The following is a 144179-nucleotide window of genomic DNA, read 5'->3' on the forward strand; positions in this document are numbered from 1 at the left end:
CCTAGCCACCCCTTCGATGTCTACGAGTGTGCTCGAGCAGTACACAGTCACCGTCCTGTGAAACAACGCCTGTTGTACGGGTCACGTCGGCCGCCAACGAGGCCTGCCGCCCGTCCGAAACCATGATTAGTGAGAAGTACGCTGCGGGGAGACGTCCTCCGGAGTTTTTTGAGACAGCCTCAGCACGTTCAGAGGCCGTGAGCTGCATTGCCGCTGGCTTGAGCGCCGACACGGAGAAGAATATACTACTGCGAACTTTAATGTAATAAATTCTTGTTCCGTTAATGTTGTACCATTAGCTCCCAACACGCCGACCGGCCTGCTCCACCGCACTCCACGCTCCGTCAACGCGACAACGGTAGTGGTCTCAGCCCAGACACATACACAGTATTACCTCAATTGTAGCTTTTGCTCCGTCTATAATGACTTCTCGTCAACAGGACGTTAAATCCTAATCTTCTTCCCTTCCGTAAAGGAATTCTATTTGTTGCAATGACTGGCTGCTTGCTTTAATTGTAACTAATTTTACACTATCTGATCCAAAGAACCCGGACATCTGTATGCAATATAGAATTGAGCACTAGACGTCACCAGAGTCAGAAACGTCAGTAAAAAAAGGAATGGGGAGCACTGTGCTGTCAGCAGAATGGTTCTGTCTGCAGAACTCAGTGACTTTATACGTGGACCAGACGTCGGATATCACTTGAGTAACAGATTCATGGGGATATTTCAACCCTTCTAAGACTGTCCAAGTTGACTAATAGTGATATGAATGGTAAGTGGAAATGCGAAGGCGCAACCACTGCTAAAGCAATATCAGGCTCAACTCATGGACTGATGGACAAGGGTCGTCGAGAATTGTGGAAGGTGGTTATGAATAATCGCGTAAAATGAGTGGAAGGAAGCACTACTGAGTTCCAAGGGCCTACCAGCAGTCCATCTAGCACAATGACCGTGCGTCAAGTTGAAAAGACTGGGGTACAGAGGTCGAACAGCTCTTCATAAACCACACATTTTTGTAGTCAGTGGTAAGCGAAACCAATGGACATTTGGTGAATGGCTGGTCAACGTTACCTGCCATCGTGTATAGTGCCAAAAGTGAAGTACTAACGTAGTGATATTATGATATTGGGGTATTTTTGGTAGTTATGGCGTGATCCCCTTACTGCGCTTAAGACAACGCGGATCGGTATGAACACATTTTACAGAATTCACTGCATACCGTAGAAGAACAGTTCGAAGACGATGACTTCATCAGCAGGACAATAGACCATATCATAAAGCAGATTCTTTGAGGCAACATTTTGCGGACGATAACATTCCTGAAACGACTGGCCTATCTAGAGTAGGCAATGGAATAATTTTGAGATGAGTTATAACATCGACATCGCTCCAGACCCCAGCGTCCAACATCTCTACTTTCTGTGGTTTCGACAACTGCGGAAGAATGTGCTGCCATTCCTCCACAGACATTCAGACACCTGATTGAAAGTGTCTCCAGCAGAATTCAAGCAGTCAAAGGCGGTGAAGGGACACACCCCGTATTAGTATCCTGTAGTAGTTGTGTGGATCTTTTTGTTGCACGTATGATTAGGAAAAACAATGCTGTAATTTTCGTATACAGCATTAATTACAAGCTGCTTGATTCAATCACGTCGATCAAATGTCAACGCGTAACGTTCCGAAACCATATGAAATGGAAAGAATAGATGAGGTCACCCATAGAGAAGGAACGGATGGATTTATTTTTAATGGGAGAACTCTAGGGAAGTACAGCGCACTTGTAAAGGAGACCGCGTGGATGACTCTTGCGGCCGAGTCTCGAGTACTGCTCGACTGGTGGGGATCCCGCCCAGGTTGTGCTGAAGGTGGGCACCGGAAAATTTCGGAGGCGTTCTGCCAGATTTGTTACCGGTATACTCGATCAGTGCGAGAGTGTTGCGGACATACTACGAGACGTTAAATAAGAATAGCTGGAGAAAAACAGGTGAGAGAAGCAACTTTTACAATAGACTGCAAAACTATTCTACTATCTCCAACTAACATCTCGTCTAAGGGCCGTCAGTACAAGACAACAGAGATTAGCACTGTTACAGATGGATACAATCATTTTTCCCTGGCTTCATTTGTGAGCGGAACAGAAAGAGGAATGAGCAGCAGCAGTACAAAATACCCTTTGCCATGCTCCACACAGTGGGTTGAAGGGTGCGTACGCGTATATGTAGACAAGTTCAAATGGTTGAAATGGCTCTGAGTACTATGCGACTTAACTTCTGAGGTCATCAGTCGCCTAGAACGTAGAATTAATTAAACCTAACTAACCTAAGGACATCACACACATCCATGCCCGAGGCAGGATTCGAACCTGCGACCGTAGCGGTCGCCCGGCTCCAGACTGTAGCGCCGAGAACCGCACGGCCACTCCGGCCGGCTGTAGACAAGTCTTCATACCTGAGCAGTGAGGGCTCTCGAATGGCCGTTGTAAGAGGATGTACTGAGCTTATAGTCGTTTCAAATCATAGTTAGGCGCAACATGAAAGATCAGTATCTTTAATATTATCGAAATACACTGGTGTCCAAAATTGAAGCAACAAATCGCTACTTCCCCATCCTGTGTCTAATTCACGATATAATCATACAAACTGTCAACAGATGTCCTACGATCGTGTTCTGCAAGGAAGATGGCATTCCGGTACACAGAAAATCACGCCAACGCTGATGTCAGAGCAGTAGTGTTTGCTGGATAGTGTCACACCTACAATCTCTGTGTACACAGTCACAGATGATGCAGTATGGCACAGAGAAGATGCCTACCAGACTCCCTGCAGTGGAGGACCATGTGAATAATGGAAGCAGGATGTGGCCCGATGGCTTAATATTCGGAAACTGATGTGGCCCGATGGCTTAATATGAATCGTTCTGTTATTTCTCAGATGCGGTGAGAGCTTATAGAGATCGAAATTGCATCCCGAAGATCAGAGTAGGGGCGGCCACGTGTGACATCAGAAAGAGAAGACCTGTAATTGGATGTAAGGGCCCGACGGTACCGCCATAGTACTGCACGGCAGCTGGCATCTGACCTGGCAGCATCCACTGGACTTGTGGTATCGAGGCGAAGGGTGTACATAAGGCTTCGGCAGAGTGGCCCTTATTGTCGAAGACCTGCTGTATGAGTATCTCTGGCACGTCTTCACAGAAGGGATCGTCTAGCGTGGAGTAGTCAATATGCCACATGAACGGTCGATCAGTGAGCCAATGTTCTTTTCACAGATGAGTCCTGATTTGGTCTGGGGAATGATTCTCGACGGATTCGAAAATACATGGAACATAGAACACGATTTCGGTACCCAAACATTGTATAAGGAAGCCAGTATCACGGAGGATCCTTAATGGTGTGAGCAGGGATTATGTTGACCACTCGTACACCTCTTCATGAAATTCTGTGGGTGAATCGGCAAGGCTTAGCTGCTATCACGTATCGTGACGAGATCTTGGGATGTCACGTGCGGTTGTTGCGCGGTGCTGTGGACCCAGACTTGGTATTGATGGACGATAATTCTCCACCTCATAGAGCACGGGTGGTCGACGTTTTCTTCGAAACGGAAGATACTGTACACATGGCGTAGCCTGCACGCTCTTCCAATTTGAATCGCATAGAGAATATCTTTGATGCGCTGAGGAGACAGGTTGCATCACGTCAGCATCCACCGTCCACTCTCCAAGACTTGCGAGCGGCTCTGCAGGAAGATGGGCATTAGTGCCTCAACAAGAGATTGATGACATCAGTCGCAACATGCCCCGTCGGTATCAGGCCTATGTTACCGCCAGAGGTGGTCACACCCCATACTGAGCACATAAACCAGTTGTCGTAATGTGTGTGCAAATCCGTTAAGTTGGAGAAAACGAGGAACGTTTTTGTCAATCGTTATGCATGTTGCAGTTGTTTATGTTTTGTATTCTTTACGTTGTTTCCACTTTACTATCACCTGTTTATACTGCCGTGTGGAAAAATAAACGAAACCTCGAAAAGCCGGCCGGTGTTGCCTTGCGGTTCTAGCGCTTCAGTTTGGAACCGCGTGACCGCTACGGTCGCAGGTTCGAATCCTGCCTCGGGCATGGATGTGTGTGATGTCCTTAGGTTAGTTAGGTTTAATTAGTTCTAACTTATAGGCGACTGATGACCTCAGCAGTTAAGTCGCATAGTGCTCAGAGCCATTTGAACCAATTTGAAACCTCGAAAAATTTACGTTTGTTCCTTTGATCTTGGACGCCAGCGTATAACGTTCACGTTAAAGTGCTGGTCAGTGGTATACATAGCAGACTCAGAAAATCGTTGGCGTTCTCTATAACTGGCGACAAAAGGATGTGATCCTCATTTTTAGAGCCGATGTGAATGTCACCTGGTTAATTAGGCGGACCTAATGTAGTTTACGCACCACTGATACTGATAAGGTAGCCTTTTCATTCTTATTTTAATACGGCGCAAGTTGTCTCGAACCTCAAAGAATTCTCAGACAGTATTTCACAAGGAAATTATGCGTGTACTTAAAATTACTCAACAATGGAGAGTTGAAGGTAGGTATGTAGGTGCTCTGCCGGCGCGTGGAACAGGTGGATCGTAGAATGTGAAATCCGTATTGTTATTAACTGCTTTTGCAGTAATAAACAGCGCTCTTCACGAATTCGGAGATACGCAAATTTGTGAACACTTCCTGCGCACTGCTAAATTTCAGATGGTGTACACTCTGCGATACAATATACCTGTGACTCTGCAACAAATAGTAAATCAAATCGCGTAGTTTTCATACTGCATATGTTTGTACATTGGTATTTTAACGCTGCAGATAATTTTGTTCGGAGCTGTATATTTATTGTGGCTCGTGCATAAAGGCCCTGTAAGGCAATGGAATGTCCATCTGCAGCACTCTGTATTACTGTAATAACTGCATTACGATGGAACATTTTTGCCAATGAAAATCACAGCTCGTTCATTATACGAATAATGTGTCTCTTATATTGCAGAGTACAAATTAATACCGGTGAGCATCGACCGATTGGACATGTTCTCGTGCATGAATGAAAAAAACGAGATGGATGGAATACACTGGTATGCAAAAATTAAGAACGAAATCAACATTCACACTGCCAGGTAACAAAAGTCGATAAAGCTTTGACCGCACGTAGAAGGTAACAGAATGAAATAAGCAATGAGACGAACAGAAATGACACTTTTATTCAATGATTCTAGGCGCTTCAGTCCGGAACGTCGCGGCTGCCACGGTCGCAAGTTCGAATCCTGCCTCGGGCATGGACGTGTGTGATGTCCTTAGATTAGTTAGGTTTAAGTAGTTCTAAGTTCTAGGGGACTGATGACCTCAGATGTTAAGTCCCATAGTGCTCAGGGCCATTTTTTATTCCTCCCCACACCTTGACGCCAGGACCACCGAAACCATAATTTTCGACAACGCTGTACATACCTCATGCGGTGACAGGTGGGAACACGTAACGCACCCAGGAAAATTGTTGAACGTGATCGCGTTGGTGGTTCTGGTGTGGTGAGTGTTCATCGAAGGTGAGGGTATCATCTGAAGTGCCCCAGGGAAGTGTGGGAGGTCCGCTGTTGTTTTGCAATGTGCGGCTGTTTGCTGATGATGCTGTGGTGTACGGGAAGGTGTCGTCGTTGAGTGACTGTAGGAGGATACAAGATGACTTGGACAGGATTTGTGATTGGTGTAAAGAATGGCAGCTAACTCTAAATATACACTCCTGGAAATTGAAATAAGAACACCGTGAATTCATTGTCCCAGGAAGGGGAAACTTTATTGACACATTCCTGGGGTCAGATACATCACATGATCACACTGACAGAACCACAGGCACATAGACACAGGCAACAGAGCATGCACAATGTCGGCACTAGTACAGTGTATATCCACCTTTCGCAGCAATGCAGGCTGCTATTCTCCCATGGAGACGATCGTAGAGATGCTGGATGTAGTCCTGTGGAACGGCTTGCCATGCCATTTCCACCTGGCGCCTCAGTTGGACCAGCGTTCGTGCTGGACGTGCAGACCGCGTGAGACGACGCTTCATCCAGTCCCAAACATGCTCAATGGGGGACAGATCCGGAGATCTTGCTGGCCAGGGTAGTTGACTTACACCTTCTAGAGCACGTTGGGTGGCACGGGATACATGCGGACGTGCATTGTCCTGTTGGAACAGCAAGTTCCCTTGCCGGTCTAGGAATGGTAGAACGATGGGTTCGATGACGGTTTGGATGTACCGTGCACTATTCAGTGTCCCCTCGACGATCACCAGTGGTGTACGGCCAGTGTAGGAGATCGCTCCCCACACCATGATGCCGGGTGTTGGCCCTGTGTGCCTCGGTCGTATGCAGTCCTGATTGTGGCGCTCACCTGCACGGCGCCAAACACGCATACGACCATCATTGGCACCAAGGCAGAAGCGACTCTCATCGCTGAAGACGACACGTCTCCATTCGTCCCTCCATTCACGCCTGTCGCGACACCACTGGAGGCGGGCTGCACGATGTTGGAGCGTGAGCGGAAGACGGCCTAACGGTGTGCGGGACCGTAGCCCAGCTTCATGGAGACGGTTGCGAATGGTCCTCGCTGATACCCCAGGAGCAACAGTGTCTCTAATTTGCTGGGAAGTGGCGGTGCGGTCCCCTACGGCACTGCGTAGGATCCTACGGTCTTGGCGTGCATCCGTGCGTCGCTGCGGTCCGGTCCCAGGTCGACGGGCACGTGCACCTTCCGCCGACCACTGGCGACAACATCGATGTACTGTGGAGACCTCACGCCCCACGTGTTGAGCAATTCGGCGGTACGTCCACCCGGCCTCCCGCATGCCCACTATACGCCCTCGCTCAAAGTCCGTCAACTGCACATACGGTTCACGTCCACGCTGTCGCGGCCTGCTACCAGTGTTAAAGACTGCGATGGAGCTCCGTATGCCACGGCAAACTGGCTGACACTGACGGCGGCGGTGCACAAATGCTGCGCAGCTAGCGCCATTCGACGGCCAACACCGCGGTTCCTGGTGTGTCCGCTGTGCCGTGCTTGTGATCATTGCTTGTACAGCCCTCTCGCAGTGTCCGGAGCAAGTATGGTGGGTCTGACACATCGGTGTCAATGTGTTCTTTTTCCCATTTCCAGGAGTGTAGATAAATGTAAATTAATACAGATGAATAAGAAAAAGAATCCCGTAATGTTTGAATACTCCATTAGTAGTGTAGCGCTTGACACAGTCACGCCGATTAAATATTTGAGCGTAACACTGCAGAGCGATATGAAGTGGGACAAGCATGTAATGGCAGTTGGGAAGAAGGCGGATAGTCGTCTTCCGTTCAGTGGTAGAATTTCGGGAAGATGTGGTTCATCTGTAAAGGAGACCGCTTATAAAACACTAATACGACCTATTCTTAAGTACTGCTCGACGTTTTGGATCCCTATCAGGTCGGATTGAGGGAGGACATAGAAGCAATTCAGAGTCGGGCTGCTAGATTTGTTACTGGTAGGTTTGATCATCACCCGAGTGTTACGGAAATGCTTCAGGAACTCGGGTGGGAGTCTCTAGAGGAAAGGAGGCGTTCTTTTCGTGAATCGCTACTGAGGAAATTTAGAGAACCAGCGTTTGAGGCTGACTGCAGTACAATTTTACTGCCGCCAACTTATATTTCGCGGAAAGACCACAAAAATAAGATAAGAGAGATTAGGGCTCGTACAGAGGCATATAGACAGTCATTTTCCCCTCGTTCTGTTTGGGAGTGGAACAGGGAGAGAAGATGCTAGTTGTGGTACGAGGTGGATTTCGGAGTATGAATGTAGATATGTAGATGGAAAAGCAAAAGGTTGCACAGGCATACTGACCTTCAAATCTCTGAACACGGTACATTCACAGTTCAACGTTATTGTGACCTTATGTGCGTAATGAAGGTTGCAGTCGGTCACGACTCTATTTTTATGGATAACAATGCACGATCGCACTGAACAGCGCAGGTGCAGGAGCTTTTCCGAACGAGAGGATTTTTGGCGAATGGACTGACCTGCCCGTTCCCCCAACTTAAAAGCATCGAGTAAGTGTGGGACGCGTTGAGGAAACGTGCTGCTACACGTCGGCATGCACCAACGACCATTCGGCAATTGCCAAGAGTGTTGGTAGCGGGATGGTATGTGCTGCCACAAGAACTCCTTACCGACTTTGTGTCCAGCATAGCGCCACGTTGCAGAACATCCACTGCCCTCCGTGGTGATCACACCTCCTATTAAGAACAATGTTCCTCCTTTAGAAAGAAGCCATAAAATAGTAGGGCTGATTTCTCCCAGACACAATGAGACTCTCACCACTTTCATCTTCGGGCTGAGTTTGCGTGGAGGTACGAGGGAGACACTGTACGGACACCGGTCCTGAGCAACCGAGGCTTTCCAATAAATCACAAACAAAATTGATAAAACGAAATTTAAGTTCCAGCTTGCTGAAATTCTATGTGAGTACACTATCCAGAGGACCATCATCATCGCATTCACTTCAGTGTAGTTACTGTATCTGAATAAAATTGTAATTTCTATTTGTCTCACTTCGTAGTTTTTACACTTAGTTTCTGTACTGTACTGTAGCAGTTCATTCAATGTCTGGTCCAAGTTTCGTCGACCTATGTTAGTTGGTAGTGACATGTGGAAAATTGGAAATTTGCAGTAAGTTCTATGGGACCAAATTGCTCATCGGTCCCTAGGCTTACGCACTACTTAATCTAACTTACGCTAAGGACAACATACACACACCCATGCCCGAGGGAGGACTCGAACTTCCGACGGGGGTGCCGCGCGAACCGTGGCAAGACGCCTTAGACCACGCGGGTACCCTGCGCGGCTAGTGACACATGACGAAAAAGTTACTTCCCTTTTTAAGTTCCGCACAGTAGTGCACTTACAAAGATAACACAACGAATTTTAGCAAGCTGGAACATTAATTTTATGTTGTCAACTACATTTGGGATGTACTGAAGAGTCTCGGCCGATCATGGACGATAACTGTGCAGTGATTGTGGCCGAACGATTCTAGGCGCTTCAGTCCGGGACCGCGCTGCTGCTACGGTCGTAAGTTCGAATCCTACCTCGGGCATGGATGTGTGCGATGTCCTTAGGTTAGTTAGGTTTAAGTAGTTCTAAGTCTAGGGGACTGATGACCTCAGATGTTAAGTCCCATAGTGCTTAGAGCCATTTGAACCATTTTGTGCAGTGTTTTCCTCGCAACTCCATGCAAGCTCTGTCCATAATTCAAAGTGGGATGTGTCTTGTTGCGTCCGTCACTTTATCTCTACAGGGTCTTGCACAATATACCGCAGTCGCGTTCGAAATTCCTTCTCTTCACTCTTTTAGTCACCTGTTTAACACGCTATTGAAACTGGTAGTGGGCAGAAGGTGCATATCAATGCCAGTAAGTCAGGGGACAAGCAATATTGAGCGGCAGTGTAAAAAACATGCTTGTGTTTTCCTTAGTGACTGTTTCATCATGATGAGTTGCTGGGTAAGATCGCCACTACACTCTTTAACGTGTAATGGCGCGGCGGATTCGCAGTTAGCACAGACACCTCTAACAGCAGGACAGCCACTCTGCTCCAGAGTGGTGTATGCAGGATCCGTGGGATGGGATCTTCCAGTACCGCGACGAATGCGGTGTCGGAAACGCTTACTCAGTAACAACATTATTTGTTAAAAGCTACTTACATAGGAGGTCGACGACCGCACGCGGAAGTCGGACGGCAGGTGTCGACACGGAGGCAGTGGCTTGCCGGCAGCACGAGTGAGCTCGGCAACCCGGTAGGACTCGTGTGCGTTGTACACGGCCGCAGGCGCGCCGTGTCGAAATCGGGATCTCCTGAGTCATCAGGAGAATCAGGAAACGGAAACCTGGGAGGGGTGTCCTCTCAGTGGTACCAATTGGAGACCCGGAACCGTCTTTTCTAGTCGACGGCTCCGCCTAGTCGACGACGACGCCGGATGAGGTCGTAGCTGCTCGGCCTCACGTGAGGTCGCCGACTGGCGTCTAGACTGCCGCGGCTTCAGTGGAAGTCGGAAGTCCGAGAACGAGTGCTGAGCAGGGAGCATTTGTACTCGCTCTGCCCGGATACGTCACAATAGGAGCCCGCTTTCCGTCACGTAGGCGACTGCAAAAGCGCAGCGTTGTACTGCTGCGTGTGGTAACCAGGCCCGCCACTGTGGTAGACTTCGTTGCAGAATGCTACACCATCTTTATTTCAGCATCGAGGTGCAGGATTCTGTACTGCATGCAGCTGATAGCAGTACATGTGCATTACGATTTTCAACTATACGTTTGGTGTACGTTTTTTGTCATACATCCGTCTTCCATTAGTTGTTTGTCTCAGTATTTTCTTATCTCTAGGAATCGAATGATGAAGTTTCTCATTATATCAACCATGCGTGTCCCGCCGAAATCAATTTCATTTTCGCTACAGCCATAGTTGCATCGTAGACTACAGTCCGTCTCCAGAATCATTTCTTTGTTTTCATGTATCACGTAGTATTTCTCAAGATGCACCTCTGTACTGTTCTGTGAAAAACTATTAGTTTCTGAACAGCTTTGGCATAAGTCACAATTGGTGATGCACTGTCACTGAAAACATCTCATTTCATAAATATTGAAACTTAGTTTTGAAGACCCTGCTTAATTTGTCAAAAGCACTTAAGGTCAGATTTAATCTCCTGTTTGTGAGCTGTTTGGGAATGAATTAATGTGATTTTGTGAAACTTGTTCCAACTTATGGAAAATTACAAGTTTTAGTAAATTTAGTAAAACCAACAAACGCAAGTTTAATAATGAAAACTACGTCTAAATGAGGCGGAAGGTAACGAAATAGTAGAACACTTTACACGGCATACTAAATTTTGAATAAACGTTTATGGTAGAATTTAGAATATGTGGTTTCTGATATAACACACTCATAACAAAAGACTGAATATAATAGGACAGAAGCGGAAAACGGAAAAAAAGAAGAGCAATCTCTAAATGACCATCAAAGTCACCTCAGAAAAAGGAATTCTTTCATCTACGTAGTGAAGCAGTAAACTTTGTCTTAGATAGCCGTACGAAGCAAGGATAATTAAAAGCTGAGCATTACAAGGATAATGTTTCAAGTACCTTTGCACTGCCATAGTAAGCGTAAGGTGATCTTTTGGCGACATTTGCGTTGTAGCCCCAAGTAACGTCATTCAGACCCTGTTTTTGAAGGTAGAGTGATCTGACGCCTTTACACGGATCTGATGTAGACGGCCGTCTCAGCCGCGTTGATCGTGCGTTAAATGTCATCCCAGGGCTTTGTAGGAATTTCTAAAACACAATGAACTTTGTATGTACTCCTCTACAAAGTCGTCCAATAATTACACTCCACAATAGGACCGATAAATGTCCTTAACCGCAGGCTCATATTAGCTGTTATGCATAGTAGGCGTCCGGAAGAGTGTCTTCGCCTCACGGCAGCGCGAGACAGGCCCGTTTACTGTTAAGGGGTGAAACCACATTATGAGGTTCAAAAAATCGGATTTTTTATTGCATAAATCGTTGGCTTAACTATCCACGAATACGCTGTCAAAATTTTAAAGCGAAATTCGCATAATTTTAGATTTTATTAGCATAGAACCGAGCGAATGTGTAGGTCATGTCCAGAAGAGAATGGGGACTCGGTTTAGAAACATTCGAAAAACTAAAAAGCTTGGTGGGACTAGCGATTCGAAGACATATAGATAGTGTGCAAGACATGAAAAAAGCAATTATGGCTACATACTATCGTATGATTTCCACGGATGAAAATCCTCGACTAGAGTATTGACCAGAGGGAAAAGAAAACTGATACGAGTTGCAGAAACGAACAGCCCTTGGAGTGGATCTTGAACCGCACCCTAGTCCATTGCACCCCGACGTACAGAAGGAAATTCTTCCAATGTATGGAGATTTGTCAAGGGATGAATTACTGGAGAGATGTTTACGTGATCACACACAAAATGCGAATGAAAGTTTCAGTTCCACTATTTGGCGATTAGCTGCTAAACACTTGCACTCCGGACTAAAAGTCGTTGATATGGCATCGTATTTAGCAGCAGGCTTATTGAGTGAAGGAAATTCATCCCTTCTGATGGTCATGAACGAGGCAGGAATTGCAGTAGGCACGCAAAGCTACAATTATGCCGAACAAATGTATAACCAGCGCGTGAGCCGGTAGAATCGACTTAGTTCATTGGAATCGAAGGAAGGTCGGAAAGCTCGGAAAGCACTGGTGCATGCGCAAAATGAAGCCTATGAAGAAGAAGCAGGATTGCTATATGGTGTTGGAATCGCAGATCAATCGGTAAGCATTTTATATTATGGTTTAACTTCCTTGAATTTCTAGTTTCCGAAAATTTGTTTTTCAAACGCGTTAATCTCGTAATGATTTTTTTCACATTTGCGTGCAGTCTAACTGAAAAATTATAGAACCGATCATTATGAAAATTAATAGTATGATTCTTTATAAAATTACGAATAATATGAATCAAATTGTGAGATGATATCATGATTTTAAGAGTATTTTTCTTTGCATAAGTAGAGAAAAAAATATAGTGAAAATAGAAGTAAATTTTTCCAGCGCCTGCAAAATCTTTAATTTTCATTATTTTCACCTGCATTGAGGTTCGTATTCGTAGAAACTGAGTTATTAATGTAAAATAAAAATCTTTTTGATTTCAGATAAAATCGGAATGACTACACTGCACGCAATTGGAGAACTATACTCAAAATCTTCAGCGGACATCACAGCGTAACGTCGTTATTTTTGGCTGAAATTATTCAAAAAAATTCACAAAAACTGTTCAAAATATGACTGAAATGATGTCAAAATTTATTAAATTCTAATTAATTCTTCCCACACAATCCCAAAAAAACAACCTCCTAATGTGGTTTCCTCCCTTAATTCGCCAACGCCGAGTGACTTCAGGGACGAATCCTGCTTCAATTTTCAGAATGTCTTCCGTCGAACTTTCATTTAGAGGGAAATTGGTAGCGGTGCAGTTAACAGCAACATTTTACCGGTGTGGTCTTTGTGCGGAGAAACATACTAATTCGGTGTACGGAGCTTCACATCAGTGCTAGTGATCGGAGAAATACTGTGAACTTCCAGAGGATGAGAGATGAGATATTGCAACGCTGCAATGCTGTAGTTTATATGAAAGAGGGCAACTAAGCCGCGTATACCTACTGTACAATTAGTCTTTTGTTAGTGGCTTACGAAATTTTTACCAAAATTCTGTTAATCGTTTACAAAAAAATTTGGATGCCAACCATAGAAAAAGCAACAAGCTGACTAGAAGTTGCATAGCACATTTTTAGCGTTTATAGATTTCCAAAGAAGTTCCATAAGAAAGCAACGAATATCAGATACCATTTTGCATGTGTTTTACAGACTACGAGAGCGCGTTTCACTATCTACATCTACATCTACATGATTACTCTGCAATTCACATTTAAGTGCTTGGCAGAGGGTTCATCGAACCACAATCATACTATCTCCCTACCATTCCACTCCAGAACAGCGCGCGGGAAAAACGAACACCTAAACCTTTCTGTTCGAGCTCTGATTTCTCTTATTTTATTTTGATCATCATTCCTACCTATGTAGTTTGGGCTCAACAAAATATTTTCGCATTCGGAAGAGAAAGTCGGTGACTGAAATTTCGTAAATAGATCTCGCCGCGACGAAAAACGTCTTTTCTTTAATGACTTCCATCCCAACTCGCGTGTCATATCTGCCACACTCTCTCCCCTATTACGTGATAATACAAAACGAGCTGCCCTTTTTTGCACCCTTTCGATGTCCTCCGTCAATCCCACCTGGTAAGGATCCCACACTGCGCAGCAATATTCTAACAGAGGACGAACAAGTGTAGTGTAAGCTGTCTCTTTAATGGACTTGTTGCATCTTCTAAGTGTCCTACCCATGAAAGGCAACCTTTGGATCGCCTTCCCCACAATATTATCTAAGTGGTCTTTCCAACTGAAGTTGTTCGTAATTTTTACACCCAGGTACTTAGTTGAATTGACAGCCTTGAGAATTGTAGTATTTATCGAGTAATCGAATTCCAACGGATTTCTTCTGGAACTCATGTGGATCACCTCACACTTTTCGTTATTTTGCGTCAACTGCCACCTGCCGCACCATACAGCAATCTTTTCTAACTCGCTTTGCAACTGATACTGGTCTTCGGATGACCTTACTAGACGGTAAATTACAGCATCTTCTGCGAACAACCTAAGAGGACTGCTCAGATTGTCACCCAGGTCATTTATATATATCAGGAACAGCAGAGGTCCCAGGACGCTTCCCTGGGGAACACCTGATATCACTTCAGTTTTACTCGATGATTTGCCGTCTATTACTACGAACTGCGACCTTCCTGACAGTAAATCACGAATCCAGTCGCACAACTGAGACGATACCCCATAGGCCCGCAGCTTGATTAGAAGTCGCTTGTGAGGAACGGTGTCAAAAGCCTTCCGGAAATCCAGAAATACGGAATCAACTTGAGATCCCCTGTCGATAGCGGCCATTACTTCGTGCGAATAAAGAGCTAGCTGCGTTGCACAAGAACGATGTTTTCTGAAACCATGCTGATTACGTAACAAAGATCGTTCCCTTCGAGGTGATTCTTAATGTCCTTCTTCCCTAGTAACTAAAATATCTCTCAAGAACGTCCTTATAGAACTGCCACTGTTATCGGCAACGTTGTTTACCGATCCCGTAACAATTCCATGCGTTATTCTCGCTTCTAGAATGCTATACTGAGATCAGCGTTGTTTGCAAACTTGAAATATTCCACGAACAGTTACTGTTAGCTATGTAAATTAAGTGTCAAAAATCCATCTATTCATGGCCTAGCTATTTGAGCGTAAAAAGTTATATTAATGTGATATTCAACTAACAATGAAGAAATATGAAATAAAAAATTTCGCAAAAAAACAGTCAAATGCTCTGTGAAATGACTTGCCGTAAAGTAAGAAATAAAATGGATTAGAGAGATTCCGTGCATACTTGTTTATAATGTACTGGTCTCTTCAATGAAGTCCTGTTTACCGGCATATTTCCACCATTGCTCGCCTTTAATATCACGTACACTACAGCTCATCTGGATGCCAGGTGTAGTGTTTATGCGAATGGAAACTTAAACGGGTTATAAGATTAATGAACTCATAAATAGGAGTTTGCTGTTGTAATATAATCATTTTGTATCTTGTTGAATTATCTGGTTTCTGTCGGTTATTCGCGTCTTTCCTGCTCGATATTTCAACTGCGTGACTTGCAGTCTTCTTCAGGCACTGTCTGACAGCACCTGAAGACGACTGCAAGTCACGCAGTTGAAATATCGAGCAGGAAAGACGCGAATAACCGGCAGAAAACTGATTATTCAATATGACAACGCCTCACCGGGAAATCCTAAAGAATTACATTTTATATCTATTTGCAGGACTCTGTCTCTTTCCGTAGGACTGAGTAGATACTGACACAATGGCTCATGCCGTCAGAATTACGTGTGGTCATCAGTTAAAGACAAAACGACGCATGCCTATGTAACTCCGATATACAGGGTGATCAAAAAGTCAGTATAAATTTGAAAACTTAATAAATCACGTAATAATGTAGATAGAGTGGTAAAAATTGACACACATGCTTGGAATGACATGGGGTTGTATTAGAGCAAAACAAAACTAAGTTCACAAAATGTCCGACAGATGGCGCTGGACAGCAAAAATGCTACCGTGACGGGCGAGAGGTACGCCGAAATGTTACAGAATCGCATCATCCCCAGCCTGGTTGATAAACACCTGCTGGAACGTACGATGTTTATGCAGTATGGCGCTCCACCCCATATTGCTAGACGCGTGAAAGATCTCTTGCGCGCGTCGTTTGGTGATGATCGTGTGCTCAGCCGCCACTTTCGTCATGCTCGGCCTCCCAGGTTCCCAGACCTCAGTCCGTGCGACTATTGGCTTTGGGGTTACCTGAAGTCGCAAGTGTATCGTGATCTACCGACATCTCTAGGGATGCTGAAAGACAACATCCGACGCTAATGACTCACCATAACTACGGACATGCTTTACAGTGCTGTTCACAACATTATTCCTCGACTACCGCTATTGTCCCCCCCATGAACCATGGACCTTGCCGTTGGTGGGGAGGCTTGCGTGCCTCAGCGATACAGATGGCCGTACCGTAGGTAAAACCACAACGGAGGGGTATCTGTTGAGAGGCCAGACAAACATGTGGTTCCTGAAGAGGGGCAGCAGCCTTTTCAGTAGTTGCAGGGGCAACAGTCTGGATGATTGACTGATCTGGCCTTGTAACATTAACCAAAACGGCCTTGCTGTGCTGGTACTGCGAAGGGCTGAAAGCAAGGGGAAACTACAGCCGTAATTTTTCCCGAGGACATGCAGCTCTACTGTATAATTAAATGATGAAGGCGTCCTCTTGGGTAAAATATTCCGGAGGTAAAATAGTCCCCCATTCGGATCTCCGGGCGGGGACTACTCAGGAGGACGTCGTTATCAGGAGAAAGAAAACTGGCGTTCTACGGATCGGAGCGTGGAATGTCAGATCCCTTAATCGGGCAGGTAGGTTAGAAAATTTAAAAAGGGAAATGGATAGGTTTAAGTCAGATATAGTGGGAATTAGTGAAGTTCGGTGGCAGGAGGAACAAGACTTTTGGTCAGGTGATTACAGGATTATAAATACAAAATCAGATAGGGGTAATGCAGGAGTAGGTTTAATAATGAATAAAAAAATAGGAGTGCCGGTTAGCTACTACAAACAGCATAGTGAACGCATTATTGTGGCCAAGATAGACACAAAGCCCATGCCTACTACAGTAGTACAAGTTTATATGCCAACTACCTCTGCAGATGATGAAGAAATAGATGAAATGTATGACGAGATAAAAGAAATTATTCAGGTAGTGAAGGGAGACGAAAATTTAATAGTCATGGGTGACTGGAATTCGTCAGTAGGAAAAGGGAGAGAAGGAAACATAGTAGGTGAATATGGATTGGGGGGAAGGAATGAAAGAGGAAGCCGCCTTGTAGAATTTTGCACAGAGCATAACTTAATCATAGCCAACACTTGGTTCAAGAATCATAAAAGAAGGTTGTATACCTGGAAGAATCCTGGAGATACTAAAAGGTATCAGATAGATTATATAATGGTAAGACAGAGATTTAGGAACCAGGTTTTAAATTGTAAGACATTTCCTGGGGCAGATGTGGATTCTGACCACAATCTATTGGTTATGAACTGCAGATTGAAACTGAAGAAACTGCAAAAAGGTGGGAATTTAAGGAGATGAGACCTGGATAAACTGAAAGAACCAGAGGTTGTAGAGAGTTTCAGGAAGAGCATAAGGGAACAATTGACAGGAATGGGGGAAAGAAATACAGTAGAAGAAGAATGGGTAGCTCTGAGGGATGAAGTAGTGAAGGCAGCAGAGGATCAAGTAGGTAAAAAGACGAGGGCTAATAGAAATCCTTGGGTAACAGAAGAAATATTGAATTTAATTGATGAAAGGAGAAAATATAAAAATGCAGTAAATGAAGCAGGCAAAAAGGGATACAAACGTCTCAAAAATGATATCGACAGGAAGTGCAAAATGGCTAAGCAGGGATGGCTAGAGGACAAATGTAAGGATGTAGAGGCTTGTCTCACTAGGGGTAAGATAGATACTGCCTACAGGAAAATTAAAGAGACCTTTGGAGAGAAGAGAACCACTTGTATGAATATCAAGAGCTCAGATGGCAACCCAGTTCTAAGCAAAGAAGGGAAGGCAGAAAGGTGGAAGGAGTATATAGAGGGTTTATACAAGGGCGGTGTACTTGAGGACAATATTATGGAAATGGAAGAGGATGTAGATGAAGACGAAATGGGAGATAAGATACTGCGTGAAGAGTTTGACAGAGCACTGAAAGACCTGAGTAGAAAGAAGGCCCCGGGAGTAGACAACATTCCATTAGAACTACTGATGGCCTCGGGAGAGCCAGTCATGACAAAACTCTACCATCTGGTGAGCACGATGTATGAGACAGGCGAAATACCCTCAGACTTCAAGAAGAATATAATAATTCCAATCCCAAAGAAAGCAGGTGTTGACAGATGTGAAAATTACCGAACTATCAGTTTAATAAGTCACAGCTGCAAAATACTAATGCGAATTCTTTACAGACGAATGGAAAAACTGGTAGAAGCCGACCTCGGGGAAGATCAGTTTGGATTCCGTAGAAATGTTGGAACACGTGAGGCAATACTGACCTTACGACTTATCTTAGAAGAAAGATTAAGAAAAGGCAAACCTACGTTTCTAGCATTTGTAGACTTAGAGAAAGCTTTTGACAATGTTAACTGTAATACTCTCTTTCAAATTCTGAAGGTGGCAGGGGTAAAATACAGGGAGCGAAAGGCTATTTACAGTTTGTACAGAAACCAGATGGCAGTTATAAGAGTCGAGGGGCATGAAAAGGAAGCAGTGGTTGGGAAAGGAGTAAGACAGGGTTGTAGCCTCTCCCCGATGTTATTCTATCTGTATATTGAGCAAGCAGTAAAGGAAACAAAAGAAAAATTTGGAGTAGGTATTAAAATTCATGGAGAAGAAGTAAAAACTTTGAGGTTTGCCGATGACATTGTAATTCTGTCAGAGAGAGCAAAGGACTTGGAAGAGCTGTTGAACGGAATGGACAGTGTCTTGAAAGGAGGATATAAGATGAACATCAACAAAAGCAAAACGAGGATAATGGAATGTAGTCAAATTAAGTCGGGTGATGCTGAGGGAATTAGATTAGGAAATGAGACACTTAAAGTAGTAAAGGAGTTTTGCTATTTAGGGAGCAAAATAACCGATGATGGTCGAAGTAGAGAGGATATAAAATGTAGACTGGCAATGGCAAGGAAAGCGTTTCTCAAGAAGAGAAATTTGTTAACATCGAGTATAGATTTAAGTGTCAGGAAGTCGTTTCTGAAAGTATTTGTATGGAGTGTAGCCATGTATGGAAGTGAAACATGGACGATAACTAGTTTGGACAAGAAGAGAATAAAAGCTTTCGAAATGTGGTGCTACAGAAGAATGCTGAAGATAAGGTGGGTAGAACACGTAACTAATGAGGAGGTATTGAATAGGATTGGGGAGAAGAGAAGTTTGTGGCACAACTTGACTAGAAGAAGAGATCGGTTGGTAGGACATGTTTTGAGGCATCAAGGGATCACAAATTTAGCATTGAAGGGCAGTGTGGAGGGTAAAAATCGTAGAGGGAGACCAAGAGATGAATACACTAAGCAGATTCAGAAGGATGTAGGTTGCAGTAGATACTGGGAGATGAAGAAGCTTGCACAGGATAGAGTAGCATGGAGAGCTGCATCAAACCAGTCTCAGGACTGAAGACCACAACAACAACAACACAGCTATTGTTGACGAATGATGGTGGACATATTGAGCATTTCCTGTAAAGAACATCATCTTTGCTTTGTCTTACTTTGTTATGCTAATTATTGCTATTCTGATCAGATGAAGCGTCATCTGTCGGACATTTTTCGAACCTATGTATTTTTTCGGTTCTAATAAAACCCAATGTCATTCCAAGCATGAGTGTCAATTTGTACCTCTCTATCTACATTATTCCATGATTTATTCAGTTTTCAAATTTATACTGACTTTTTGATCACCCGGTATATTCACGGTGTGCATGTCCTTCAAGTGTCAGCTGTCTTACTACATACAGCTTTCCATACCAATTTTCCATCTCTTTTACAACTGTAAAATCCTTTCACTATTTCTGTTACAGTCAAAGCTGCTACCGTTTCCTCAATAAAAGAGATTTTATTCTTTCAAAAAAATGGTTCAAATGGCTCTGAGCACTATGGGACTTAACATCTGTGGTCATGAGTCCCCTGGAACTTAGAACTACTTAAACCTAACTAAGCCAAGGACATCACACACATCCATGCCCGAGGCAGGATTCGAACCTGCGACCGTAGCGTTATTCTTTCACTTGGAGCAACATGTCACAACACTTTTAACTTTTTATTTATCATGGCATGTACAACCTACTGGCGTGACACTTGGTAGTGACTATGTGGTCGAAATTGAGTAATAGCAACGAATAAAGTATTGTAATATATTAAGACAGCCTCAGCAGGACCAAGACTTCCTTTAATAGATATGTAGATACTACAGAGTCAAGTATCAGGCAAGCAGTTCATGCACATTTTTGTAATAATTTCATTTATCTCCACAGCTTCTATAAATTGATAAATTTACAAGAGATGTTGCACGTCGTCGACCCAACATTTCCTGCCCCCACCCCACCCTAGCCCGCCTCCCCCAGAACCTGTTCAAAAGTGGTACAGTAATTGTTCTTATTCGGTACCACCGCCCATATAACTGGAAGGTGAGAAGCTATCCTATGTCATGCGGGTACAATCGTCCATGGTGAAGTGAGCTACAGTTCGATGAAAAATCTTTCACTCTTATGTGTGTCGGCGGGGTCAGGGATTTTCTCTGCCTCGTGATGACTGGGTGTTGTGTGATGTCCTTAGGTTAGTTAGGTTTAAGTAGTTCTAAGTTCTAGTGGACTGATGACCATAGATGTTAAGTCCCATAGTGCTCAGAGCCATTTGAACCTTATGTGTGTGTGTATGTGTGTGTGTGTGTGTGTGTGTGTGTGTGAATTGCTAGGGGACCAAAATGCGGAGGTCATCGGTCCCTAGACTTACACACTACTTAAAGTAACTTATGCTAAGAACAACACACACACACCCATGCCCGAGGGAGAACTCGGACCTCCAATCCGAGGTCCGCGCAATCCGTGACATGGCACCTCAAACCCCACGGCCATCCCGCGCGGCTTCGCTGTTATGGCATTACATTTAATTTTTATTTTCATTTTCTTTATGGCTTGACTGTTCAGTAATGTAATTATGCTGGCCTGAAGATAGAATATTAATTTTCTGGAACCTACAGTTACTCATAAAGAACATTCTGAATAGGCCGAACGTTATTTACTTAACTCTGATTATGACTGACTTTTAATTTCTTACTACCTTCTGTGGGCACCTAAGTAATTATGACTTTTCTTTGTTTCAGGTAAGTCACCATCCATCGTAAGCAGCTTCACATAGTTCGGTTCGCCAATATGGTGAGTGTTTCGCATAAATGTTTAGTCAGGTGGTAAATATCGACAGTATAGAAATTTGCTATCAAACTTCATTTCTTCTCATCGAATATCCCGTTCACGTCATACTCCTCTTTATATCTTAATAATAAATATAGGGAAATATTTCGAGCATCTAAGTGTGACAATCCGTCTTGCTGTGTTAAATATCTTGCCGTGTTAAATATCTTCATAGTTTCAACAACGTTACAGAATGCTGTTTGCATCTTATACATGTGACAAAACAAAGGTGAGCCATCGTTTGTGAAAATTGAGAACTTAGAAGGAATGGCACGAATGAATCCAAACCCAGAGGATGTGGTGAACAGTATTCCAGCAATAACTGATTGAGAGTGCAGAGAGATAGCATACACGCAGGCCCATCTCCGTCCTCCCTTGTTTGGTAGAGAACGTCAGTGTTATTTCAAGCTCAGTTAATGAAGATCCCTAAATAAAATGTATACGTGGAAGGAAGTGACATTACGCCTTCTTGACGTCATGGCGTACACTATCAGGATCGGAACGAGTTCGAAGGTGGAGTATCATAGATTTTAGGGAAGTTAGTTCGTCATATCATAATGTTTCAGTACGTACAGGAAATGGTGTTGCGAGATTTGTGCGTGTGTGTAAGCACTGAAGACAGGAAGATTGCACCATATGACCACAAAACTCGTAATGTTGCAGCATCTGTTGGAAGAATTAGTCAGCGATTCACTGTTGCCCAGGGGACGTCCGAATGTGAATATTATATTTTGCACAGTCTTCAGTGACGTTCCTTCTTTATCCCTTGTGACGACGGTTTTAATTAGATAAGGCCCCATGTTTCGGAGCAATTCTGAAGCGATGGAATTTAATTACTGCCCCACGTCGAACGCCGATTTACGTAGTGAGTGATTTAGTCGGCCCCATACATGGTAGATAATTAATGATAAGTACATTATAATAATACTTGAGCGCACCAGTTGCCATTTACCAAATAAAATTGTAATGTGATACAAACATTTTGATAAAAAACTCTAATGTTTTCGAAATGACTTATCTAAAAGTAAGAAATAAAATAGGTTAGAGAAACATCGGGCTCCCCTTGAATGATGCTTGAAATCATGTGCAGCAATAGACTCTCAACAGACAATTATCCTCTAGTATTCTTAAAAGTTCCAAGCTCAACGTTTAACTTTAAACTCTCAGTTGTCATCTCAACTGCTGTATGTGATGTCGATCATCATTCAAAGGCGCGTGGAATAGTTATTGAATCTATTTAATTTCTTACTTTTAGGTATATCAGTTGACAAAACATTCGACCGTTATTTTCTCTTCAATTCTTCTTCCATTAGACGTCAGTGTGGATCTCTTTCAAATTCCTTCCCAAAATCAAGAACACAGAGTCAACCTTGGTGCAGCTATATACTCATTTTAGGGTCTCGTGAACAAACAGATTGCTGCACGCCGTTTAACAATGATAATAGTCTGCACCTATTCGCGAAATCAAAATGCTTTCGTTTTCACTTTATAAGGTGAACCAGAACTTATTCGTGAAGATATCGGTCCTCCAGTTACCTGCTGTTCAGCTTACGATAGAACATGACGGCGTAAACATAGCGAACTTTCTTGGCAACTACTTCATGAAAATACAAAGAGAGAATTGGTATAGCTTCTTTGGAATAGACACGAAGAAGGAGAAAGAATGGTCATTATAGATTGAGCACCGTCTCCGAATACACAGAAATCAGTCAGGAATATAGCTGTCTCCGTTTCAGAAGAACCGTCCGGCATCTGACCTAAGCGGTTCTGGGCAATCACCGGAATGTAAATGTGGCTGATTGGACAGGTGTTGAACTCATCTCCTTCCAAGCGTGTGGCCGATGGTTTAATCACTGGACCACCTCGTCTGATTTCAAATTCGACAAGGTGGGAGTGTAGCTCCCTCACCATGCAACTTATCCAGCTCGGTTTTTTAAATTTTCTTTTATAAAAATATACAGGGTGTTCCTCCTAAGAGCTGTCAGGCGCATTTTCTCTGGTGTTTCAGCAGTTATTTCAAATTTGTTTTTGCGTTTTTTAGCTGGAGTCAACGCAAAAAAAATAGTGCTCATCACGTCTTTCATGCGACGCCCAGTTTCGACGGAAAGCGTCAGTTTCTTTCCCGTTACAAAACATAATGATTTTTAAAGCAACATGTTAATTGCCCTTTAGATAGAGCGGTCTTAGACTAGTCTAGTGCGATATCTGTTATAGCCGTATGTATTAACAAGGGTAGTATAACTCGAAGAATACCGGTACTGCAGGAGCGACAGCCGTGTCTTGGTCCGTGCTGACTGCAACCGCCAAGCATGCAGTGCTACTAAGTTGCTTCTGGAGTTCTGCTTATTCTTCGTGTTTTACTGTCCCTGTTATTACGCGTTGATAAAACAAATATTGCATACACTAATTTGGGAGCGTACTATCGAATGAGCACGCAAAATCCCGCTTTTAAATGCACTTTGTTTGTAATGGGAAACAAACCGACTCTTTCGGTCGACACTGGGCGTCGCGTCGCATGACTCCAGCTTATACATTGCAAAACCGAAATTACAAATATCTGCTGCAACACTAGAGAAAAATCACCAAACGACTCTTAGTCGGCCTTGCCGCAGTGGATACACTGGTTCCTGTGGGATCACCTAAGTTAAGCGCTGTCGGGCGTGGTCGGCAATTGGACGGGTGACCATCCAGCCGCTATGCGCTGTTGCCATTTTTCGGCGTGCACTCAGCCTCGTGATGCCAGTTGAGGAGCTACTCGACCGAATAGTGGCGGCTCCGGTCAAAGAAAACCATCATAACGACCGGGAGAGCGGTGTGCTGACCACACGCCCTCCTATCCGCATCCTCAATGAGGATGACACGGTGGTCGGATGGTCCCGATGGGCCACTTGTGGCCTGAGGACGGAGTGCTTTTTTCCAATGTTTGATAATCCGTTGATATCTTTAAAATGCGTCCTGTTAGATAATGATGCTCAGTAGATACCTTTAAAATGCTTCCGCAAAATGCTTTTTCCTGTTCAGCTTTACGGTTAATGCCTTTCAACAGCGCAAGGAATGTATGAATTTAGCGCATGCCAACTCTGTCGACAACAGAAAATGCGCGTGAAAGCGAAGAACTTCCCGTCTTTGGCGGGATCCTCGTGCGCTGTTAGACGGACAACAGCCAACCGTGATCAGCCAGTTCACGGAGTGCTCGTATTTTTGGTGTTGTTTTGCAGACCGTTTCTGACATGAAAGTCTGTCTCAGACAAAAAGAAAAATACAAAGCTCGCTTGCATCCGTAGGGGACTACACGATTATCCCAGTTCAGAAGATAATATTAATAAAAAATGTTCCTCCGGTTTAATAACCCACAAAATTATAAACTGGAAATCTAAAACAAAACTGAAAAAAATCACGTATACTGAATTTTTTAGTAAAATTTTAAATGTCTGGCAGGGAGGACGTTATCAGTGATAAAATTCTCTCGAGTTTTAAGCCGTCTCATGTGGTTAAACAGCCACAAGCTTTCGGCCGAGAACTGTTCGACCATTGTCCCATTCTATACTCGGTAGGCAAAGTCACCACCAGCAAGTACCGCATGACCTGGGTGTTAACGTGCTGCTAGTCTAAAACTGACAAGCGGTATCGGGTGGCCAGCCAACATACATTTCGCGTAAGGACCACCAAGATAAGAAACGAGAAATTAGGGCCCATAAAGAGGCATATAGATAGTCCTTTTTCCTCGCTCTATTTGCTAGTGGAACAGGAAAGAAATCACTACTAGTGGTACAGAGTACCCTCCGCCACGCATCGTGCATCGTACGGTGGCTTGCTGAGTAAGTATGTACAAAGTATGTATGTAGATGTAGAAGAGAAGAATGTCGTGTGGTTGCTGCTGCCGTCCTTACACGGGACTTTTCTCCTAAGAGTCGTCAGGCAAATTTTCTCTGGTGTTTCAGCAGATATTTACAATTTCGTTTTTACATTGAGTAGCTGAAGTCAGCCCAAACAAATAGAGCTCATCACATCTTTCATGCGGCGTCCAATGTCGACGAAAAGCGTTGGTTTGTTTCCCGTGAAAGACAAAATGCTTTTTAAAGCTAAATTTAACGTGCCTACTCGACAGAGATTTATTTTATCAATATGTGTTATCAGCGATTGTAAAACTCTTAAGAATAACGAGTACTCCAGCGGCGCTAGCGCTGCTCTGGCCCGCACCTACCACTATCGCCAAGTGGGCAGCGCTGTTCGCCTGCTGTTTATTCTTCGTGTTTTTCTGTCCCTGTTAATAAAACAAATATCGGACTAGACTTATTTTGGAGCGCTCTGTCGAATGGGCTCGTAAAATTCTGATTTAATAATAATTGTGTTTCTAATGGGAAAGAAACCGATGCCTTCAGTTGACACTGGGCGTCGCATGAAAGATGTGACGAACAATAATTCTTTGGACTGACTACAGCTGCACAGTGCAGAAACGGAACTGCAAATATCTGCCGAAACACCAGAAAGAAATGCGCCTGACGACTCTTAGGTATAGCCATGCTACCGCGTGTGACGTCACTGAAGTCCAGTCGAGCGGCATACGAGCTAATGTTTTGCTTGCAAGACCGCCGGCGCGCCGCATCAGCCATCAGATAGACGAGTCCCAAGGCGATAGTCTGCAACTGGGTACAGCCAGGGACCCGAACACTGAAAGTCTGAGGCGGCTGCGGCATTCTTGCAACCAAAACAACAACCCGTATGGCGTGCAATGGGCATCCGTGTCGTCACATGTGCAACCACGTGACAGGCACGACCTTAGAGTGGCCGTGGGTTTTTCACCACATGTCGCCACTGGAAGCTAGCGAGAACTTTATCAGTACAGTATATATCGCCGTGAAGCAGTGCATTCGTACTTATCGTTTCCATTGCTTGTTTTTGTTGCCTGTAGTCAACGAAATGTCAGAATTTTAACAATTTACATTAGCATATGAACTAGTGAGGGATGCTATTCTATTATTTTTGTACATCTGAAGAATCCAGTCACGAAGAAATTTATTTAGACGATGAAATTTCTTTACACGATAAATGTAATAAAGTGCAACTAAACTTCATAGTCACTAACTGCAGTTTGCATTTTCAGGAAAAATCACACAAACAAATTGTTTTCTAAAATGAAATTAGTTGCTCAAACGTGGGTGTTCGCAATCTGTTTTCCAGGTAACAAAATGTTAGTGCTAGGGCCAATCTCTGTAGAAATTGCACTTCGCGTAAGCTTATTTTGCCTAATGTTACACATTATTAGTTTTCCAAGCCATATACCAAACTCTTACAATGGCACTTGATAACAAGCGCATTGGGGTAACGCGTACAAGCTGTAGCGTGTACTTCTGTTCCAACGCGTCTGCCCTAGGTCAAGCAGCAACGCGTAGACGCACCTTTATACGTAAGAATCACTCTCCAGTGCTGTCGCATCTGATGTATGAATAAGCACATTTGCTTTTATACAGTAACGCTAGAGCAAGAACGTGGCGCACGGGAGCTATCGGCGGCGTGCGCAACTGCCTACCAGGGGACCCTCTGTTCCTTCCGCACCCGGAGGCGTAAATACCGTGGAACCAAAGCAAACAAAACCAGCACGTGTGCCTGGCCAAGAATAAACGGAAAATTTAATGGAAACGCATTATGCGTCTTCAGAATAAGCTCAAATTTATGGGAAACAGACTCTATCGTCAGAAGCTAAATTCGATTACTAGATGACGCAATAAAAATTAATAGAGATAAGGGTTTAAAACATTTTAATATCAATTATATAAATATTACTAATTAAAATTATCGAAATTCCCTCAGCAAGCTAAAACGAGTAGAGATGTGGAATGAAAATAATTTTACCATGGTGACAACTGGGTTTTGGGACATACACCACAGCACAATCATAATTTTCCGCTTAATGTTTCTTCTCACGCTGTAAAAGACACACATTCAGAAGATATGGAGATAGTGTTGAGATTCACTGACATTTAAAGTTTCTAAAAACAAATATTTTGAACACTTTGTTGGTACTGTTTTTCGATGCAATATATGTTAGAGAATGTAAAAATGCATTCTATGCTCTCCGACGATGTCACCCGCAGTAGGATATGGGGCTGTCACTGGCCAGCCCATAGTAAGTTGCGTAGCAGCAGCCGTATGTGGACGTCCATTGTCCTTCTGAAAAAGCACATCACCATCCTGTTGAAGATATGACAGCACAATAGGGGTAATAACCCGTACAACGGTTAATTCACCCAGCAGAAACGCCAAGTAACTGATGCCTTTTCACAGCGTGAGGCCTGGGGTAGGACGTGTTTGTCGTTGGCGATTACACTCCGGAATACGCCGCTCAGCTGGTCTACGCGGTATAAGTGTACGTGCACACCCTCCAGTCGACACTGTCACGACTCCGGAGTATCCGTCCTTGGCGGTGCCTTAGTGTCGGTGGCTGCCTGGCCAGAGCCACAAGTGGCCGGAGTCCTGTAGCAAGCAGACAGTTCTCAGTGACACAGCGGGTGCAACATGTGCCTGAATTTCTTCTCTGGATAATGTTCGGTTGGTCACAGCTGCTCAAACAATGCGTCAAACTTGACGTGTATTTGTAATACACGGACATCTAGAACCTGGTCTATGCGTGGGGGAATGTTCCACAGGCTACTGATGAAACCAGCGACAGAGCACCGATACATTGTCCCCAGCATGTGCAACAATCCGTCAATGCGTCCTTCCAACTTCCGACAAGCCCACAATGCGGCACCGTTCAAATAGCTGCAGCTGTTCGAAAGGAATATGTACTCGTTGGTGGGGCATAGTTGTACCCTAGGGTGAATGTTGCAATTACTCTTCACGACTAAACTCAGAAAAGTTACTGACTGCAGAGAAAAAACGGAGGGTGCACTGACAAGCCTCCAGCGTGCTGTCTGATACACGATGACATAAAAAACGAGTCACTAACACTAAAACCCTTCAGTATGCACATATTGTACCCTAGTGCCACTGAACACCATCCATAAGGGAGTTGCATTTTTTCGAACATCGTACATGTGTCATCAAGAAACTTAAATGCGTTACACTAGAACATCGTAACTTCTCTGCGGCCGCTATTTAAAACGGCTGTTGGTCGTGGTACTAACTCATAAAGTCATTGGAACAAACTGTGAGAAATACACTCTAAGAAAAAAATAAGAAAAATATAAAATAAAAAAAGGAGCGCCAAGAAGGAATTATCCCAATGGGACGTAAATTGGTAGATGTGATGCATACATACAGACAAAAACATGATTATAGTTTCAGAAAAATTGGATGATTTATTCGAGAGAAAGACCTTCATAAATTTAGGAAGCCAATAACGCGTTGGTCCACCTGTGGCCCTTTTGCAAGCAGTTATTTGGCTTGGTTCTAATTGATAGAGTTGATGGCTGTTTCCCTGAGAGATATCGTGGCAAATTCTATCCAATTGGCGTTAGGTCGTCAAAATCTCACGATGGTTGGACGGCCCTCCTAATAATGCTCCAAACGTGATACGGAGACCTTGCTGGCCAAGGTAGGCTTTGGTGAGCACAGAGAAACTCTCGCCGCGCGCGGGCAGGCGTTAACTTACTGAAGCGTAAGCCCATAATAGTTTGCCATGGAGGGCAACAAAACTGGGTGCAGAACATCGTCGCGTTACCACTGGGCTGGAAGGGTGCCGTGGATGAAAACCAAAGAGGTCGTGCTATGAAAAGAAATGACACTCCAGACCATTACTTGGTCAATCTGTATGGCCGGCGACCGTCAGGTTGGTATCCCACCACTGTCTGGTGTGTCTCTAGACATGGCTTTGATCTGGAATCTCATTCACTGGAGTAGAATTAGCTTCAGTGATGAGTCCCGCTTCGAACTGAGCCCCAGCGAAGATGTGTCTAGAGACGCGTAGAGTAGCGGTGGGATACCAGCCTGACTGTCGCCCGCCCTACAGCTTGACAACCAGGAGGGATAGTTTTGGGTGCGATTTCTTTTCATAGCAAGACCCCTTTGGTTATCATCCGCGGCTCCCTTACAGCACAGCGATACGTCGACGATATTCTGCGCGCCGTTTTGTTGGCCTTCATGTCAAGCCATCCCAATCTTACATTTCAGCAAGTCAGTGCCCTCCCACACCCTGTGAGGTTTGCTACTGCTTATTTTCGTACTTGCCAAACCCTACGTTGGCCAGAAAGATCGCCGTACATCCGAATGTTTGGAGCAATATGGACAGGACCCTCCAACCATCTCTGGATTTTGACCATCTAACGCACCTGTTGGACAGAATTTGCGACTATATCCCTCAAGTGTTTATTGCCTGTACAGTTACACATATACTTCGCCAGCAACTGTGTAGCGCATGGGGGAGCGCATTTCGTACTAATATTAGCGACTCCACCTCTCACCCAATCAACCAAGGACCGTGCTGAGCTGGGGCAGCTTGCGTGCCTCAACGATACATATAGCCATACCGTAGTTGCAGCTTCCATGGGGAAGCTAGACTAACCTATGGTTCCTGAAGTTGGACACCAGCCTTTTCAGTAGTTTCACGGGCAACAATGTGGATGAATGAGTGATCTGCCTTGTAAAATCAGCCAACACTGCCTTGCTTTGGTGGTACAGCGAACGGCTGAAAGGAAGGGGAAAATACAGCCGTTATTTTTCCCGAGGGCATGCAGCTGTGCAGTATGGTTAAATGATGATGGAATCCACTTGGCTAAAATATGCCAGAGGTAAAATAGTCCCCCATTCGGATCTCCGGGCGGGGACTACCTAAGAGGATATAGTCATCAAGAAAAGCGAGACTAGCTTTCTATGGACCGGATCGTGGAATGTTAGGTCCCATAATTAGGTAGTTAGGTTAGAGAATTTAAACAGGAGAATGGATAGGCCGAAGTTATAAATAGTGGGAATTAGTGACGTTCGGTCGAAGGATGGTAAGGGCTACTGATCAGGTGAGTTATGAATACAAAGTCTAATAGGGGTACTGCAGCAGTAGATCTAATAATGAAGAGGAAAATGGAAACCGAGCGAGGTGGCGCAGTGGTTAGCACACTGGACTCGCATTCGGGAGGACGACGGTTCAATCCCGTCTCCGGCCATCCTGATTTAGGTTTTCCGTGATTTCCCTAAATCGCCTCAGGAAAATGCCGGGATGGTTCCTTTGAAAGGGCACGGCCGATTTCCTTCCCCATCCTTCCCTTACCCGAGCTTGCGCTCCGTCTCTAATGACCTCGTTGTCGACGGGACGTTAAACACTAATTTCCTCCTCCCCTCCAGGAAAATGGAAATGCGGGTAAACTTCTCTGAACAACATAGCGAACGTATTATCGTAGCCAAGATAGACACAAACGTAACCCCCACTATAATAGTACAAGTTTAGGTGCCAAATAGCTCCGCAGATGATGAGGAGATTGGAAGAACGTATGATGAGGTAGAGGAAATTATTGAGGTAGTTTAGGGAGAGGAAAATGTAATTGTGATGGGGATGTGAAAGTCGATAGTAGTAAAAGGAAGATAACGAAAAGTAGTATGAGAATAGGGAACGATGGAAAGGAATGGAGGAGGAAGCCTCTTGGTAGAATTTTTCGCAGAGTGTAATTCAGTCGTCGCTAGTGGTCGGTTTAACTATCATCAAAGACGGTTGTACAAGTGAAAGAGACGTGGAGACACTGGAAGGTTCAAACTGATTATATAATGATTGATTATATAATGATAACATAGAGATTTATGTACCAGATTTTAAACTGTAAGACATTTCCAGAGGCAGACGTGGACTCTGACAGTAATTTATTGGGTATTATCAGTAGATTAAAACTAAAGAAATTGTAAAAAAGAATGTAGGAAATTAAGGTGATGTGAGCTGGATAAGTTGAAAGAATCAGGATCTATTGAGATTTCTACATGGAGAATTAAGCAACGATCGACTGAAAAAGGGGAAAGGAATACATTAAAAGCCGAATTGGTAGCTCTGAGAGAAGACATTAGAGTATCAAACATGTACAAGGTAGAAATCCTTGGAAATCGCAAGAGATATTGAAATTAATTGCTGGAAGTCGAAAATATAAGACTGCAGCAAATGAACCAGGCGAAAAAGAAAACATATGTCTAAAAAAGGAGACTGACTGAAAGTGCAAAATGGGTAGAAGAATGGGTAGAGGACAAATGCAGGTCTATATGAGCTTGCATAACTAGGGGAAACACAGATACTGCCTACATAAGAGTTAAAGGGGCCTTTGGCTCTGAGCACTATGGGACTTAACATCTGTGGTCATAAGTCCCCTAGAACTTAGAACTACTTAAACCTAACTAACCTAAGGACATCACACACACCCATGCCCGAGGCAGGATTCGAACCTGCGACCGTAGCAGTCGCGCGGCTCCGGACTGAGCGCCTAGAACCGCGAGACCACCGCGGCCGGCAAAGGGACCTTTGGAGAAAAGAGAAGCAGTTGTACCAATATCAAGAGCTCAGATGGAAAACCAGTGCTAAGCACAGAAGGTAAAGCTGAAAGGTGGAAGGAATATTTAGAGTGGCTATACGAGGGAAATTAACATGAAGGCAACATTATAGAAAAGTTAAAACAAGTGGATGAAGGTGAGATGAGAGATACGGTACTGCGAGAAGAATTTGACGGACCCCTGAAATAACCTAAGTCGAAACAAAGCCCCTGGAGTAGATGTCATTCCCTGTGAACTGCAAGCCACAACTAAAGTATTCCACCAGATGTGCAACATTTACGAGACAGGGCAGGGTAAATTTCCTCAGACTACAAGAAGAATGTAATAATTCCAATAACAAACAAAGCAGGTGTTGACCGGTGTGAACATTACTGAACTATCAGTTTAGTAAGTCCTGGTTGCAAGATACTGACACGTAATATTTACAGAAGAATGGAAAAACTTGTAGAAGCCGACCTCGGGAATGTTAGTTTATGTTATGGACAAACATATGAACACACGAGACAGTAATGGCCCTACGACATATTTTATAAGATACGTTTATAGCATCTTTAGGCTTAAGAGACAAGTAGCTTTTGACATGCTGACTTGAATACACTCTTGGACAGAAATCAAATGGCAGTTAACAAGAGTAGAAGGGCATGAAAGGGAAGCAGTAGTTGGCAAGGCAGTGAGACAGAATTGTTGCCTAGCTCATGTGTTATTCAATCTGCACATTGCGCAAGCGGTAAAGAAAACAAAAGAGAAATTTGGAGAAGGAATTAAAGTTCAGGGAGAAGAACTAAAATTTTGAGGATTGCCGATGATATTGTAATTCTGCCAGAGACAGCGAAGGACTTGGTAGAGCTGCTGAATGGAATGAACAGTGTCTTGAAAGGAGGATATAAGATGAACATCAACGAAAGCGTGAAGCACGATGGAAATGTTTTGCATTTAATACTGGGCGCTAGTGAATGGTCCGATGATTAGGATCCTGGTTGGTCAGGTACTAAAGAAGAAAATTTCTTCGATCACAAAGATACAAACGATTACCTTCGGTAGACGATCACCGTACTAGCGTGGGATGTCGACGTCGACTAAGGAGGGGGCTACGAGACCTGTTCAACAAGATTCAAGTCCTGTGTTTTGAGTCAGCGAGGAAAGTGTCCTCAGTCCATGGAATGTTCAGCTAACCACTTTGGTTCACTTCTGGGAGGGTAGGATGTAGCATTACCTTCCTGAACGTACAGGCCTCCACGCAGGAGCTAAAGGCCAATGACAAGCATGAGTTGGCAGTAAGCTATTTTCACTCAGACCTGTGATGACTGATCTGTCAGTATGTGTTATACACTATTAACTTCACAACTGTCAAAGTTATATCAACTCGAAATAGAATCACATCTCGCCTCTGCCAAATTTATGGTCGCCAGTTGGAAGTGTCCAATCTTGAACAACGATATAAAATAAAATTGTACATTAAAATATATAGGGCGATCAAAACATTCTCGTTTCAGATTGTTGCTACAGCGTATGTGCAAAGTAGCGCGACTCCAATGAGGCTATATAAGCATCGACATGTAGCGAAGTGATAAACGGGAGCATACGTGTATTTCCGACGTGCGTGCGGTAAATGCGGAAACGTGACCTATGTTGACGAAATTACCAAATGCGTCCAAACAGGACAGACGTAGGTCCAGTTATTGTTTTCTTGACTACTGAAGGACAAACAACGGAAGAAATGTATTGACTAACGAAGAATGTGTATGGGGCAACACGTCTGTCATGTAAGTCTAAGCGTCCTGGAGAACTGCGAGAAGGCGTGCTACTGGTTTATGATAACGCAGCTCCCCATATCGCAAATGTCGTAACGTAGAACATACTCCAATTCATGCGGGAGGCATCTACATCTACATCTACTTCCATACTCCGCAAGCCACCTGTGTGGCGGAGGGTACCTTGAGTACCTCTATCGGTTCTCCCTTCTATTCCAGTCTCGTACTGTTCGTGGAAAGAAAGATTGTCGGTATGCCTCTGTGTGGGCTCTAATCTGTCTGATTTTATCCTCATTGTCTCTTCGCGAGATATACGTAGGAGAGAGCAATATACTGCTTGACTCCTCGGTGAAGGTATGTTCTCGAAACTTCAACAAAAGCCCATACCGAGCTAGTAGAGCGTCTCTCTTGCAGAGTCTTCCACTGGAGTTTATCGATCATCTCCGTAACGCTTTTGCGATTACTAAATGATCCTGTAACGAAACGCGCTGCTCTCCGTTGGATCTTCTCTATCTCTTCTATCAACCCTATCTGGTACGGATCCCACACTGCTGAGCAGTATTCAAGCAGTGGGCGAACAAGCGTACTGTAACCTACTTGCTTTGTTTTCGGATTGCATTTCCTTAGGATTCTTCCAATGAATCTCAGTCTGGCATCTGCTTTACCGACGATCAACTTTATACGATCATTCCACTTTAAATCACTCCTAATGCGTACTCCCAGATAATTTATGGAATTAACTGCTTCCAGTTGCTGACCTGCTATTTTGTAGCTAAATGATAAGGGATCTTTCTTTCTATGTATTCGCAGCACATTACACTTGTCTACATTGAGATTCAATTGTCATTCCCTGCACCATGCGTCAATTCGCTGCAGATCCTCCTGCATTTCAGTACACTTTTCCATTGTTACAACCTCTCGATATACCACAGCATTATCCGCAAAAAGCCTCAGTGAACTTCCGATATCATCCACAAGGTCGTTTATGTATACTGTGAATAGCAATGGTCCTACGACACTCGAGTATCCGCCCTATAGTCCTGATCTTTCCCCATGCCATTAACACGCCTTCGATTTCTCAAACAAAGGCCTTGGAGATCGACGATTCCTGTCGGACGAGGATATGCAGTAGGCATTTGTGGACTTTTTCATGAAGCAGGACACGGGTATCTTCAGCCTGCGATTCTGCCTGACTGGCATGCCGATTCTGAGTACGGCTTTCGAAAGGAAACTTTTTGATTGCCCCTCATATCATCCACATGTAGGGAGATAATAGGAATCTGGAATGAAGCTTAATCTCCGCAGTCTCGTTCTCAGACTTCTAGAGCTATGGCCAAGTCAGTTTATATGGGCAAGTCTCCGCGAAAAACTCTACATAGTGTGTTTCCTCGATTATTATGTATTCGTGTGAGAAACAAATACAATACTTGCAATTACCATTAAAAGAAAGTGAAAGAAAGAATTTTCAAGCTACACTACCACTGACCAAAATCTTCCAACTTTAGCTGCACTCGGAATGACACCCAGATTATGTGCTTATTTGCAAGATGCAGGGCTCAGTTGACACTCGAGGAAATGTTTCATGGTCTGCGCTTCTCCGCAGACACAGTTCGTGGTATCCACAAGGAAGTGTCATTTCTAGACATTACTCCTTGATTTTTCCTTGATGAAGATTCAAGCTTCCAGGGATGATGTAGAAGGACAAATGTATTATCCTGAGATACGGAACAGTGGCCTGGATGCAACTAAGCTGAAAGCTATAAACGTAAATGAGAACTTTTCAAATATATCTAATGATCCAGTCGCCGACTAGATGTTAAAGCCTAATGTTCCTTTCTTCAGAGAAAGTGAAGCGCGGATATTCACTCGTGTACGAAGATGAAGTCATCTGCATTACGTTCTTTTCCCCATCCCTCATGATGCGTACCTACCATACACTGTTAGCATCGACATACACATTAAATCAGAATATTATATTCGTGGACCGCAAGTTCCATTTGCCACCGTATCCCATAATACTTTAGACTCAGCGGTTTGGGGGCCAGAGCACCCCATTTCAAATTGATACATGAGCCGTTCTGCATCATCTCCGAAAGTATCATCACAGGAACGCAACGCGTCAAAATGAGTGATTAAGGAGACTTCAAATGTTCATTTAAGTATTTTAATGAATATGCCATGGGCTATGGAGGATCGTGGGTCGACTTATTTCGAATGTTTGTCACGCATGTAAAAGAGTGTGGCCGCCTAGACATGCTCTCTGTTGTACTTTGGCACATAATTTAAGCTACTGCTACATTCAAAGAGAAAAGTAGAGAGGGAAGTGAAAATGAGAACATTTAATAATGTCATATGATTTTGGGAATCGGGAGAGAAACGTCTATGTTTACCTGGCTTACTGATAGACATCAGATGACAGGCAGCGCTGCCAATTTATCTCTGTACTCGCCCAGAGCACCAGCTCATTTTGATCACGAATATTGCCATTGCTTTGTCGGTAGGAACAGTGCAGTCCGGGCGCTAAAACGCATTCCCATTACGTGTCATTAAATTAGCGAACTTCGGTTTCTGCAATAGATGCATTTAATCGCATAGATACGCTGATACAGTAGCAGACTGGAAAGGTGGCCAGTTACAGGAACTAAAAGGAAAATACTACCGTGCCTTTTTTCTTATTTTTGAGTGTGATGAAAGAGAATAATAAAATTAAGAGCAGACGCGTGTTGTGGCGTGAAAGAGGAAACTAAATAGCCAATGTATACAATCTCATAATGTTCGGAAGTTTACTTGTGAATAGAGAAGAATTTTTCCTCCTGCCAGACAAGTCTCTGACGGATGATTAACGTACCAATTCCATTAGCAAGTGACGTGGTGCGCACATTATTCTGACTATCTATTTAAACATATCATAAATTAAAGTGTCCTGGTGCAGTATTCTGTCTGTATGTGAAGGCTGATCTCAGAAACTACTATACACTGATACGCACATATACAGATAGCGATATGCACATACACAGATGGTGGCAGTATCGGCGTAAACAAGATATAAAACAGCAGTGCATTGGCAAAGCCGTCATTTGTACTCAGATGATTCACAGGAAACGGCTTCCCACACGATTATGGCCGTATGACGGGAATGAACAGACTTTGAACGCGGAATGGCCCTAGCGTATGGAACATTCCATTTCGGAAATCGTTAGGGAATTCAATATTCGGAGATCCACAGCGTCAACAGTGTGGCGAGAATACCTAATTTCGGGGATTACCTCTTACCATGGACAACGCAGTGGCCGACGGCTTTCACTTAATGACCGAGAACAGCGGCGTTTGCTTTGAGTTGCCAGTGCTACCAGACAAGCAACACTGCATTAAATAACCGCAGAAATCCTTGTGGGACGTACGATGAAAGTATCCGTCAGGACAATGCGGCGAGATCTGACATTAATAATCTAGGATAGCAGAGACGGACGCGAGTCTCTAGAGGAACGGAAGGTTCCAAATGATTGGAAAAGAGCGCAGGTAGTCCCAGTCTTCAAGAAGGGTCGTCGAGCAGATGCGCAAAACAATAGAACTATATCTCTGACGTCGATCTGTTGTAGAATTTTAGAACATGTTTTTTTCTCGAGTATCATGTCTTTTTGGAAACCCAGAATCTACTATGTAGGAATCAACATGGATTCCGGAAACAGCGATCGTATGAGACCCAACTCGCTTTATTTGTTCATGAGACCCAGAAAATATTAGATACAGGCTCCCAGGTAGATGGTATTTTCCTTGACTTCCGGAAGGCGTTCGATACAGTTCCGCACTGTCGCCTGATAAACAAAGTAAGAGCCTACGGAATATCAGACCAGCTGTGTGGCTGGATTGAAGAGTTTTTAGCAAACAGAACACAGCATGTTGTTATCAATGGAGAGACGTCTACAGACGTTAAAGTAACCTCTGGCGTGGCACAGGGGAGTGTTATGGGACCATTGCTTTTCACAATATATATAAATGACCTAGTAGATAGTGTCGGAAGTTCCATGCGGCTTTTCGCGGATGATGCTGTAGTATACAGAGAAGTTGCAGCATTAGAAAATTGTAGCGAAATGCAGGAAGATCTGCAGCGGATAGGCACTTGGTGCAGGGAGTGGCAAATGACCCTTAACATAGACAAATGTAATGTATTGCGAATACATAGAAAGAAGGATCCTTTATTGTATGATTATATGATAGCGGAACAAACACTGGTAGCAGTTACTTCTGTAAAATATCTGGGAGTATGCGTGCGGAACGATTTGAAGTGGAATGATCATATAAAATTAATTGTTGGTAAGGCGGGTACCAGGTTGAGATTCATTGGGAGAGTCCTTAGGAAATGTAGTCCATCAACAAAGGAGGTGGCTTACAAAACACTCGTTCGACCTATACTTGAGTATTGCTCATCAGTGTGGGATCCATACCAGATCGGGTTGACGGAGGAGATAGCGAAGATCCAAAGAAGAGCGGCGCGTTTCGTCACATGGTTATTTGGTAACCGCGATAGCGTTACAGAGATGTTTAACAAACTCAAGTGGCAGACTCTGCAAGAGAGGCGCTCTGCATCGTGGTGTAGCTTGCTTGCCAGGTTTCGAGAGGGTGCGTTTCTGGATGAGGTATCGAATATATTGCTTCCCCCTACTTATACCTCCCGAGGAGATCACGAATGTAAAATTAGAGAGATTAGAGCGCGCACAGAGGCTTTCAGACAGTCGTTCTTCCCGCGAACCATACGCGACTGGAACAGGAAAGGGAGGTAATGACAGTGGCACGTAAAGTGCCCTCCGCCACACACCGTTGGTTGGCTTGCGGAGTATAAATGTAGTAGATGTAGAGTGCCTTTGCTAACAGCACGACATTGCCTGCAGCGCCTCTCCTGGGCTCGTGAACATATCGGTTGAACACTAAACGACTGGAAAACCGTATCCTGGTCACATGAGTCTCGATCTCAGTTGGTAAAGGCTGATGGTAGGGCTCGAGTGTGGCGCAGATCGCACGATGCCATGGACCCAAGTTGTCAAAAAGGCACTATGCAAGCCGGTGATGGCCCAAAACGGTGTGGGCTGTGTTTACATGGAATGGACTGCGTCCTCTATTCCAACTGAACCGATCATTGACTGGAAATGGTTATGTTCAGCTACGTGGGGACCATCTGCAGCCATTCACAGACTTCATGTTCCCAAACGATGATGGAATTTTAGTGGATGTCAATGCTCCATATCACAGCGGTAAAATTGTTCGCGATTGGTTTGAAGAACATTCTGGACAATTCGAGCGAATGATCTGGCCACGCAAATCACACGACATGAACCCCACCGAACATTTATGAGACATAATCGAGAGGTCAGTTCGTGCACAAAATCCTGCAACAGCAACGCTTTCGCAGTTATCGACTGCTATAGAAGCTGCATGTGTTAATATATCTGCTGGGGACTTTCAGCGACTTGTTGAGTCCTTTCCATGTCAAGTTGCTCCTCTATGCCGGGCAAAAGAAGGTCTGACACGTATTATGACGTATCTCAGATCTTTTGACACCGCATTGTAGATTCGAGGGCACATGGAGGATTACCTGCAATCGTTCTTCCTTCGAACCATTCTCGACTGGAACAGGGAAGTTGGGAAGTTACAGTGATGAAGAAAGTAGCCTCTGCATACATCGGAAGGTGGCTTACAGAGTATAGATGTAGACGTAGATAGGGATTTTGACAAGGCCTTCACTAACAATTTGATTCACGAGAAAGGTTTGTGTACATAATTTGTTACCGCTACACCAGACGAGTCGACCAGTGGTAGAAGCTTAGTGATATCCGTGCAAAGCCGGGGCAGGTCGCTAGTAGTAGCTAATTTCGATGTCTCCTATTCTGACTAGGTGAACACGAGGTACACTGCTCAAAACACTTATGAACCACCTGCATATCTACTATTTTCTGTAGGCAATGAAAGAAGAAACCTTACGAAAAAGCTACTTTACTATGAAATAAAAACCAAATTACGAGAGCTATTCGGAAAGTACCGAATGATCGGTCGCGAAATAGGAACCACAGTGAAAATCCGATGACGCTTTGCACTAATGTGTTGGGCAGTGCCTCTAATATGCCTGTATATTGTATTACGTCGCTGTTCTCAGGTCTGAGCGCACAGTGGTGCCTGGAAAATAAACTACTGGCCATTAAAATTGCTACACCAAGAAGAAATGTAGATGATAAACGGGTATTCATTGGACAAATATATTATACTAGAACTGACATGTGATTACATTTTCACGCAATTTGCGCGCATAGATTCTGGGAAATCAGTACCCAGGACAACCACCTCTGGCCGTAATAACGGCCTTGATACGCCTGGGCATTGAATCAAACAGAGATTGGATGGTGTGTACAGGTACAGTTGCCCATGCAGCTTCAACACGATACCATAGTTCATCAAGAGTAGTGACTGCCGTATTGTAACGAGCCAGCTGCTCGGCCGCCATTGACCATACGTTTTCAGTTGGTAAGACATCTGGAGAATGTGCTGTCCAGGGCAGCGGTCGAACATTTTCTGTATCCAGAAAGGCCCGTACAGGACCTACAACATGCGGTCGTGCATTATCTTGCTGAAAAGTAGGGTTTCGCAGGGTTCGAATGAAGGGTAGAACCACGGGTCGAAACACATCTGAAATGTAACGTCCACTGTTCAAAGTGCCGTCAATGCGAGCAAGAGGTGACCGAGACGTATAACCAATGGCACCCCATACCATCACGCCGGGTGATACGCCAGTATGGCGATGATGAATACACGCTTCCAATGTGCGTTTACCGCGATATCGCCAAACACGGATGCGACCATCATGATGCTGTAAACAGAACCTGGTTTTATCCGAAAAAATGACATTTTGCCATTCGTGCACGCAGGTTCGTCGTTGAGTACACCATCGCAGGCGCTCCTGTCTGTGATGCAGTGTCAAGGGTAACCGCAGCCATGGTCTTCGAGTTGATAGTCCCTTCTGCTGCAAACGTCGTCGAACTGTTCGTGCAGATGGTTGTTTTCTTGCAGACGTCCCCATCTGTTGACTCAGAGATCCAGAGGTGGCTGCATGGCAGCATGGCATTCGGTATTACCCTCCTGAACCCACCAATTCCATATTCTGCTAACAGTCATTGGATCTCGACCAGCGCGAGCAGCAATGTCGCGATACGATAAACTGCAATCGCGATAGGCTACAATCTGACCTTTATCAAAGTCGGAAACGCTATTGTACGCATTTCTCCACCTTACATGAGGCATCACAACAACGTTTCACCAGGCAACACCGGGCAACTGCTGTTTGTGTATGATAAATCGGTTGGAAACTTTCCTGATGTCAGCACGTTGTAGGTGTCGCCACCGGCGCCAACCTTCTGTCAATGCTCTGAAAAGCTAATCATTTGCATATCTACATCTACATCTACATCCATACTCCGCAAGCCACCTGACGGTGTGTCGGAGGGTACCTTGAGTACCTCTATCGGTTCTCCCTTCTATTCCAGTCTCGTATTGTTCGTGGAAAGAAGGATTGTCGGTATGCCTCTGTGTGGGCTCTAATCTCTCTGATTTTATCCTCATGGTCTCTTCGCGAGATATATGTAGGAGGGAGCAATATACTGCTTGATTCCTCGGTGAAGATATGTTCTCGAAACTTCAATAAAAGCCCATACCGAGCTACTGAGCGTCTCTCCTGCAGAGTCTTCCACTGGAGTTTATCTATCATCTCCGTAACGCTTTCCCGATTACTAAATGATCCTGTAACGAAGCGCGCTGCTCTCCGTTGGATCTTCTCTATATCTTCTATCAACCCTATCTGGTACGGATCCCACACTGCTGAGCAGTATTCAAGCAGTGGGCGAACAAGCGTACTGTAACCTACTTCCTTTGTTTTCGGATTGCATTTCCTTAGGATTCTTCCAATGAATCTCAGTCTGGCATCTGCTTTACCGACGATCAACTTTATATGATCATTCCACTTTAAATCACCCCTAATGCGTACTCCCAGGTAGTTTATGGAATTAACAGCTTCCAGTTGCTGACCTGCTATATTGTAGCTAAATGATATGGGATCTTTCTTTCTATGTATTCGCAGCACATTACACTGGTCTACATTGAGATTTAATTGCCATTCCCTGCACCATGCGTCAATTCGCTGCAGATCCTCCTGCATTTCAGTACAAGTATCACAGCATCGTCTTCCTGTCGGTTAAATTTCGCGTCTGTAGCACATCAACTTCATAGTGTAGCAATTTTAATGGCCAGTAGTGTAGTATCTAGCGCCAGCTATGGGTGTCTGTCCTGATATTTCGCATGATTTCATGCAACCCCACACAACGTAACTGTCATGCATTTCCTTCTTCATGGCGATTCTCGACTGCACTGCAGGGGCAATGAGGGCTCTCCTGCAGCGGTTTCGATGGGAAGTGATTCACTCACCATACAGTCCGGACTTGGCTCCCTCTGATTTTCATCTCCGCTCAGATGAACCGCTAGCTATGAAGACTACATTCTGGCAAAGACGACGAGCTGCAATCCAGCGCAGGAAATTGTCAGAAAACACCGGTGGCTGCCTTCTATGATGGGGGTATTGGAAAGTTGCTACAGCGCTACGGCATATGTCTAAGTCGGAGTGGCGATTGTGTAGAAAAGTAGCTGGATGGTGTAGCTAACCGTTGCAAATAAAACAGTTTTGAATTTCACTGTTGCTTCCTTTTCACGACCGATCATTCCTTACTTTCAGAATAGCCATCACATATCAGGTTGACGGAGGAGATAGAGAAGATCCAAAGAAGAGCGGCGCGTTTCGTCACAGTGTTATTTGGTAACCGTGATAGCGTTACGGAGATGTTTAACAAACTTAAGTGGCAGACTCTGCAAGAGAGGCGCTCTGCATCGCCGTGTAGCTTGCTCGCCAGATTTCGAGAGGGTGCGTTTCTGGATGAGGTATCGAATATATTGCTTCCCCCTACTTATACCTCCCGAGGAGATCACGAATGTAAAATTAGAGAGATTAAAGCGCGCACGGAGGCTTTCAGGCAGTCGTTTTTCCCGGGAACCATACGCGACTGGAACAGGAAAGGGAGGTAATGACAGTGGAACGTAAAGTGCCCTCCGCCACACACCGTTGGGTGGCTTGCGGAGTATAAATGTAGATGTAGATGTTGTAGATATCCTAAATAAAATCGGTCTGTTCGAAAGGGCTCGCCTTTGCAAATATGTTACATAAATATTTGCTGCTGTTTAAGATTGAGCACAGTCTTGCTCCACTCCACGCTTTGTTCCTCCTTAGCATACCATCCACACCTTCGTCAAGACGTTGCTGGTCAAATGTCGTTCACTCATCAACGGCACCCCTTCTGCCGTTATTTAGTGTGTGAGGAGGGCTCTTACGACGACGCACCGCTTGTCTGAACTGGTTCCAAGCATGCTCTATCGCTTTCATGTCAGCAGCTACAAGAGACCATTCCATTCAGTTGATTCCTGCCTCATGGGGTAATATTCACGAGGTGGGCGCGATGTATTCGTGTGTTTCCGTCTTGAACGATAAATCCATTTAATCAGTAGCGATGTGACGTTTGTCACAGATATCTGACGCCAGCGCGTAACAAGAGTGAGCGAAATCCCTTATGAACCGGTGGGACTGGGTGACAGATATGCATTGTTACACGGACACCTCCACATAATTCAAAGACCATCATCAAGCACGAGACAAGTCCTGTACTCGTCGGTAAAGAGGACCCGACAGCACTGATTCAAGTTCCATTCTAGGCGTTCACTAGTGTCCGCAGGCTCCATCTGTGGGCATATGAAGTTAATTCCACTTAAAATGGGAGGTCGGGAAACTATTATAGATGCTCTAATTTTCGTTCCTGTACTAGTTTCTCCTACAGAAATTCAACAGTAGCGAGTTTTAAATCGAAAAATCGTTACGTAAGTGCTCCTTGGCTTAACAGACAGGTTAGGGACCACACGCACGCGCCGAGGAATCGCCCGCTTGGAAGCGCCAGAGACTGAATCTCATGGATAGCGTGTGCTGGGGAACGATTGCCGCTCACACGCCTCGCCGCGCGGATGCTATTACTGTTGTTCGTAGTGTACGCCTATAGACCAAATTCGTTCTATTGAAATATCTGAGTTCTGTTTAGGTTGGCTCAGCCCTCTCAGTTCTTTCCAAAAAAGGTAGCTCACTCTTCTGCTGGGTTTACTGAAGGGGAATAATTTGTAGGTAGCGGTTGATGACCACGGGCGACGACTGCAAGGCAGATCTTCAGTGATAAGAGTGTTTCACTGTAGCTGTTGAAAGTTTGGTTAATATCGCTGTATCGCTGATATCCTGCCGTAAAGCAGAGATGGCCAGAAATTCGGGCAGTGAGGCATGCCCTTGCACGAGTGCCATAGTGGTCATCCTGGCTGCACATTTCCCCCACTACCACAGCATGCTACCTGAGCGTGATGAGGGGAAGAGTGTGTAACTTGGGAAGGACTGCATTTATATGGCAATGTAGTCGCACTGCGAACGACTTAGTTTTATATTTCACATATCTCAACAGCATAGATCACAAACAGAACTAATTTTCGGTATTAATTAATTGTAACCAGAGCTTAATTAATTATTTTTGGCCGTATGAAGACAATATTGTTTCTATCTGGTACAAACGTTTAGCATATGGACAGACTAAGACAGTTCCACAGATTTTCGCTCTTTGGCTGCCACATTATCGTGACTTCTTTAGTTTTATAATCGAGGAATGGTCATCCACAGTCATACGTTGATCGAAATATTGTAGCACCTTTGCAGCCTCATTATGGAGATGCGTGGTATCTCTACATGAGGAAAGCAATGTAGACATCCTGGACAGTATTATCTTAAATGATTTGTCTTTAAAATTGGAATTACATTGCAGGTCAGTGAGTTACATCTGTATATGCAGAGAGGCACTTCCATCAACTGAAACAGCAGTCGGTCTCAAAAACAGATGTGAGAAAGGCAGTGTCCTCAAAACGTTTAGAAAACTATCCTTGTCATTCTTTCAAGGCCACAATGAATTTATCAAAATTTGCGTTTTACTTGTCGCCATAGAGCTTAAGGTAGTGGACTGTGTTTGTCGTCAGAACTTTTCCCCTTCTACAATGCGATTTTCTTTTTAGTACATCCACGCCAAATCAGGAAAAAGTTGTTTCACAGCTTGCAGTGTCTTTCTGTGGGCATATGAAGTTAATTCCACTTAAAATGGGAGGTCGGGAAACTATTATAGATGCTCTAATTTTCGTTCCTGTACTAGTTTCTCCTACAGAAATTCAACAGTAGCGAGTTTTAAATCGAAAAATCGTTACGTAAGTGCTCCTTGGCTTAACAAATGTACTTTTCAGTAGTATATGACATCTCCACGCTCTTCGTTCAATTCCACCGAAAACTTTTGCAACTGACAGTAGAATAATGCGTGCCATTCAGAAATTTTACTATTCGAATCACTAATTTCTTCATGTGCTCCATGCCAGCTAATTCGCATAACGTGTTTAACGAGGAACAGAACAATGAATCCCATCTGTTAATTACAGTAATTTTTTTGCTCTTTCATTGTCAACTAAATCATTAAATTCTAGAGAATGGTGTAATAATATCGTTTCATAGCAAGTTTGCTGTACCCCATCGATTATCCGACTGTTTGATAGATATTGACAATTCTCTTCCCTATCTTGTGTCATTCCCATTCAATTTTGAAGTCTTGTAGCGATAGATCGCTAGAGTGCGTCTTTTTGTGCAAACAGCCGCTAGACCCGTGAACGTCCTTCATACGCCTAACAAACAGCGAAGGGTAAACAGCGCTCGCAGCTCAATTCTGGTGAACTGTAGATGGTTCTGCCGACCGAAAAATGCCACACCGCAGTACTGCCGATGAATGAAATATCGCACTGCACAGGGTACTTTCGAAAAGGTGTGAGGAAAGCCTACACAGGCTGATGCTCGTCCGACACTTGGCCTGCACATCCCGTGCGCGTTCGGTTGCCACGCCGTGGCCCGCCCTGCCCTAACGTGACGATGCGCGGACTATCTGATATTGTAAGATAGGAACGATCCTGCGAGGACTGTTGACAGATTGAACAGTGTACGCAAGCCGCATGGCCCCCTTCACTATTGGAGGCACAACGCACGCTGCTAATTTAGTCTGAGAATGCAGGTAATTTTACCACCGTCACAAAGGTCTCTGCAAAGAGAGATTTTCTACGGCCAAAAAGAGTAGAAAAAGAGTTTCAAGATTAAAAAAACACAAAAATAAAAATAAAAAACAATACTCACACGTACGCAGATTCTGCTAGTCGTATTAACGTCGCGAAAATTTTTTGAGCAATATATAAAAATTCTTTAATGACTACAGGAAAGCCTGAAGCACGATTCAGTACTGCTCTTGGTGTACAGAATACACGCTCATAGAATATCCAACTACGTACACGACTGCTTACAATTGGCAACTTGCTACTACACGGAAACAGTAAGTCGTTATCAGGAAGCACAAAGGATGTTAGAGTGCAACGACCAATGGATTTCCATGACGTTAGGTAGGGACAACTTGTTCTTGTTGGATCATAACTTGGAAAAAATTCTGATAAAGCGGCGAAAGCTGAGGTGAAGTTGTGGCTCCGTGACAAAGTGAAACATTTTACACTGAAGTGCCAAAGAAACTGGTACACTTGCCTAATATCGTGCAAGGCCCCCTCGAGCACGCAGAAGTGCCGCAACACGACGTGATATCGACTAGACTTATATCTGAAGTAGTGCTGGAGGGATTTCACACCATGAACCCTGCAGGGCTGTCCATAAATCCGTAAGAGTACGAGGGCGTCGAGATCTCTTCTGAACAATACGTTGCAAGGCATCAGAGATATGCTCAATAATATTCATGTCTGGGGAGTTTGGTGGCCAGTGGAAGTGTTTAAACTCAGAAGAGTATTCCTGGAGCAATTATCTAGCAATTCTGGACGTGTGAGATGTCGTATTGTCATGCTAGAATTGCTCAAATCCGTCATAATGCACAATGGACATGAATGGATGCATGTGATCAGACAGGATGCTTACGTACCTATTACCTGTCAGAGTTGTGTCTAAACTTATCAGGGGTCGCACATCAACTAAACACGCCCCACACCATTACAGAGCCTCCACCAACTTTAACAGTCCTCTGCTGACATGCAGGGTCCATGGATTCATGACATTGTCTTCATACCCGTACACGTCCATCCACTCGATGCAATTTGAAACGAGACTCGTTCGACCAGGCAGCATGTTTCCAGTCATCAACAGTCCAATGTCGGTGCTGACGGGCCAAGGCGAGGCATGAAGCTTTGTATCGTCCACTAATCAAGGATACACGAGTTGGCCTTCGGCTCCGATAGCCGATACCGATGATGTTTCATTGACACTTGTTGATGGCCCAGCACGGAAATCTGCAGCAATTTTCGGAAGGGTTGCACTTCTGTCACGTTGAACGGTTCTCTTCAGTCATCGTTGGTTCCGTTCTTGCAGGATCTTCCGGCCACAGCGATGTCGGAGATTTCATGTTTTACTAGATTCCTGATATTCACGGCACATTCGAGAAACGGTAGTACGGGAAAATCTCCACTTCATCGCTACCTCGGAGATGCTGTGTCCCATCGCTCGTGCTCGGACTATAGCACCACGTTCAAACTCACTTAAATCTTCGACATAAATGTTTTCTGGGTATGGTACCGTGTCATATTGTATAAAACTACTGCTGCTGGAGAAAAGCAACGTTTCGGCCACGGTTGCAGCGGCCTTCTTCTGGGTCTTGATTAGACCTAGAAGAAGGCCGCTGCAACCGTGGCCGAAATGTTGGCTTTTCTCCAGCATCAGTAGTTTTACGCATTATGACGTGGTACCATACCCAGAAAACTTTTATGTCGTCTGACTCTGGCAGCGGAAGCCTAAGCAGTTATATCACTTAAATCATGTTAACTTGCGACTGCAGCAGCAGTAACCGATCTAACAATTGCGCCAGACCTTTGTTGTCTTATATAGGCGTTGCCGAACGCTGCGCCGTATTCTGCCTGTTCACATATCTCTGTATTTGAATACGCATGCCTATACCAGTTTCTTTGGCGCTTCAGTGTACAACGACAGTATCATCAAACCGGTATCTCATTAGGAGGAAAGTGTTCGGCGCCAGGATGACTATATTGGAAAATAAATATGTAGACATGAAGAATAAAGGTGTAGAATGGTAATAACGTTTGTTTTATTTTTTTAAAACTTTAATAGTTTTTACACAAAAAAAATCGGAGGCATTATGTTTCAGCACGCCCTCGTAGGTAAATAATCTTTCTCTCTGTCTTTATTTTTCAACGTGTCTGTGCCTGTGGATGTGCATGTGCATTCGTACGCCTCTCTCTCTCTCTCTCTCTCTCTCTCTCTCTCTCTCTCTCTCTCTCTCTGTGTGTGTGTGTGTGTGTGTGTGTGTGTGTGTGTGTGTGTTTGTATTTGTGTTATTTTCCTTCTAGTCGTTAGGGAAGCATTGCCCGGCGGTTCAATAAGTCAGACTTGGGAAAGAGCCAGGCGCAGACAAGTGTTGTGGCCTCGAGTAACCGAATCATCCGATATGTCCTTGAGATGATTTAACGATATAACTGGAATTCACGGCCGGACTGCCAGCACTGGCAATTACGGCCGCTGCGTCATGGCACGTGGAACGTCACGGCCCTGTAATCAGGCTGTGAAAATTCCTGCGGATATATTTTGATGTGAGCGGGGCGCTGTCGTCGTCGCAGCTTCTCTCTGACGCTGTTTACGACCGCTTCCATTTGTTTGTTCTAGTGGGCGTTGTGTGGGCGTCTGTATGACAGACGGTGCTCTCACCGAACGGCATCGACGGCTACGGGAGGGAACCCTCGGCTCCTATAACCGCTGGGTTCTCACATCACCACATAAAAAACTAGGTCCCGTTTATATTTATCTTGATTCGTTCTGCAGTATCTTTGAAACATTCGTGCGTTTAATTGTTTTTGACTCCGGTGGTTAACTGGTCACTGCAGTAGTATCCAAACGAGTTTAGAGGTTGGAATGATATTTCTTTCTTACGTGCGGGGACATATAAGCTCGATAGAGCGACCTACCGGCTTCTAGCTTTTAGACGTTTGTAGCAAACGCTTACAACATGCACCTCATTATGGCTGAACGAAACTTGTGCGACAACAGCAGTGTGCGGTCATGTATTGTCGATGATGCACGAACTGCATTTGACGGATCAACAAAAATACCACTGGCCGTCAGTATTACCTGAAAACCAGATTCTAGGAGTAAGTCTTTTTCTGCACACAGAGAAATTAATTTCCAATGGGAAGTAAAAGAAAGCCACCGTTCTTGTCAATCTGTCAGTAGCAAGTAGCATATGATATCATGTAGTGTGATGGTATAATTGTTTGACCCTTAACACTTCTTTTGTAAGACATGTAGTAACCTTCTTATCAGAATACTGACCGGAGATGGATTTAAAGTTCACCAGTCCTAAATGGAGAATGTGTGACTATTCTCAATTACAGTCAGTTTGCAAATACATCCAGCACAAATGGGACCTCAGAAAAAACGAGGAGTCGTATATTATTGATGGCTCGCACTTCACGCTAGTTGACACTTTTCATTTGCGCAGTGAGAGTGTTGTAAGTGTCTAGACTGAGTGTAGTTTACGTGAAGAAACATAAAAAATGTATGTAATTATTGTTGTTATTTTGCACTCAGTAGTATATTTTTCATCATGATCGAAGGAGAGAGTTTCCTGTTATTATTAGCAAATGATGAAGTTGTTTAAGAATAACAGAAACATGATTTATGTAAGCTCGAGGAAGTTGTGAAGCGATTAATTAACTTTTCATAACTGGGATTCACAGTAGTTTACTTTTTTTAAGACATCATGTTTACTCCAGTGACTGCTAAACTTTTTATTTCCACTATTGCGATTTCGGCCTTAGGCCATTATCAGGTGCAGATGTTTTGGCTTTAAGCCATGTCAGCGTAATACAGACTGACACATTTATATGTCGTTGTCATTTGCTGTTATATACATTCGTAACGCTGCTAAGTAGTCGATCAGTACAGTTAGTCGGTGGTTGGTTCGGGGAAGGAGACCAGACAGCGAGGTCATCGGTCTCATCGAATTAGGGAGGGACGGGGAAGGAAGTCGGCCGTGCCCTTTGAAAGGAACCATCCCGGCATTTGCCTGGAGTGATTTAGGGAAATCACGGAAAACCTAAATCAGGATGGCCGGACGCGGGATTGAACCGTGTCCTCCCGAATGCGAGTCCAGCGTCTAACCACTGCGCCACCTCGCTCGGTGCTAAGTAGTGCGAGCACACTTGTCCATATAGTTTAAAACAGCACAGTCTGTACATACACATGTCCGTTCCACCATCACTAGTAACTTTGATATGTTTTTGTTTTGCAGCTTTTTAATATTATTTTTAAGCAAATTACGTTTTTTAGATCTATACCTTAAATCTGTTTTTTTTTTCTTTTTTATTACAAATCCCTCTGTTTCACGTTACGAATCAATAATTTGCGTATAAAACCAAAACTGAACTTCAACAAATTCAATTTTGTTGTGAACACCGTTTATTCTTAAGTAACGATTAGGATGATAACTTTGTAGAACAAAAAGGTTTCATAGGTTACGCGACCATTTATATCTCCTCACTCTGTTTCTAGACAGTTCATCGCTTCCAGTTTCAGGGGAAACTCGTAAGGCACTGATCGAATATACAAAGATGTTGATCGAAAAGATGTAACGCGCGTAAATATGCAACACACTTAACGTAAAGGTGACGTGGTTGCGGCCTTAACTGAGCAAGGCTATCAGGAAAACTACCATAGTCTACACTTACCTATTCAGAGGCGAGCTGCTAGTTTTGTTTCTGGTAGGTTGAACAACACGCATGTGTTACGGACATGCTTCAAGAACTCAAATGGGAATCCCTGTACGGAAGGCGACATTCTTTTCGAGGAACACTACTGAGAAAATTTAGAGAACCGGCGTTTGAAGCTGACTGCAGAATGATTGTGGTGCCTCCAACATACATAGCGCTTAAGGACCACGAAGATACGATACGAGAAATTAGGGCTCATACACAGGCATACAGACAGACGGTCCTGTTTACGAGTGGAACAGGAAAGAAAATGACTAATAGTGGTAGGGGTACCCTCAACCATGCGCTGCACGGTGGATTCCGGAGTATCTTTTAGATGTAGATGTACATTATAGTCTACGACAAACTATGGAAGTTTTACAACTCTACTCACATTGTTCAGCCTCTGATTCCATAAAAGTCGTTACCAGGAAAGCTACTAACAGCACCATTGCCTAGACACAGTAAATAGACTAAATTACTTGCAATGTACCAATGCTAGTTGCTATGCGAATACTTACCAACAATGTGTACAATCACCGCTGCACAAAGAGCCTATTAATCTACGCAGACATTTATTTAACTAGAGGTTGCGAACAATTACATCGTATCAAATAGAGATACTGCTAATTCTGAGTGCCATCTCGCTGTCTATTGTGTTTGCAAGCAGCTCTACTTTAAAGAACAAGTCCATCTTGTGGACTGATGGTTGGAGGCAAATATTTGCTGCCGCTGCCGACGAATCGGAAAGCATTGAACTACCTCTAACAATGATCTGCTTACAAAATTCTGTGAGAGTGTAGCCACAATCTGAAATTTAATTATCGTGGTTTACATTTCGTGATAACAATGTACCAGAAAAATTGCAACTGTGGAAACATTCTAATGATTTCAATCGTGGAAATAAAATAAGATTTCTCCCCTCACACGAAATCTCTTAACGTACTCATAGTCTACATGTCTACTTAATTGCTCTGTTATTTTTCTGCTAAACTCTAACCTGGGAAACTACCGCCAGTTTCACTGGATACTTTGGAGAATAGATATTAAATTGCATTCGACAACTGCACCATCATGACGAAAGTTTAACGGTTTCAGGGACAGCAAAGGAAGAGAAGCTACAGATATCAAAATATCTATTAACACCTCAGTAAAGAAGGCGGCTATCGCGAGATTAGACTGGGTACGATAGAGGCGGAACGAAAAAATTACCTTGTATAACGATGAACTGAGCACCCGTGTCGTCACACAGCCGGTACAAGGGCGAGGCCAGACACCACATGAAAATGGCAGAGGAGCAGTCGGACGGAAGTTAACCATTTGACGTGGCTGTAAGGATGAGAACCTTTTATTCACGTGGGAAGTGAGCTATGAAACCTCTTCCAAGTATGCCGTAGGCATTCCAGACCTTTTTTATCTTATTTTCCTTACTTTTCCTGTCCTTGTAGTCGTTATTGTCAACTGCGCTAAATACGATAGCTCACCAATTCGTTCTATGACTGTACTACTTTATTTTCCATGTCACACAAGTAAATGAAACAGGATGACCATGATAGAAAGAGGTCACTAGAACGTGTAGCGACTCGTATGTAAAAGTTTGTTCCCTGTTAGGTAACTTATACATTTTCTACAACACTTCATAGTCAATTAATCGTGGGAAACGGACAAGAACAGAACGTGTCCACACACTGCATGAAACTCTGTCTAACATGAAATGTTGAAGATACTGCCACAATATAATGTATAAGACTGGAAGACCTCTTAAGGACAATAATTATCTCCTTTCATCTTCCTTAGCTCAACAATTCATTCGCTGTGAAAGAACAATGACTCAGTTTTTTTTTTTTTAACGCAGCAGTATTCTTGTGGTCGTAATATGTGCCAGTGTGTGTGTGTGTGTGTGTGTGTGTGTGTGTGTGTGTGTGTGTTTGTGTGTGTGTGTACTGACTAGTGATGATATCTAACTGTAAGTTGGCATATCTGGATCACTGTAAAAATGTTCTGTGCAGGAATAAACAATTACTATGAGTAAATATTAAGTCCATGAAGTATTTTTCTTGTGGTAAAAACGGAAGAGATAAATCATGGCAAGGATTTAAGGTCCGAACATTTTTTTGTGTCTAACGGTTATGACGCACTGACATAAGAACTGAAAAATACGCGTGTGCGAAGTTCAGCAGAAAACTTTAGGTTATACCTCGCAATAGGTCTGTGCGACATTTCCACTACGTTGCTTTGAGGTTTTCCACTCTAAAAGATTCAGTCTGGCGAGTTTTGCGAAAAGAAGCAAGGGGCGCAGCTTACACTCCACCCTCCTCCCCCCCCCCCCCCCTCCTCTCTCTCTCTCTCATTCTCTTCCGCGCTGTACGAGCAACGATGGAAATTTCGAAGCAGTGAAGTTTCGTCTGCCTTCTCGCTCAATTTTAGCTGATCTCTGTCCTGTGCTGATTTCTCTTCCGAGTATCTTACTTCCTGTGCTGTTTGTCTCTGTGTGGCTGGTCATTCCACTCGTGATATCAAAACAAATTCTGCCACCGGAATTTGGCTATCAGAGGGAGAGCATGAGAGGTAGAATTAGAGTTTAATGTCTAGGGAAACTGCGGATGACGGAAATGTGGCTGGTCAGACGGGTATTTGAACCGCCGTTCGCCTAACTGCGAATGCAGTGTCTCAACCACCCCAACATCTCGCTCAGTCGAAAATGGTTCACGAAGTTATAAAGATCGGTGCTATTGGTTGCAAGCGTATTAACGATACGAGTGTAGTTGAATTCATGATACTGGCTTCATGTTCAGGGTGAGCGGTTTCGAATTTGGCCGTCTTTATTTAGGCTTTCTGCGATTACTGAAGTGAATGGTGGGATGGTTAGTTATACTGTTATTGAGATATTCTGCTAATAATATGAAATGTGCGTTACGCAAACGAGTACTAAAACGAATAGAGGCGTGGACTCCATTAGCAACTGTAGGTCCACATTTATCTGGAGAGAGATACGAACGTTGTTTTCCCTGTATACACGGACGGAAAAAATACCGCAACACGAAGGAAGAGTTATGTGACACAAACGAAAGTTCGTAGGCGTGTTTCTTTATCTGAGAGATGAAGTGTATTCAATTTCTTCACCAGTCGCGTAAGAGTGGCGCAATTAGTGCCGCTATGAGGATGCAAATAAAGTTCGCTTGAAATACACACGGTAACGGTCGTGAGTGTTAGTTATCTTTGAGATTGGACGTGGTGAGTTGACGTTAGTCAAGGTGACAAAGACGCCATTATCAACACATCACTGAGTTTGTACGAGGTTGTGTAACAGGGCTACGAAAAGCTGAGTGTCCCTTCTGCAATACTGCAGGAAGACATCGCAGGATTGCAGCCACTGTACATAACTGCTGGCAGCAGTGGTTGCGAGAGTGTATGCTCGCAAGAAGACCGGGCTGCAGATGATCACGTGGCACTCACGAGATGGAAGACATTCGTGTTCGGCGTATGGCTCTGGCGCATCGTACTGCATCTGCAGCAGGAATTTTAGTAAAAGTTTGCACCGGAGTCACACAACGAAATGTTACCAATTGGTTATGTCAAGGACAGTTTCGAACCAGACGCCCTATAGCGTACATTCCATTGACCCCAAACCACCGCCATTTGCCGGCCCGGGTGACCGAGCGGTTCTAGGCGCCACAGTCTGGAACCGCGCAACCGCTACGGTTGCAGGTTCGAATTCTGCCTCGGGCATGGATGTGCGTGATGTCCTTAGGTTATTTAGGTTTAAGTAGTTCTAAGTTCTAGGGGACTGATGACCTTAGCAGTTAAGTCCCATAGTGCTCAGAGCCATCTGAACCATTCTGAACCACCGCTATTTACGACTTCAGTGGTGTAAATCGAGGGCTCAATAAAAGGCAGGGTGGAGGTCTGTTGTGTTTTCTGATGAAAGCTGCCCTAGTGCCAGTGATAGCCGTGTGTTGGTTAGAAGAGTTCAGTTGAGGGCCTGCAACCAACCTGTCTGTGTACTAGACACACTGGACCTACACCTGTATGGTCTGTGGCGCGATTTCGTACGGTAGCTGGGACAGTTTCGCTGTTGTCGCTCGCACCCTGAATGCGGATCTGTTCGTAAGTCTGATAATTCGTCCTGTTGTGCTGCCATTCATGAACAGCACTCCAGGTGGTGTTTTCCAACAGGATAACGCTCGCCCACATACCGCTGTTGTAACCCACGATGCTCTACAGTGTGTCGGTATGCTGTCATGGCCTGCCCGATCCCCAGATCTGTTCTGACCAGCCAAGAGGAACAGGTGTGGATCTCTGTCACCCACACCGACAACCATCACCTGTACAACACAATGCAAGCATGTCTGCATGCTTGCGTTCAATATTCCGGTGGTTGTACCGGTTATTAATATACCACCATTTCACATTTGCAATGGCTTATCTCGCGCTTGTATTAACGTGTCATCCTGCTATGTTATTCACTTAAATATGTTACTTAGACAAATGTATTCCAGAAATTTCATTACTCTACCATAATAGATTTTTGGTGTCATGATTTCTTTTCTGTCAGTGTAGTACATCATATTTAAGATGTACGCTGTGTCACAACACCGTCGTTAGAATCATATGGCTCATAAAATATATAAACTGTGTGTTTCCATTTTTGCAGTAGCCTGTACTTGGTAACAAGAAAATCTTGGTTACTGTAGCTAAAAGACACGTTTCAGGTCATTTTCCAGGGTCGTAAATATTATTTACTACTCTAAAGGAACATATCCACACAGTGCCTGACAAGAAAGTGAAACACTCAGAAGACATGGTCTAATGTCAATGTGAATTCGTACAACTACACACTATCGGCGTAGATTTAAATGAGAGTTGCACTTCTTTATGACAGATGTAACGGCCACCAGAATTTAAAAAAAAAAGGTTCAAATGGCTCTGAGCACTATGGGACTTAACTTCTGAGGTCAGAGTCCCCTAGAACATAGAACTACTTAAACCTAAGTAACATAAGGACATCACACACATTCATGCCCGAGGCAGGATTTGAACCTGCGACCGTAGCGGTCACGCGGTTCGAGACTGTAGCGCCTAGATCCGCTCGGCCACCCCGGCCGGCGCCACCATAATTCTTTAATATTGTCCGTATTTAATGTTGTTACCAGGCCTGATACAATACATAAATGCACGAACGGAATCAGATGTTGAAAACCACTGTGTAGGTCACGTAGACACCGCGTAACCTTGTGAGACAGCTTTATCAGCACCTTACAAACTTTGCAAAGGCCTCATTGTGCGTCTCCATTTGGTCGGCCAGTCGAATCGTGCAATATTCATATTTGTGGGGCATTCCAGTTTGACAGTGATCGGATACAGGACTGCACAGGAACGTGGGGCTAGGCCTACTCATCGTCAAGGTTCTGGTCGACCAAGTGTACCCACCACAATGTAGGATCACCTGTTTGTACGCCAGCCACATGGCAACCCCTTCTCATCTGCGACTTCCATCCGAAAGCAAGTAATGGACTCCCTGCAACACTTTGTGCCATTCTACACCACTGTTCGGAGAGTAGCAGCAACAGGACTACAGAATTACCGACCCATGTGTAGGCTGTCGTTAACACCACACTACAAATGGTGGCGTCTGGAGTGGTGCCAAGACGGGGATCACGAACTGCTGAAGAATGGCGTCGAGTAGCGTTCACCCACGAATCGTGGTTCTGTACTGTCCGTGATGACCATCGTCGGTGATTATGGCGGTGACCTGCGAAGATGTCCCATTCCTCCAGGGTGTTTTGTAGAGGTGCAGCAGTGTTGCTCCTGGCGTCAGAGCCATCCTGCGTCCTTGTGTGTTACCTCTCATACGACAGTATCGGAATACTGTTTTTCATCAGAATAATGCTCGTCCACACATGGCATTTGGGTCTGAGTAGGACTGAGGTAGTCACGTCCCCTACAGAACATGTGTGGAACCAGCTCAGTTATCAAACCGGTTCTAGTTCCATTAACCTGTATATGAAGGACCATTTACAGCAGTTGTGGGCCAGTTTGCCTGAGGACGAGCTATAACGTTTATGACACTCTTGCCAATCCAGTGAGTGCATGTGTCCAATGTCATACTGATCAGAGGTCTCATTCAGCCATGTTCTTTGCAAATTTGGTTCCATTCTTTAATCCCTGAAATAACATCACATACCCTTTCAGACCGAGAAGTTTCTTTTGGCAACCTCTTCCCCATCTGGGTGCTTCACTTTCTTGACACGATGTGTTGTTACATGTGCTTTGTTTTTAGTTTTTTTGTTTAGAAAAATGACGCTTCTGCGTTTGCGTAAGATTAACAGCTCAGATTAGAGATCCTACAGACTTTCTTCTTTTAAAGAGAAACATCATTCGCTACCTGATCACAGCGCTGGGTGGCGCGGCAGTCAAGACACTGTACTCGTACACCGGAGAAGCAGGATTCTAATCTCGGTTTGGTCATCCGTATTAAGGTATTTTGTAATTTCCCTAAATTTCTTAAGATATATTGCATTCATATTTACTGTTCTCCGCCTCTAATGAGAGCTTCATCGAAGCCTTAATGAAGTTTTTAAGTGAATTAAATTAGAATGACACAAGAAACAAGAGAATGCTTCAGCAGCGCATGGAAAGTTGAAGTTTGAAAATTTACTGCCGTTACAGACATACTTCAAATGTCGATACGCGCCTAAGTAACGATTATTATAAGAATGAAACCGAAACAACTGAGACACTACTTGATTAGTGAAAAAATATAGGCATAAATGGTTCCGTTGCGTCTACAAATGTGAATGCATAAATTATGTCTTCTCTGTCATATTAGTAGCAGATTAGTAACATTATTCGCTTAAATGGTGATGAATTCACAACAGTACGGCGAAAATCTCGACAGTTGCCTTAGATGAGGTGTCTTCGTCTCCGCCATTGCATTTCCGCAATTTTATTCGAGCTGTTTTATAGAATTATGGAGTTATGCTGTGGAAGTATGTGGCTCATTTGACGACGTAGCACGTGCCAGTGTTCCCGAGTATTTCATTTATTTGGTACTATTTTGCCCCGTATTAAATCAAATGGAAAGCTACATGTTACAAATCATATAAATGTGATCGATATCCGCCGACCATAGCTAGGCACAAATGCCGTTCAGTTTTCGTTTATAACTATTTAATATTTCCATTACAAAAGCGCTAACAACTGAATTAGGTCATCCGGAATTTCATCATAGACTAGTGAGCTGAACTGTTTGCAAGCGACCGGCGGCAAGAACAACGCGAAGCCACCGGACACATGTGAATAAATTATTGCCACGAGCTGACGTATTATCGCTTCATTGGTGACTCTGTGTGTGTGTGTGTGTGTGTGTGTGTGTGTGTGTGTGTGTGTGTGTGTGTGTGTGTGTCAGGTTCGATGCTGCGTGTGATGTAAGATAAAGTCTACTGAGGCGCGTTCTGTTCATGATGTCATGAAATAAAGAATGAAACAGATATAAATAAAACACCTTTTCTGCCTATCAAATTATCTCTGTTGACCACAACATAAAACTAACGAAAGCCAGTGAAAGCTTGTTTTGAAGTCGTCGAGATATGTTTGAACGTAAGTTGAAATGCGATGCAGACAGCTGTGTACTGAGATCACCTTGGCTGCTTAACCTAGTCCGGACATAACTAATAGCACTAGGTGTCATTTTCTACGATAATGGTCTATTGAAAAGATAGATTTTGGTAACACTTGAGAACGAATTCCCTGCGGTTTCCATGTGTGTTACATCCTGCCTATATGTTAATTTATCCAAAACTTTGTGGCAAATAGTGTCAGCACAGTACATGCTACAACATAATTCATCTGACGCTAGTATCAGAGACAATCACTGTTAATATGTCAGCATCTGACACATCTGCACCATATTATCTGTCGTTGCTGTTTATATATATATATAACGACGGGAATGATATAAAAGAAGCTGTAATTACATGTAATGACATTAGTGCAAACCGTTCCGATATCCTTCACCCACACTGTAATGAATATGTACTGCAAATTGAAAATTATTGTATGGTATCTGCTCTTCGCCAGCAGTCGCCTTATTCACTGTCTCTAACGTTTCCACCTGTGGTTACTGAACACTGCTTACTGAGGTTTCTCGACAAGGTATGTGAGAATAGCACCGCTGAGGGAAAATACTTGGTGAGGATCGTGATTTGAATGCAACAAGGGATATCTTCTTCTTCTTCTTTTTCTTCTTCTTCTCCTTCTTCTTCTATTGATCTGTTCTGGCCTTGGTTGTATCTTTTAACTAGCCCTCCTGCGTCTCTCTTTTCTTTTCGTTTGTATTCTAAGGTCACCTTTGGAACTCTTCTCTTTCAATTCGTTCCAGATGTTCCTTCCAGTTTTGTTTATATTGTTCTGTTTTGTCATTTACTGCAAAAATATTCTTTTCTTGTCCAGTGTTTTCATTAGCAATCCTGTCCGATTTAGTGAAACCTTTGACTGCTCGAAAAAATTTTATTTCAGTTGCCTGAAAACGGCAAAAAACGTTCCTCTTCGTAACCCAGGATTCACTGCTATACAGTGGAACAGGCGCAGCCATCAACTTATAGAATTTCGGTTTTATGTTCCGTCGTGTATTTTTTTAATGTTCTACTTACACTTATCAACCAGAACATTATGACCACCTACCTAATGTTAGGTTCACCTTTGAAACGAATGAAAGCGGCGACGTGTCGTGGCATGGAAGCAATGAGGCCTTCGTGGATCTCTGGAAAGAGTTGGCACCACATCTGCACACACAACTCACCTAATTTCCATAAATTCCGCCTTGTGGCATAGCGCATTATCTTGTTGAAAAACACCGTTGCCGACGGGAAACATAACCGTTACAAAGGGATGTACATTGTGTGCAACCGGTGTACGATACTCCTTGGCCGTCATGTTGACTTGCACGAGCTCTACTGTACCCATGGATGCTCGGGTGAATGTTCTCCACAGCATAATGGAGCCGCCGCCAACTTGTCTCCGTCCCACAGTACAGGTGTTAAGGAGCTGTTTCCCTGAAAGACGATGGATTTACGCCCTCCACATCGGCATGACGAAGAAGGTATCGCAATTCATCAAACCATGCAATCCTCTGCCGCCGCGCCAACGTCCAGTGCCGATGGTCACGTGCCGATTTAATTCGTATTTACCGATATCGTGGTGTTAACGTTGGCAGATGCATGGGTCGTCGGCTGGGGAGGCCCATCCTTAGGTGTTTTCGGTGCACTGCGTGTTCATACACACTTGTACTCTGTACAGCATTAAAATTTCATGGTAGTTCTGCCACAGTTTGCCGCCTGTCCTGTTTTACCTGTCTGACCAGTGCACCATGTCCGACAACTGCCATGAAGGGTGGCGCCCAACCCTACGACTTCTGGACGTGGTTTCACCTTTGTTTTGCTAATTGTTGAAGACACTTACCACAGCACTCCTCGAACACCCGTCAACTAGAGCAGTTTCCGACATGCTCGTGCCGAGCCTCTGGGCCATCGCAATCTGCCCTCGGTCAGACTCACAAGGGAACCTCCCCATCGCACCCCCCTCAGATTTAGTTATACGTTGGCACAGTGGATAGGCCTTGAAAAACTGAACTCATATCAATCGAGAAAACAGGAAGAAGTTGTGTGGAACTATGAAAAAAATAAGGAAAATATACAAACTGAGTAGTCAATACTCAACATAGGCAACATTAAGGAGACTACAAACTCAGTAGCGCCCTGGTCCTGTGGTAGCGTGAGCAGCTGTGAAATGAGAGGTCATTGGTTCAAGTCTTCCCTCAAGAAAAAATTTTAATTTTTTATTTTCAGGCAATTATCAAAGTTCAGGCACATACACACAATCAACTTCGCTCTCCAAAATTCCAGGACATGTTCAGATTTGCTTGGACATATGCAGGATTTGACAGTCTACACAAGGAAAAATTTGAAAACGTTAAAAACATATGTTTTGACAGAGCACAGGGAAAACTGTGCGACTGTGAAACTGTTGCATTCATTTGTTGCAGTTTATGTGACAAACTCGTATGTTTTCATCACATTTTTGGGAGTGATTATCACATCCACAAGAAAACCTAAATGGGGCAAGGTAGAAGAATCTTTTTACCCACTCGCCAAGTGTACAAGTTAGGTGGGTCGACAACACATTCCTGTCATGTGACGCACATGCCGCCACCAGTGTCGTATAGAATATATCAGACGTGTTTTCCTCTGGAGGAATCGGTTGACCTATGACCTTGCGATCAAATGTTTTCGGTTACCATTGAAGAGGCACGTCCTTTCGTCTACTAATCGCACGGTTTTGCGGTGCGGTCGCAAAACACAGACACTAAACTTATTACAGTGAACAGAGACGTCAATGAACGAACGGACAGATCATAGCTGCAAAAATAAAGAAATTAAACTTTTCACTCGAGGGAGGACTTGAACCAAGGACCTCTCGTTCCATAGGTGCTCACGCTAACAACGGGACCACGGCACTACTGATGGCACACTATCCTTGATGTTGCCTATGTTGCACATAGACAATTCAGTTTGTATAGTTTGCTTATTTTTTTCATAGTTCCACACAACTTCTTCCTGTTTTCTCGATTGATCTGTGTTCAGTTTTTCAACGCCTATCCACTGTGCCAACTTATAACTAAATCTGAGGGGGGTGCGATGGGGAGGTTCCCTTGTCAGATATATCGCGCGCCTTCCCCATTCTACACACAGACCGCACGCTCACTGATACTACATGCTCCGTGCGTGTGTCTGACTAGCAATCCTTCCACGCCAGGTGACGCTGCTATCGCTTGGACGGTTTTATATTGATAGTGCGTTCGTGGTCATTGTGCAGTCCGAAACCTTCGACTGCACACCGACCAGCGCAGTGCTCCGAACGGCTTCAAGAAGGAGCTGACCCGTGCTCCAAAGGAAAGAGTGGGCAGCGCCACATCTACAGGAAGAAAGAGTTCAGCACCCCCTGTCAACGTTGGTTTAACCAGCCACCCATCACTGGTCGGGACCATTTTGGTCGCAGACTACGAGTGCATCGGTACTGAGTTAAGGGGCTCCGGAAAGGCTCAAAATCATGAAAAGTTCAATTTTTACTTTTTTGCGTTTTCTGAATCTGCAGACTATTACCTTTTAATAGATGTATAATTTATTCAATTCCGAATACTACAACTATTTTTAAATTTTTTTTTGAAATGTGTTCTACATGGGCGTGACCCATTGTGGCGCTGTTAAACTGCTGTCAAATGGTGTTATTATTAACGTCCGTGTTCATCAGGTACATTTTAGTGATGTGAGATAAAGTATGTGTTGTGGCTAACCTGTGATGGTTCAATATATATCGCTGGTGTGATTGTCGATTGTTTCATGTTTATTTACTCTGTCGTTATCTCGAAAATATTCGTAATTAATTCTGTTTCTTGAGTCTCTGTTTTGTTGAAGTATAATAATGAGTAAAAGTAAAGTTATTAGAAATCCTCTGAAGGCTTTTAAGAAAAGGAGAAATGTTGGAAAGCCAAAGGTATGTGTTATTACTGTAAATAATAACATTCTAACATGGTACGAGCGATGCTTGCTTTAGACAAGGAACGCCTTCGGGCTGCAGACAGGGCTGTAAAGAGTCTAGAAATACAAGCAAGAGTAAACAGGAGGAGGAACAAGAGGAAGTTGGAGGAGGAGTTTGCAGAGGATGAAGATAATCCATCCTATGGACCTGGAATGCACTAAAAAGTTAATCCAATCTTTGTCGCTCGATTCCCAAAACTTTTATTTTCTCATACTAATTACAAGTTTTCTAAGGCTCTTCCAAACATATTTGTTTCAAACTTTCAGTAAATGTTACACAGTACCTTCTGCATAATTTAACACAGCCTTTTTTCCAAAAAAATGTATATTTTTGAATATATAAATAAAAAATTGCAAAAAAATGTTGTGAATTTTCATTACAATTGAAAAAAAATCATCTTTAATAACTGTACTAAAATTTTGTAAAATCCCTGTGTTAAGTTGTAGCCCATATTCCAATAAATAATCTGTAAAAAGTTCAACTTCCTACCTCAAATACTTTGTGAGGAAAGATGTAATTTATAAGCGTTATTTTAACATTGCAAGTATAGGGCGTTCCGGAGGCCCTTAATAGGAAGACGATACTTAGCCTACGTTCTGCGAGCAGCAGTAGAAAAAAGTAATTGCATGTAGGAGGCTCAGGAAATAAATCAAGCCATCTCATGATAAGAAATTTTGTTTCTTTCATTTTTAGAAATAAAGAGTTCTATTAATTTGTAAGTTTAATTTACAGATAATTTTGGATTCCTGTCACCGGCCAACGCATCTTCTCTTCTTCTTTATTTGTGTCGGTGCTGACTCCCACGGTAGCTGACACAACAGTCATAATGTTCTGGATGATCAGTGTATTGTGCCACATGTACTCTGATATCTCTTTAATTTAATGTCTACATGCTTACCTTTGTTAAAAGTCATATAGCTCCTTAGGTAACTGAAGTGCTGAACTTGTTTCAAAATCTAATCTTCGATTATAATTCTGTTTCGTACTGTGTATTTCCCATGGAATACCACTGTCTTTGTTTTATTTACTGCGATCTTAAACTTACAATATTTTTCAATTACAAGGGATATATGTCAAACAAATTAAAATCGTAGGTGGAAAAACAGTGACAATGTAACCTCGTGTCAAGCCTTAGGCGTGCTCAGGTAGCCTCTCAGTGTAGTCGACTTTTCGCAATAAGCAGGAAATCCTGTTTAGGATTCCCTAGAGGCACAGATATTAAATTATCACAATACTTTGATTATTTTCGTATGTGCTATCACAAATGGTAGAAGCGTGTATCTGAATGTTCGATGGCTGCTGTCATGCGTGGCTCAAAAGGACATCGAACTCTGTAACTGGTGCACCAGGGTGCAAGTTTCACAGGAGAACTTCTACGAAGTTTGGAAGGTACGAGATGAGGTACTGGCGGAAGTACGTATAGCTGTTAGGAGAAGTCGTGAGTCGTGCTTCGGTGACTCAGTCGGCAGAGCAGTTACCCATGAAAGGCAAAGGTTACCAGTTCGAGATTCGGTCCATTACACAGATTTAACCTGCCAGGAAGTTTCATATGAGCGCACACTCCGAGGCAGAGTAAGAAACCATTCTAGAAATTGGTCTGTCCATCAAACGTTTTAGATGCAGTTTGTTAGAATCTCAGCACTTCTCTTGACGGAATACTTATCAATATTATACGAAACATCATTGAATAGTAACGTGTTTCTCTCACAACTTCCAAGGCAATAAGACAAATATTCTGTCGATCCTCGCACATGTGAACTCAGAGTAAGACCTATATGCGTTAATGACTGTGTTGATGCGATCCTTAGCACTTAAACAGTGCCTTTTGTTAAATCTGTTCATCTTATTACATTTCAAGACCAACTACCAACGAGAGTTTTTTTTATAAATTTCAATATCAGAATTATTAAACCATTGCTTTTTGGTACATTATTCATTTAGTGATTAGGATTTTCCTTTCACCTCATCTGTTATTTTAGTCATTTCATACTGCAAAATCATACATCCTTCGATTTCAATATACTCGGTAGAATACTTTAAAGTATCTACACCGTTACCTTGATCCATGGTATCTAAGACATCGTCTTTAATAGCATGGGATGTGCTTAGAGTAATCGCTGGCTTCGGAGTCTATGCTGTCTGTTGTGGAGAAGGCCGGCCCGGGTGGCCGAGCGGTTCTAGGCGCTACAGTCTGGAACCGCGCGACCGCTACGGTCGCAGGTTCGAATCCTGCAGTTAGGTTTAAGTAGTTCTAGGGGACTGATGACCTCAGCCGTTAAGTCCCACAGTGCTCAGAGCCATTTGAACCAATTGTTGTGGAGAAGGATCTTTTTTAAAGGTAGGCTACTTTTCATGTATCAGAAATAAGTTCACTGGTAGTAACTCGCTGTAAAGTAGTTCACATAAACTAAATAGCAATAAAAAAATAGCTAAAATTCAAATCGTTATGTGTAATATTGTACAGCAATCTCTTTTCCATTGTACGAGAAAAGAATCGGAGCTAAAACTTATGTTCTGACTTCTGACTTGGAATTACTAACTAATCATCTTAAATAGTATCAGGAAAAGAAAACTTCTAGCGTCCGTCCAGATCAAGCCATCATTAAATTTTTTGTGATTTCCTCATATCGCTTCTGACATATGACGGCATGAGTCAATTAACAATGTCATGTTTGTAGCGTCTGACACTAAGGTATGGAGGCTTAGAGACTATCGACGTCACGCTCTCGCCCTTACTGAACCATCCTGTGGCAAAACGGGCCGCTCTTGGTTAGATCTTCTCTGTCTCCTGGTAAGCGTTCCAGACTGACGAACAGTTCTCAAGAATCCATCGAACAAATGTCCTGTAAGCCACATCTTTCTTGAATGAATTACATTTCCTTAAGATTATCAAAACGAATATCTGCGTCGCATCCGTTTTTCCCACGACACTGTCCAGTCACATTAATGTGATCACATGTCAAAAGCCGGAAGAACCACCTTTTGCAGTGCGGACCGCTGCGAGACATACAAGAAGAGAGGAATAAGATTTTGGAAGGTATTGGCAGGAATGTTGGGCTATGACGACTCCAGTGCCGTGGCCATCTGGTCTAGGTTTCTCGTCTTGGGATCCATGGCGTGTACAGCCCAATCGAGGTGGTCACATAGATTCTCGGTCGGGTTTAAATCCGGAGAGTTTGGTGGCCAGGGGAGTAGGGTAAACCCCTCCTAGTGCTCGTCGAACGACACACGCACGCTGTGAGCTGTGTGACGCGTTGCATTGACCTGCTGGTAGATGCCATCGTGCCGGGGAAAAACAAGTTCCATGTAGGGACGGAAATGGTCCCCAAAGATATATGCGTGCTTGTGTTGATCCACTGTGCCTTCCAAAATGACGAGCTCACCCAGGGAATGCCACGAAAATATTTCCCAGACCATTACGCTCCCTCCTCCTGCCTGGACCCTGCCGACGAATGCTGAGGGGTTGTACATGCCAACGGCCATCTGTCTCATACAGCATAAAACGTGATTCATCTCAAAAGGCCACCCGTTGCCACCATGTGGACGTCCAGTTGGGGTATTGGCGTGCAAATCTTAGTCTTCGTCGCCGATTAACGGCGGCACAATGGCTGCATGAACCAGATGCCTGATGCGAAGGGCCGCACAGAGCAGTCCGGAGCTCGTGGTCTAGTGCCTAGCGTTGCTGCCCCTGGATCACGGGCTCCTGGGTTTGATTCCCGGCCGGGTTTGGGGATTTTCTCTGCCCACGGACTGGGTGTTTGTGTTGTCCTCATCATTTCATCATCATTATCATCATTCGTGACAGTGGCAAAATTGGACTTTGGAATGTTGGGACTTTGTATGGGCGCCCCACAAACCAAACATCATCATCATTATCGTACACAGTAACGTTCGCTGAACAGTAGTTGAGGAGAGACTGTTGGCAGCCCCTTGGATCATCTGAACGGTCAGTTGCTCAGCAGTAGCACGACTATTCACCTGTGCACACCTCCGCAGCCGTCGTTCACCTCTCATCTATGGCCCGTGGTGCAACACTGTTGTCTCGCCACCGATTTTGGATAGCGTTATTTTGCCATGCACGGTATACTTTAACCACAGCGGCACGCGGATAATTGACAAACTTAACCTTTTCGAAAATACTTCCATCCTTGACCCGAAAGCCAACGATAATTGCCTTTTAGACGTCAGATAAATCGCTCTCTTTCCGCATTACGACAGCGACTGCGCTGTTGTCAGCCTTCCCCGACACGCCTTATATACCCTCCATTTCTAATGCGGTCTGTGAGTTGTTATTGCACGTTGAGGTCGAACATAGATGGTAATGACACTGATGTGACTAGACTGTTTATTTGCTTTATCTGGTAATTCCACTTTAGTTAACAGCGGATGGTACTTCTAGGTATTTCACAATAGTTACAGTTTCCAACCTCATGAAGCCTCCAACGGTATCCACTAGATAATTAACATAAACTTTAAACAGTAACGGCCCAATACCATTCCATTGGGTACTTCTGAAATTGTCTTTACAATCTATAGATTTTATTCTGTTAAGAACGACGTGTTGATTTGTATCTATAAAGAAGTCCTGCAGAAACAATGACAAATATGGTCCAATAGTCGATAGTCTCATGTTTTGTTCACTAAATGAATGTGTGGAAGCCTACCGAACGCCTTCCGGAAAGGTAGGAAGACGACATCAGACTGGTCGCCTTTGTCTACGGCGCTGTGGATCTCGTGGCAGAACAGAGCGAGCAATTTCGTAATATCTCTGTTTACCGAATCCATGTTGATTGTTGTAGAGAAGATTTTCGTCCTTATAAAACATCACAATGTATGAGCACAAAATACGTATGTCCCATAATTTTGTAAGAGACTACCGTTGGCGGTCTAGGCCTCGTTGGTGCCCCGCTAGCTATATGATGTTTTAGCACGTATCCTATTAACTGATTTGAAGAAAAATACACTGGTATAGCGAAAAAGCATCAGCAAATCACTGCGGGCGTTTGTGTATGTGTATGTCTGTGTGTGTGAGAGAGAGAGCGAGAGAAAGAGAAAGAGAGAGAGAGAGAGAGAGAGAGAGGAGCAACAGGAGACAGACGAATAGGAATGGCGAGAGAAGACGTGTGACTTATGTAGTGAGTAGCGGTGGAGGGGTGGGGGGGAGCTTCAAGCGTGAAGGTAGGTGGCAATCACCGAGTCACTCTCGCCGGAGAACGGAACTGGCCCGATCCTGTTTACAGTCTAATGGACGTCTGCTGTTCCTGAAAGTGAGTAAACTTTCGCCACTTTTCTCCGCGCTGACGCTCAGGTGCCGGTGAGTTTTCCTTACATCGATTATTAAGAGTCGTCGAAACGGAAGAACGTCACACGAGCTGTCTGGAAGTGTGGCAGCAAGAAGAACGGCGCGTCTCAGAGCTTAGGGTAACACGATTTTGAGCTTAGCGTCGGGGCTGATGTTGCTTTTAAGTCTTCGCTTGTCATTCAGCGGCGCCACTGTCGCTGCGGGCGCAATCTGTGTGCCGCCCGGTTGCCTCAAGTGCTTCGAGTATCCTACCACAACTTCTTACGTGTTTCCCATAACTTTGCGCCGCTTCTCCAGCTCCATTTAAACTTCGCAATGGCTCTTCTGACATTTTTGTTTCGTTTTGTGGTAGCTCTCTCCGCAGTATAGGTAGCAAACTTCGCGTTTGAAGCCACATTCCTTGGGAGGCGTGGAGGGTCAGGGGTGCACATGTACTGATGATCGGATCTGCTTTACCCGACTTCGTAAGACACCATTTCTGTGCTTCATTATTTGCCTTTATTCACAGTCACATGTAAGTTTCTCTTTTTTTCGGGTATTGAAGGAAGTTTCGATTTTAGCGCATCGTCAACGTTGAAGTCATTAGAGGCGGATCAAAAACTACAATTAAGCAGAAGCAGGAGTTAGGAAACGTACGTGGCATTGAGTAACCACATACGCATTCGTCTGAAATGATATAAAGAAACAGCACAAAAAGTACTTTAGGATGAGGATTTGAAAATCAGGTCTTTCTAAGTATCGGTGCACTTCGATCATCCCTGTGTTAATTAGTTTGACACGAATATATTTTCTCGTCTATGATGCATAACTACTCACGTTGAAGCATTACACAAGATCTCCTGTGAAATTATAACGTCTCTAATTTTTCACGAAAGGCCAAAACATTGAGAAGCTTTCGCAAAACTTATGACATTCAACGTATGTCTAACACTGTTTTAAGAATACAAATGGAGACATAAAGAGGCGATAGTTTTACAGTGTTGTTAACACTTCAAACGTTTTAACTGCCGTCACTGTCAAGTAAAAAAGAATGCTCTCATTAAATGGGACGAAGTCCGCTGTCCTTACTCAGGAGACAGTTACACAGCTGTTCGCAAACTTAGCAGTGAAACCTTTCTTTTGCTAAAAATCTATAAAACATGAAAAGCTAAAGTGGTCACATACCCCAGAGAATGACCTTAACTGCTGCGTAGACATGAAATTAGGAGCACGTGAGGTGAGTCGGCAATCTCGTTGTCATATTTTCCGACATTAAAAAAATGGTTTAAATGACTCTAGGCGCTATGGGACTTAACATCGGAGGTCATCAGTCCCTTAGACTTAGAACTTCTTAAACCTGAGGACATCACGCACATCCATGCCCGAGGCAGGATTCGAACCTGCGACCGTAGCAACCGCGTGTTTCCGACATTATAGCTTACATTTAAATTACGTCATTTATTGAGGCTATAGTGCCGCATTACAAGAATTTAATGCGACTAATCGGTGTTCTCCTCGTTTCAAGAGGCAACTATGTCACAAATAGAAGATACGGTACATCATTTATTTAAAAATTATTCGGTAATGAAACAGGTTTTGAGAGATAATTTTATCGGATACATGCCTCTAAGCATTAATGTAGCTTTGACCTGTTGAACCGTTGAGTGGGACACCCTATATCTTCATTTCAGAGAATGTCACGAGCGATAAGTGTAGTGGCTGAGACATAGGACTCGCAATCCTCTGTACGGCACTTGGCAGAAGGTATTTCGTATCTAACTCGTTCTGCTTTGACAATTACGCATCGCTGAAGCTTTATTACTTTCAGTGGGCAAACATAGATTACTGCCGCCTCTATCTGATAAATGGTTCATGCGGCTTGTGCATTAAGACTACAACACCATGAAGACGGCGTGCAACAAACGTCAAATTGACATCTAGCGTACTAACTGATTGGGTATGCAGGTGACTAGCATTTCACCGGACCCGTACTATATAGGCTGGGGTAACGCAATCTACATGCTGTATGAAAACTAAGATTACCCGGCTCGTTTCTCACCGTTCGTTTCTCACCCAAAAATCACTTCTGAATGTTGGTTGTTCGCGAGAAAATCGTTTATATCTCGTGTAAGGGAGAAACCAGTCGAGAACGACGTGCCTTATCGAGACTGCTGCTTATCGTTCCGCAATATACTGAAGTGACGAAAGTCGTGGGATAGCGATATGCACATATACAGATGGCAGCAGCATGATCTACACAAGGTATAAAAGGGTGGTGCATTGGCGAAGCTGTCATTTGTACTCAAGTGATTCATGTGAAAAGGTTTCCCACGCGATTATGGCCGCACGACAGGAAGTAACAACCTTTGAACGAGGAATGGTAGTTGGAGCATGGATGCAAGGCACAGTCCATCCCGGAAATCGATAGGGAATTCAGTGTTCCAAGATCCACAGTGTCAAAGGTGTGCCGAGAATACCAAATTTCTGGCATTACCTCTAACCACAGACAATGTCGTGGCCGACGGCCTTCACTTAACGACAGAGAGCAGCGGCGTTTGCTTAGGGTTGTCAGTACTAACAGACAAGCAACAATGCGTGAAATAACCGCAGAAATCAATGTGGGATGTACGACGAATTTATCCTTCAGGGAAGTGCTGCGAAATTTTGTGTAAATGGCCTATGGCAACAGACGACCGGCGCGAGTGTCTTTGCTAACAGCACGACATTGCTTGCAGCACTTCTCCTGGATTCGTGATCGTGACCATATCGGTGGCAATCCTAGACGAGTTGCAAACCATGACCTGGTCATGTGACTTCCGATTTAAGTTGGTAAGAGCTTATGGTAGGGTCCGAGAGAGGGGCAGACTCCATGAAGCCATGGACCCAAGTTGTCAACAAGGCGCTGTGCAAGCTGTTGGTGGCTCCGTAATGGTGTGGGCTGTGTTTACATGGAATAAATAGGTCTTCCGATCCAAGTCAACCGATAATTGACAGGATATGGTTATATTCGGCTATTTGGACGCCATTTGCAGCCATTCATGGACGACATGTGCCATGTTACCGGGACACAGTTGTTCGTGATTGGTAAGAAGAATATTCTGACTGGACAGTTCGGTCACCCCGATCTCCCCACATGAAACGCTTCCATTATTCATGCGACACAATCGAGACGTCAGTTCGTGCTCAAAATCCAGCACCAATAACATTTTCGCAATTATGAATGGCTATAGAGGCAGCAAGGCTCAATATTTCTTCAGAGGACTTCCAACGACTTGTTGAGTTCATGCTACGTCGATTTGCTGCACGAAGCCTCGCAGAACGAGGTCCGGCGCGGTGTTAGGAGATATTCCATGACTTTGTTCTCCTCAGCGTATTGCTGGTCGCATTGGTGTGGATCACATGACTGGAATGCGAATATGGAATGGATGGCTTGAGGGGCGCTATACCTCCAGGAGAACAAAGATTGCCAAGCTGCATCCGTCATCGCTTAATGGGCGTAGCAACCGGAGTTATGTTATGGGGTGTCATTGGGACACATCAAAAGTACATCCGGTTCGCATAGCCTTTAATTTAGTCAGGAAGAATTACGTTTGTGACCTATTAAGACCGGGCGATGTGCCCTAAATGGTTCAAATGGCTCTGAGCGCTATGGGACTCAACATCTTAGGTCATAAGTCCCCTAGAACTTAGAACTACTTAAACGTAACTAACCTAAGGACATCACACACACCCATGCCCGAGGCAGGATTCGAACCTGTGACCGTAGCAGTCCCGCGGTTCCGGACTGCAGCGCCAGAACCGCTAGACCACCGCGGCCGGCGATGTGCCCTATTTTCGACGTTTCTGTGACGTTATCTTCCAACAAGACATAGCAAGATAACGTGTCACTCGTGCTGCCCTGACATTCCTCGTCGGATAGCGTGCTCTACTGCACATTCTCCAAACCTCTCACCCATCGAAAATATGTGGCCATGGGTTGCCGAGAGACTGGCAAGCCACCACCCACCAGTCACTAAAGTCTGTGAACTCTGGCATAGAGTTGAATCAGTATGAGATTGCGTACCTGTAACTGCAATGCAAGCTCAAGTCGACTCCATGGATAGCCTGGGTAGAGCCGTTGTTGCTGCTAGAGATGGCAGCACTGTGTACTAAATCTCGCACCCTGCAAACCTCAACTCTCCTACTGTACATATTTGGTCGCGTATTCTTCCTACCACACTGTGTGAGAACATTAAATTTAATTTCATTATTTGCTGTTTTTCCTGGTGTTGCAGTTTTAATGCCCTGCAGTGTATATACCCTAAGACAAAAAAGAACCGCATCTCGAAGGAATTACCTGAGTGGGACGGTAATCGGTAGATGTAATGTACGTGTACGGACGAACAAATGATTACAATGTCAGAAAGTGTGATGATTTGTTCAAGAGGAAGAGCTTAATAAATTGAGCAAGTCAATAATGTGTTGGACCACCTCTGACATCTATGCATGCAGTCATTCGCCTTGGCATTGTTTGACGGATTTGTTCGATGTCCTCCTGAAGGATATCGCGCCAAATTCTATTCAATTGGAGTGTTAGATGGTCAAAATCCCTTGATGGTTGGAAAGTCCTACCTATAATCCTCCAAACGTTCTCAGTCGGGGAGAGATGTGGCGACCTTTGTCCTACCTGTAATCCTCCAAACATTCTCAATCGGGGAGAGATTTGGTGAACTTTCTGGTCAGTGTAGGGTTTGGCAAGCACAAAGACAAGCAGTAGTGTGTGGGTGCCAATTATTTTGCTGAAATGTAAGCCCAGGATTGCTAGCCATTAAGGCAACAAAACGGGGCATAGAAAATCGTCGACGTATCGCTGTACTGTAAGGGTGCCGCGTATGACATCCAAAGCGATCCTGCTATGAAAAGAAATGGCACCCCAGAACATCATTCTTGGTTGTCGGGCGGTGTAACGGGCGACAGTCAGGTTGGTCTCACACTATAGTCCATGGTGTCTCCGGACACGTCTTCGGCATGGAATCTCACTGAGTGGAGTAGAATTGTTTTCAGTGATGAGTCCCGTTTCGTACTGAGCCCCGATGACGTGACTGGAGACGCCCCTATAGAACAAGTGTGGCACCAGTTCGGATATAAAGTATGTTCCAGTGTCAGTTTCTAGGATATCAAGAACCGGTTACAATAGCTGTGGGCCAACTTGTCCCAGTGGAGGATACAACGGCTTTATGACACCCTTCTCAAACGAATCAGTGCAATCATCCAGGCTGCAGGGGTACACCGTAATACTAGTAAATGTACTCATACTGCAAATTTGTTAATAAATTTAACTCGATTTTGTAACCACTGAAATAACCTTACGTACTGTGAGTTTCATTTCGTTTCCTCCTCACCTTCTGGGTACATCACCTTTTTTTTTTTGTCTGGCAGCGTACTTTTCACCCAAAGGTGGCATTTGGTGCCGGCCGCGGTGGTCTAGCGGTTCTGGCGCTGCAGTCCGGAACCGCGGGACTGCTACGGTCGCAGGTTCGAATCCTGCCTCGGGCATGGCTGTGTGTGATGTCCTTAGGTTAATTAGGTGTAATTAGTTCTAAGTTCTAGGCGACTGATGACCTCAGAAGTTAAGTCGCATAGTGCTCAGAGCCATTAATACCATTATTAAGAAAACTAGCAACGTAACCGAGTGAGGTGGCGCAGTGGTTAAAAAACTGGGCTCGCATTCTGGAGGCTTCAGATTCAGATTCAATGGCTCTCTATAAATGTAGATAAATACATGATACTGTCTGTAAGAAAGTGAAAACCCCAGTAGCATCAAAATATACGATTAGCAGCGACGATCTTTGAGAAGGTAACGTCGCTTTTCAGGATAAAACAAAGAGGGTATACCAAGTGGGACGATCACATAAAAGCAGTATTCGGGAAGGTGAACGGGAGACTTAGATTTGTTAGTAGGATCTAAGAGACTGTAGCACAAGACGCTAGTGCAACCAGTTCTAGAGTATTTTTCCAGCATCTTCATAGCTGACACGACAGCCATAAATCTGTTGATTGGAGATGACATTTTGTCCACTTGTGCTGTACTATTTATTGCCGAGAGGTTCTAGGCGCTTCAGTCTGGAACCGCGCGACCGCTACGGTCGCAGGTTCGAATCCTGCCTCGGGCATGGATCTGTGTGATGTCCTTAGGTTAGTTAGGTTTAAGTAGTTCTAAGTTCTAGGGGACTGATGACCTCAGAAGTTAAGTCCCATAGTGCTCAGAGCCATTTTTTGTACTATTTATTAACACCTCTTCTTTGTCACACATCTTGTGTAAGCTTAAAAAGAAACTTAAAGATCGTGTACACAGCCCAAAGTTAAAATGCTACTCTTAGTGAAAAACAGTCGGCACACTTAATCATAGCTGTGTCTGCCATATGTCCACCAACTGATCGTCGTGAACAGCAGCATTTCTTCTATTATTTGTAAACGATGACCTACTGTAACACGTCATGTGAGTTCGCTGCCATTCTCACGTGTGCCGAACTTTTTATTTCTGCAAACAATCGGATTTTAAGTCGAAACTTGTTGTATGACTATGAAAAGATGTTAATGAACATTGCAGCATACAATAAAAGGGTCACATTCATTTTTTTTTTTTTTTTGCAGCCTTTACAGTCGAGTAGACGACATACATCGAACTAATTCAGACATGCTGTTAGGATCGCAAGAGGACAATTTAAACCAGGGACGGGCAAGAATTCGGCATGCGAGCAGTGCTCTTGCTCACGTGCTATAGCTCTCACACCTGCACACTTCCACCACCGCCGCACCATGCTGCCTGAGCGTGTGGAATGAGAAACTGCGAAAGCACCGCATTTAAATGGCAATACAGTCGCACTGCGTACGACGTGATTTCTTATTTCATAATTCTCGACAACGTAGATCACAAACAAAACAAATTTTCCGTACGATTTAATTATTTTTTGGAGCTGAAAACATTATACAATTGTCATCTGGTACAAACTGTCGGCAGGACAGACGCAGAAAGTTTCACAGATTTTGTTACTAGTGCTTATTTAGTTTCATAGTCGAAAAAAATAAACATATGTTGATGGAAATATTTTATCACATTTGCAACCCCATTTTGGAGACGCCGAAAATCTGCCTGAAGGAAGCAACATAGACCTCCTGGACAATTTTAACGCAAAACAATTTGTATCTTAAACGCGAATTTCATTGCAGATCATCCAGTTTCATCCGCACATGCACAAGGGCGTTTGGAACTGAAAAGGCAAACGGTGTCGGAAACGAGTACCGGTATAAGAATGGCAGTGTCCTCAAAAACTTTAGAAAACCATCCTCGTAATTCTTTCAGGGGTACAATGAACTCTTTAAATCTCGCGTTTTCTTTAACGCCAGTGAGCTTAGAGAAGTTGATGGTGTTTTTCGGCAGAATTTGTCCCTTACACTATGCAGTTTTCTTGTATTTATTTTTTTATTTACACGTCTAGTTCTGTAGGACCAAATTGAGGAGCAAAGGTCATGGAACGTGCCAGTAAATGAAATTACAAAATAAAGTAATAACAGATGAAATAAAATTTTTATGAACCCAAAGCGCCAAGAGCTGGCATTTATAAAAAAATGCATCGTTCTAGAACACAGTACCAATACTATCAAATTAATTTACATATTTAATGCCGTGCGGTCTAGGGCGCGTAGCCACGGTTCGCTCCCCCCCCCCCTCCCCCCTCCCCCCCCCCCGTAGGTGGTTCGAGTCTTACCTCGGGTGTGTGTGTTGTCCTTAGCGTTAAGTTCGTAAGTTAGTTTAAGTTAGATTAAGTAGTGTGTAAGCATAGGGACCAATGAGCTCAACAGTTTGGTCCCATAGGAACTTGCCACAAATTTTAAACCACGAACTAATACCAAAGGGTAAATAGCGCCAACACACGATTCTGCCGAAGAACGGCACACCGCAATGCTAAGTGAAATATCGTGCTGTACCGAGTAGTTCCTAGGAGTACCAAGCAAAGCTAAGAAAGGCCGAGCGTTGGGCCACAAGCGGCCAGCACGTCGCGCTCGAGTGCAGTTAGGGACGCTGTGGGCGACCCTGGTTTTGGCCAAACAACAGTTTAACGTAAACGCTCGGGGAGCTTACCGACATCGTATATCTCAGGGATCGTGAGAATAAGATGCAAGAGATTAGAGCACGGACAGTTGCCTGCACGCAAAAACTTTTCCTTCACTCAACACGTTGGTGGAGTAGTATAGAAAATCTATAAGTACGAAATAATTACCACCACGCACTCTACAATGGCTTTCAGCGTATAAATGTATATGTAGAAATTTTTGTCCGGTAACATCACCCTTTTGATTTTCTACAGTTTCCCTAAATTGTTTGTGGCTAGCTTTGTGACGATTCCTGCCCTTCAATTTTGTTGGACTGTTGTCTCTCTTGTGACTTACATGTCAACGAGACACTCAGCTATATTCATTTTATGAACCACGTACGTAAAGTTCTAAATAAATCATTGTTTTCGTTTGTACGATGCATCCGCCAACGAAGTGTTATAAAATACAATACCAAATTGTCTGTGGAACGAAGAAAATCAGGGAACACAACATACGGAAAAAGCGGTATTTAAAAATATTTGCTAAGACATCCTTTAACTTGTAGCTGATGCACAGCAAATCCGGTATACTGTCCCCGGTATGTCGGTTTTAGTTTTTCACTAAGATTCGGTGCCAGACGAAGAGAATTCGCTGTAGCACAATCAAGCGGAGTGCAGGATCAGCATGCAAATGTGGATTTACGATTTGCGCTGCACTGGTGTGGCAACGAATTACCCGGGTACACCCCACAGCTCAGAGCACGTGTTTCTTTTCTCACACTCCTAGCAAATGTATGCAAGCACTTTTTTGCGTTTTGTGCACAGCGCAACTATTTATGTACAGACAGTTCCGCGCCTGTGTAATCCTCTAATAGTAAATTAAAACTGAACGCATAGGCTCTTTATTTATTAAGAAATGCTAACATTAACGTGTATTTTACTGAAATATGACGTTACAAGCGCCCGCTTCCGCAAAATGTTGTTACGTATTTTATAATATTTCTTTAAAAAATAATGTAGTCTGTTTAGCATGTGAGTTTCACATTTTTCAGTTTTTCTAATCATTTAACAGCTTTTTTAAAAGAAATAATGGTTACTTTACGTACTCTCATGTCACGTATGGAAATTCTGCAACGAAAATGTATTTCTTGATTATGTTACATATGCAACCATGAAATTTGCCCTGGCTTATATTTCTCCCAACAGTAGTTGCCCACACCGCTCCATATAATCTTCCGAAACGAACCCCCCCTCCTCCCCCCCTCCCCAGGCCACCCACCACTGATCCACTGATAGTTGCCTGTTGCGGTATTTCACAGTACCGTTACAGAAAACTTCGTTTCATCTTCATTTGGCATTGTGAAACAGACAGTACCACCTTCATATTATCGCATAATTCATATAATCGTCTCTAAGTATCTCGAATCGTTTTAGAAAAAGTTTTGTAAGTTTCTATATTTTAAATAATCTCAAACCAGATCATTACAATTGGTTTAATTTTTAATAATTAACTATTGAAAAAATTATGTACACTTTTGCTTGAAGAGCGATTTTATTCGCTGCTACAGTCGATGTAACAGTCAAAGCAAAGAGAGATGTTGCTCGCAATACATAACGTAATTTTTCTCAACTCTACAAGCTTTAGTAGGATCTGAGCAGTCGTCTTAGGTTGTTTGCAGATGATGCTGTCGTTTATCGTCTAGTAAATTCATCAGCATATCAAAACCAATGGCAAAACGATTTAGGTAAGATATCTGTATGACGCGAAATTTGGCAGTTGACGGTAAATAATGAAAAGTGTAGCGTCATCCATCTGAGTGTTAAAAGGAATTCGTTAAACTATGGTTAGACGATAAATCAATGAAATCTAAGGGGTGTAAATTCAACTAAATACCTAGGAATGACAGTTACGAGCAACTTAAACAGGAAAGAACACACTGAAAATTTTGTTGGTTAGGCGAAACAAAGAAAAATTAGAAGATGCAACTGATCTACTAAAGATACTGTCTACACTACGCTTGTACGTCCTCATTTGGAGTACTGCTAGGCGATGTGGGATCCTTACCAGACAGGATTAACGGTATACACCACGAAAGTTCAAAAATGGAGCAGCACGTTTTGTACTATCGAGAAATAGGGGAGAGAGGACGTGATACGCTATTTGGGGTGGACATCATCAAAATCAAAGGCGTTTCTCGTTGCGGTGGGATGTTCTAACGAAATTTCTATCACCAGCTTTCTCCTCCAAATGAAAATATATTTTGTTGACGCCGACCTACCCAGGGAGGAACGATTATCATAATAAAATGAAGGAAATCCGAGCTCGTACGGAAATATTTATGTGTTCGTTTTTTCCGCACACTGTTCGATAGTGGGTAATAGATAATTATTGTGAAGGTGATTCAATGAACCTTCTGCCAGGTACTTAAGTGTGATTTGCAGAGTAGCCAAGTAGCTGTAGATGCAGATGAAAACCATCTTCAGTAGTGATGATGCATGGCATTCAACGATATCTAGTCTACAATTATGCATAACTGCATGATATTTTATTATAATACTGAATGTAATTGAAGTCAAATGTGAAACTATATTGTATCGTTTTCTTTATACTGCTGTAGAGGACCATTTGATAGAGGTGAAACCGGCTATGTAAGAATAAAAATGTACTTATGTAAGGAAAAAAATAAAAGAAATATGAAAATTATTAGTTGAGGGACTGACTTAGTATAATTATTATAGGGAAGATATATTTATTAATTAAGTTTTTCTCAGCCTCATCGTTTCCCAGTAATGGCAGGATACTGCTTGATAGTTTTCTCTCATAGGTTGTATTGCGGTCCACTGGTATATTGATAAAAAGCAATAATTTCTCTGCGAGAATCTTTCACTCAACAGGAGAATGTAATGTGTCAGATGATAAATTTACTGGGCCTGGATTTTAGTCTGTTAACGCATAAATTTCGCCAATTAAAGAAAACAATAACGCCACAGCTATAACTCAAACTTTAGAAAAATGGTTCAAATGTCTCTGAGCATTATGGGACTTAACATCTGAGGTCATCAGTCCCCTAGAACTTAGAACTACTTAAACCTAACTAACCTAAGGACATCACACACATCCATGCCCGAGGCAGGATTCGAACATGCGACCGTAGCGGTCGCGCGGTTCCAGACTGTAGCGCCTAGAACCGCTCGGCCACCCCGGCCGGCCAAACTTTAGAGTGTGTAGTTCAGATAACCTTTTCATTTTAAATAGTACCTGCGTACGGCCTTTATGGTTTCATAGTTCCGTCAAATGTTGGTACCGGGTTGGAGATACGCCTTAGTCATGGGTGTATTTTAAATGTTACTGTGAATTTCTTGTCCTCAGTATACATGAGAATGACATTCATACAAAGTTAGACTCTAATCATGAAGTCTGCAACTACCTGAAGTACCAAATTTCAATTGGACAGTAGTCTTCGTAAACGAGGTAACGTACCCTCGCTCGTAAACCGGCGCTCGACCTTAAGTTAGCTGATTCGAATCCTAGTGATGCAATAAATATCCGTCACATATTGCTCGATGATGTCTTGGGAGCGTAGCCGGTCTCGTGAGACATCTTCAGATGAGCCGTCGAAGACTCTACTTTGTAAATGGCGGGCTGGGGAGGGGGGAGGGTGGCAGGGGGGGGGGGGAGTGCGTACACTTCCTGGTCAGTAGACAATATATCCAGAAAGATCTCCATTGTCCATGGGCTAGATTCCAAATTTTCAACAGTATCTCTTGTCGAAAGACGGAATGAGAGACTACTGAGTGTGACTCGTTCGTAGGGTCCCCTTCTATATTCCTGGTTGGTCGCCTACGCTGCGGAACCGCGTTTCATCTCCTTCCTTGCCTTCATCGTCAACAACACGAGCGTGATACTATGCCCGACAAAAGCAAAACTAATAGTGATTTAAAATACCTAAATCCGCCCGAGTGACTTCAAATTGAAGAGCTCGAACCAGATCGCAAGCTTTACGATTAAACAAACAAGAGAAACATCTGTCGTCAGTCGTTTGCCTTAATGTAGGTTCTCGTTGGGAAATGCTTTTTTTCGACTTTATTAGAAGGCTGGAAACGGTGTCTCATTCCGTTTTAAGTAGCCTTGCCTCACCTCGCGGCAGGGAAATGAATTTATTCGTGGTTTGAAGCGAACAAAGTAAGTTCAAATATTGGTGCCACGAGCAGTAGGGAAATGTGCGGATCGGAAGTGTGAAACAGCCGAGGTGAGGCACTCACTGGAGGATATTTTTAATGTGTCTAGTAGAGAAGGTTGATGCTATTTGTAGGGCCCGAATCTCTCTCCTGGGCTAAACAGCTGGCAGCCGATCTGGCAAGGTGGGCAGCCTTTCTCCTCCTCTCCCTCCCCCCCCCCCCCCCTCAGCGGTCACTCACATACGCACACGCACGCACCAACTCAGACGCTTAAGCGTTTCTTTTCAGATGCGCGACTTCCGCTTGGCCACAGCTGGGGCGGGAAATTGTGCCATATGAGACGTCTATCTTAACCTCTTGCCGCACACACCTGTTTAAAACGTTATCCCACAGAACTGCAAAACATCCGCACTCGCAGCAATGAAGCAGAACTATTATTTACCTATCTTAATCTCCTGCAGCACACACCTGTTTAAAATTTTTTTTGCCATACAAATATAAAACATCCGCACTCGCGGAAATTAAGCAGAACTATTATTTTAAAGAAAATAGGAATTTGTAGCCTCCACCAGCAAATGTCTTATTAAACCGTGTATAAATACTGCGATTTCGGAAAGCGTATAACTAGACTGGAACTAGGTGTACCGATGATGTCAATGCAGAGTCGATCCCTTTATCTGCAAATGCCAAACGCTTTGGTAACAATCAAGTTAAATACGAATAATTATTGTTTCTAAAAGTATACAAGTTAAATAGAAAAGATTTGCAGAAGATTAATCCTAAGGAAAAGAAACACCCTCCACGTTTCTGAAAAAATCCGTACCGAAAAAACCTGAAAAACATTCATACAGAGAAATTCGCAACTTTTTGCCCCAAAGAGTGTAAATTCGTTCACATAGTTGATGTGTTGGCAAATATTTGGATATGCCCAATATAGTCGCAGTTTTCAATGAAGTAATTCGCCCGGCGGAGGGAATAGTTTGCGTCACTGACAACTCGCACCCTCTACAACCGTAACTCAATTCTGATTAAATGTCTTCCATTTTAAAAACTGCAATCAATAAGTTAATTTGATATTGACATTGTATAGGACGAGTGATAAAAACCAGAATACAGTCTAATCTTAAAGGTGCATTGACACAAAACATACATCGTAGATGAACAAATATGGTTTGAGATAGCTGCAACAGAAAAAGGAAACATTACAATACGCAAATTATTAAGATTAGAGAAGAGTACATGATATATGACTTGATAATTTCTTTCGAAAGACCAAAAGAAGCACTCAGAACGCACATTATCTTCCACCTCAGCTGTTACTAGAGTTATGTGTTCCGCAATTGCTATTTTATTGTGTGTATCAAACTCAAATTATAACTCAGACTGAATGCGCCAATAGAAATTAGAGTTAAGAGGACATCGTGTTTGTGTTCAACCTATTTACACCTATGTAAGCATAGACACGATTCCATATTGCCTGTTTAAAAGATGCAAGGTCACACAATATGTTAAATTTCAGTCGATAGGAATAATTACATGGAATCTGTCAATAAATTACCAAAAATCGTTACATCAGCCCTTGATCACAATTGCACAAATAAATATAATTTTCCACGCTGATGGCTTTTGTTCATTTTATTAACCAGTCAACATTACACGTATCGGCTTAAGACATAATCAGCATCACTTTGTCTTTTTAATGTGATTCTGGTTATGTCTTAAGGCAAAATGGGTAAAATTCTGTAGTTTATAAAACAAAACAGCTCTCAACATGGAAAATAGTATTAATTATATGAAGTGAGAGGCCCTTCTCTTATACACTGTAGAGAAAAAGAAACTAATACACCTGCCTAATATAGTGCAAGGCCGTCGCGAGGACCTAGAAGTGCAGGAACGCGGCGTGGCATGGACTCGACTAATGGCCGAAGTAGTGATGGAAGAAATTGACACCATGGATCCTGCAGGGCTACCCATAAATCTGTAGGAGTACGTGGGGGTGGAGATCTCTTATGAACAGCATGTTGCTAGGTATCCCAGATATGCGCAATAATGTTCGTGTCTGGGAGTTTGGTGGCCAGCGGGAGTGTGTAAACTCAGAAGAGTGTTCCTGGAGCCACTCTGTAACAATTATGGACATGTGGAGTATCGCATTGTCCTTCTGGAATTGACCAAAACGTCGGAATGCGCAAAGGACATGAATGGATGCAGGTGATCAGATAGGATGGTTACGTGAGTGTCACCTGTCACAGTAGTATCTAGACGTATCAGGGGTCCCATATCACTCCAAATGCACACACCCCACACCGTTACGAGCCTCCACCAGCTTGGACAGTCCCCTGCTGACATGCAGGGTCCATGGATTCATGAGGTTGTCTCCATACCCGTACACGTCCATCCGCTCGACACAATTTGAAACTACACTCGTCCGACCAGGCAACATGTTTCCAGTCATCAGCAGTCCAGTGTCGGTGTTGACGGGCCCATTCTAAGGGTAAAGCTTTGTGTTGAGCAGTCATACAAGGTACATGAGTGGGCCTTCGGCTCCGAAAACCCATATCGATGATGTTTCGTAGAAATGTTCGCACGCTGACACTTGTTGATGGCCCAGCAATGAAATCTGCAGCAATTTGCGGAAGGGTTGCACTTATGTCACCTTGAATGATTCTCTTCAGACGTCGTTGGTCCCGTTCTTGCAGGATCTCTTTCCGGCCGCAGTGACGCCGGAGATCTGATGTTTTACCGGATTCGTGATATTTACAGTACACTCGTGATGTGGCCGTACGGGCAAATCCCCACTTCATCGATACGTCGGAGATGCTGTGTCCTATCACTCGTGCGCCGATTATAACACCACGTTCAAACTCACTTAAATCTTGATAACCTGGCTCTGTAGCAGCAGTAACCGATCTAACAATTGCGCCACACACCTGTCCTAAATAGGCGTTGTCGATCGCAGTGATGTATTCTGCCCGTTTACAGTTCTCTGTATTTGATTACGCATGCATATACCAGTTTCTTTGGCACTTCAGTGTATACTACTGGCCATTAAAATTGCTACACCACGAAGATGACGTGCTACAGATGCGAAATTTAACCGACAGAAAGAAGATGCTGTGATATGCAAATGATTAGCTTTTCAGAGCACTCACACAAGGCTGGCGCCGGTGGCGACACCTAAAACGTGCTGACCTGAGCAAAGTTTCCAACCGATTTCTCAAACACAAACAGCAGTTGACCGGCGTTGCCTGGTGAAACGTTGTTGTGATGTCTCGTGTAAGGAGGAGAAATGGGCACCATCACGTTTCCGACTTTGACAAAGGTCGGATTGTAGCGTCTCGCGATTACGGTTTATCGTATCGCGACATTGCTGCTCGCGTTGGTCGAGATCCAATGACTGTTAGCAGAATATGGAATCGGTGGTTTCAGGAGGGTAAAACGGAACGCCGAGCTCTATCACAATGGACTCGTATCACTAGCAGTCGAGATGACAGGCATCTTATCCGCATGGCTCTAACGGATCGTGCAGCCACGTCTCGATCCCTGAGTCAACAGATGGGGACGTTTGCAAGACATCAACCATCTTCACGAACAGTTCGACGACGTTTGCAGCAGCATGGACTGTCAGCTCGGAGACCATGGCTGCGGTTACCTTTGACGCTGCATCACAGACAGGAGCGCCTGCGATGGTGTACTCAACGACGAACCTGGGTCCACGAATGGCATTTCTTCTTGGTGTAGCAATTTTAATGGCCAGTAGTGTATAAACGGCGTGGAGTCTTGTTTATTCTCGGATCGATGAAAGAAATTGATGAACGTAAAAGTTTCAGTCACATTAGTGTGTCCATCGCCTATGTCTGAATTCAGTTTATAACAACCACTCAGAAACGGCAGGTGGCAGCACTAGTAGTGTGTGTCGAGGGACGTGGAAAACAGTGCAGTCGTTGTCATAATGTGGAAACGGAGCGATTTATCTGACGTCCATGACCATAGGCTTTCGGGCAAAGAGTGGAAGCATTTAAGTAACGGCTAAGTCTGTTTGTGTGCCGTCTTGGTTAATGTATACTGTACATGGCAAAGTGGTGCTATCTAAAACCGGCGTCGAGGCAAGTATGGTGCACCACGTGCCACAGATGAGAGAGGTGAACGACAGCTTAGAAGATGTGTACAGGGGAATATGCGTGCGACTGTTGGCCAACTGACCGCCCAGATGAACCAAGCGGCTACCAACACTGTCTCCTCAACGACCATTCAGCGAATGTTGCTGCGTATCGGCCTCCGCAGCAGGTGCTTGTTTCGTACACCCATGCTGATTGCTGTTCGTCGGCGACGAAAGGCAAAATTTGCACGTCGGTACCGCAACTGGACGTCCACTGAGTGACGACAGGTGGCCTTTTCAGATTCATCACTTTTTATGCTCTATCACATAGATGTCCGCTGGCGTGTACGGCGTCAAACATCTGAAAGTACACACTGCAACAATCGTCGTAATGTTCCAGGCTGGAAGGCATTCCCTGGGTGACCTCGTCATTTTGGAAGGCATAGTTGATCAACACAAGTACACATCTATCCTTGGGGACCTTGTCCACCTCCACACGCAGTTTGTTTATGCTCGGCTCGATGCCATCTAGTTGCTGTGGTCTTCAGTCTTGCGACTGGTTTGATGCAGCTCTCCATGCTACTCTATCCTGTGCAAGCTTCTTCATCTCCCAGTACTTACTGCTAGCCTACATCCTTCTGAATCTGCTTAGTGTATTCTCTTGATAACGACGTCCTCTTGAGTAGTCCCCGCCCGGAGATCCGAATGGGGGACTATTTTACCTCCGGAATATTTTACCCAAGAGGACGCCATCATCATTTAACCATATAGTAAAGCTGCATGCCCTCGGGAAAAATTACGGCTGTAGTTTCCCCTCGCTTTCAGCCGTTCGCAGTACCAGCACAGCAAGGCCGTTTTGGTTAGTGTTACAAGGCCAGATCAGTTAATCATCCAGACTGTTGCCCCTGCAACTACTGAAAAGGCTGCTGCCCCTCTTCAGGAATCACACGTTTGTCTGGCCTATCAACAGATACCCCTCCGTTGTGGTTGCACCTACGGTACGGCCATCTGTATCACTGAGGCACGCAAGCCTCCCCACCAACGGCAAGGTCCATGGTTCATGGGCAGTAGATAATTCACTAGGTCACACAGCTCGCAGTGTATATGTGTGGTTCGAAGAGCACCTGGTTGAGATTACCGTACTCCCATGCCTACCAATCTCCCCGGATGTAAACTCAATCGAGAATCTGTGGAACTATATCGATTGGACTGTTCGCACCACCGGCCGCTGTGGCCGAGCGGTTCTAGCCACTTCAGTCCGGAACCGCGCTGCTGCTGCTGCGGTTGCAGGTTCGAATCCAGCCTCGGGCATGGATGTGTGTGATGTCCTTAGGTTAAGTTTCAACCATTTGAACTGTTCGCGCCATGGATCCTCTACCGAGAAACGTGGCGCAGCTGGCCACGGCATACTCCACGTCGCTGTTGGTACCTTGCAGAAGCTCAGTGATTCCCTTCCTGTACGTCTTGCAGCTGTCCACATTGCAAAAGGTGGTTATTCTTGCTGATGATAGGTGGTCACATTAATGAGACTAGACAATTTAGTTGGAAATCTACACTATATACTCCTAACAGTGAATATTAACACTCATAACAGAAAATATTAACACTTCCAGTCGGGTTATTGCTTCATGATAGCACACACGCCGAAATGGCAATTGTGAAATAAATACATCCATTAACAGTTGAGGCGAAATATATTGTCATTTCCGAAAGACTAAGATTGTAACGGCATGTAAACAGAAAGCGACACAGTCAAAGTCCTTCTAACAGTGAATATTAACACTCCTAACAGAAAATATTAACACTTCCAGTCGGGTTATTACTTCAGGATAGCACACACGTCGAAATGGCGAATGTGAAATAAATACATCCATTAACAGTCGAGGCGAAATATACTGTCATTTCCGAAAGACTTTAAGATTGTGACGGCATGTGAACAGAAAGTGACACAGTCAAAGTCATTGCATGGAATGGAAGGGTTCCAGGATACGTTCCTAGGAATCTTCTCCATCCCACTATACCTGAGTCCACAAATCAGCAATAGTGCCTGGTGCACAATCGTGGGAAGCGTACGATACCCTAGACGTGTCTGGTGGACGAATGTACAACTCCAGGCATTAGTCGCAGCCGTCTTTTTTCGGCACATCAACAGAGTTCGCTGCTGAAAAACGACATGTGGAGCTGAATGACTCCCCGTATGTAGTGACTGACTTCGATAAACAGGAGTCATGATCGGATGATGCATCTAATCTCGTCCCAAACTATCACAGTTGGCGTTTGTCTACTATGCACTATATCACTCAGCAGCGTGGGCTGCCATATTGTCTTTAATATGTATGCGGGCATCAGAGTAGGTGAGGTTGAAGCGATCCATTTTTCTCCTTATTGTCGTTTCATTCCGTCGCCTCTCTCTGACGAGGTGCGGCTGGCAGCGCTACAACATACTCTTCATTCACAAGCATTTATAGTAAAGCAAATACTTTTGAAATATTAAAAAGATAAAGTATGTACACTGTTTTTAAAAATTATTAAAATAGTAATTACAAACTGATTTGTCTTAAATAGCATGCTGAACAAGCACTTCACTGCATTAGTACTGAAGGTCACTAAGCATCTGCGATAAACTCCTGTGCACAAGCATAGTATGCCACAAGGAAGCGTTTGAACTTAGATTTCAAAATCTGTGATTTATCACACACATTGCCTCTTGAAAATGGTAATTGTATTGTAGTGCATACCTTTCTGAACAATGATTAAGGAGATGTTATCAAAGTGCACATCATTTTTCTGTCGATTATTCACTAAATGAATCCGCAATTTATTTTGAAAGAGTCCGTATTATCAAACAAAAACCCCTTCAGGTAGTATGAGAGTAGGAATGGCAGAAGTTTAAAATCGTGAAACCTGAACACCATCCTGCATGAAGTTAGCGAAATGACAAAGTTGGTTGTAATTGGGTGAAGAATATTCTTAATTAATTAACAGAGTTGTTCCGAAATATGAAATCATAATAAATAATAGAGTTGAATGGAAGGAAATAAACATCTTTCGCGTGCCAATGTCAGAGACAATGGAAGATATTTTAACGCGGCTTTATTAGGGCGCTGTCTTGTCCGGTATAGATTTTGTAGTTGATTTTAAACTAACTGCCATATGAGCCAAAGACTTGAAACTTTCAACATAGCTAAGAGCTGCAGTATTAATTCGCTTTCGTGTCTGGTGTTTGGCAGAGAGTACTTCGTGTACAACAGTCATTTCACCCCTTCCCTGTTCCACTTGCGAATGTTTCGTGGTAAGAACGGTTGCTGGTAAGTCCCCATGTGAGCTCGATTCTCTCCAATTTTTACCTTAAATGTCTTTTACAGACGTAGTCGTAAGAGGAAGATTTGTATTGGTTTACTCTGGTGAAGAGAGACTGAAATAATCCTATAAATTCCTACATGTCTGTATTATAATCTCATCGAAATATTTGAAATCGATTGAAAAATTTGACACAGGCAAGAATAAAAAGCAGAAAAAACTATTTAAGTAAAAAATCTTAATAAAACACGTTTTTAAATCGGACTAAAATGAATGACATAATTTCTCCTAGCCCCATACAGACTACGAACCCCATACAGATACTCCTGAAACTTGGTGCTTATGCATTGTTATAGCTTTGAAAATAACTGTATAATTTAAAACACAGAGCGCATGCAATTCATGATTGGTGCATGAATATTTCACCTCCATACTATTATCTGTTGCATGCGCCCCACGTTTTTTGTTTTAAATTCGACAAGTATTTTCATAGCCATTAAAAATTAACAAGACAATCTGTGTGGGATTAGGAATATGTACGGAACTAGGGTAATTTTACACCCTTCAGTCCGTTTTAAAAATGTGTTATATTAAAAAGTTTTATTTAAATTATTATTTTTGCAACAAAAATATCAGCGTCCTTGTTGTGTATGAATTACTCAGTGTTTTAATTCCGAGACACCTTTTAATCTTCGTTTAGTTCTAACAATTTAAAATTTTCCAGTTCGTTGATTAGTTGATCACTTGTTACGATAATATTTTGCTTTCACGAAAATTTCTTGTCGGAAACTACAAGTACTTCCTTATAGTTCAGTGAAAATCTATTCTCTGTAAACTCTGAGATAATGTTTCGTACTGCCTTATCGTTTGTATTATATTACTAGTATTTCACAAATACAATTGGGTCACCGGTAAATGATTCAGATGGTTCAAATGGCTCTGAGCACTATGGGACTTAACATCTATGGTCATCAGTCCCCTAGAACTTAGAACTACTTAAACCTAACTAACCTAAGGACATCACACACATCCATGCCCGAGGCAGGATTCGAACCTGCGACCGTAGCAGTCGCGCGGTTCCGGACTGAGCGCCTACAACCGCTAGACCACCGCGGCCGGCCACCGGTAAATAGAGGAAGGTTTAATCACCCGTTAGGTTTCGTTGCAGATAACTGATATAAATTAAGGAAATCAATGGACCTCTTAAAATACTCAGCGGACACACCAATAGAGTAATAGATGTTCTCCTGTTTGCTAACTATTTGCTACATTTGAAATGAACCATTGATGAACTTTTCTGTTAATTCCATAATAGAAAGACATGATTTCGAATCTAAACTGTTAACTCAAATAACTGGAATGTTATTAGTTTTTAAACTTGTTATAACACTTCGAAGTTAATTAAGTTCTTTCTAAGAAAAAGTTATGGTGTCATATTCACTGCATTTTTATGTATCTTTCACGGCTACAAGAAAACCTTAGATTTATAAAACCCTACTTACTTTAGTTTTAGCTCAATGATATAGGTTCGACGATGCCAGAATCACTGTTGAGATACAAGGCGACTGGTGGCATTGTCCTCGTTTTATTTTTAGACCCTGGGTTTCGAAAGAAAGCGATTCTCTTAGACAATAGACATTCCCGGTTTCGCAGTAGTATTTCTTCATCTGATCCGTGATTCTCAGAACGGCGTGCAATTTACGCAAAATCACTTTCTGACAGAAGTTTTAAGTCAATGCTGAAATCCCACGGCCGGGACAAATAGTACAAATACCAAATTTACTACTTAGGTATTTTGTACATTTCAGAAGATTATATATGCCTTGTGACATTTTCATCAATATAATTTTCTTCAATATAAATTTCCACAACTTCACAGGTTTGTAGCTCCGATTATGTCGTTGTCTAGACTTACATATTTAAGCGAGCAACTTTCTTCCGCAGTGAAGAGAATGAAGTCTACCCACAGAAACTCACTGACAGATTTCAATTTAAAAGCGTATCTCCGAATTAACAGTGCTCGGACAGTCGTGCCACACATTGATGCTTTAGTGAAAAGCAAAGTAAGTAGTATTTATTGCCATACAGTGTTACCATGTTTGACGTGTGAATAAAATACTCACGAAATACATCAGTCGTAACAATTAAATGTCTCGTAGTTATCTGCCACATTTTCTTTGCAGCATCAATTGAAGGAAGTTTAAGTTTCATTTCAGTGTCATTTTACATCAGTGCGACTGCTTTAGGAAACAAATTTGCCAGGAAAGGCATTAATTATCCACTATGAAGAGATACATCTCCTTGGTACTATTAGCAGCCTTAGCGTAGACTCGCTGATAACAGATTATCCGGCCGAGCTGCCGTGTTACGATTCCTCCTCCCACCACTTTATTTCCCCCCTCCCGCCCCCATTACTCGCCGTGAGCCGGATAGTTGCTCACAGCTGAGAAGTGAGCGCGAGCCAGCGCGCACCAGCAGAATGGTGAACAGGTCTGCCCTAATGGTTCAAATGGCTCTGAGCACTATGGTACTTAACAGTTGAGGTAATCAATCCCCTAGAACGTAGGACTAGTTAAACCTAACTAACCTAAGGACATCACACACATCCATGATCGAAGCAGGATTCGAACCTGCGACCCCTGCGACCGTTGCGGTCGTGCGGTTCCAGACTGAAGCGCCTAGAACCGCTTGGCCACACCGGCCGGCCAGGTCTGCCCTAATATCTGCGGTGGTGGACAAATGGATAAATGTAGATCCTGTATGGTTTTCAAAGGAATCTTATAGCATTCGCCCCAGAAAATAGTGGCACGTGCAGGAAGAGACGAAGGAGGTGGGATAGCGTCCACGCATTCTTCTCCCTAAAGTAGATTAGACCACAAAAGCTCACTAATATTGAGATCTGATGACTATGGTGGCCAGGGGGAATACGAAAATCCATTCTTGTGCTCACAAACCGGTCCTGAAGGATGTGAGCTTTTAACACAACATCAGCGTTGGGGAACAAACATTGTACTATGGGAGGGATCTGATCTGCCCAAAATGGTCACGTAATGACTGGTAGTAATGCGACCTTGGAGAGTGTCCACGAGGCCCATGAAATACCGAAGTTTCCTAGTTATCAGTAGCTCCAACGTTTGTCGCGTTATGCATCCCTTTAGAAAAACTGCGTTCTGGGCCGGAAAGAAAGCCAATGTGTACGCCGTATGTCTGTCCGGGGGCCTAATCCGAGATGTGGAGAAGGAAAAATGCTGAAAAAGCAAAAGCTGAAACTTCCTGGCAGATTAAAACTGTGTGTCGGACCAAGATTCGAACTCAGGACCTTTGCCTTTCACGGGCAACTGCTCTGACGACTTTTTTTCTTTACTGGGAACAGGGTAAATAAACAAAATATTTTTATTGATACGAGCTTAAATACAACAGAAACGCCATCCTTCCAGCGAAAATAGCACGAGACATTACACTCGAACAAGGCGAGCAAATATTTTATTAACAAGGTGTAGGAAAAAAATAAAACAATAATACTGATGTAAGCTAAGAGGTATGAAGCAATAGACAGTAGAGTTGGGGGAATAACCAGCGTGTTCTGGTATAGTGCATAAAAGAAAGGAGGCGCGTGTCCATGCGCCTCCTCCACTGTGGGTTACGATATACACTCCTGGAAATGGAAAAAAGAACACATTGACACCGGTGTGTCAGACCCACCATACTTGCCCCGGACACTGCGAGGGCGCTGTACAAGCAATGATCACACGCACGGCACAGCGGACACACCAGGAACCGCGGTGTTGGCCGTCGAATGGCGCTAGCTGCGCAGCATTTGTGCACCGCCGCCGTCAGTGTCAGCCAGTTTGCCGTGGCATACGGAGCTCCATCGCAGTCTTTAACACTGGTAGCATGCCGCGACAGCGTGGACGTGAACCGTATGTGCAGTTGACGGACTTCGAGCGAGGGTGTATAGTGGGCATGCGGGAGGCCGGGTGGACGTACCGCCGAATTGCTCAACACGTGGGGCGTGAGGTCTCCACAGTACATCGATGTTGTCGCCAGTGGTCGGCGGAAGGTGCACGTGCCCGTCGACCTGGGACCGGACCGCAGCGACTCACGGATGCACGCCAAGACCGTAGGATCCTACGCAGTGCCGTAGGGGACCGCACCGCCACTTCCCAGCAAATTAGGGACACTGTTGCTCCTGGGGTATCGGCGAGGACCATTCGCAACCGTCTCCATGAAGCTGGGCTACGGTCCCGCACACCGTTAGGCCGTCTTCCGCTCACGCCCCAACAACGTGCAGCCCGCCTCCAGTGGTGTCGCGACAGGCGTGAATGGAGGGACGAATGGAGACGTGTCGTCTTCAGCGATGAGAGTCGCTTCTGCCTTGGTGCCAATGATGGTCGTATGCGTGTTTGGCGCCGTGCAGGTGAGCGCCACAATCAGGACTGCATACGATCGAGGCACACAGGGCCAACACCCGGCATCATGGTGTGGGGAGCGATCTCCTACACTGGCCGTACACCACTGGTGATCGTCGAGGGGACACTGAATAGTGCACGGTACATCCAAACCGTCATCGAACCCATCGTTCTACCATTCCTAGACTGGCAAGGGAACTTGCTGTTCCAACAGGACAATGCACGTCCGCATGTATCCCGTGCCACCCAACGTGCTCTAGAAGGTGTAAGTCAACTACCCTGGCCAGCAAGATCTCCGGATCTGTCCCCCATTGAGCATGTTTGGGACTGGATGAAGCGTCGTCTCACACGGTCTGCACGTCCAGCACGAACGCTCGTCCAACTGAGGCGCCAGGTGGAAATGGCATGGCAAGCCGTTCCACAGGACTACATCCAGCATCTCTACGATCGTCTCCATGGGAAAATAGCAGCCTGCATTGCTGCGAAAGGTGGATATACACTGTACTAGTGCCGACATTGTGCATGCTCTGTTGCCTGTGTCTATGTGCCTGTGGTTCTGTCAGTGTGATCATGTGATGTATCTGACCCCAGGAATGTGTCAATAAAGTTTCCCCTTCCTGGGACAATGAATTCACGGTGTTCTTATTTCAATTTCCAGGAGTGTAGAAAGTAGCGGGGAGAGTGTCAGATGTCAGCAGAGGGGGCGGGATTGATGTCGGCATGTGGCACCATCCAGCTGAGCGGGGGTGACGTAAAGATCGCGTGTAGGTAACTGGCGAAGAAGGCGCGGTAGCGCGGTCGGTGCTCGACTTCACTGTGGGCGGTTTGTAAGCACTGCCATAAGTCAAGGCGTGATTTGTCGCCATCATTTTACATGTAGGTGATTGTCCACCCCTTGACCCATATAACGGCATGATTTTTGGTGGCGGGGAAATAAGTATCCTCCATGGGTCAGTCGAATCCGGCGGAATGCGGAGATAAGTGGCAACGAACTGTCGGCCAAGTGTCCAGACGTCTCTGGTGGCAGCACAAGTCATTTGGTGGGCATCGCCATCCATGAAGTGGGAAATAGAACAAAGCGGAGAGTTCGTTAGTCCGATGGCGTGAAGACGATAATTTATGGCGAATTTTCCACTTGGGACGTGGTACCATGTTGCCCGAACGTTGGAGGGAAGGAAAGGCTGTCGGCCAAGTTTCCAGACGTCTCTGGTGGCAGCACAAGTCATTTGGTGGGCATCGCCATCCATGAAGTGGCAAATAGAACAAAGCGGAGAGTCCGTTAGTCCGATGGCGTGAAGACGTTAATTTATGGCGAATTTTCGACTTGCGACGTGGTACCATGTTGCCCGAACGTTGGAGGGAAGGAAACGCTCGTGGATATGACGCCAAACCGTGGGCCACCGCTTCGATGATGTTTGAGCTTGATGTTGTTGCTGGATATGTAACGAAGCAGTGGGGTGTAAAAATCTCTAGGTCGAGAAGAACGCGAGCTCGGTAAGTGTGAGTGAGCATAACTGAAGTCGACGATGAAATCAGAAATGTGCGTCAGATGGTGCTTGATGTGTCCGATTGGTACTGGTGGTGTTATGATCGCGGGCATAAGAATTTCCAGCTAGCTGCGCGTAAGGGACGTGCCCTCGTTCCACCGCTTGTGAATGGTTGTCACGTACAAGGACGCCACTCGGAGTCGCACATTAACAAGGCCGAGACCTCCCGCTCGCGGAGAAAGGGTGAGCGTTTCGTAGTGGACCTTAAAGAGCGTACGGGCCGTAAGAAAGTATCCGAAAGCAGCCTGGAGGCTGCGACCAATAGTTGATGGCAGCGTGAGTACCTGTGCGATGTGGACCATTCTGGACGCCACACGTTGATTGAGTTATTGGATACGTGGTAAAGAATCGAGTCGGCGGAGGAAATTTTGTCGCACCGCCGTGCGGATAATTAGGAGTGCACGTCGAAAACAGATAGCAGCGGAGCGGCGCACGTTGGACGTGAAAATGATACCAAGGTATCGTAGTTTCTGTACACACGGGAGAGGTGCTGAGTCTTCGTGTGAGACCGCGTCCAGTGGACATCGCCATGGATTTAGCCACGTTCATGTTACTACCCGCTGCAGTTCCGGCTGTTGATTCTGTTTCATTCCGTGAGCGGACCAAGAGGAGGAGGTCGTCCGCATACGCACGACACCGAAAATTGTGCTGTCGCAAAGTGAGACCAGAAAGGTGGCTCGTCAGACTCCCGATGAGTGGCTCCAGGTTTATGGCATAGAGTAGGGTCGAAAGTGGGCAGCCTTGCCGTACGGAACGCCGGATCGTCACTGTTCCCGCCACACAGCCGTTTACCTAAATTAGCGATTCGGCGGTGCTGTACAGGCGTCGGATGACATCGATAGAGGCTGGTGGAAAACCCATTCGGCTGATCACTTAGAACAGAAAACGATGCCGCACCTTGTCGAATGTGCTGTCAAAATCAACGGCAACCACCGCGGCGCGTAGTCTGCACGCCGCTGCCAGTGCAATTAAATCACGACGTTCTCGTGTGGCCGTTTGTATATTAACTGAGCCACCCAGAGTTGTCTGTTCCGGCGATAGAATGCTAGGCAGGATCTTGCGGCGTCGCGTCGCCAGTAGGCGTGTAAAAATTTTACAGTCTGCGTTAAGCAGAGTCAGGGGACGGTAATATGCTGTCGTCACTCCCGGTGTCGGTTTGTGGATGGATGTAATAATTCCCGTGACAAAGGAAGGCGGTACGGCGTTTCCCGTCGTCATCAGCTCATGAAACATCGTCGTCCACCGTGACGCATTAGTGTGAGGGAGGCGCGATAAAATTCTGTCGTCAATCCGTCGACACCAGGTGACTTATTCAGAGCACCTTTGTTGATTGCATCGTGGACTTCGTCACGCGTAACTGGCTCCATCAGCTCTTCCGCATCGTCGCTGGCGAGGGTGTGAGTTACGTGTGGTAACATAGACTCCTCACCGTGTTTGTTGGTAGTCTCCTCCTCGTAAATTGTGTGGTAGTGGTCTACAAAGGCATTGACGATCTCGGCGTGGCAAGTGACTCTGGACGCGACAGGTGTAGATCTCAGTGTTCAGTCGTTGTTGTTGGTGTTTCTTAGTCGGAGGTGGGATGTTCTTGCTCCGTCGGATCTTGACGTCGGGTCCGCACCATCGCCCACTGTAGTCTACGGCGCGTCAACGTTACAATTTGTGCCTTAATCCTGCTGCGTTCCCTTTGGGTGTCATGGCTGGGCGGCTGGGCGCCCAGGTCGCGGAGAACGGCGTAGATATAGCCGGTAGTGTGCCGGCGCCACGCAGCTACTTTCTTGGCATATTTCGAATGGAAGGTTTGGCACATTGCAGCCACCAAATCAAGGTCGTGCAGTAGTTAGGTAAGCGACGTTCACAGGTGGCCCATGTCTCGGTAACACGTTGAAGACAATCGGGATCATGAAGATAGAAAGTGTTTAGCTTGCACGGAGCACGACTCCGCCAGACCACTTGCTGCGGGAGGAGAATGTTGCAGATGTAGGCACAGTGGTCCGAAAAGGCCAAGGGCCAAAATTCTGCACCTTGGACTGCAGGTGTGAGTTCCCGAGAGACGTAAATCCAATCAAGACGGCTCGCGGAGTGACTCGTCTGGTAAGTACGTCCAGGCGCGTCGCCGTGCCGAACTTCCCTAGTGACGCAGAGCAACAGATCACGGACGACAAGACGCAGTTCTTGACAGGTGTTGTAGTAAAGTATTTGATTCTTAGGGTGCAGGATACAATTAAAATCACCCCGAATCAGGTAATGGTCACAGTGTCCAAGAAACAAAGGGGCGATTTGGTTCAAATGGCTCTAAGCACTATGGGGCTTAACATCTATGGTCATCAGTCCCCTAGAACTTAGAACTACTTAAACCTAACTAACCTAAGGACAGCACACAACACCCAGTCATCACGAGGCAGAGAAAATCCCTGACCCCGCCGGGAATCGAACCCGGGAACCCGGGCGTGGGAAGCGAGAACGCTACCGCATGACCACGAGCTGCGGACCTGGGCGATTTTGTCTGAATAGAAGCGTGCCCTGTCGCGACTGCGGGTGGAGCCTGACGGAGCGTAAATGTTTACAATACGCGTCCCCATGACGGTGGCGGCCATGCCTCTGGCGGATGCAAGATATGTGATATCAGCCACTGGAATGCCTTCTCGGACGTAAATGGCTGCGCCGCGTCCCAGATGGTCACAACGAGAAGGATAAGTGTTATATCCCGCGACGTCTCGAAGTGTGGCTACGTGTACTTCCTGTAGTAATGCGATGTCGACGACCGATGCCCATATCAACTCTCGCAGTAGTTGAAGTTTCACGGAGGAGCTAATGGTGTTATTGTTGATCGTCGCTACTCGGTAGGTTTGGAGCCATAGCCCGCCGTGGAGGGGAACTCCATGCCGGACGCCAGCAGATGGCGTTATCGGCGGCGTAACAAAGCTTCCGTGTGGGGTAACTCTGTCCCCAGCGTGCGGTCCAGGCCTTCGTCGACTTCGTCACTCCACGCCACTGAAGGCGCTGTCGTTGTGATGTTCGTACGTTCCACTTCGGTCGTAGGAGCGGAGGACGTCTCGAGTTGCAACGTTGGAGTTCAAATGGTTCAAATGGCTCTGAGCACTATGGGACTTAACTTCTGGGGTCATCAGTCCACTAGAACCTAGAAATACTTAAACCTAACTAACCTAAGGACATCACACACATCCATGGCCGAGGCAGGATTCGAACCTGCGACCGTACCGGTTGCGCGGTTCCAGACCGAAGCGCCTAGAACGGTGGAGTCCTTTGGTTCAGGTGCACCTGGGCGAGCCGGCAAAGTAGGCACCGGCACATCCACAGTCGGCGTCATGTTGTCGTCATTCGTGTCGTTGTGCAGGTTCTCCAAGGCCTCGTCGGGCCGGACGGCCTCTGGAGCCTCAGGGGGAGGTGATCCGTCTCGTTCCAAAACCGTACGGCGCATCCATTGCGCCTTTTAGGTGAACGTTGTTTGGGTGTTCGTCCCTCTGTATCGGAAGACGGAAGGGAGTCGCGGCGCTCTGGGAGGAAGGCCGTCGCGGGAACGATAAGTGAAGGGGAGTCTATATCATCGGCCGGGTGGGGATCGGAAGTCGTCACTGTTGGTAGAGGCGCCGGAGTAACGTCGGGTTGTGAGCGCGACGCGTCGACCCCGATGGAAACCGTAGCGGCAGAAGGGTCACCGCTACATGGTCCGACGGGCGGCGGCCAGTGGGAGGAGAAGAAAGCTCCGATGCGTACGTGATCTGTAAAACCGTCGTCGGAGTCGGAGGCGACACGGTAGCAGCTGGCAGTTGGGTGATTCGTCGCTGAAGACACTCAGCGTATATGACGACCGCCTGGCACCCCGCTAATTTCCAGGTAAGATGGCACGTGGCGATGGAGATCGATGGTGATCTGTCGTACACCGTTAAGAACGGGGTACGTTTGAAATTGTACCCAGCGTTCGGCAGTATGGCCAAGTACAGTACCATAGGGGTGGAAAGCCGCGATAACGTCTTCCGCCGGGAGCTCGAACGGGAGTTCGAAAACTCGTATGGTGCGCATTCCCAAGCCTGCGTGGTCGACAGTGACCGCACCGACATTTCCGTCGGTGTGGCAAAAGCGTAGTCCATGTTTGGTGCCACGAAGTATTCTTTCGCACTCCACGTTATTGACGACTTTGACGTACACCGTACTGCTTAATATGGACAAATGGATGTCCAAGATGTCGAAAGCTGGGATCCTAGGAACGTCGCGGAGGAAGCGTTCCAATTCTTGGTCGTGTGTAGCCGCTGCAGAAGCTGAATCGTAGTGCTGATTTTCTGAAACGGTTGGCCATGTTTCTAGTACACGTAAGCGACACGTAAGTGGCGGCCGCTGAAATGTAAATAACAGCGAGCGCGCGCGCTCCTCAGGCGGAAACAACTGCACGTCCGCACTGCACGGTTGCGAAAGCGGGACTGCCCGACTGAGCTACCCAAGCACGACGTGTCTTCACAGCTTCAATTCTACCAGTACTTCATCTCCTAGGTTCCAAACTTCACAGAAGCTCTTCGCCGGAGATTTCAATTTTAACTTTGTTCTGCAGGCTTATGGAACACGAAGAACAAACGTAACTTCATTTTTTTTTTCCAGACATAGATCTGTCGCATCAGATAAGCGAGCTGTCACCAACCATTTTGGCGCTATTTCTCCTACATGTTATATTAATAATTTGCATGTCTATTTACGATCATAAATACAAAGAAGCTACTGTCTTCGCCGAAGAGCTTCTGTGAAGTTTGGAAGGTAGGAGACGAGGTACCGGCGGAATTGAAGCTGTGAGGACGGGTGGCTCAGTCCGTAGAGCTCTTGACAGCTAAAGGTAAATGTCTCGAGTTCGAGTCTTGGTCCGATACACAGTTTTAATCTGCCAGGAAGTTTCAAATCACCGCACACTCGGCTGCAGAGTAAAAATCTCACTCTGGAAGCAAAAGCTATTGCAAACTCGGTTCAAAAGAGGACGCACTTTTCACGACAGGCGTAAGTTGGTAGAGATTGGTGCATATTTAGACAAATGGGTGCGCAAAGCGTACTACTACTGCCACCGTCATACCTTAGCAAAGATCTTGCTGGGAACCCGAAAATATTCTGGTCCTACGTAAAATAGCTAATCGTGTCTAAGGTTTCTGTTGAGTCACTCGTTGATCAGCCTGGTGTGTCTGTAGGAAACAGCAAGAAGAAAGCTAAAGTTTTAAATTTCACGTTTGAAAAAATTGTTAACGCTGTGAATCGTATAAATGTGGCGTTTTGTTTGACCAGCACACAGACTCCAGTATGGAGACATAGCAATAGGCATCACTGCCGTAGAGAAACAACAAAGAGCTGAAAGCAAATAGCTCGCCTGGTCCGGATGGAATCCATATTCGGCTTTATAAAGTGTACTTCACGGCCTTGGCCCCTACTTATCTCGCATTTATCGTGAATCCCTTGCCCAGCGCCAAGTCCCAAGCGACCGGGGGAATGCGCAGGTGATTCCTGTATATACTGTAGGAAGGATGAAAGAACACGTCCGCCAAATTACAGACGAATATACTTAACTTCGGTTTGCTGCAGAATTCTTGAACATATTCTCAGTTCAAATATAATAGACTTCCCTGAGACGGAAAAGCTTCTGTCCTCGAACCAGCACGGTTTGAGGAAGCATCGCTTATGTGAAACTCAGCTTGCGCTTTTCTCACATGATGACTACGAACCATGGCTGAAGGGCAATTGACTGATTCCATACTCCTAGATTTCCGAACAGAATTTGATAGTGTGCCCCACTGCAGACGGTTAACGGAAGTGAGAGAATATGGAATAGTTTCCAGATATTTCGGTGGCTCAAGATTTTAAGTATCGGGAAAACGACGTTGTCCTCGACGGCGAGTGTTCATGAGAAACATGGGTATCGTCAGGAGTTCCCCAGGGAAGAGTGATAGGACTGTATACAGATATGATCAGGCAAACAGGGTGGGCAGCAGTTGTATGCTCATGGTACTGTGGTGTGGCGAGGTATCGTCGTTGAGTGACTGTTGGGAGATACAGGATAACTTAGGCAACATTTCTAGTTGGTGTGATGAATGACAGTTACTCCAAATGTGGAAATGTATGTAATACATTAGTCATGTGATGCTTGACACAGTCACCTCGGTTACATATCTAAGCGTAACGTTGCATAGCGATATGAATTTGAACAAGCATGTAAGGATTGTAGTAGGGACGGGGATTGGTCGAAGTCGGTTTATTTGGAGTATTTTAGGAAAATGCGATTCATCCTTAAAGAGACGCCATATAGGAAAATAGTGCGAACCATTGTTGAGTGTTGATCGAGTATTAGTATTTGGGATCCGTACCAAAGTAATCCGTACCGAAGCAATTGGTCAAATGGCTCTGAGCACTATGGGACTCAACTGCTGAGGTCATAAGCCCCTAGAACTTAGAACTAGTTAAACCGAACTAACCTAAGGACATCACAAACATCCATGCCCGAGGCAGGATTCGAACCTGCGACCGTAGCGGTCTTGCGGTTCCAGACTGCAGCGCCTTTAACCGCACGGCCACTTCGGCAGGCTACCGAAGCAATTCTGAGGTGGGATGTTACATTTTGTTACCGGACGTAAACTCGGTCAGAAGTTGAAAACAGTGTGTAAAAAGACTTATCCAACGAAATGATTTTCTTCCATTGCCGCACATCCAGGTTTTTCGGCATCGACCCCACGTTTTCCTGTTACGGTCATTTGCGTCACTGACCAGTGGTTTTGTAATTCCAAGTAGCTCTGCAATTCCGTTCTTATGGAGCTCCCTTCGTGTTGTTTTGGTGCTGACGTGATTCATGAGTTCGACTTTCAGTTGTACAATGTCTTTTGCAGCTGTCATCCTCTTATTTACGTCACAAACCTTTTCAGTGTCTGTCTGTCACGATCACTCGACACACACTTTAGTGTCGTGTTGTGACTTTGCGGATGATCATTCTCCCCTTCCTCTGTATGCAGTATAAACCCTCGATATGGTGCCACTTGAAACACCGAACATATTTTGGCCACTTTGGTAATGGAAATACCCAACAGACGAGCACCAATAATTTACCCACACTAGAATTCACTTAGATTAAACATAATGCACTCACAACTACACATAACATTGTTCTGATCACGACTGACACTTGCGACGTGTTGAGGACATTGCGCAGGTGCCGTCCGTAGTTGAATACAGCAGCGCAGCTTGCAGGCTTGGCTAGCATCTGTACGTATGCTCAAGTACGTATTTCTGGCGGTATTTCTATATTCTTGTTCAGCCCCTGTAAGTGTAGTGCCTTACCGTTGTGCGACCTTGCTCAATGAAGACAGAGCAAAGACCATATTATGACCCATAATTGTCAAGACATCTGAAACATTAGGGCTACGGAACTTGTTTGTGTGTCCAAGGGTGACGTCTCATAGTGTACGTCGTTTTTCAAAGTCCTAGTCGATACAGGGCAACGGCCTTGCCGCCGTGGATACACCGGTTCCCGTCAGATCACCGGAGTTAAGCGCTGTCGGGTGTGGCCAGCACTTGGATAGGTGACCATCCGAGCCGGCATGCGGTGTTGTCGTTTTTTCGGGGTGCACTCAGCCTTGTGATGCCAATTGAGGAGCTACTCGACCGAATAGTAGCGTCTCTGGTCACAGAAAACCATCGTAACGACCGGGAGATCGGTGTGCTGACCACACGCCCGTCCTATCCGCATCCTCATCTGAGGATGACACGGTGGTCGGATGGTCCCAATGGGCCACTTGTGGCCTAAAGACGGAGTGCTAGTCCATGCAGTGTAATAAGTCCACAACATGAACACTGCAACCAGAGCGTACAAGAAAAGCAACACACAATAAACTCGGCTACAAATAAAAGTATTTTAGAGCATGTTACGGTAAGTTGGGCTTCTGTGTGAAACTGCTAACCCTCAGAGGGTCCTAACAAGGCGAGTTACTTAACTGATTAACAAAAAGAAACAATAGATTTGTTCTTTATGACTTATCGGTTAGTCTAAGTTGATAATATTAATTAGTTGTAAGTTTTGGAAAAGAGTAAGCCAGTTATGTGTCTGGATAGAATTTTAACTTTTGGGCATGTATTTATCCTATGAGGCTGTGACGATAGCTTTAAGCTGGAGGAAAAAAGCAAAACTACGCATCCACCACGAGTATGAAAAATTGAAGTATGAGTATGAAAGTTGATGTCGGATTAAGAAAATAGGATGAAATCACATGTTTCTACGCATTTTCTTATACAAAAATTACACTACGTATTGAAAACGAATCCTAAATGGCTAGGAAATATTGACTGCCATAGCTTAGCATGAACTGAAAAAGAAATAATCCCTCAGAAGAAGAGGAAGTCTACAGAATCATGGGAAAGTAAATTAGAAAAACGTATCAAGTAATCATTTTTCGCCACGTCATTTAGCGTCAGTCATGGTAGGAAAACGAAAAGCGTTTGGAGCCTGTCGTCATCCTTGACCGTTCAGCGACTTGAAGGGTACGTTTAGGCTGCAGCAGCACTGCTAGCACATCGCATCTCGACGCCTGCCGAGTCCCTTATTGCATTCACGCTGCACTCTCGGCCGGCACAGCGAAAAGTGGAAAATCCACTTCTCTGATTTTCACGTTGTAAAAACTCTCGGCGATATATAAGAGTGCTCCACGTCGTTTTATGAACTTACTTTTCCTTAGGAGTTTTACTTTCCTTACGGAAAAAAGAAAATGATTACCTTTAGTTTCGCGTGACTTTTTAGTTCTCAATCGATTTTGAAAATAAGTATGCGGTTAAAAAACCTGATTGTTGTACATGTGGTGGTGTAACATCTTAGTTTCTTAATAAACCATTTACCTTTTCACAATTCTTAACCATCATTGTGAAATGACGCTATTTGCCAACCGCATGCACCTGATTTACAAGTCTTGCAGTGAAAAAGTTTGATAGACGATTACTTACTGTTAGATATGTTTTAGACTATACCTTATTGCAAGCGAACTATAACTAAAGGTACAAAAACGTTTTTTAAATGGTAGTGACATTGATATTTCTCTGTTCACAAGTAAATGCGAGTTACTGACTGGCATCAATGTCGCGATCTCAAGCCTACAGAGTTTCCGCGGGTTTAGATCGGTTCAGCTAAGTGTGAAACATTGCAGGATAGAAAAAACGAATTACTAGCGATCAGTTCTGCTCTAGTGTCGGTCCCTCCTGTTATTTTAACGATCAATGTCTAGAAAAATCCGAATATACACGAATTTTTAACTTGGTGGCTCCCAGTTATACTATAAAATCATCTGCTAAAGGGCTGATTCTACAATGCTTAACGCAAACGATTATTTGGTGCCCACACCCTACAATTACTAGAGTGTGCATTTCGTATTTGGAACCGGAAGAATAAATTACTCTTGAGACGAGACTTTGCTGTAGATGGGCTGTAATAAAAGCTTCCAACATTGTACTTAATCCCACACTAGTTGGAGATGAAAAACGGCAGGTGCTAAAAGGCATAATTACATGTACAGAAGTTGCTATGTCTGAGCTATACTAATATGGTTTTTTAGTTCTGGGAAAATGTAGTACCACAAGGTGTAAATAATGACATAGCTTAGATCGACCTTATCTCCACTTTCAAAGAACTGTGCATAGCTCATACGAATAATATTTATTTTAGGAAATTAATGTAATGAAACCAAGGCTAAGTGTAACTGCGTTTTTGTCCTGGTAGTAGAAATGGCTGAAATGAGTGTCTTTTTCAAATCGTCACTCATAGATGTCGCTATTTTTCTGGTCACCATAGCTGACAACAAACAATACTATCTGCTTATATGTCCCGAGAAACCACGCGCAGTGAACAGCAGTCAGACACATTACTGCTGTAGTGACCTTGAAGTAGCCAATAACAGATAAAGTTTCAGGACATGCGGTGAGAATCGCAGCACAGAACACATATCAGCTTAATATTACCGCCTAACGAGGATGGTAGTAAACAGCGCTGTTGCAGGTTAAATGGGCAGATAAGACTCACTTGTCAGTTGGTTTCAATCGCAATGGCCGTGCCATGGCAGCGAGCAGAGAGGTGGTAGCATAAACGGAAATAGAAGGGAGTAGGGACGAAGGTCCGAATAGTAGTGCCCCAGACGCCCCTACGCCCCTACGCCGGTTAGCGCTCTTCAAACCACTAGGTCTGCAGGGTAGTAAAGGAGAATTGACACATGATAGGACTATAAACTCTTGTACGTTTAGAAGATGAGAAACTATGACGAACGTATCAGGGGCTTCATTTCACCCCATGCAGACATCCTCCACACGAGAATATCCCAACCAGTTGCCTGAACGGTGCCCTATTGGCAAACGAGGCACATCGTGTCATCTGGTTTACGAAGCACTCGTCCTCTATCATCTACTAATATGTACCGCGACGAGTCAGCCAAAACAACATACTCCTATACCACGAAAATCTCTGTTTCGTGGCGGGTCTCCAGCAGAATGCACGTGACGAGCGGTGGTTTCTGAACTCTTCAGGGCGGAAGTGATTGTGGATGGCAGGGCTCCTCGACCGTTGTCGTTCTCGAGCACTGTATTAGCAACAGATTTGCTACCTTGTGGCTTGTGTATGCACTGTTGCGATGCGCAATAGTCGACGGCAACTCGTGTCAACACATTTTTTCCCACGGCAGCTGACTGTGTGCGCGTTCCCCACGAAGCTAGTGCTTACAGTACTCTTTTGGAACGGTGGCACGTCAGGAGACCTGCATGGTTCCTGAGACGAAATCGGGCAGCCACGATCTGGCTGCGCTGTAAATCGGCGACATTGGGCCTCTTGTCCACACTTCTGCTGAGTGACCACTACAAGGGCCTGTGCTACCCACATCTACATGTCATACACTGTGGCGACAGCAGACTGGCTCCACTTCAATTCATCGAGAGTTGAAGTGCTCCCGAATTCTCATTACACTTTTAAAAGACTTGCAGTACTGTCAGAATTCATATCATATGCAGAATTTGATTAAGTGCAGGGACTGAAAAAAAATATGGAAACACCACATACACGACATATTACCATGCGTAATGTGGCGCAGGAAAGCTGTTGGCATTCAAAACAGTCTCCAGTCGCCTCGGAATGGATACATACAAGTCCTGCATGATTTTTATGGAAATGTTATGCCGTTCTTTCTGCAAAATAATGGCAAGTTCAGGTAATGATGAGGGAGGTGAATAGCGAACATACGCTCCTCTCTCCAAACTAGATCACAAAGGCTCAATAAAATTGAGATCTGGCAACTGTGGTGGCTAGGGGAGACGCGTATATTCATCCCTGTGTTCACAAAGCCAGTCCTGTCTTGGAACGCTCCATCTCCGTTGAGGAACAAACGTTGCACCATGGGTTGCATCTGATCAGCCAAAATGGTCACACAGTCCTTGACAGTAATGCAATCTTGCAGGATATCCACGAGACCCACGAAATACCAACATATGGCTTCCCAAATAGTTACCGAAACCCCTCCATGTTTCACTCTTGGGACGTATACTCGGTCAGAGGTTGGACGCAGTGTGAAACGAGACTCTTTCGACCAAATGCCTTTCTTCCGTTGCTCCACAGTCCAAGCTTTATACTCGTAGCTTCGGCGCCACGTTTTCCGTTACGGGCGTTTGGAATTCCAGCTAGGCGAGAATTTCCTGCTTATAGAGAGAGCTTCCTTCATGTTTTTTTAGTGCTGCCAGGGTTCGGGAGCGCGATATTCAATTCTACAGTGACTTTTACAGTTATTGTCCACTTATTATTCGTCGTAGTTGTCTTCAGTGACCGTACGTCACGATCATTCAACACACACTTTCGCCTGCATTGTGAAATACCAGACGATATTACTGTGCTCTCCTTGGATGCGATATAAATCTTCGATGTGGTGCATCTTGAAACTCGAAACACTTCTGCTACCTTGGTTACGGAAGCAGCCACCATACGAGCACCAACAATTTGCCCACGTTCGAATGCACTTAGCTCCGACATAATGCCATCCAAACTACACAGAACACCGTTCTAAGTGCGATTCACATTTGCAGAATACTGAGAACATTGCAGAAGTGCCTTTCGTGGTCAAATATAGCAGTGCAGCGTGAAGGCAATGCTAGCATCTCATTTATGCTCAAGCTTGCTTTTCTCACGCTGTTTTCATATTTTTGTCCACGTCAACCACAAATTGATTCTGGGAACGTGGATCATGCAACACCTAAGTCGCGCTTTTCAGACAATGACATCGTCGAAACCGTTGCCGAAGGCATTTTGGTAGATGTAGTAGTTCCTGAAGTCCGACAAGCGTTTGACTCAGTACCACACCAGAGCTTGGTAACCACAGTTCGACCATATGGGGCTATCAAACAAAATTTGCGACTTGACTGACGTGTTCTTGATAGGATGTCTTATGAAGAGTCAAATGGTTCAAATGGCTCTGAGCACTATGAGACTTAACTTCTAAGGTAATCAGTCCCCTAGAACTTAGAACTACTGAAACCTAACTAACCTAAGGACATCACACAAATCCAAGCCCGAGGTAGGATTCGAACCTGCGACCGTAGCGGTCGCACGGTTCCAGACTGTAGCGCCAAGAACCGCTCGGCCAACCCGGCCGGCTATGAAGAGTCATCGACAGAAGTAGAGAGAATCTCAGCCGCTTTTCCAGGGAAGTATATTACGACCCTTGCTGTTCATGCTGTATATTAATGGTTCAAATGGTTCAAATGGCTCTGAGCACTATGGGACTTAACATCTATGGTCATCAGTCCCCTAGAACTTAGAACTACTTAAACCTAACTAACCTAAAGACATCACACACATCCATGCCCGAGGCAGGATTCGAACCTGCGACCGTAGCAGTCGCGCGGTTCCGGACTGAGCGCCTAGAACCGCTAGACCACCGCGGCCGGCCTGTATATTAATGACCTGGTAGACATTATTAATAGAACTCTCACATTTTTTGGATGATGCAGTTAACTACGAGTGTAATGAATATTATCAGACGAAAACATGATAAATACAGTCCATTTTCATAAGATTTGAAAGTGGTGAAAAGACTGATCACTTGCTTCAAATGTTCAGAAATGTAAAATTTTAACACCTCACAAAATGTTAAAACGTACTGTTTATGAATCAAGCATCAGTGAGTCACGATTGGAATCAGTCGACCTATACAAATTCCTGGGTGTAATAATTTGTTGGGGAATAAAATGAAATTATGAGATAGGCTCAGCTGTCGGTAAAGCAGTTGGCAGACTGATTCGGTATCTACAAAGGAGATTGCTTCGAATACAAAATTGTGACCTTTCCTTAAGTGTGTGGAACCCATGGTCACAAGTTTGGTTGACCCCGAAACAGCGCCACGGAAACACTAAAACCGCTGAGTAGGCAGACGCTTCAAGACAAACAGCTCCTACACCACGAAAGCCTATCTTGCAAAGTTTCGAGAACCAGTATTAAATGAGATGTCTTGGAGTATACTACAACTCCCTACGTATGTCTACGGTAGTGACACTGAAGACAAGATTAGACTAGTGAGAGAGGATTTAAACATTCATTCTTCTCCTCCATACTAGCGGGATGAAACACTCATAGAATGGGATTTTCCTTCTACCATGCACTTCAGACTGGACTGCAGAGTATATATGCAGATATCTAAACTTTACGTCCGGAAATACGAACAAACTCTTCTGCCTCTGCTGGTGAAAAACGATAGTGAGTCGCTGTGATTCTGGTAATCGTCTAATGTATAATCAACTAGTCTGATAACAATGCCCGCTGCTGTCGGTTATAGTACTGCAGATGCAGTTGAACGGAATACGGACCGTAAATGGAAGAAGGGACACCGAATGTACTGTGCTCTACATTTGGTTTGTTTCTTACAGTTGGGCATCGTTACCACAATACGTCGTTAGTTCTGAAAATAATAATTACCGGAGTCGCGGTGAAGTACATTGTTCTTTCACTTGGCGGATGGGAGGGTGGAAAATGTTTGTTCCTAAATCAGGGCATCAGTGCTATTCCGGATGTGAGTCCCTATTTAAAACACTGTACTCAAGTCGCTCCCCCACAATACATCAAGGTTTTTAGAAACACGCTGTACCTGTAGTAATTAAATTCCGTGGGCAAGTAGCGTTCTGCAGTCGGACACAATGAACGTGACATCATCGTCATCATCATCATCATGGCGTGCATTAGTTCTAGGATGACAATTTGTGACTGAAATGAAAGTTTACGTTCCGCTACCCCGGTACGTCCAAGAGCTCTTCAGTCTGGGGTCTGTAGTTGAGGACTGCTGTTGGGAATCTTGTGTTAGACATTATGTTGACTTGTCGCGACTTATCTGAATACAGGTGTAAGAGGTAAAGTTATGCCTTCTGCTTCTTAACCGACCAATCGGGTCCGACCGACCGCCTCGTCATCCTCTGCCAATGGCGTCATCGCATGCTGTATGGAGGGGTATGTCTCGCGGTAATTGACAGGTTTCTTGACCTTAGAGTCGCTACTAATCGGTCGAGTAGCTCCTCAGTTCGCCTCACGGGGCTCAGTGTAGCACTTAGCAGTCCTCCTAGCAAGGAAAAATCCCTGGCCGTGTCAGGAATCGAAATCGGATCACCCGTATGGCAGTGATCCGCGCTGACCACTCTCCTGTAGAGGCAGACGAGTTACTGACGTTCATCTCCAATACTGGGTGCAGTCTAAATTGATGTACGATCTGTTCATGTCTCTTTCTGTTGCATTTTGTGTGGCCTAATGTACGGCGTATGAAACTTATCTCGTAAGTCCTTATTCTGCTTTCATCTCCTTTATGCATATATGATGTAGTAATAACTAAAGTAACCGTTGGAAGAGTAAGGTGATTAAAATTCAGGCAACAGTGTAGCTTGGCCGTGTTTCGTAAATTTTGGATCATGTCATAAATTTTAAAAAGTTGCAAAAATCCATCTATCGTGACGTCTTATTTGACTACCCGCAAAAATCGGAGTTGATAAAAAATTAACAGCAAAGGCTACCATAACCCCACATCCAAAATAAAAGTACAGCGATGTTTCTCTGAAACCTGCGAAATCAAGGAAAGAGTCTGACCAGAGGATGAAGTTCCACCACTGTTATTCAGGTAAGAATCGGACAAGTAACATAAGAATAGCGCAAAAAACTAAAATTTCGGAATCTATTTGAACCTTTACAGATAGCAACTAAGAATAATGTCGTGAAGTAGTGTTTAGCTTTTACACATAAGACATTAACGATCAAAGATTTAGAAACATAACACATAAATGTGAGGAAAGAAGTAGTATAGAAAACAAGTTTGTAGATGTTGTAGTCTTTAGTCCGAGAATGGCCTGGTGTTGCTCTCCACGCTACCCACTACTCTACAAGCCTCTTCATCTGCGAATAACTACAACAATCTACGTCCTTCTGAACCTGCATACTAAATTCATCCCTTGGTCTCCCTCTGTAGTTTTTACCCTTACCCCTTCCCCCGCACTTCCCACCAATAATAAATTGGTGATCTCTTGGTGTCTCAGAGCGTGTCCTATCAACTAATCCTTCCTTCCAGTCAACTTACGTCACAAATTTCTTTTCTCTCCAGTTTTACATGATCTACCCATATAATTTTCAGCGTTTTTCTGTAGGAACATATTTCGAAAACTTCTATTCTCTTCTTGCCTGAACTGTTTATCACCGACGGTTCACTTACATGCAAGGGTACACTCCAGACAAATATGTTGAGAAAAGGTTCGTAACACTTAAATTTACTATAGATATTAACAAATTTCTTTCCTTTAGCAACGCTTTCTTTGCCATTGCCAATCTGCATTTTATATCCTCCCTTTTTCGGCCATCATCAGTTATTTTACTTCACAAATAGCAAACGTCATCTGCTACTTTCAGCGTCTCGTTTCGTAATGTAATTCCCTTACATATCTGTTGGAGAAACAGAAATAATGTCAAACACAAAGGAGAACATAGCTCACTAAAACAGAAACGAGATAATAAAACTCGCGAATAGCCTTACGTACCTGGACGTAGGGTCTGATGCCAATGGGTTTAATAAAAATGCCATGAAAGCGAGAAGTAGTATAACGGTAAGAGATTTTCAAACTATGCGAAGCATTTACCACAAGAAAGCTGTTTTAGAATACCATAATGAATCATGAAAACTCTATCAAATGAGTGTGTTATCCTCTGTGATAAATGTTTGCTAACCGCATTAGAACGAAAAGAGAGAAAGATCTTACAAATTATGTTCGGCTGAGATGATAAAACCGAAACAAAAATACTGAAAGAAGAAATATGTTATAAAACAGAGAAAATTTCGTTCTAAATACGCGCACGCTGAGTTCAGTTATATGGTGACGTACAAAGAATTGACGACTCCGAATGCACGAATCGCATCATCAACATATCTGACTAAAAAAAAAGACAAATGCTCAGATACGTGGATGTTAAGAGAGCGGAAATTATATACGGCCAGAAGACGCACAAAACGGCGGCAAGCCAATGAGAACTTTCTGAGATGATAACTCAAAAGAGAAATCCGAGCGAGGTGGCGCAGATGTCAGCAAACTTTACTTAAAATCGGTAGGACGACGGCTCAAATCCCTATCCAGGCACCCAGATCTAACTTTTTCAAGATTCCCTCGAATAGCTTAAGACAAACGACGAAATAGTTCCTTTGAAAGCGCACGACCGGTTTCCTTCGTATTCCTTCTGTCGTCGGAGCTAAAGAAAGCTCCGTCTCTAATAACCTCGTTGTCAACGGAACATTAATCGTTAGTATTCCTTTCTTTTCTTTCAAAAGAAAAATCTAAAAACTACAACCATTGTAATCGTTGTAGGATTAACGAAATTTAAGTGAATATGTTCGGAAATTCCCGATACAAACTTATCGTACTTGTAGAGTGTAGTGAGTAAATAATATTTTGAACGGGAATCCACGGCCGGAAACATGAAGTTCCGTTCTACGACGGTTTCTATTCAAATGTTTTTCTCATCCACTTCTGCTTGAGAAATTGAATTAGGCGCGACGCAGTGCAGTTATTAGGTAACATTTCGAAAGGAAACAGCTATTTATCACTTAAGCCTATTTCTTTATTTTAACACTTAAACATTACTTGTTTACATTATTCCAAAACAAAAAAGAAAGCATGTTGTACATGTTTACATTTTGCGGCGTGCACTGCAGCTGTAGCGGTTATAAGCTAAGTACTGACAAACTTATTTGTGCTCTGTAATACAGTTATTAAATTTAATAGATTTCAGCGGTGTTGCGTGCCGTTTGTGGCGAAATAACGAATTAATAAGCTTTTGTAATCGTTCGCTCGCTGTGTTTTAGAGAGTTTTCAGTGTGTTGAAGTCGTTAGTAATTTTCGTGCTTTAGTTTTCAACTGACGTTTATTATTCTTTCTAGTGAAATATTTCAGTAAAATTTTCATATAGTGTTTTAACTTCGCTTAGTGGTACAGTGGTAGTTTTAATTTATTGGTTGTAGCTAACAATTTTGTGAAGTTTTGCTGGTATTGGTATCGACTGTGTTGCAGTAGTATTAATACAAGTAGCTGCTTTCTTAGTAGGCAGAGAATTTCGAGACCTGGTGTAACTGAACTTTGGTAACGTAGACGTATAGTTTTTTTCAGTAACTGTAAAATTTACGATGAGTGAAAAGTGTGGGCTCTGTCGTAGGTTTGTGAGTAGTGGATTACGGTGTGGGATTTGTTCAAAGTATTTTCATTGGGGGAATGCAGTGGGGAAGCCAGTGGTCATTTTAGGGAGATCCTCTCCTGGGAATGTAGAATCTGTAGTAGAAACAAGTTAATATCTGTGCCCTTCAGGTGCAGTTACAATGCGCAAAGGAGCAACTAGATAGGTTGTGGAGGGTGAAGGGTGGTGGGGAATGGGAACTGGCAGTTGGCAAGAAGGTAGCTAGGAAGAGGAGGTACTCAGACAGTTTTACCTTGCATACATGCAATAGATACGACCAACTGTCAGAGTTGAGTGGAGAGGAGCCTCGTGTAGCCGTAGGTGTAGGTAACTTGCAGCAGTCCTCAGCAATTAGGAGGCCTAGGTTAGTTGCAAAGTCTAGCAGAAAGAAGGTTCTGCTGCTAGGTAGTTCCCACGGTAGAGGTGTGGGCCAGCAGTTGCAGGAAGTGTTGTGGAGTGAGTACCAGGTCACCAGCATTGTGAAGCCTAGTGCAGGGTTGGCTCAGGTGACTGAAAGCACAGGGGAGTTACGTAAGAATTTTACGAAAAAGGATCACGTAGTGATAGCAGGGAACAGTCTCGATAGGGATGGGGAATATGATGACAGTGGTGACTTGGTTAAGATAGCTACTCAAACTGGTGGTACTAATGTGCATTTCGTGCAACTGTTTCAGCGTCATGATCGGCCTCACCTTAATGCGCCTGTTAGGCGCGTTAATGTGGGGCTAGGGAGGGCACTGATGGCAGAGGGCATGGATCACATCTCAGTGGTTCCAGTTGGGTCTATCAGTAGATGGGGTTTCACTAGGCATGGCCTGCACCTCAATAGGTATGGGAAGGGGAGGCTGGCTAAGCTTATAGGTGACAGTGTAGTGGGTGGTGGTGATGGTAGTGGTATCACTCATGGAAAAATTCCTATAGTAGTTGGTGTTAGAGCTGCACCTTTTTTAGACCGAAGTCAGCTGATAGGTATACCTGCTTAAAGGAAGTGCCTCTAACTAAGGGCTCAGCTCCAGAGGATGTCATGTTTCCAAGTAGAGAAGGAATTAGCATATTTCATCAAAATATAGGAGGTATTAGAGATAAAGCTAGTGAACTGCTAATAGATGCGAACTCTGAAATTATTGGTATATCTGAGCACCACTTGAATAATTTGATAATTCAGAGGCTTCCTTTACCAGGCTACAGATTAGCTTGCTGTTTCTAAAGGAGTTCCTTGCGGGGTGGGGAAGTGGCTCTGTACGTAAAAAACAGTATTTCATTTGAGACCATAGACGTATCACGACACTGCACTGAACAGATATTTGAAAGTTGTGTAGCATTAGTTGAATTTAGTGAAACTAAACTTCTAATTGCTGTTGTTTATAGGTCCCCTAACTCCGACTTCAGAGCATTTTTGCTTAAGCTAGAGAGGGTTCTTGATTCACTTTGTAGGAAGTACCAGAAAGTAGTGCTATGTGGTGACTTCAATATTAATTTTGTACGTGATTGTGCAATAAAAAGGATGTTGGTAGATCTCCTAAATTCATATGATCTGATGCAAACTGTGTTTTTTCCAACTAGGGTGCAGGGGAACAGTAGCACAGTCATAGACAATATTTTTATTCATTCTTCATTACTAGATGGGCATTCTGTTAGTAAAAGGGTGAATGGCCTTTCAGACCATGATGCACAAATTTTAACACTAAAAGGTTTTTGTACTCTAACCAATGTCGTATTTAATTACAAACTACGTAGGAAAGTTAATCCAACAGCAATAGAGAGTTTTTCAAAACTTGTCAAGGAACAAGAGTGGCAGGATGTTTATAGTGCCGATAATATAGATGATAAATACAGTGCTTTCCATAACACATTTCTCATGCTCTTTGAGAGTTGCTTTCCATTAGAACATTCTAAACGGGGTACTAGCAGTAATGGACAGCCCGGTTGGCTGACTAGTGGGATAAGGATATCATGTAGAACGAAGCGGGAATTATATCAAAATGTTAGAAGTAGTCACAATCAAGCTACTGTAGCCCATTACAAACAGTATTGTAAGGTGCTTAAAAATGCTATTAGCAAGGCAAAAAGTATGTGGTATGCAAATAGAATAGCTAATTCACAGGATAAAATTAAAGCCATATGGTCAGTTGTGAAGGAAGTGTCTGGTCGGCAGCACAAGGTTGACTATATAAAGTCAGTTTGCAGTAATAATATTTCTGTTACTGATCAATCAAATATACGTACAGTATTTAACAACCATTTTCTGAGTATTACTGGTGAATTAAATAAAAATTTTGTATCTACAGGAAATCATATAAATTTCTTAGCAAATTCCTTTCCGAGATTGACGTCTGAAATACTCCTCTGTGATACAGACAAGACGGAGATTGAGACAATAATCAAATCACTGAAGACTAAGGACTCTCATTGTTATGATGGAGTGTCTAGTAGAATATTAAAGTACTGTGCTGCACATGTTAGTCCTGTATTTAGCCATATTTGTAATTTTTCCTTTAGGAATGGTCAGTTTCCTGAGCGATTAAAGTACTCAGTAGTAAAGCCGCTTTATTAAAAGGGAGAAAGGGATAATGAAGATAATTTTAGACCTATTTCTATGCCATCAGTGTTTGCAAAAGTTATCGAAAAGGCTGTGTATGTAAGGTTAATTGATCATTTTATATCACACGATTTGCTATCAAATGTACAGTTCGGCTTTAGAAGTCGTTTGACAACTGAAAATGCTATATTCTCTTTTCTCTGTTAGGTACTGGATGGGCTAAACAAAAAGTTTCGAACGCTTGGCGTATTTTTTGATTTAACAAAGGCATTTAACTGTGTTGATCACACAATGTTGCTCCAGAAGTTGGACCATTACGGAATAAGGGGAGTAGCTCACAATTGCTTCACCTTTCACTTTAGCAACAGGCAGCAAAAGGTCATTATTCACAATGTTGATAACGGCTGTGATGTGGGATCTGAGTGGGGTACTGTCAAGTGGGGGGGGGGGGGGGGGTGCCCCAGGGATCAGTGATGGGGCCACTCCTGTTCCTTATTTATATAAATGATATGCCGTCTAGTATTATGGGTAACTCTAAAATATTTCTGTTTGCTGATGACACTAGCTTGGTAGTAAAGGATGCTGTGCGCAACACTGACTAGGTTTCAAGTAGAGCAGTACATGACCTCAGTTCATGGCTTGTAGAAAATAAACTAACGTTAAATCACAGTAAGACTCAGTTTTTACAGTTCCTAACACACAATTCAACAAAACCTGACGTTTTAATCTCACAGAACGGGCATATGATTAGTGAAACTGAACAGTTCAAATTCCTAGGTGTTCAGATAGATAGTAAGCTGTCGTGGAAAGTCCACGTTCAGGATCTTGTTCAAAGACTTAATACTGCCATTTTCACTATTCGAACGGTATCGAAAGTGAGTGATATTTCGACACGTGAATTAGTCTACTTTGCTTATTTTCATTCACTTATGTCGTATGGTATTATGTTTTGGGGTAACTCTTCCCATTCTAGAAGGATATTTTTGGCTCAGAAACGGGCGGTTCGGGCAATAAGTGGTGTGAGTTCACGAACCTCTTGTCGACCTCTTTTCACGAGTCTGGGCATTTTGACATTGGCCTCTCAATATGTGTATTCCTTATTGTCGTTTCTTGTTACCAATATTAGTTTATTTCCGAGAATAAGCAGCTTTCAGTAGGTAAATACTCGGCAGAAATCAAACCTCCATTTGGATCGGGCTTCCTTAACTCTTGTGCAAAAAAGTGTGCAGTATACTGCTGCATCTATTTTCAATAAGCTGCCACTCGAATTCAAAAATCTTAGCAGTAATCTACGCGCTTTAAAATCGAAACTGAAGAGTTTCCTCATGGGTCACTCCTTCTATTCTGTCGAGGAGTTCCTTGAAAAATTAAGATGATTCTCATTGTATTGCTGATAGCGTTTGCTTAAACTTATGGACTGATTTTCTTTCAGGTTCGTGAACATTTATTTTTATCTGTTATTACTTTTTATGTTGTAAGTTCATGTACTGACACGTTCCATGACCTTGGATTGCTCCTCAATTTGGTCCTACGGAGCTTGACATTTAAATAAATAAATAAATAAATACAGGTCTCGTAGCAAGGCAGACACCAGATGACCGTTTGACGTAGTACACGTCATACTGTCTACCCTGTTGCATACCAGGACAAGCAGCCCTGAGACTTTTCTCTTTCCCTCAGCAGACGTTGCACGCGTGGGACTGAAACAGTCGTAGAACGGAAAAGGTAAGTTTCCGGACGTGGGTTCCTATTCAGAATATTACTACTCACTCTTGAAGTCCTGGAAGTTCGTGACTCAAATTTCCGAACATCCTGCGTAAATAAAGGCCGTTGTGGTCTATCGGCTAGGGCGGTAGACTCTGCACCTGGAGGTCTTGGGTGCAATCCCGGATAGGGACGGGGATCTTTCCTCGTTCCAGTCTCTCCTCGACGACCCTAGTTCTACTCAGCCCGAAGCCGGCCGGAGTGGCCGAGCGGCTAAAGACGCTACAGTCTGGAACCGCACGACCGCTACGGTCGCAGGTTCGAATCCTGCCTAGGGCATGGATGTGTGTGATGTCCTTAGGTTAGTTAGGTTTAAGTAGTTCTAAGTTCTAGGGGACTTATGTCCACAGCAGTTGAGTCCCATAGTACTCAGAGCTATTTTACTCAGCCCGCTGTCAAATGAATACCGGGATATTTGCCGGGGTAAAAGCGGCCAGAGCAGTGCGTCCATTACACGCCCACTCCTAGTGATCTGGCCAAGATTCCCATTTACATCTACATGGATTCTCCGTAAATCACATTTACGTGCCTGGCAGAGGGTTGATCGAACCACCTTCACAATTCTCTGTTATTCCAATATCGTATAGCGCGCGGAAAAAACGAACAGCTATATCATTCCGTGCAAGCTCTGATTTCCCTTATTTTATTACGGTGATGGTTTCTCCCTGTGCAGGGCAGCATCGACAAAATATTTTTGCATTCAGAGGAGAAAGTTGGCGACTGAAATTTCGTGAGAATATTCCGCCGCAACGATAAAAGCCTTTGTTTTAATGATGCCTGCCCGAAATACTATATTATTTTAGTGACACCCTTTCTCCTATTTTGCGATATTACAAAACGTGCTGCCCTTCTTTGAACTTTTCGATGTACTCCGTCAGTCCTATATGGTAAGGATCCCACAACGCGCAGCAGTATTGTAAAAGTGGACGGACAATTGTAGTGTAGGCAGTCCCTTTAGTAGATCTGTTACATTTTCTAAATGTCTACCAATAAAACGCAGTCTTTATTAGCCTTCCCACAACATTTTCCATGTGATCTTTCCGATTTAAGTTGCTCGTAATTGTGAGTCCTAGGTATTTGGTTGAATTTACGGCCTTTAGAGTTGACGGATTTATCATGTAACCGAAGTTTAACGAGTTCCTTTTGGCACTCATATGGTTGACACTTTTCGTTATTTAGCGTCAACTACCAATTTTCGCACAATGCAGATATCTTTTCTAAGTCGTTTTGTAATTTGTTTAGATCTTTACTAGTCTATAAACGACAGCGTCATCCGTAAGCAACCTAAGACGGCTGCTGGAATTGTCTCCCAAATCGTTTATACAGATAAGTAACAGCATAGGGCCTACGACACTACCTTGGGGAACTACAGAAATCACTTCTGTTATAGGCGATGACTTTCCGTCATTTACTACGAATTGTGATATCTCTGACAGGAAATCACGAATCTAGTCACATAACTGAGACGATATTCCATAAGCGCGCAATTTCACTACAAGCCGCGTGTGTGGTATAGTGTCAAAAGCCTTCCGGAAATCCAGAAATACGGAATCAATTTGAAATCCCTTGTCAATAGCACTCAACACCTCTTGCGAGTAACGAGATACTAGTGTTTCACAAGAACGATGTTTTCTAAATCCATGTTGACTGTGTGTCAATAGACCGTTTTCTTCGAGGTAATTCATACTGTTCGAACACAATATATGTTCCAAAATCCCGCTGCATATCGAAGTTAGTGATATGGGCCTGTAATTTGGTGGATTACTCCTACTACCTTTCTTGTACATTGTTGTGACCTGTTCAACTTTCCAGTCTTTGGGTACGGATCTTTCGTCGAACGAACGGTTGTGTATGATTGTTAAGTATGGAGCTATTGTATCAGCATACTCTGAAAAGAACCTAACTGGTATACAATCTGGACCGGAAGACTTGTATTTGTTAAGTGATTTAAGTTTCCTCACTACTCCGAAGAGCAGCAGCTGTTCTTAATTCGAGTTCTGGAATATTTACTTCGTCTTCTTTGGTGAAGGAATTTTGGAAGGCTGTGTTTAGTAACTCTACTTTGGCAGCAATGTCTTCGATAGTATCTCCATTGCTATCTCGCAGAGAAAACATTGATTGTGTCTTGCCGCTATCATACTTCACAGACGGCCAGAATCTCTTTGGATTTTCTGCCAGGTTTCGAGACGAAATTCCGGTATGGAAACTACTATAAGCATCTCGCATTGAAGTCGGCGCTAAATTTCGAGATTCTGTGAAAGGTCGCCAATCATGAAGAGTTTGCGTCCGTTTAAATTTGGCATGTGTTTTCGTTGCTTCTGCAACAGTGTTCTGACCCGTTTTATGCACCAAGGAGGTGCAACTCCGTCGTTTGTTAATTTATTTGGTTTAAATCTCTCAATTAATACGTACCTGAGAGGTCAAGGCGAGTAAGTTCGGTTTCTGCGGTCTGATTTAGGACCGCATTTTTCATCTGTGGAAGAATAGCGGCAGTCCTGATTCAGCCTATAACCGATTGAGGCAACGTTAAAAGAGCACATATCCATTTAATAATACTAAATCAGCTGTGAGCTGGAGCCGAACCCTGCCCTTCTCCCACAAATTAATCATTCTGAGGTTATTGCAAATATGGTATTTGGTCTTACAGACGTTTGCCTCTCAGGTAGGGAAATAACAGGGGCAAACAATGAAAGTGTATTGGAGTGAAGAGTGTAGCTTGTAGCCACAGAAAAGGAGTTACGTTGACAGCGGAGGGGCGCCGACGTGGCTGGCGAGGCCCGGGCGCTCTTTATACCAGCCTCAGCTGGCCACACGCCCGCTCCATTTACAACCATTGTGCTATTAATATTTCGCCGACACTGTCTCTCTAAGTCACTGGAACGATGCATTGTACTATTTTCTGTATAAGGGGGGCGGATGATTACTCCATACAGTGCGAGGCGGTGTTTATGTCTGGATTTAGGCTGTCGTCTAGAACGTTTCTTTCCTGCCTAATGTTTTGGCTTCTTCTAGGGAAGAAACTGTCAGCTGTGTAGCAAATAGGTGACGAAATTCTATGACGTCTACTACTTCGAAATGCACACACTACTAAACATCATATAAAAGGACTGGCGGTATCGTATGAGATCAACGTCTAATTCGCCAATATACCGCGAACATTTAAATTATCAAGACGAGCCAATAGTGTCGCCGACTTTCCCCGAGTTCAGGTGATCACGGTGTGCTCTTGGATCTATGGCATGTGAAAAGGGGTATCTGAATTACCTCATGGGTAGGGAGTTCTTTTCGCAAGTCATTCTGGTCGCGACGAAATGCTTCATATTGCCATTCTTAGCAATAATGTGCTCACCTGTCATGTTAATGGTACGGGAAAAGTCGAAGGATATGCCAGAAACGTGACAGAGCAAACTATTCCATCCACCGTGGCGATAGGAGTATTCTCCCCCAAACACAGCAGCTATCTATAACTAATTCATTCTGTTAATAAAGTTAATAAAGAACCAATCTAATGTTAGGAAACTTCTATTACTCAAGTTCACCCAATCAGCAGCATCTTCTAATAACATGTTGATAAAGAAAACGTCGTATGGCAGTTTTTATTGGGAGTTTCCGAGGGATTGCTTCGGTCACCTAAGTTAAAAGTTTTTCTTGTAAGAGTCTGCCTGCTTAGCTGGGTGGTAACGTGCTAGCCTCCTACGGAAGCGGACCCGCGTTCGATTCCCGGCCGGGTTGGAGATTTTCTCCGTTCGTGGACTGGGTGTTGTGTTGTCCCCATCATCATTTCATCCTCATCACCGACGCGCAAGTCGCCCAATGTGGCTTCGAATGAAATAAGACTTGCACTTGGCATCCGAACTTGCCCGAATAGGGGCATCCCGGCCAACGATGCCATACGCTCATTTCCTTTTTTTTTTTCTTTTTCTTTTGGTAAGCGCAGTTTTCTTCCGCTGTGTGCGATAGTTGCGTCGTGTGTCTGTTGAGAATACGTGACTATTGAGAATATGTTAAGGTTTCTGTTGTTGTTGACGATGATGAAATGGAACAGAGAGGTTGGAACCCCGTCCACGCAGCCTACTACTCTCGAACAGCTCGGGCTGTCGAGTTTACTGTCTGCTGCATCCGACGGACGGATTACTATCAACAGCCCACAGTCTGTGAGAGGCTTCGGAGAAGTTTGGAATTGAATCCAGGACACGGGCGCCAAGTCTGGTGACGAGGCGCTTCACGCCACTGACTCTCCTCCACTTACCAGCCAATTACCGCCGATGCAAATGTGTCCCCCACTCCTCCCCCGACTGCTATCTCCGAGTCGAGTACCAGCGCACAAGCACGAGTTACAGGCCTGGCCGCAGAAGAATAGCCTTGAGAATATAACGTGCTCTGCGGGCACCGTGCTTCCTTTCTTCCTCAATCCGGCTCCGCTGATGCCATTCTGCGCTGGCTGCGCTTCGTTAGGTTTTATTTATTTGCGCGGTCCGCATGAATATGGCGCTAGCGTTTACAGCACAGGCCTCCAGCTGCACGCACCTGGGCACGCCGCCGTCTCCCTGACCAGCTAGCGTATGCTCCTCTCTGACAACCCTGCCGTTTGCCACTTCCATACCTGGACTTCACCTAGATATTGCAACAAGTACCCCACATGTATAAAGCACTCCGTCTTCAGGCCACAAGTGGCCCATCGGGAGCATCCGACCGCCGTGTCATCCTCAGATGAGGATGCGGATAGGAGGGGCGTGTGGTCAGCACACCGCTCTCCCGACATGTATAAATCGTAAGGAACAATAAACGTCATATACTCGCCTATTAGCCGTACAAAATACAAGCTTACCAAATATTGCACCAGCCTTTTGATTGGATTCATGACTTCCTAGCAGGTAGTGCTCTGCACTTCGTACTCAATGGGATGATTCGTCAGTTATAAAGTAACTTCGTGGGTAATCCGAGAGAGTGATACATGGCAGTTACTGTTCGCTTCGTGCGTAATGATGTGGCTGGTAACTTCGGAAACTCTATGAGACGGTTTACATATGAAGCTCTTGTACATAGAAAATGCAAAACAAGAGAAAATTGAAGCGAAATTGTGGAAGACACATAGAGGACTGACGCTTAGTGCAATGACTGTCGGTTGACTCTCAACATAAATAATGATAATATATTGTTCGATAACACAACTCGTGAACAGTCACTGCAAACAGCCACAGCTGTGCCATATCTAGAAATATGAACCTGGGATGAGAAAATTGAACGACTACATACAATTAAAGGCAGGGGAAAGGTACAGTACACTGAGATTTACTGGATGAATACCAAGGAAGGAAATCACTTCTAAACTACTCCTCCAGCCGACTCCTGAGACGCAAAAAGGAAAAGAAATTCAGCAATCAGTCGTAAATCCAATGTTTATGTTACTGCAGATCTACACCGAGGTAACAAAACGTATGGGATAGCGATATGCTCATATACAGACGGCGGTAGTATCGGTACACAAAGTGTAAATAGGACCGTCCGTTGGCGGAGTTGTCATTTGTACTCAGGTGATTCATGTGAAAATGTTTCGGACGAGATTATGGCTGCCGACGGGAATTAATACACTTTGTGCGCGGAATGGTACTTGGAGCTAAACGCATAGGACAATTCATTTAGGAAGTCTGTAGGGAATTCAGTATTCCAAGATACACAGTGTAAAGAGTGTGCCGAGAATACCAAATTTAAGGCATTACCTCTCCCCACCGACAACGCAGTGGCCAACGACCTTCACTTAACGACCGAGAGAAGCTGCACTTTTGTTGTGTTGTCAGAAGTAACAGACAAGCAACGCTGCCTGAAATAATCGTATAAATCAATGTGGGACGAACATGAACGTCGTCCTTAGGAAGTGCGGCAAAATTTGACGTTAATGGGCAATGGCAACAGACGACTGACGCCGAGTGCCTTTGTTAACAGCAGGACTTCGCCTGCAGCGCCTGTCCTGGGCTCGTGACAGTATCAGTTGCAGCCTAGACACTGGTAAACCGTGGCCTGGTCAGATGAGTCCCAATTACAGTTGGTAAGACCTGGTGGTAGGGTTGAAGTGTGGCACAGACCCCGTGAAGCCATGGACTCAGGTTTTTAACAAGGCCCTGTGCAATTTGGTGGTGGGTCCGTAATGATGTGGACTGTGAATGCACGGAACAGACGGGGTCATTGACTGGAAATGGTTATGTTCGGCTACTTGGAGAACATTTGCAGCCATTATGGACTTCATGTCCCCAAACTACGATGTCATGTCACCTGGCCTCGACTGTTCACGATTGCTTTGAAGAACATTCTGGACAATTCGAACGAATGATTTATCCAACCAGATGGCCCGACATGAATCCCATCGATCATCTAGAGGACATAATTCGAGAGGTCAGTTCCTGCACAAAATCCTGCACTGGCAACACTTCCGCAAATAGAGATGGGTGTAGAGGCAGCACGGCTCAATGTTTCTGCAGGGGACTTCCAACGAATCGTAGAGTCTATGCCAGATCGAGGTGCTGCACTATGCCAGGCAAAAGGAAGTCTGACAAAAAATGGTTCAAATGGCTCTGAGCACTATGGGACTTAACGTCTGAGGTCATCAGTCCCCTAGAACTTAGAACTACTTAAACCGAACTAACCTAAGGGCATCACACACATCCATGCCCGAGGCAGCATTCGAACCTGCGACCATAGTGGTCACGCGGTTCCAGACTTTAGCGCCTAGAACCGCTCGGCCAGCCCGGCCGGCGGAAGTCTGACACAATATTAAGAGGCATCCCATGACTTTTTTCGCTCAGTGTAGATTTCAGCTATTGAGTAGCTATCTTCAGTGCGTTTAAATCGAGTCATATATACTCGTTGAGCTTGTGACAAGACATGTTACTTAACGACTTTAACAGGTACATAGCCAGATACTTGTATCAAGGCGCATCGTGTCCCTCCTGCAGGAGTGCTAGAAGAGAAGCGTGATGGCTTCCCATGTGCCTCGTGACTCGTGTGCTATGCAGTAAAACATCACCTCAGGCGATTCACTTAGTATATCCCATCCGATGGACTGGTCTTGATTTTTGAATTGCTATGGTACTGCAACTGTTTTATTCTTCGTTTTTCTGTTCATATTGTCTGCAGATGATTTATAATTGTCGAAGGTATTTTAAACTCGTCTTTGAAACTACAAGAAGAGCGTATTTTTGTCACCAAACGCGTTTCTATAACGACATATATTCACGGCCTAGCTTGCTTTATAGATAATAAAAGCAGTTCTTTACGAAATATGTTAGTTTTATTTACAGTATTTTATGTCCGTCTTAGTTTTTACATGTCTTTCCAGGACGGTTGGGCTTATAGCACTTTACTTTTAATCTTCCACTGGTGTGCATTTTGTAAGGATGACTATTTTATACACCATGATGGATCATAGCTTTGTAACCCAGGCTGTGTAACAGCTGACAATTCTCGTTAGCATTGCATATGTCTTTCTCACTATAATACTTGCTGTACAAATGCATATAATGGGCATCTGATGCAATTTTTACTTATGCAAGTGGCCATTTCCCTTGTTTATTACCTGCACCATGCGAAATTATGGTTTACAACCTGGTTTACTCTCCATGATGCCTTAATGTACGTACTGAGCTAGTCTTGTTCGCCCGTAATACGAATGCATCTCATCCCATGACTCTTGCTATTCATGATGTTTTTCAATGCATATTAAAACTCGTTTTTACGATTTGAACAGTCTAAAGATGGTTATTGAAAGTCACCGAAACTGTTCTTCATGCTTTAATTGTAAAACATAAATTGCGGTCTTGGCAGTAAAAGTCTTTATTTAAAAAAAATTAATCGCAATTTAACCATCGCAAACACTTTGATTAAGAATCATGAATAAGGATGTATACATGGCAGAGACCTGGAGGCACTGGAAGGTTTCTGATTGATTATATCCTGATCGAGAAAAAATCACAACATCAAGAAGGAGTTGTGCGACATAAACGAAAGTTGACAGGCGTGTTTCTGCTTCCAAAATATGACGTCTGTTCACATTGCGCGCTTGTCGTGTAAGAGTGGCGCTAGTAGCTCCACTATGGCGATGCAAATCGCTTTTGCTTGATATACACGCTCGAACAGTTGCGAGAGTTAGTTATCTTTGACATTGGACGTGGTGAATTGATGTTGGTCAAGAATGCCTTTAAGGTGACAAAGACGCCTCACTGAGTTTGAACGAGGTCGTGTAACAGGGCTTCGAGAGCCTGGATGTTCCTTCTGCGATATTGCAGAATGACTTGGCAGGAAAGCAGTCACCGTGCGTGATTGTTGGCAGAGGTGATCACGCGACTGTACGGTCGTAAGAAGACGGGGCTCTGGACGGCCACGTGGCACTACAGAGAAAGAAGGCCGTCACGTTTGGCGTATGGCTTCGGCAATTTGAACAGCAGTTGGCACCACAGTGACACAACGAACTGTTACAAATTGGTTAGCTCAAAGACAGCTCGGAGTCAGACGCTCTGCAGCGTGCATTCGACTGATCTCAAACCACCTCCATTTGCGACTTCAGTGGTGTCAAGCCAGAGCCCAATGGAGGGCAGGGTGGAGGTCTCTCGTGTTATCTGATAAAAGGTGGTTCTGCTTTGGTGCCAGTGATAACCGTCTGTTCGTTAGTAGGAGGCCGTTGGGGACCTGCAAACAACCTTTCTGCGTGCTGGACACACTCGATCTACACCTGGAGCTATGGTCTGGGATGCGATTTCGTATGACAGCAGGAGCACTCTCGTACGCACCTTAAGCACTCCGTCATCAGGCCACAGGTGGCCCATCGGGACCATCAGACCGCCGTGTCATCCTCAGGTGAGGATGCGGATATGAGGGGCGTGTGGTCAGCACACCGCTCTCCCGGTCGTTACGATGGTTTTCTTTGACCGGAGCCGCTACTATTCGGTCGAGTAGCTCCTCAATTGGCATCACGAGGCTGAGTGCACCCCGAAAAATGGCAACAGCGCATGGCAGCGGGATGGTCACTCATCCAAGTGCCGGCCACGCCCGACAGCGCTTAACTTCGGTGATCTCACGGGAACCGGTGTATCCACTGCGGCAAGGCCGTTGCCGTACGCACCTTGGCTCCAAATTATTACTTAAATCTGGTTATTCGACCTGTTGTGCTGTCTTTCGTGAACAGCATCCCAGTGAATGTTTCCCAACAGAATAACGCTCGCCCACATGCCGCGGTTGTAACCTAACATGCTGTACAGAGTGTCGACATAATACATTGGTGTTTCCAATCGAGCACTTACAGGAAATAATCGGACGACAACTCCAGCGTCATCCACAAACAGCTTTAAGCCTATTCTACATTTATACTCCGCAAGCCACCCAACGGTGTGTGGTGGAGGGCACTTTACGTGCCACTGTCATTACCTCCCTTTCCTGTTCCAGTCGCGTATGGTTCGCGGGAAGAATGACTGTCTGAAAGCCTCCGTGCGCGCTCTAATCTCTCTAATTTTACATTCGTGATCTCCTCGGGAGGTATAAGTAGGGGGAAGCAATATATTCGATACCTCATCCAGAAACGCACCCTCTCGAAATCTGGTGAGCAAGCTACACCGCGATGCAGAGCGCCTCTCTTGCAGAGTCTGCCACTTGAGTTTGTTAAACATCTCCGTAACGCTATCACGGTTACCAAATAACCCTGTGACGAAACGCGCAAAAAGATAGAAAATTCAGGATGTGGAATCTAGAAGCTGTAGTTGTTGAGAGCTTCGGAGGGAACATTAGGCGACTATTGACTGAAACAAGGGAAAGGAATACAGTAGAAAACGAATGGGTAGCTTTGAGAGGTGAAATAGTGAAGGCAGCAGAGGATCAAACAAGTAAAAAGACTAGATCATGTAGAAGTAATAGCATAACACAGGAAATATTTAATTTAATTGATGAAAGGAGAAAATATTAAAATGCAGTAAATGAAACAGGCAAAAGGGTACACAGACTTGCATAAAATGAGATTGACAGGAAGGGCAAAATGGCTGAGCAGTAATGGTTAGAGGACAAATGCAAGAGTGTAACTAGGGGAAAGGCAGATACCACCTATAGGAAAATTAAAAAGGCGATTTGAGAAAAGAGAAGCAGCTGTATGAATATCAAGAACTCGGATGGAAAACCAGTACTAAAGAAATAAGGCAAAGCTGAAAGGTGGAAGATATATATAGAGAGCTGTACTAGGAAATGAACTTGAAGGAAGTGTTATAGACTCAGAGGAGGAAATAAGAGAGATGAGATGGGAGATATGATATTTTGAGAAGAATTTGACAGAGTACTGTAGGACCTAAGTCGGAACTAGGCCCTTCGAGTAGATCACAGTCCCTCAGAACTACTGATATCCTTGAGAGAGCTAGCCATGACAAAATTATTCCAATTAGCGAGATTAACACCTTCAGACTTGAAAAAGAATGTGATAACCCAATCCCAAAGATAGCAGGTGCTGACAGGTGTGAATATTACCAAACTATCAGTTAAATAAGCCATGGCTGCAAAATACTGAGAAGAATTATTTATAGAAGAGTGGAAAAACCGATAGAGGCCGACCGTGGGTAAGATCAGTTTTGATTCCAGAGATCTGTATGAACACGCGGTCAGTACTGGCCCTACGATTTCTCTGAGACGATAGGTTAATTGAATGCAAACCTAAGATTATAGCGTTTGCCGACTTAGAGAAAACTTTTTACAATGTTGATTAGAATAAATTCTTTAAAATTATGAAGGTAGCAGGGTTAAAAAACAAGAAGTGAAAGTTTATTTAAAGCTTGTACAGACAACAGAAGGCGGTTGTAAGAATCAAAGGGCATGGAAGGCAAACGATAGTTGAGAAGAGAGAGAGTGAGACAGACAGACAGACAGACAGAGAGAAGTAGCTTCTTCCCAATATTATTCAATCCATACGTCGAACAAGCATTAAAGGAAACCAGAGAAATATTTGGACAATGAATTAAAGTTCAGGGAGAAGAAATAAAAGCTTCAAGGTTGACAAATGGCACTGTAATTCTGTCAGAGACAGCAAAGGACGTGGAAGAGCAGTTAAACGAATCGACCATTTCTTGAAATGAGGGTATGAGATCAACATCAACAAAAGAAGAACACGGGTGATGGAATGTAATCGAATTAAATCAGTCGATGCTGAGCGAACTAGTTTAGATAGTGATACTCTGGAAGTACTAGATGAGGTTTGCTCTTTGGACAGCAAAGTAACTGATGATTGCCTTTGTAGACAGGGTATAAAATGTACACCAGTAAAGGCAAGCAAAGCGTTACTGAAGAAGACAAATTTGTTCACATCCAATATAAATTTAACTATTAGGAAGTCTTTTGTGAAGGTTTATATTGGGAGAGGGGTCTTAAATGGAAATGAAACGTGGACAATAAACAATTTAGGGAGAAAGGTAACAGAACCTTTCCCAATATGGTGCTCCAGTAGAATGCTGTAGATTAGGTATAAGCTCTTCTTGCGTGAATTGCGCTTCGTTAGGATTCTTCAACTAAATCGGAATGTGACAGCCCACCTTCTACATGTGGTTGTACCGTCTTAAATCTCTCCTGACATAAATTCCTATGTACAGGGTGGTCAGAAATGTTTGTAAAGCTTGTAAGGGTGTGACTGGTTGGGGCGCACTAAGAAATAATTGTTAAGAAAAAAATGGATACGTTACACCGTTTCCAATTTAATTAACATTGAAGTTATCTAATCAGGCCGTTGCGCGCGCAAATTCAGCGGCCCGCCAGAGACGGTGTCGCCAAACGTGTTCTACGGTTGGTTTCATAAAACTGAAAAAGAGAGTCATGCAGAAACTGGACTCTGGACAGTAATAAGGATCGAACCCAAGCCAAAGTCTGAGCAGTCTCGTGCGCTATAATCTATGCTACGAGAAAAGCTGAAACTAATTGTATCTGGATGGGTACTTGAAACTGCGCGTGCAACAGACTGATTAGCTAAATGCAATGCTAATTAACCCGGAAACGGCGCAAGGCGTCGAATTTTTTCTTAACAATTATTTCTGATCACAGCTTTCTGCAACACACTTACAATCATTTGAGACTGTTTTTGGCCACGGTGTATTTTATACAGGATGGGTAAAATGTTTATAAGACCGATGCAGAATTAGCTTTTGGTAATGAACAGGAAAGCTGCCCGTTACGGAAGATGCTAGAAATCGTAATTTCGATGCACCGCTCGTTTGCTGCCACATTTCTACGCACGCGCATCTCCCGCATGGTCTGTCGCTTGCCACGAGTGCATGAAGTGTGCGGCGAGGAGAGGACAAGCGGCAGAGCCGGTGCAATCTCCTGATCACCTCGATTCCCCGATCTCTCTCCTCGTGTCTTGTATCTGTGGGGTGAGATGTTCTCAAATAACCTTCATACAGGGAGAGCTTCAGCAGAAAATTGAAAACGCTATTGCTTCGAGCTGCTGCGCCTGCTTCACAGTTTGATAAATCGAGCACAGCGTTGCATCGACGTCAACGGTGGCCGTTTACAGACTATTCTGTGATGTTCATGAACAAAGGTAAATTCCGCGTTAGTCTTGTTGTAAGTATTTTCCGGGGAAGTTTTATTTTGCTCGGCCTATAGTTGACAGCTGTGAATGGTTCCAGTGACTGGTTACCGATCGTTTAGTCCAACCATATCAGACTTTTTATTATATTCTCAAGTCCGCACCCTTAGCTGAGTAGTAAGCGCGTCTGACTGCTATGCAGCGGGTCCGGGTTCGCTTTAGCTCGGGGACTGGGTGTTGTGTTGTCCGCATCATTACTTCATCATCGACACGCAAATCGCCCAATGTGGCGTCAACTGAAAAAGACCTGCAAATCGGAGGCCAAACTTCCCTATATGGAGACTCCCGGCCATCAGTCTCATATGATCATTTCATTTCATTTTTAATTATATTCTCGCCCATTACATTAGATTTATTTATGTTCAGAGTCAGCAGTCGATCTTTACACCGGACTGTGTAAGAGTCTCTGTATCTTAAAGCGACGTTTTGACGATGGCGACCTTCCTCTACATAACTTCATCGTCTGCGAACAGTCTCAAAGGGATACAGACGTTATTAAAAAAATGACTCTGTGCACTATGGGACTTAACATCTGAGGTTCAAATGGTTCAAATGGCTCTGAGCACTATGCGACTTAACTTCTGAGGTCACCAGTCGCCTAGAATTTAGAACTAATTAAACCTAACTAACCTAAGGACATCACACACATCCATGCCCTAGGCAGGATTCGAACGTGCGACCGTAGCGGTCGCTCGGTTCCAGACTGTAGTGCCTAGAACCGCTCGGTCACACCGGGAGGCAGACGTTATCCATCAGGTCATTTATACAAGGTCAACCCAACTACAGAGGATTTTTTGGAATATTTTCTGAATATTTTGATGTCAGGGACGGTTGCTTGCAGATGGCTCGTTACGAAGTAACGGCATTTTGTTTGATTTTTTACGCCGTTTATCATTGTATCTGCATTTCGCTTAAAATATCTGCACAACAGTGCAATTGTTGAAGGTACGCACTGTGTTTCTTGTCTGAAAACAAACTTATTCCAGTCCCTGACGGTACTTCCTGTGGACAACAGTAGTACCAATATTACTCTTCGCTCTCAAGTTTCCAATCAGTACAGGTCGGTTATGTCTCAGATTTGTTCTTGCGGCAGTATTATTCGTCCTTAACAGTGATACACAGCAATGTGGATAGCTTGACTGATGAATTGGCCGATAACCACCTCGTGTAGGTGAGCGGCACTATGACCACATGTCGATCTATTCGCGCGGCGACAAGAACCACACCTCACCACTTTTGCGTCTGTTAATTGCGTTTCATTGTTATTTTTACAGAAAAAAAGGAACTGATATAAACTCTTACTCTTTCCTTCATCTTAATCAAATGGTTCAAATGGCTCTGAGCACTATGGGACTCAACATCTGAGGTCATCAGTCCCCTAGAATTTAGAACCACTTAAACCTAACTAACCTAAGGACATCACACACATCCATGCCCGAGGCAGGATTCGAACCTGCGACCGTAGCGGTCACGCGGTTCCAGACTGAAGCCCCTAGAACCACTCGGCCACACTGGCCGGCTTATCTTAATCAAGGATGAAATTCTTCAGCCACTTCCTGCTGGAAGAGTTTCACCTGTTCTACTCTCTGACCATTATTGTGAAGCTGAAAGGGAAAGCTTAGGCTTGAGTGTGGCGCCGGCACCGTCGTCGTTAAAGTCAGAACAGTAGGTTGGTGTGACAAGTGTGAGGGAAGGAACTCAGTGTGGGCATTGGCGAAGGAACCACCCCGGTATTGTCCTGACGGGAAACCACGGGAAACCTAAATAAGGGTGGAGAGACGGGAATATTTTCGCCGCTTCCCCAAATACGATTTCAGTGTCTAGAGCCCCATTCTCACCTGCGAATTTTTTGTGTCAATCGAATACTAGTGGCATGTGAATCTATTGTTGTGCCGCTGTCGTATTATTCCTGTATTGAAACTCCATTGTCACGTGTGGTTTGTTTAGATGTCGACGCAAAAGTTGCTTGAGTTCCTAAGTGCTGCCTCCAGAGAACGTGAGGTTATGAGGCACTGTTCTTCTTAAATAAAACTGGAGTATGGTAACATAACTGAGGAGTTAGCAATGATAGTAGGGTTTATTAATAACAACCAATGTCAAATTCGTAATAAACGTTCTTCGTAGGAAGAGTGTTGACCGAACATTACAAAACATCATTATTTATTTACACGAGAAAATAAATACAGATGAAAACATCACAAATATTTAAAAGTAGTACGTAACGCCTGATTTCTATATCCTTTGGGTGTTGTTGAGTTTCAGAGTGCCCAATAACGTTCGAAACTATTTTTCTCCTTCAGTGCGGCTTATTTTTTCACTGTCGGAACAATTTTTATTAAAATATTTTATCTGTTTGTGTTGTTACCAGGGCACAGCGTAAGTTTTTTTGGCTGGGTTTTCTGAAACCTATTTTCTTTTTACTTTGGTTATTGATATTTGTTCTATTGTAGAAGAACAGTCGTTGGAAAAATAGTAATCCTCATGCTAACTTCACAATGCTAAACAAAAACAAAGTAAAAAATAAAGTAAATAGTAAGAAGACAGAAAATCCATTACTGTAGCACAAGTTGATGGGATGGGATCTGATTAACTTGTGATGTTAGTAGGCGACACAACCGTCTCCTGCCCATGCGCAATGTTCAGCATACTCAGGATGTTACAACTTGACACTCGACACAATCAATTTATCATTGAGGTCTCGCTTGCGGCGTAGAAAATTCGAGACATTAGAGCTAATACAGAGGCTTACTGACTATCATTCTTCCAACGCGCTATCCGCGAGTGGAACAGGGTTGGAGGGCTCAGTTAGTGGTACAAAAAGTACCCTACGCCGCACGCCAGTAGGTGGCTTGCGGAATGTGATGTAGATTTCCTCGCAGGCACGCGACACGTACCCATCACGAATGGTAGATTTTCACCAGGAAGTCGCTCGTGCTAAACTGGCCTTTTTCTTAGCGCCAATTCGCTCGATTCTCCTGTACCTGCTGCGGCGCTCTACTTGCGCGCGTCGACTGCTCCACCCTCGTCCCCGATTGTGTTGCGGGCGGTTCTGCGCCCATCCGAGGTAACGCAGTTAAGCGCACAATGTCAGGAACGAATAACAAGTTGGACTGCTGAGCAGCTAACGAAGTCAGGGAGAGAGACTGGAGGAGTTTGTCGCAACGTTTTCAGGTGACTTCCTGCTTGGGAGAGTGCGCTCGGATGACACGCAGATGGGAACGCTGCCAGAGAACTGCTAAAACACTCTGGCAAAGCACACAAACAGTCTCTCTTTCCTCTGAGGACGGGTTTTACCCAAAATACACCTCTGCATTGTTACCCCGAAAGTCGCACTCAGCAGCGCCGTGCGAGGTTTCACGCTGAAAGTGTAAACTCACTCTTTGTCGTTTCTCAGGCACAAGGCAGACTGCGGGTGGAGGGAAAATAATTAGTCTCTGCATCACGGATTTTCCTCCTCGGCGAGGAAAAAATATATATTATAAGAAACTGCCGCAATTATTTTCGTGAGATCGTTAGTCACGTATTTATATGAAAATTAAATAATATTCTTTAAAACAGTATATGCCCAATTTTGGGCCGCTGCCGCCACTATGAATGTACCAAGTGGATTCGATGTCTCCAATGTATCTGTTGTACCCTCAATATAATTTGAAACAAAATCCACAATCATGCATGACACATATTCATCAGGTGTCACCTAAGTTGTTTCAGCTGCCTAAGTTTGTGGCCGTACGGCACTTTGGTTTAGGTTTCAGAAGCGCTACATCTGGTTTCATTCTCTTCAGACTTTGTGCGCTATGCAGTGGCACCGGTTTATCTGATTGAACCTGTACTTTGCCGCCATCTAGAGTATTTCACTTGCGGTGCAAGCGATGTATTCGGCGTTCCTCGGGAACCAATTCTTGGCAGGCAGGCTGCGACCGTCACATACACTCCGGCCCGATCCTTTGTCTTGACATGCGGATTTAGCCGAAGCAGATGCGCAACAGGTTCTAGATGGTCAGTCGACGCATTACCGTTACTTTGTAAGGACACAATAGTAGAAATTGGTAAGTGACGTAACGATTTCCTCTGACTTCTCTACAAGGACGCTTGTAACACCTGTAGGCTAAAACCGATGTACCACCAGCCAGGCTCAGGGTACAGACCGGAGCGTATGCAGCCCTCGAGCTGTGCATCCTTGGTACTGCTTCCCGCGCAACAACAGAAATTTGTGGTACGGTCTTAGGGGACTAAACTACTTTGGTCATAGGTTCCTACGCCTACACACTACTTAATCTAACTTAAACTAACTTACGCTATGGACAAAACACACACCCATGCCCGAGGGAGGACTCGAACCTCCGACCGGGGGGGGGGGGGGGGGGGGAAGCCACCCACACGGACCGTGACAAGGCGCTTCGTATTCAAACACTCTGTATGTGGCGTCATTTTAAGAAAACTCAACATTTTTATTAAATTACCAACTCTGTAACTTTGGTGAGCTGATGTGATAAAAGGTTGAGACTGAGGACGATCCTTCTGAAAGTTTATGATCCATCCAGATGGCAGTCTGCCTTCTGCAGTAATGAAGCGAGCTCGCCTAGTCTGCGTCTCGCCTGTGGTGCTGTTTGCAAGCGATCCCGCGTTTGTTTACTTCCGCGTAGCGGCTTGTCTTTGTGTCAGAATTCATCGACCATCATAGCGTTGCCGTATTGCGATTAATTTAACGTTTCCTTGGAATCATGAACAACCGAAAGCACATGAAATAAAACGGTTTATAAAGGACGAAATGCATCTCCCGCAGTGTTTTCTAAATTCATTTTTCGATACTTAGAACCGCTGTGTAAATGAAGCGAATAAAGAGCTTTTCGCCGAATTTGTGCGGCGGCATGATATTGATTCCGATTCCCGATATTCGAACGGCCATATAGGAGCTGTCGTGGTTCATCACGCTGGTTTGGCCTCCGAACGTTAAGGGTTTTCGAGCTCCAGTTTGAGGTGCCGTCGAACGTTGTGGTGGCAGTTCTTAAATCTTACGGCAACGTCGTCAGTCACGTTGCAGAAATGTGGAACACGTTAGAAACGTACCGTGGCCTCAGTGGTGAACTGTGGAAACGCGTGCCTTCTTACTTCGATATTGCCGGCTGGAGAGCTGTCGTCATACGTGATGGCCAGCCGCGCACTTGTTCAGGTTATGGCCAGGAAGGCTGTGTCGTTCTGAAAGTCTTCGACGTAGACTAGTTCAGACGCGGGTCGGAGACGCCACTCTCCCTGCAGCACCCATTGTGTGACTTATAGCTTACGCATCCGCCATGGGGCTGTGTGCGGCGCCCACTATGTATCAGTCTGATCCGGCGCCTGCGCCGACTCCGCTCGACGACGCGATGGACGTTTTGCCTGTCTCTCCTACGCTGACGGCGGCGGCAGTACCAACTGACGATGGCCATCAGCAGCCGCAAGACGCCTGTACCGACTCCACAGTTGCTGATCATGGCGCTGTACCGACCTCCGCTTTTTGCCAACCATCCGCCATACTACATGTGCCCATCCACGGGGGCCTAACTGGAAGCTTCCCACGCTTCCTCTGTGTTTGCATTACGCACCCTCCTGGCGATGCAGCTTTTCAGACTTATCGCATAGCCACAGTCAATATCAATACCCTTTGTGTGCGCCATAAACTCGCTCTACTCCATGAAATTCTGTATGCTGCGGACGTTGACGTTGCTCTCATTCAGGAGGCGTATGTTGCAAGCTTTAGTGCTCTCCATGGCTGTACAGCACGCGTCTCCCATGCTCCCCCTACTGATAGTGGGACGGTGATCATCTTACAGGACGATATCCTCGTTGCTGCAGTTGCCTATCTCCCGGATGCTGGAGGTGTGGTTCTCGTGTGTGATGGCGTCGGGATCATCAGTGCCTATGCACCATTTGGTTCAGTCGCCGCAGCAAACGTTCTGCTTTCTTCAACAAGGCGGTCACGCTTCTCTGTCTGTGTCATCAGGATGCCTTAATGATGGGAGGCGACTTCAACTCCACCCAGGCTCCCAAAGACCAACTGCAGCATCGCTCTCCATGCGCGGCGCTAGCGGTAATTGTCCAGGATGGTTCAAATGGCTCCGAGCATTATGGGACCTAACTTTTGAGGTCATCAGTCCCCTAGGACTTAGAACTACTTAAACCTAACTAACCCAAGGACATCACACACATCCATGCGAGAGGCGGGATTCTAACCTGCGACCGCAGCGGTCGCGCCGCTCCAGACTGTAGCGCCTAGAGCCGCTCGGCCACTCCGGCCGGCAATTGTCCAGGATCTCAACCTTGTGTACTATTTGGAGCATGGTCATGGTGATCCCCAGAACGCATACATTTCGCTAGCTACTCTTACAGTCGTCTCGATCGTGTTTGTATCTCCTGCGACATCCTCGGGGGGGGGGGGGGGGGGGGGGAGGACAGGCTGTTGAACTGTTGAAGTCTAGCCTGTTTTCTGTTTTGTTCTCTGACCGTGACACGTATATCTGTGCTGTCAATCTCTGCCGTCAGAGGGTGTGTCGTGGCCGGGGACCGTGGAAACCGAACAAGGTCCATCTTCCTTCACCCAAATGCTTTCAGCTCATCAGGACCAGGTGGGCAACTTGTTATCGACGCCGTGATGCATATCAGTCTGCGCTGTCATGGTGGGTCCTCTCTGCAAAGTCTGCCCCCTACATAGTCTTTATTGGTTACAGAAGGTTGATCGTGGCATGCTGGCGACAAACACAGGATTTCTACATCATCTTTCTCTGGGAATTTACTATGATGCCATATTTGTCAGAGCGTCAGGCGATGGCGAATCGTGCCAAGGCACAGCTCACATCCCTCTCCCGGTGTCACCTTGAAGGAGCTATGGTCAGGATGCCCACGCACGATGGATTAGCATAGGAGCGTCCATATAAGTACCACATGGTAGCAGAACGGCGCCACCGTCAGAGGAATTTGATTAATGTTCTTACGAATGATGAGGGGCGGCGCTTGGATACCCAACGTGATATAGGGTCTGTCCTCCATGCACATTATGTTATGTTGTACTCTGCACAACGTCAGGATTTTTCCAACATTACAGCGATCTCCCGACTCTCCTTTGCCTCCGTTCCTGGGGATGCAACAATGGATCTGTTTGCCGAAGTCACGCAGGACGAAGTCCGTGATGCTGTCCAGGTGTGTTCTACGAATAAATCGCCCGGCCCTAATGGCCTCCCACTAGACTTTTAACGCTAATTTAGTCTCCTATTGGCGCCAGTGTGGACGGAAATTTCTCGGGACCTTATGTCACCTATCGTGCACATTGCAGACGTTTTCCTTGATGGTCTCCTCAATCTCATCGACAAGCCTCGAGGTTCATCATGGCTATGCGATTATCGCCCCTTGACGTTGCTCAACAACGAGACGAAGATCTTTACCTGGCTGGTGGCGGCAAAGCTTAAACAGACAGCCCAGTATGTGCTTTCCCCTGATGAAACCTCTTTCGGAGGTGCCAATAACATTCGTTCTGTCCTCTGTCGCTATCGAGATATAATCTCTGCTGCTCACACTCATCGTATGCCTGGACTTTTGGTCACTCTTGACTTCAACCAGGCGTTCGATCGGGATAACTACCTTGAAGGGGTGCTCCGCAATATGGGATACCCTGATACTACAGTCTATGTCTTAACGCGTCTCCTTTGTGGAGCGACATCCCTTGTACTCTACAATGACCGTCTCACACTTCCCATTTTTATCTGTTGTTCAGTGTGTCAAGGCAGCCCACTCTCTGCACTGTTGTATGCTTTCGCCATGGAACCGTTGCTCTGCGGCCTCCGTCAACGCCGACCTATAATGTCTATTGGTGGCCATGTATTCAGCTGCACTGCTTACGTGGGCGATCTCATTCTTCTTAGCGGTGTTGAGGGCAAGGAGTCACTGGCACGGATTGTCATCTACGGCATAGCTTCTGGTAGCTGCCTTCACTTCCGTAAATCGAGCGCTATGGCTATTGGTGCGGGGCTTCATGTGGACAGCGCTGCTCCATCGCGTGTAGCTGCTACCATCCGATGATTAGGATTCTACTTAACAGGTGACCTGCAGGCTACGATTACCCTCAACTGCTGGCGCCTACTGTCCCAATGATCAGCTGTGCTCCTGGGTCATCGTTTATGAGTCCACGATCTTCTGCAATGGACAAAATACGTGAATATATATTTGGCGTCATGTATCCTCCACGTGGCATAGACACTCATTCCGCCGTCCATGGCCCGCCTCATGCTAGCGGCATTGGGTTATATGTTCTAACATATCCCAAAGGTGTTGCATTGGTTCAAGTCGGTCTCTGGACAGGCCAGTCCATTTCAGGAATGTTACTGACCACAAACCATCCCCTCACAGATTCTGGTTTATGAAAAGGTGCAGTGTCATGATAATTTGTTTGTTTTGTGTGATTCATCGCTCCACTTGTTTCCAGTCATCCACTGTCTAGTGGTGTCATTCTGTACGGCACCTCAAGCGTCACGTATCATTGCGTACAGATTTGTGTGGCTTATGAGCAGTTGCTCGACTATTACACTCCGATTATTTAACTCCCTACACACTGTTATTGTGTTAGCTGGACTGGTGGTAGCACTTTGTAACTCACTAGTGATTCTTCCGCTTATTTCATGCAACTCTTTTGCAACCACCCACCAGCAATGTTCGACAGTCCCTGTCTGTGTGGTCTGTCTAGTCTTGGTTTACCTATGGTTCTCCCTTCGCGTTTCCACTTCAGCATCACGTCATCCACAGTCGACCTGGGCAGCTTTAGTATGTCTGAGATGTCCGCAATTGATATGTTACTCAAATGATATCATTTTTTAATTTTTTTTACTGGCTGTTCCGACACTGGTGGCATCTAGTGGCCAATTCAGAATTACATAGGGATGTCCGTATACCTTTTATCAGATAGTGTAGGTCACAATGATCTGCCAGCGCGACGAACTTGAAAAAGGTTCTAGAGCAAGCTTTCGCTCTTGCTCTATAAACTAGTCCAAACAGGTGATTCAGTTGAATTAGGAATTTACCACGTGAGAAACTGTCACTCGTCCGCATAGACTTGAACAACGTTTTCACATAAGAAAATACTATTTTTATTAGACTGTGGACAGTGACTACTAGCAAAGGGCATGCTTATGTAATGTAAATACCGTGTAGCTAAATTATCAAATTTCTTATAAGTATTCTTTAATTAACACCTAACACAAATATACCGCTAGAGGTGGCCTGTATAACATCACTGTCTTTCTTACAATACTGGCGTTCAAAATTCCATCGCCTTAAAAGTGGTGCTCAACGCACGTCAAATTGGCATGGAGTGTGCTATATGCTACGATATACGTGTGAGTAGCACTTCAACGCAACTGCAAGAAATACGCAGCAGTAACGCCCTCTGCCTTCTGTATACAAGTATTTGCTGGGTTTTTCTAACAAGTCGCTTTTGAAAGGTGGTGGTTTGTGACACTCATGTAAGGAGGAGTAACGTCTAGTAGGGACGGACCAGAATTCGACTGCGGCAGGGTAGTTGCGCATCTAGACTGAGATTTCTCGTTTCGTAATATGTATGCCTGCTTTGGTAGGATTCCTAGACTTCCGTACGAATGGAATCGATGACTTCAGGAAAGCCAAACTCAGTCGAATACAGATCCCAAGCGGCCTCCTGCGGCTAACTCCCGAAAGGACAGATATATTGCTGGCTGTATCGTACCTCCACCTCACGTGCCTTGAGTCTGGAAATGGGTTTCTTTGCAGACAGACAGTGTGGTCAGGTCTGGAGCACCGTGGATTGTCGACAATGCTATCGTTTTAGCGGCATCCCTTGACGCGACAGCAGAGAGAGGTTTGGCGACACAGGTGCACCCAACGGCGACACTGAACGTCGTAGTACACCAAGTCGTCTTTTCGTACGAGTCCTGGTTCTTTGCACAGCATCAGGAAGAACTAAACCGTGTCTGGAGGCTCTGCCAGATTGCATGTGTCAAATTCGTAAGTATTCAGCACCGAGAGTGATGGCAGGAGATGCCTTTAGGTACGAAATTGGTAATTTGGATAAAAGCCATTACATTTACGGCGAGTTACGGCTGATGGCTGTGCACTGTCTTGTAGGCTTCCGTGGCGCTATTTTTCACTTAACACTCAAGCCCGAATGTTGACTGTGTTGTCCTGGCCTATTTCGACAGAGAACTTGTTCGATTATTTCCCTGCCGAGTGCGTTCTCCTCGTCATTATCGCAGTGGAAACACCTGATCATTGGTTACCGAGAGACTAACATGCTACCAGTCGCCAGTCATTACAGTTGATGAAGTCTGGCACAGAGATGAAGTAGCAGGGAATGAAATATCCGTCTGTCATCCAAGATTAGATGGACTCTGTGCCTAGCCGACTTGGAGTCATTGTTGCTGCCAAGGCTGGTACCTCTGTATGCTAAAAATCACGTAAGATTTTAATCGTGTATCCTATCTATCGTGCAGTATGTGCGCAATAACAAAATTGCATTATCTGCTGTCTTTTCTTAGTGCACGGTCCACGATAAAGTTGGATATGACTTTGTAGCGACAGAGAGAGCACTCGTTCACATAATTAAAAGAAATACTAAATTTGGGACACGCACCTCCTCAACAAACATTCCATAGATCATCTGGGTTAAGACCCAAGTCCTTCTGCAGTTTGTTATGTAACCGTTTGTCCGATGGCAGCGCTGAGCCCGCCAGTCTCCTTAGTTCTATTGGAGATGAGCAGAATGTGTGTGTGTCAATGAAGTTAAGCCGCTTCCCGAGAAACAAGAGTCACCGAGAAAGTACGACGCTCTGTTAGGTGAGCCCCGTTTGCTTGGTATCGATAAAAACTGAGTCATGTCGCCGCAGTCGTGGCTTGAACAACTGTTCTAAATAAGCAATCTAGCATTCCACTACGGGAAGGATATCATTCATTACACAAAAGTAAATAAATTTATTTGACAGAATAGAATTACCACAAAATCTGGAAAACGGTTTTGTTACCCTTTCCATAAGGTATTTTTTAATGTTTTAATTGAATGTTACCTTCAGTTCACCTTCAGACATCAACGGTAGCAGGAGAGATATTTCCTGCCATGGTTTTATTGAAGGTGACACTATGTACGCTAGCTAAGTATATGCTTGCATGATAGGGCCGCACTAGAACAGAAGTGTGGCAACACGATAATAAATCATCAATAACATTTATTAATTGTGAGGATACACCATCGTACTTCACTTTGGTAATAGTTTGATGGGTGGCTCTTAATGTCTTTTACATAGAGTTGCGCTCTATCAAAGCTACGGTTCGGTAGTTTTGGTACAATACATATACGACGTAGTAAATGGCAGTATTACCGATAGCACTGGTAGCATTGGGAGGAAAAGAAACTGAAATGAATTTGTAAAAGAGAAACTGGGAGCCGACAATTTCCGTTTGTTTCTTTGTTTTGCATATAATTAGAACCGAACATCGTTCAGTGTTAGTCCTTTGTGTATTTTGCAGGGTGATTATAATTAAAGCTAAACTTTCAAACCGCCGTAGAAATAACACCACTGGTCATAATGACGTCAAATTGCAACGGAATATTTTCGGAGAAGGGAGAAAACGTATGGCAGAAGAAAAACAAATAGTTACAAAATGTAGCAATAGATGGCGCTCTAAGCTTCATAATTTAATAGTCGTCGATTACAAATGACAAATGGATCATACAACAATGCCTAAGGTGTAAGTTTGACGTTAAAACAAACTGTACTACTCAGTGTGCATGGGTGTACAGGTGTGATACTGTTAGTAACGCAAGCCCATCTACCACGGCAAGGTCATATCACATCGGATGGAAGAAATCGGTTTTTAATTGTCCTGAGGCCAAAAACCGCAACAAGTTGAAATCGAGAAACAGCATGTTCCACGACTGATCGAAGTGTGTCCGGGGTCACGTTCAGTATCTGTTGCGCAATGCGTGCCTTCAATGCAGGTAAGTTTGCAATCGGAACACTGAGCACAACATCTTTCAGATAGCCCCACAGCCAGAAGTCACACGGATTAAGATCAGGCGTTCGGGAGGGCAAGGCTGTAGGGCAGCTGCTTAACTGGAGATGCGCCATCTCGCATAAAAATGATCCCATCCACAGATTCACGCTGTTGGAGAGCTGGAATGACGTGGTTGCGCAGAAGACACTCATAGCGCTTACCATTGACGGTACAGGTAACAGGTCCGGAAGCACCTGTTCTTCGAAAAAATATGGCCCTTTGATAAATGATGCTGTAACCCAGCACCACACTGTGACCTTTTCAGGATGAAGTGGTACTGGTTTATTTGCGTGTGGAGTTTCCGTTGCTCATATTTCATATTTCTGTGTATTGACATATCCTGTCAGATGGGTGTGGGCTTCGTATGTCCACAAAATATTCCACGGCCAGTCATTGACCACTTCCATGCGAGCAAGAAATTTCAAAGCAAAGGTCTCTCTTGCTGGAACGTCAGCAGGAAGCAACTCGTAAACGTGGGTAATTTTGTATGGATAGTAAAGAAGGATGTTTCGTAGGATTTTACGCACCGCGCACGCAGGTAATTCCAATGATCGGGCAATTCACCGTGCACTACACGTTTACACACCATCAGTCGTCTCCTCCTCCACTGCTGTGGCCACTGCTTCCCTCTAGCAGGTTACACACCAAAAGAACCCGTTTTTTCGAATTTCCGAATCATTTTCTCCAGACCCACGGCAGTCATCGGACGAACGTCTTTTTTCAAACCCTTCAGCGTCCGGAACATCTGCAGAGCTACGTGTGCAGTCATCATTGTTGTAATACAGCTTTACACGCAGAGCGCGATCCTGCATTGAGACAGTCATGGCGAACGTCACAGAAGCGAAAGGAGGAAAAGCCTTGTAGCCGGCGTGTTTATACCAACTTCATTGGGTCATGCGCATGACAGGTATTCTGACACATACAGCGCCATCTATTGATCAATTTTCACATTTTTTTTCTTCTGCCGTAAGTTTTCGCCGTTTTCCGACAGTATTCCTTCGCAATTTGACGTCATTCTGGGCAGTGGTGTTATTTCTACAGCGTTTCGAAAGTTTAATCATAATCACCCTGTATATCCCTACAAAATATAAATTTCGTGTTATAGACAATAAAAATTAATTTATCGCTTAGCTTCTGCACTTTTATGTAACCAAAGCAATTAATTTTGATGCAAGTACAGTTTACAAGCATGAACATTAAAATGTATGTAAGTATTGTTATTTTATACTGAATAGTACGGGGTCAGGGATTTTCTCAGCCTCGTGATGACTGGGTCTTGTGTGATGTCCTTAGGTTAGTTAGGTTTAAGTAGTTCTAAGTTCTAGGGGACTGATGACCATAGATGTTAAGTCCCATAGTGCTCAGAGCCATTTGAACCATTTGAGCTTAATAGTGTGTCCTTCATCATGAGTAAAGGCGATGGGCCCGAATTGTTTATGAATAAGAGAAACATGTTTTATATAAACTCTACGAAGTATTGAAACAGTGTTTGATATGTGTTTGTTTTACGGTTTTCCCCTTTCTTTGGGCACATTGCATTTTCTAGCGCTGAATGATAAATTTGTATTTGTTTGTTTTTGCTACATTAACCCTCTGTTTCACCTTACAGATCAACAATTTGCGAATAAAATCAGAATTAAATCATTGACAATTTCAATTTTGTTATATATACTATTCATTTTTAAGTAACGGACCGGAAGATAACTATGTAGAACAAAAATGTTTCGTAGGTTATGTGGCCCTTCATGCATATCCTCAGTTTCTAGACAGTTTCTGATTTCTCGGGGAATCTAGTAACAAACTGATGGCACACACGAAAAAGTCGATCGAAATAAGGTAACGCTCGATAGGTACGCAACACACTTAACCTACATGTACAGCGGTTACGACCTTAACTGGCCAAGGCTACTAGGAAAACTGCCGTGGTCTACACGTTCTTATGCTAGTTTAGATGGCCAGTGATAGTTTTACTGCTCTCCCTATACCTATTACTATTAAGTCTAAATAACATTGCTGTCTCTGAACCGTTAGTGATTTATTCACTATGACTGAAAGTGTTACGCAGACACTCGTAATTTTCTGTTTCTAGAGCTCCATAAGTAGCCACTGTTAAGTCGCAACTGTAGCCTTCTGAACGGAATTACTGGAACTCTCCAACCGCAGTAACTTTAGAAACTGCAGGAACTGAGTTGGTTTTTTTTTTTTCGTGCCTGTTAGCGGAAGGATCTCCATCCGCGTCAACACTAGGTGGACGCAAAATAGTCCACGGGTGACAGCGCTCTCTCTGGCGGCTGGTAACTCTATCTGCGAACGAATTTGACGCGCCAGTGGTTGTGGGGTGGGAGCTGAAGGTAATCCCGACTAGCGAGCGCCATCTGGAGGCGGCTTCTCACAACTCAGAAGACTCCCGGCTTGTGATTATGCTTGTGTCGGGCGGCCTCGCGGTATTCCATTGTGCCGCTGAGCTCTATACACAGCACATTTGCTATGAGAAATAGCAGTGTCATCTGCAACGCTATAACGGTAATCACAGTGTCCAATTCACATAAACATTACGTAAACTCCTTCCACCGACCTTGGCGGGCCCATCCGTACCAACCGTCCGCCGTATGATTCTCAGACAGTGGCGTCCAGTCTCCCGCACTTTTGACGGTTTCTGTGGGCCGGAGACACTACTATTCCGTGAAGTAGCTTCTCAGTTGCTGTCACGAGCCTGAGTGCAGACCTTTCCAGTCCTCCCACCAAGGAAAAATCCCTGACAGTACCGGGAATCGAAACAGGGTTTTCCGCACGGCAGTCAGCCGAGCTGATAACTCGGCTACGGAGGCGGAAGATTAACAAAGGTGCGCATGTCCTATTTTGCTCCTAGAGATGTACCATCGGTTTCTTTTGTTTCAAGCAAGAAATTATCACTAAGCCATAGTTGTTCCTTTCACCTGTACAGTTGTGTCTAATTTTGAGTTACACAATCCTTACGTAATTTTCATCCGCAGCTCGTGGCCTAGTGAGTAGCGTTGCTGCCTCTGGATTACGGGGTCCCGGGTTCGATCCCTGGCCAGGTTGGGGATTTTTCTCTGTCCGAGGACTGGGTGTTTGTGTTGTCCTCATCATTTCATCATCATCATCATTTGTGACAGTGGCTAGATTGGACTGTGTACAAAAATTGGACTGTGTAAAAAGTGGGACTTTGTACGGGCGCTGATGACCGCGTAGTTGAGCGTCTCACACACCAAACATCATCATCCTTACTTACTTTATTAAGCGTTCTTCCCGGCGCAAGAGAGACCTTCACTGAACGTGCAGTGCCGTGAAGTTTCTCACTATCCTGAGCTGGGACACCAAATAGGGTGATCTAAAAAACTGTGAACCGAGTCTCACATTCACTCATACTGCACTCTTCGCATCCCTGTCTCTTCCCCTCATTCCGTACAACTCAGATCGACACAATCGTGGCTCTAGGCTGCGCCGTACAAATACTCATCACAGTCTTTCACACCACACAGAGACACACTTGACACTCTATGCTAAGGCGCAGGAGGCAAGAAGTGGCAAACGATTGTCTTACCCAGAACAGCAATGTGGGATTCCTCGATTTTCATCACTTACTAGCCAAGGAATTTACTGTCCAACTAGACCGCATGCACAAAAATGAACATGACCGGTTTCAGTTTCAATAAATAACATCAGATCTGTATACCTAAATTACATGATGGCACAATGGTTCACTAAAGTGAAAAATAATCGTATTCTGTGAGATCAGCTGAGTTCATTACTTGATTCAAAGTCATTAATGATTATAAGAGGACACGTTTACTTCGACAGATCTGAAGATGGACTACTGAGACCATAACCGGTCGTGATCAGTAGTATGAATGCTGTTCATATGAGCCAAGAGTATATTGAAATTACGTGAAAATGAACGTTCCTGATACTTGTTCTTTATTTAGTTTTGTAATTGTTGCTCACTGTAATTGTTGGCTGGAAGTGTTTGATAGGGAGCAAGTAAGATTATCACGTTGTATCGCGAAGTAACCCCGGAATAGTTGTAATTACTTGCAAAGTACATCACGCATTCAGTCTGTGACGCGAGTCATCCTAGAGACTTGATGGAGGCTATCAGAAAATTATTCAAGAAGGCAGGGAAGGTAAGGCTAAAATGTCTCGTCGATGGCGAGATCATTAAAAAAGAGGCAGGAGCTTGGCTGGGCCTTAACCGATTTAGTGAAACCACATAAAATCGAAATAAGGATAGCCCGACGGACATTTGAACTCAACTTTTCTCGAATACGAACTTCTGGTGAACTTCAGGATCGTTTCTTAAATGAGGCTGCCTCCAGTTTCATTCTTCGTGCCACTCCAGTTCAGGCTTGAGTTCTGTCTTTGTCAGTCTTGGTCTCTAATGAACGGTATTTCTAAAGTTTTGTACATTTAACAAGTTTATGGCACTCGAATTACAGGATGACCAAAATAAAACTGACCCAGAAAACACTTAAATTTCTAACACTACATTAGTGACCCTTAATGAATAGGACAGCTGCTCGTTACAGAAAATGCTGGAAATGGCTAGCGTTGATGTCGAGGCTGCGCTTGCTCGATTTAGCAA

This window comes from Schistocerca cancellata, chromosome 4 (assembly GCF_023864275.1).
Source record: "Schistocerca cancellata isolate TAMUIC-IGC-003103 chromosome 4, iqSchCanc2.1, whole genome shotgun sequence".
In the NCBI taxonomy this organism is placed as follows: Eukaryota; Metazoa; Arthropoda; class Insecta; order Orthoptera; family Acrididae; genus Schistocerca; species Schistocerca cancellata.